The sequence below is a fragment of the Cornus florida genome, unplaced genomic scaffold (genome assembly GCF_030987335.1).
Source record: "Cornus florida cultivar Cherokee Brave unplaced genomic scaffold, ASM3098733v1 CherokeeBrave_3.0.0_Hap2_Chr08, whole genome shotgun sequence".
In the NCBI taxonomy this organism is placed as follows: Eukaryota; Viridiplantae; Streptophyta; class Magnoliopsida; order Cornales; family Cornaceae; genus Cornus; species Cornus florida.
In genome coordinates, this window is record NW_026775578.1 from 21,349,493 (window position 1) to 21,490,000 (window position 140,508).

General features: G+C 34.6%; 10 protein-coding genes and 1 long non-coding RNA gene across 12 annotated transcripts; 6 read left to right on the forward strand and 5 right to left on the reverse strand.

Annotated features, from left to right (window-relative positions):
• The first annotated feature begins 7,386 nt into the window (after positions 1 to 7,386).
• LOC132270711 (ankyrin repeat domain-containing protein EMB506, chloroplastic) lies at positions 7,387 to 12,692 on the forward strand. Of its 2 annotated transcripts, none has more exons than XM_059771902.1 (7): positions 7,387 to 8,004; positions 10,364 to 10,443; positions 10,719 to 10,817; positions 10,903 to 11,001; positions 11,120 to 11,251; positions 11,335 to 11,433; positions 12,101 to 12,692. In XM_059771902.1, exons 1-7 carry the CDS (start codon positions 7,599 to 7,601, stop codon positions 12,203 to 12,205), a joined length of 1,020 nt encoding a protein of 339 aa, XP_059627885.1. In that variant the 5' UTR covers positions 7,387 to 7,598; the 3' UTR covers positions 12,206 to 12,692. The 2 variants fall into 2 exon arrangements, with proteins under 2 accessions (XP_059627885.1, XP_059627886.1); XM_059771903.1 differs by having other exon boundaries at positions 7,388 to 8,004; positions 11,153 to 11,251.
• A 1,402-nt stretch (positions 12,693 to 14,094) lies between these two features.
• LOC132270713 (uncharacterized) lies at positions 14,095 to 38,708 on the forward strand. Its single transcript, XM_059771905.1, has 21 exons — positions 14,095 to 14,430; positions 17,056 to 17,154; positions 18,671 to 18,822; positions 20,413 to 20,485; positions 21,064 to 21,186; positions 21,690 to 21,798; positions 22,405 to 22,484; positions 22,701 to 22,782; positions 25,051 to 25,190; positions 25,268 to 25,378; positions 25,533 to 25,649; positions 25,802 to 25,891; positions 26,657 to 26,710; positions 26,918 to 26,992; positions 27,272 to 27,347; positions 27,488 to 27,587; positions 32,113 to 32,182; positions 33,049 to 33,122; positions 35,675 to 35,784; positions 37,266 to 37,514; positions 38,166 to 38,708. Exons 1-21 carry the CDS (start codon positions 14,305 to 14,307, stop codon positions 38,444 to 38,446), a joined length of 2,391 nt encoding a protein of 796 aa, XP_059627888.1. The 5' UTR covers positions 14,095 to 14,304; the 3' UTR covers positions 38,447 to 38,708.
• A 176-nt stretch (positions 38,709 to 38,884) lies between these two features.
• Positions 38,885 to 42,356, reverse strand: LOC132270712 (pentatricopeptide repeat-containing protein At2g40720). The gene has a single exon (XM_059771904.1). The coding sequence runs from the start codon at positions 41,972 to 41,974 to the stop codon at positions 39,407 to 39,409; it is 2,568 nt and encodes an 855-aa protein (XP_059627887.1). The 5' UTR covers positions 41,975 to 42,356; the 3' UTR covers positions 38,885 to 39,406.
• A 605-nt stretch (positions 42,357 to 42,961) lies between these two features.
• On the reverse strand, positions 42,962 to 49,947 carry LOC132270714 (glycerol-3-phosphate dehydrogenase [NAD(+)] 2, chloroplastic). Its single transcript, XM_059771906.1, has 9 exons — positions 49,340 to 49,947; positions 46,090 to 46,226; positions 45,672 to 45,777; positions 45,133 to 45,334; positions 44,896 to 44,983; positions 44,647 to 44,794; positions 44,008 to 44,157; positions 43,781 to 43,930; positions 42,962 to 43,365 (listed from the first exon to the last, which is right to left on the reverse strand). The coding sequence occupies exons 1-9, from the start codon at positions 49,700 to 49,702 to the stop codon at positions 43,351 to 43,353; spliced, it is 1,359 nt and encodes a 452-aa protein (XP_059627889.1). The 5' UTR covers positions 49,703 to 49,947; the 3' UTR covers positions 42,962 to 43,350.
• Positions 49,948 to 53,435: 3,488 nt separating this feature from the next.
• On the forward strand, positions 53,436 to 54,074 carry LOC132268493 (uncharacterized). Its single transcript, XR_009469301.1, has 2 exons — positions 53,436 to 53,540; positions 53,702 to 54,074. It is a non-coding gene; the product is annotated as an uncharacterized LOC132268493 (long non-coding RNA).
• On the reverse strand, positions 54,054 to 56,786 carry LOC132268492 (two-component response regulator ARR17-like). Its single transcript, XM_059769331.1, has 5 exons — positions 56,558 to 56,786; positions 55,231 to 55,310; positions 55,051 to 55,128; positions 54,888 to 54,958; positions 54,054 to 54,769 (listed from the first exon to the last, which is right to left on the reverse strand). The coding sequence occupies exons 1-5, from the start codon at positions 56,685 to 56,687 to the stop codon at positions 54,673 to 54,675; spliced, it is 456 nt and encodes a 151-aa protein (XP_059625314.1). The 5' UTR covers positions 56,688 to 56,786; the 3' UTR covers positions 54,054 to 54,672.
• Positions 56,787 to 67,517: 10,731 nt separating this feature from the next.
• Positions 67,518 to 72,107, forward strand: LOC132270715 (probable LRR receptor-like serine/threonine-protein kinase IRK). The gene is made up of 2 exons (XM_059771907.1): positions 67,518 to 69,826; positions 70,389 to 72,107. The coding sequence occupies exons 1-2, from the start codon at positions 68,433 to 68,435 to the stop codon at positions 71,833 to 71,835; spliced, it is 2,841 nt and encodes a 946-aa protein (XP_059627890.1). The 5' UTR covers positions 67,518 to 68,432; the 3' UTR covers positions 71,836 to 72,107.
• Positions 72,108 to 86,732: 14,625 nt separating this feature from the next.
• LOC132270716 (U-box domain-containing protein 62-like) lies at positions 86,733 to 93,816 on the forward strand. Its single transcript, XM_059771908.1, has 8 exons — positions 86,733 to 87,490; positions 87,570 to 87,885; positions 89,157 to 89,238; positions 90,025 to 90,082; positions 91,269 to 91,354; positions 91,751 to 91,846; positions 91,962 to 92,032; positions 93,363 to 93,816. Exons 1-8 carry the CDS (start codon positions 87,031 to 87,033, stop codon positions 93,484 to 93,486), a joined length of 1,293 nt encoding a protein of 430 aa, XP_059627891.1. The 5' UTR covers positions 86,733 to 87,030; the 3' UTR covers positions 93,487 to 93,816.
• A 649-nt stretch (positions 93,817 to 94,465) lies between these two features.
• LOC132270717 (uncharacterized) lies at positions 94,466 to 100,335 on the reverse strand. Its single transcript, XM_059771909.1, has 8 exons — positions 99,977 to 100,335; positions 99,777 to 99,882; positions 98,992 to 99,216; positions 98,059 to 98,892; positions 97,662 to 97,724; positions 97,347 to 97,567; positions 96,488 to 96,603; positions 94,466 to 94,789 (listed from the first exon to the last, which is right to left on the reverse strand). The coding sequence occupies exons 1-8, from the start codon at positions 100,043 to 100,045 to the stop codon at positions 94,678 to 94,680; spliced, it is 1,746 nt and encodes a 581-aa protein (XP_059627892.1). The 5' UTR covers positions 100,046 to 100,335; the 3' UTR covers positions 94,466 to 94,677.
• A 21,031-nt stretch (positions 100,336 to 121,366) lies between these two features.
• On the reverse strand, positions 121,367 to 122,506 carry LOC132270718 (uncharacterized). The gene has a single exon (XM_059771910.1). The coding sequence runs from the start codon at positions 122,208 to 122,210 to the stop codon at positions 121,554 to 121,556; it is 657 nt and encodes a 218-aa protein (XP_059627893.1). The 5' UTR covers positions 122,211 to 122,506; the 3' UTR covers positions 121,367 to 121,553.
• Positions 122,507 to 131,390: 8,884 nt separating this feature from the next.
• On the forward strand, positions 131,391 to 136,691 carry LOC132270720 (transcription factor RF2b). Its single transcript, XM_059771911.1, has 4 exons — positions 131,391 to 132,007; positions 133,422 to 133,554; positions 135,415 to 135,499; positions 135,947 to 136,691. Exons 1-4 carry the CDS (start codon positions 131,517 to 131,519, stop codon positions 136,321 to 136,323), a joined length of 1,086 nt encoding a protein of 361 aa, XP_059627894.1. The 5' UTR covers positions 131,391 to 131,516; the 3' UTR covers positions 136,324 to 136,691.
• Positions 136,692 to 140,508: the final 3,817 nt, after the last annotated feature.

The window sequence follows — 140,508 nt, forward strand, 5'->3', positions numbered from 1 at the left end:
ATTTTAAATTGCTATACTATCATTCATAGTCTGTAATTTACATGGTTTTGGTTTTAAGTTGTTGAACTACTAAATACTATTCTGCAACGATGTGGATGGTTGGTTTTGGACTATAAATTACATGATTATTATTTATGCCTTGTAATTTACTTGGAATCATATATTGGATTATAATTGCTGAATTCTTATATTAAATTTGGTCAATTATTTGGAATTATGTATTGGATTTTAATTGCTCAATTCTCACATTAAAATTCTGTCAATTATCTGGGTTTGGCTTTGGATTGTAAATTACTTGCTTATCATTTGAATGTTGTAATTTACATGGATATGGAGGATTGTATGCACCGGTATGGGACGGTGGCATACTAGGTATGGTTTAGCTCAAAATGCTAATTCCTACCTTATGGATTTTAATTGGTGAACAGTTTTACCTGTTCTATCAATTATATGGATTTTGTGGATTGTATGCATCGGTATGGGACGGTGGCATACTCGGAACAGACTGATTCAAAATACTCAGTCCTACCTATTTTGGAAAGAAGGGTACGAATTATAAAAACATAATTCTCCTTATATTTAAGTCTGTGCAGTTGAATAAACTAAACGACTTACTGGATCTCTTATAAGTCTGTGCAGCTGAATAAGCTGAACGATTTATTGGAGTTCCTATGGATGGATTTGAATGGACTTTAAATATATGGTTATGGTACCACGAGATGGGCTTGAGTCTCAGACTCGTTGGTTAGGACGCGTATATGCAGTGGATGCGTAGCTAGCTATAGTAGGTTGAGGTGTACCCTGTTAGGTCTAGGTACTCATGCCCACCTTTGGGTGCGTTTTCGCATGTTGCCTTTTATTCAAGTTGAGACCCCTATTGTAGTTCAGTGAATGTCCTATAGTGTGGATATATATATGTATGGACTAGATAGATATTGTGAGGTATCTACGGTGTATCTGCGTATCGGGTCACTGTATGGATTGCAGCTAGATTAGAACTTGCTCGTGGGCCTGACCCACTCTTCTATTATTTTTTTTCAAGTGTTCATCAGTCCAAGCTGTAAAGCTTGATCGTGCTGAGCAGATACAGTTATTCACTGCACCGATGGCGTAGGATTTTATTTCATGTTAAGACTTGAGTTTTATTTCCAGTTCTTTTGAATACAGTTGGGATTTGAATAGGGGTCCACTAGATGGATTCCCGAGTTGTATATGGAGGATCAGTTGTAGCATAAAGGTTATTTATTAATGAAATTTTATTTCTGAGGTTTTCAAATATTGGATTACTCTTTTAGTTTTCATTTTAGCAAATTTTATTTATCTCTTTTGATATAATTATTCTGTGTTCGATTATTGCTAATTGTTTTGATATCCTCGGGTAATCGGGCGTGGGCCTGGCCAACCCGCATCCGGAAATCCGGGGGTATCACAGAGACTATCATTTTAAAATTAGGGGTATTACACGTACTAACATCATCAAATCTATCAAACAATATGTTAAGACATTGCCTTGTCTTGGCATTCCCACTACTGATTCTTTTAAAATCATTGAAACTGATGCCTATGACATTGGTTATGGTGGCATCCTCAAACAACGAGTCAGTCCAAATGCACCTGAATAATTAGTTCGCTTCCATTCTGGTGTTTGGACGAAAGCACAGAGTAATTATAGTACTATTAAAAAAGAAATTTTATCTATTGTTTTGTGTATTAGTAAGTTTCAAGATGATATTTTAAATCAAAAGTTTTTAGTCAGAATTGATTGTCAAAGTGCAAAATATGGTTTAGAAAAAGTTGTTCAAAATATTGCCTCTAAACAAATTTTTGCCCGGTGGCAAGCTATATTAAGTATATTTGATTTTGATATAGAATATATCAAAGGCAGTACCAATTCCATTCCAGATTTTCTTACAAGAGAATTCTTGCAGAAATCTAATGGCAGACCGGCAGCCTCCCCTGAGGCCCCAACTAGTTAAACCTTTTGATATTTGCTCAGGCAAAGCTCCAGTTACCAGATCCCAGTCACAATCCTCTTCAGCATTAGCAGTCACCAACAGATTCCAACCTCTTGCTTCCCCATCAACTTTCAAGTCAGCCCTAGTTAATCCGACACCAGATCTTTTCCAAGTCCAACCCCAAATTCACACCCAGTCCCAGATCCAACAATTCACTGCTAAAAAACCACCAAGTCTATATGTTGAAAAATCCCCTACTTCCTTGTTTTTTATTGAGCCACATCTTAGTCACATTAAAGACCCACTTGAATTGGCCCGTTCCTATTTTCCAAGTAACCTTCACTACGCCCCAGGTCATCCTTTTAAAACTCTTAGGTTTTACAGAGATATCCTGTACCATACTGAATCTATCACAGTTAAGATGACTTATGATAAAAATAATTCTTCCAAATTTATTTACCATTCCCTGGACATCCAATGAATAATCTCCATGAATGAATGGGGCAGTCATCTTTACTTACCTCAACCCTTACCTGATCATAATATTCAGTTTACATATTATGATTATATGACAGCCTGGTCCTCTGTTCTATTATACCAAAATGAGTCATTTACTCATTCATGGTTTATAAATTTTGACAGTCATTTCAAAAGTCAAATTCCTACCTGGTTTCTGAGATGGTGGACTCTTCATTGTGCTATTCCAGAAATCCTCCCCCCTCTCCCTTGCAGCTCAAGTCAAATACTTTCACACAGTTCACAAAGTTAATAAACATAGTTCCCAATTTCCAGTCCTCTTGTTATTTTGCAGTAAATACAAAGTCCTATGGATATTTAAATGGCACTATGATATTTAAGACAACATAGTCATCCGTCGCCACTATGTTAAATGGTGGGATACTTTCAAATTTGACAGGATTATTGGGTATGTTGAAGATGATTATCCCAAACAATCCTTAAACCAAGTTACTTCACAGACACAAGTCACTCCTCCAACAAAGCAAGTCATTCAACAGAAACAGCCTTCCCCTACTGGTTCTACTGTTTCCACCAAGTCACGGAAACATGCTCCCAAGTCAGAAATAGAAGAACTCAAGAAAATGGCAGCCTCACTGACTGATCGCATCCAAGAGCTGTCTAAAGATGAAGAAGAAGCAGATGATGCTTCCTCTGCTGCTGAATCAAGTCACCCAGTAGTCAATTTGTATGACGACTCTGTATTCCAAGATAGTCAAAATCCATACCTAGATCCATTCAATTGAAAATTGATATGGAAGAAAAAGTCACTATTTGGTCAAAGTTACTATTTACTACAGTAAAAGTCAAGAATGCTACGTAACCAGTCAAAGTCACTATTTCTACAGTAACTGTCGGCAGAATCACTATTTCTACAGTACCCCCGACAAGATACTATTCATCCACAGTGAAAGTTACTATTCATCTATAGTAAAAGCTGTCAAAAGCAAAAGTAACTTTTCAAAAAGCCAAGATTCGTGCTGAAGCATCCCCCAACAGTGCAGGAGCCCGGTTATAAAAGCAGTGCTCAGTCCCATTGCAATTCAGGCTTCATTCGAGAGATTTCAGGCTTCATTACATTTTCTCAGTTTCAAATTCAGTTTTATTTATCTTTTCTGAGTGTAATACCGCAACAGTATGCTGTATTTGTCAGACTACTATCAGTAATTCGTAAGTTATTTTCAGTTATTCTCTGTTGTAATTACATTCACTATTATAAGTTTGAATTCAGTTACATTTACTTTCATTTATTTTATATTATATATATCTTGGTCGGTTATACACCGCCTTATTTATGTTATCTGCTTTATCTGTTTTAAGTTAATGTGCCTTTCACCCTTATATATATATATATATACACTTGTGAATGGGTTTACTTCAGTGAGATTAGTTTGAATTTTTCTACTGGAGATTCTTCAAAGTGCTAATATTTTTATTGTTAACTCATGAGACCATTTCTCCTTTTCTTGAGTATTTATTTTGATAACCAAACAACCTGCTAGAAAAATTTTGCCATCCAAACAAGTACTTGAAAATATTTTGTAAGATGTTAATCAATCATAAATAACACATCAAACCATAAGTTTTTTTTTTTTACATCACAAACTTAATAAATTGTTGTTGCACTATTCACATATATACTTGCACATACAGGGAGCTAAAAATTCCTTAAAAATAGTATGTGTACACACACACTTCATTATACTTACATAAAATGTACACACAATTGGAGATCACTAAAATTCATTTCATAAAATATACACACACTTTTTTATACTTGCATAGGCCTTCATTTGATTAACTTAGACATAACTAGCTTCCTGGAGTTGCAGAAAATGAAGAATGCTTCCTATAAATCCCACTGGTGCCACTGCCCACAACTTACTACCATGTCCTTCAATGTAATGCCAGTTCTTCCAAGAGCATATATGGATTACATGGTACTGGGTTGTCAATAGTTTATGATTCTGCAAAAAATGATATAAGGAAGCATTAAGAAAAAAGAAAAAAATGAATTTGCACTCCAAAGCAAGACATTACCTATAATAACAAAATATAAAGCAGAGTTAGGTTTTCCCATGGAAAAGCTGCATTCTACTAAGCCATAAAACAACAAAAATCCATTTCAAGTTTCAAAAATCAACCACATTCCTTTTTGGAATCAAAGTTTTTTTTTTTTTTTTTTTTTTTCGAAAATCTGGCATAATTTTCCCTTAAAAATGAAAATTTACAAAATTGAACCTAACACAATAAACATAAGGGACACCGCCCACAAAATTAATTCAACAAGGGACACCGCCCATGAACAATTGAGTCCATGCAAAGTCCAAAGTCAAAACATGAAAATGAATCATTATGTGTCTGTCATCCTTTCTTATTACATATCATAAACTGCACGGCAATAATTATAGCAATCCATTCTTCACTGAAGCACAATAAATAAATGCCATTGTTGTTAATCTGCAAAGTGAAACAACAAAATTGTAAAAAGTGCCTATGAGAAGTAATTGATTGAAGCAATTTTATACTCAGATCACCAAACAGACCCATACAATTGGTTAACAAAAGATGCACTAAGGTACATGCTTAAAACAATTAATAAGCATCTTTTAACGTACCTAAATGCCAGTTGAGAAAATCTTGACCATGCATAACCAAGGCATTTTACGAAGTTAGCATTCCAATGTATAACCGAACCAACGTAATCAGACCCTCTTCATATCTCTTCAAAGACATGGGGAACAACATATTTTATGAACCGAAAATATAGGACGAGAGCAAAAACTTCTCAAAATTTATTATAAAACCCTAAAACGAAATAAATTTCTTTTCAGAATTTAAATTTCTCTAATGTTCGACTCCTCTTGAGTGCAAACAATTCCTTGAGACGGAGAAGGGGCCGCGGGGTATGGAGTATCAACTAGGGAAAAAAATTTCTCTAATTAATTCTGAATTTTGTCATTTTTTAGAGGCTGCCCTTATTTTTTAACCAATTAAGCCTGTTTATAAGCATTCTATAACCCTAAAATGAAATTAACAACTTCTCATAACCACTTTCTAGTTCACAAGATGTGCTAATAACTTAAGAGTTACTGATAATTATCAGTGTCAATTAAAGAATACCAAAAGAATAATTTCAATAATAAGAAGCAAACCCAAATTAGTAAAAGGTTGAACTAATCAAATAACCACTTTCTAGTTCACAAGAAGTGCCAATAACTTGAGAGCTATAGATAATTGTTGCTGTCAATAAAAGAATGCCAAAAATAATTTGAACAATCAGAAGCAAACCTAAATCAATAAAAGGTTGAACTAATCAAAGAACCGGTTCACAAGATGTGCTAACAATTAAGAGCTAGTGATAATTGTCACTGCAATAAACTGATACCAAAAAATAATTTGAAGTTTGAAACATCAGAAGCAAACCCAAATCAGCAAAAGGTTTAAATAATCAAAGAAACCCGTGTATAAGAGAATTAAGAATCCCAAAAAATAATTTGAACAATCAGAAGCAAACCAAAATCAGCAAAATGTTGAACTAATCAAAGAGCAACAAGGTAGTAACAAGAAAAAATATATGTATATTTGCATAACACCTACCTTGTCATTCCGTTCATACTGTCTTTATCTGCAGAAGAATCCTTCTGCATAGAAGATGACCCACATCCGGAAACTTGGAATTGACAACGGCTACCAACGCAGCAAACAGATCAGTGTGAAGCGGATACACCATCTGGAATTCCATCAAGCACTGACAAAAAAGACCCCTTCCTCGGATCAGATTCTCAGCAAATAGCTCATTCATTGTCTATCCTTCGAGTATAACCTCTTCACTAAGCAATAAATGTTCTTCTTTAATGCATCCCACTTCACTTTTTGATTTTGTACGATACTGTAATCCTCCTCTTTCGAATTCCCTTTCCGCAAAACAAAAGCATCATCTGATTGTCTTTGCCGTTTTGAATTATCATCTGATTGTCTTTGCCGTTTTGAATTATCATCTGATCTCTCAAAAGCATCCGAGTGAAAACTGTGCTTACGAGCCATGAAATCCTAAAATTGAAAAGCTAATACCACAACAGAGTTGAAACAAACCTAATTTCTCCTCTGTAAATATATCTACATACAAACAGACAGGATTGATTCCTACTCCTTTTCCCCTTCCAAATTCAAAACCCTAATTTAAAAAGCCCATTTGGAGATGTACGATAGCGACTGGTTTTATGTTGGATCTATACCTCATATCACCGCTACAGTGTTTGGTATCACTTGATACCAGCGCTACAGTGTTTGGCCCAATCTGATATCGCCGCTACAGTGCAAAATCATTCAATATCACCAAATTCTTGATATGAGTTTTGGCCCAAATCTAGTATTGTTTTGACATTATTCAATACCACATCAGCCCACACCAAACGAGATATGGGACCAAAATACCAAAACCAATATCGTTTTGGCCTTCCGAACAGGCCCTTAGGGTGTGTTTGGTAGAGTTGATTTGAAGGGAATGGAGAGAAAATAAAAAAGAGAATAGTGTAAGTTTGTGTTTGGGTAAGTTAAGTGGAGGGATAGGGAGGGATAGTTATCCCTCCTTATCTCTTATTTGCTTTCTTTTCAATTTTGAGAAAATAGGGAGAAATAGGGAGAAAAAATATAGTGATTTTAAGTAGTATTTTGATAATATCAAAATTAGCCTCCACAAATCAATATACAGATTTATTATTCCATATCCCATGATTATGAAAAGGTAAAAAAATAATTTGTCTACTATTCTTTCTTTTCTTTTCTTTCTTCTATTTTATCCAAACAAAAATAACTATAATTTTTTTTTTTTCTTTTTTCCCTTATCTATCCAAACACAAATAAAAATTATTACTATCATTTCTTTTCTTTTCTTTTCTCTCTTAACTAATGCTATCATCCCTTTTCTTTTTTCCCCTTCTATCCGAACACACCTTTAGGGTTTAACGGCCAAAGTTGCCCACTGCAATTCAATTTGTCAAAACAGCTCCTGAATTCCAATATTTTATTCAAAATTTGATTGATTGTTTCTTTAGCTATACTTTTATGTTCGATTTCTGAAACTTCATTCACTAAATCTCATTCATTTCTCTTTTTCCCGCTTTAATGATGGTGTCATTGGTCACTGCAACTTTCCCTTCGAAACCCTTGTCCCCAATTCCAGCCCTTCTCAATAATTCTACAACCCCAAATTGGAGCTACGACACCATTCTCTTCAAATTAAACACTCCTCAAAGAAGACCAAGTTTGGGTTTTTCTCCTTTTGAGAACCACTCGAAATTAACCATTTGTGCAGTGAATTCAATCCAAGCTTCGTCTTTGCCGGACCGCCGAGGATTCTGGGAGGAACCTGATGATGGCAGTGGCAGTGAATCTGATGAAGATGAGGGGGAAGTTGAAGAAAATGATTTGGATTTCGAAAGCGACTGGGAAGAAAAGAGAGATGCTTCATCTACTGCTAAAAGTTCTGATAAGGTTTTAGCAGACAAGTACGAGGAGGATCTTGTCAAAGGTTTTGTGCTCGCTCACTAATATGCCTTTTTCAATTCAAATTTTATTCTATCTGTTTACTTTTTTATATTGGTTTATATTTTTAGTGTTCTTGAAGTTATTCGAAAATGCTCTCTCAATTTCATATTTGTGTAATAGAGCATAATTATCAAGGCCTCTTAGAATTTAATTGTAATATATTGATTGATTGGAAAAAAAAAAAAAAATGATACTGAAAAAAGAAAAAATAAATTGGAACATATTCAATGAAATTGTGGATTCCCTTCTACCTATCCGACTATCCGTGTACTATATTACAACGAATAGACTCCTTTGAATAAACTCAGTGTTCACTTTGATTCAATTTTTTTGCTTGGAAACCTGCTAATGAAATAAGAAGGTATTTGTATGACATTGATTTGAGGGGCTAAATACTTTTCTCCGTGTATTTGCATCTCTTCCTAGAAATGTGATTGCAAGAAAAGAAAAAAGATTACAATTTCAAGCTGTGGATCAGCTATTTGATAGACTTTTGTCACAGTCCTTTGGTTTTTGGTCTATGTTTCTTTCCCTTTTTTTATTTTATTTATTTATTTTTTTATAGCTGCAATAGTCTTTTTGAATGAGTTTTAAATTTTTTCTTATTTGATTCTGATGATAAATGAAGGTATTAGGTGGATTTAAAGATAGGAACAGGTAGGCTAGTTTCAATTGTGTCATTAGTGATAGAAAATTGTAAAGCTTTTACATTTAGCCATATCCACTTTCTTCTCTTCCTCCTGTGCCACTTAGTGGTCAGTATACGTTCATATTTTTATTTATTTATTTATTTATTTATTTTTATAATTGTCACCAAAATTGAAATAAGTGCTTAGTTTTAGCAGTCATCCTACACAAATTACACGTGTAGTATAAGTGAGAATGTTCAGATGGATGGGTTGTAAAACAAGAAAGGACAGCATTAGAAATGAACATGTTCATGAGATGACTGAAGTAGCACTAATTGGAAATAAAATGAGAGAAAATCGATTAAGATAGCTTAATTATGTGTAGTGTTGCCCAATAAATGCACTGATAAGGAAAACTGATGTGGTCCTTAGAAAGGGTAATGCTAGGGAAGGGAATTACCAAAACTAACATGGGTTGAGATAGTTAGGAAAGATAGTTAGGAAAGATATTTAGTATGTCATTTACCTGAGGCCATAGATTCACAGGATTCGTGTCGCAAATAATGACCCTAGAATTAGTGGAATAATAAAACAGGATTCACGGCCAATCCCAAATAATTGGAAAGAAAGGTTTTTTTTGACTTTTGAGTAATCCTGGGGTTATGACCCTAGATTTAGTGGAATGATAAAACATGATTCACGTAGCAAATCCCAAATAATTGGAAAAATATTTTTTTTGACTTTTGAGTAATCCCGGGGTTATGACCCTAGATTTAGTGGAATGATAAAACATGATTCACGTAGCAAATCCCAAATAATTGGAAAGAAAGGTTTTTTTGACTTTTGAGTAATCCTGGGGTTATGACCCTAGATTTAGTGGTATGATAAAACAGGATTCACATAGCAAATCCCAAATAATTGGAAAGAAGGGTTTTTTTTAGCTTTTGAGTAATTCTGGGGTTATGACCCTCAATTAGTGGAATGATAAAACAGGATTCATCTAGCAAATACCAAATAATTGGAGAAAAGGTTTTGTTGACTTTTGAGTAATCCTATAGAAACTTTGATAAGAAAATTTGGATTGAATGACAGAAACTATAGATATTAATATGAAGGGTTTTCAGTCAACCGGTTGATGGTTAATTCTCAAGAATCATTGACCATTATTCTCTCCTGTTCGATTAGTGCAGGGTAAAAATTGTCACTGAATACATATCAATGAGTTGTCAACATGGAGTTTCTTTGTGGACATATGTATTGGTTAGAGACAATGAGTTCAAGCATGATATATCTTTTAATGATCTGTTGTTAATGCACATAGTTCGAACTTAGATGCAAATTAATCAATTAAATTGATTTATTGTTTCTTAATATATCAATTTTCCACTGTCAGCCTTCATCATTTGGATCTTTGCGTGTATCTTCAATCAATGAAATTTATATGCTTACAGTTCTGCTTCTTTGTGTGCATTGTTTCTCCGGAGTTTGTGGTGCACTACAGCATTTGTTTCTTGTTCTAGAATCCAAAATTCATTTTCTAACCTTTTTTTTTTTTTTGTCTTTTCATTTTTACTACATTACATGACTTTGAAGTTAGCCAACCCCAAGTAGTTGGGAAAAGGGTTTGTTTTTTCGTTGTTGTACATGACTTTGAATTCCTCATGGCTCTTGCATCAAGATGATGCAATTAGTACAATATTCTAATTCTTGCAGAGGTTGAACAGCTTTTGGGACCTGAAGAAAGAGTGATTTTGCAACAGAATATGACTCCTAAATTGGGGAAAATATCAACTGTAAGTTTTGAGAATATGTTAAGCCTATTTGACTGTATAATATACATATATATATATGTATGTATATATATTTTTCCTTCTCTTTTACATGACTCTGGTTTCTTTTATTACTGGAAATTGCTGATAATGCATTAATCATAACTTTATTTTGTTACTTCCTATTTTCTAGAGCAATTCATGATTCTTATTTTGAAAAGGAAAGTGCAATTGTGGCTGCTTGGTGATTGAAGGACTGAGTTTCTTATTCTTGAAAATCTTGTGATTTTATAACATAGGCAAAATGGAACCCACTCCATACTCTTGCACTAGCAGGACAGATACATTTCATGGACATGCTACTTGAAAACGGGCTTGATATTGACCTTGTTGATAAGGTAGGATTTGTCCATATCTTAAATAGTAAAGCTGGTTAACCTCTTTTATGTTGAGGAAGGAATCTGAATTAGTTTGGTGAAGTAGGATGGTCTCACTGCTCTTCACAAAGCAATTATTGGTAAAAAAGAGGCCGTCATTAGTCATCTTTTGAGAAAAGGTGCAAGTCCCCACGTTAGAGATCAGGTGAGGACAATTTTTTTTAATTATATATTTGTCAATTCCTATATTTGTATAACTTTGAAAGGGACAATTTTTTTTAATTATATATTTGTCAATTCCTATATTTGTATAACTTTGAAAGGGACGTGGATTTATCTGTTTCGCTCCATACCAGGATGGTGCCACTGCACTCCATTATGCGGTTCAAGTTGGTGCCTTACAAACTGTGAAGTTATTAATCAAATACAAGGTTGATGTGAATGTGGCTGATAATGTGAGTATAGATTTATTCAAATATCCCTCTATACAGTTCTAGTTTTGTGTAATATATTTATAATTTTTTTTTTTTTGCTACAGGAAGGATGGGCTCCATTGCATGTTGCAATACAAAGTAGAAATAGAGACATAGCAAAAGTTTTGTTAGTCAATGGGGCAGACAAGACCAGAAGAACTAAGGTAACATTGTGGGAACTAAGTTTTGTTACTTCGTGGTTGGGTGAGATCTATTAGACCTTTTAGCCCCTTTGGTGCCTTGGGAAACCCTCTAACTCTACAAAGCTCCCTGAGTTCTTTGAATTAATTTATCTAGGTTTGCATTGTTCATGTGCTGTGTGCCTTAGGAATGTTGGGCAAGACCATCCAACACACTTAAGGTGACGAATTTCATTTTTTTTGAAATTTGGGAGGAGGAAGGGATTTGTGAGTGGGGTGTGTTGGAGTTTATTCATTATAGTGAGGACAATGGTTTAGCCTGACTTATAGGACTACTACATAGTAACTATCTAATTATCATTTCAAAATTAGTAATTATTGACCTGACTTCTGTAGATCTGACAGTTTGATCCTCTATCTCTAAAAACAAAATACATTTTGGAATAATTTGTTCAAAACAACCTTTGATCTTTTTTTCTGTTTAAATTTGGCAAATATTGTTCGTGTATGAGAGAAGCGTGCTTGTTAGGGCTCATCATATTGGGCTGTGCTGAAAGCATTGAGAGCATGATCTTCAGGTCCTGTTCTTTTTTTTTGGAGGATAGTAAATTGCTTATATAGAGAACTTCTATTATTTCTTCTTTTTTCTCTCAAAGGGCAGGTATGACATTTTTGCTTCATTGCGTATCAGGATGGGAAAACACCCCTCGATATAAGCTTATGTTACGGGAAAGATTTCAAGTCCTACGAGCTTTCCAAGTTGCTGAAGCTTGTACCAGCCAACAGAGATTTCTAATTTGGTGCATTCCGAGCTTGGGTAGAATTGATCATTATGACAGATGCATTTGGTGATACAATCTTCTCATTTTTCTTAGTGCACAAGGCTAAGGTAGTCTTTTCGGTGATTGAAATGAAATACATAGATATGAGGATTGACTGTATTCGGAGTTTTGGAGGAGGAATTCGTTGAAATGCAGAACACATGGAGTCTGGTAACAGTGTCTTCTGGAGTCTGGTACAGTTATACAATTGTGGATCTTGCTATTGATGGTTAATTGGTTTGAACATCTGTGGAGGTTGAGTTGGAACATCACACCATTCTTGCAATACTTGTACAAAGGAATGCTTAAAGGTAGGTTAGACTGGGTTCTCAGTACTCACCATGCACCCTAATTACAAGGTGAATGCTAAGGATGGTGGTAATTTTTGGTGTGCCAAATGTGCACATGTATGTATTATCTGACTGCTCATCAATTTAAGTTGTTCCATTCTTTTATTCTCTATGATTTCCTTGTAAACAAATATGACACTTGTGTACTGGAATCGCGGATAGGTAGTAAATTGGTGTTTTATAATGTTTCTGCACAGTATCAATGACGGTATTGAAAAATAAAAAAATAAAATTCTAAATAACAGTTATTTTATTTTTTAAATTTTAAATATTTTTTACGTAACATATTTTCATATTTTTAATTTCAAAAATCTTAAAACAAATTCTAGTTACAAGATATGATTTTAATCACTATTGAACACACATACTTCACAAATATTGTTTTATTTTGAAAGGGACGGCGGTCGCCTAAGGCCCCTTCCGAAGGCCCCAAAATTTTAAAATTTTCTTATATTAAGTTATACTATAATTATTTTCTAATATTGTTAAATTCTAATAAATAAAAAAAAAAAAAAATTATATTAGGCCTCAAAGATTTATATCCTAAAATAAATTTTTTTTTTTTGTCTCTCCCCAACTCGTTTCGATTTTATATTAGGCCTCTAATATTTATATCCTAAAATAACTTATTTTTTCTCTTTTCTCTCTTCTCTCCCTCCTCATTCATTTAGATTTTATATTAGGACTCAAATATTTATATCCTAATTTTTTTTTTTTTTCCTCCTCTATCGTTTTGTTGACCACTAATTGATACATAAATTTAATATTCGCCCCTAAAAATTTACATCCTTATATGCCTTTTTTTACTCTCCCTTTTTTTACTCTCATTCACGTTTTACAATAAATCCTAACCAATACAAAATTTTAATATTAGGCTCAAAAATTTTTGTTTCTCTCTCTCTCTCATTCACGTTTTTTACACTAGTACTAAAAACATTTTTGAATAAGTTACACCAACAGTTTATTTTTTATTTTTATTTTTTAAAAAGTCTTCTCCTCCCACTCTCATTACAAGTTTATAATTGTTATGAACACATTTTTATTCTATTGAAAAATTTGTAGAAGTATTGGATTTGGGTTTTCTAAATAAGGTTTAATGATTCTTTTTCTTTAATCATTTTTTAATTTTATTAACTTTTGTTATTATAAATTTGTGTGTACATGCACATTCTTATTTTTGAGCTGTGACTAATTTTATTTATATTATTGAAAAAGACACTTTTTATTTATTTGCTTAAGACTCCAAGTTAAATTGAGCCGGCATAATTCTTCTAAATAGTATTTCATCCCGATCCGTTGAAGTTCCTGCTGATAATATTACTATGTGTGACTTAAATTTTGTTTTTTTTATACCATTCGATCCAACGACTTGAAGCAGCCGGGAAACAATTTTTGCATGATCTAACTAAAGTTTACTCCGTATTTGCTTGCAAATAACGCTTTGATTGATGGACCGGCAGAGGGATTTTTGATCGTCGCGGTTACAACGTCGTCTTTATATACCGCTGATTAACGGTGTAGAAGCATTTGTTCTCAATATCGCGAAGTACCGAATCAAGAAGCCCATTATTTTCGCTCCGCTTCCTCTTGCGCTTCTGTATCGCACCGTCTTTCACCAAGACACAGATCGAATCATCGAACCAACAACAACAACGTTCATCTCTCTTCTTTCTCTCTGTCATCCCAAGCCAAGAGACAGAGTTGTGAGTTGTTGATCGAAAGAAATGTTTAGATTCTTGAAAGGCGTCGTCGCCGGATCTGGTTCGGGACCTAAAGATCTACCCTACAACATCGGAGAACCTTACTCCTCCGGCTGGGGCTCTTGGACTCACCATCGCGGCACCTCCAAGGTCATTCACACTCCTCTCTCTCTATACACACATATAGTGTGTGTTTATATATATATATATTACGTACATGTGACCTGATACATATATCGTTTGCACAATCCTTCGATTGTTTAATTTGTTATCGTGATTTTTAGTTAGGGTTGATTTCTTTTAATTTCGTAGAATCATGGGACTCTAAGCGAGCAAGCTCATAGCTTTTGTAAATTAGGAAAATGATTATGAGTTTGATCCTCAATTAGTTAGTGTACATCGTCAAATAGTAGATTGGGGTTAATTTCGGTTACATTTGATTGAATTGGTTATTATCGGGTTGTTGAGGTTCGAATCTTATCGAGTAACTGATAAATGATATTCCAGGAAACAAGTGCGTTTCCTGGATTTGGCCTTTCTGAGTTCAGCATTGTTCGGACTGAGATTACCATTGTTTATATTTTGGAAGTTTATTAGCTTATTTTGTTGCGGACTTATAGGAATTTAGCGGATGGTCTTGGACCTGTAATGTTTACAAATAACTGAGAACCATAACATGTTTGCATAACTTATAATGGTGAAGGGAATACTTTTCTTTTATTGTATATGGAATGTAAATTTAGTAAAGATTCAAACATTGATAATGTAATGGGAACACTTCAAAACCAAACAATTATTCAAAACAACCACTTTCCTTATGTAGGATCAAGATTACAAAAGTACGGAGAGATAAATAGCAATATAACTAGTAGGATTGGAGCCGGTTGGACAAAATGGAGACAAGTTAGTGGAATTTTACATGATAAAAGGATAAAACATAGGCTAAAAGAAATTTTTTATAGGATCTTTAGTAGACCAACTATGTTGTATTGAACGGAGTATTGGGCTTTAAAAAAGAAACAAGAACAACGCTTCATATAGCGGAAATGAGAATGTTGAGATGGATGAGTGGTCAAACGAGGTATACTAGTTATAATAGAAGGTAAGAGATAGATAGGGCGACTAAAAATAACATGGGATGAGGTTATTAAAAATGACTTTAAAAGGTTAAGTATGGTAGGTTAAATGACATGTAATAGAAAAGATTGAGAGAGAAATCATGTGGCTGACCCCATTCATATGGGACTAAGGCAAAGATGATGATGAATAATTTTCTTTTATTAATTGCTGAAACTCGACAATTCAATATTCGTAGTTGGATCCTTTGCTGTATTTATCCTTTTAAAGACAAACTTTCATGGACTTATCAAACAAAAAAAAAAAAAGACAAAACTTTCATGGAAATGCAGTGTCTGTTTGCAATTGGCATTCCTGAGTGACTCTGGGTTAGAGATAATTTTCATCATTGCGTGACATACTTTACCATCATTTATCATTGGACGTGAATTTGCATGATTTCTACTTTTATGAGAAAACAGGCTCTCTCTGCTTGTGATTTCAACTTGTTCATTGGGTTTCGCGCTCTATGAAGTGAGTTGTTGGCTTACACCCCCTTGTTCCTTAAGTTATTCAATATAGATTTTTTTCTCTAATGATTCTTTTTCTTTCTCTGTCCTTCACTTCTCAACTTTTTGATCTCTATCACCAAAAATAAATGTAGCATGAAAGTAACGTTGTTCCCCAACATCTTTATAAATAAATAAAAAGTCGTTCCCTAACATATCAATCTGGAATTCCAAAGCCTTGAAAATCTTGCCACATGTCTGACCCTTATTTGGTGGTGGTTAGAATACCTTAAGACTCTTGCTCTAATTTTTTTTATGTAATTTGAAGACAGTTATCAAGTTCTCCTCTCTCTCTCTACACACACACACACACACACACCCCTAATATATAAAAGAGGGTGTGAGTAGGTTTAAGGAGGGGATCAATAAGGTTTTCTAATCCTGGCTCCAATCGGATTTAGGAAACATGAGTAACCTACCAAATCATCACTGGTTACAATCATATTAAGTCTCCAGAAACCAGTGAACTTAGATCTTTTCATACATGAATCTTATCCATTTAACTAAATCATATGTAACCTAATTGTAAATTGAGGAGTTTGATGATATTAAGCAAACATATTAAATAATTATGCAATGTATGAAATAAGTTTTCTTATTAGTGAATCACAATTACTAAATTTTTTACAAAGAAAGTTGGCTTCCAGGGCATACAATTTCACACATGGGGTCATCCAAATGTACCCTTGCTGCTTAATCTCTATGGACTAACCACTGCAATTGCAAAATTCCATGTTAGAGATTGGAAATACATTTACACGTTGGCTGAGTAGTTAATGTCTCCCGCCCGTTTGGCAAGGGAAACTCTCTCTACCAACCGTGGAGCTTCTCTTCCTTTCTGTGAACTGAGTCCTACATTTACTTTGGATAAGCATTCAATGGCACCAATGTGGGGCCTCAATCATAACGATCCATTGTATTATTTATCTGCAGTGAGTTATATTTCTACCAAGTAGCACATTTGGTGCATCACTTTGGACTTAAATGTGTCATCTTGAATTCTATTGTGCCACCACGTGATTTTTTTAACCAAATATGATTAAACTCTTGAAACTTAGGCTTGATAAAGATGCCCTGCAGTGTTCTTCCTCCACCTCTCCATTCTATTTGTGAACTTAATTGGCTTCTGATTATTGGTTTGTTTTTCCAGGATGACGGGTCTTTGGTGTCAATATTTTCTCTTTCAGGAAGTAATGCCAATGATGGACATTTAGCTGCTGGTCGTAATGGCGTCAAGCGTCTTCGAACGGTAAGTTATCAATGGCTATAGAATTGGAAATCTAGGAAAGCAATGGCAGGCTTTTCTCAGCCTGTTAAACTTACTGATATGTACTTCCATTTCTCTAACTCTTTATCTATGTTGTTTGATGCAACATGGATATGTCCCATCTTCAGACTCATATTGCATTGCTCCGACTCAATTTCAGTAAATTGTTTTTAGTCATTTTGGCCATATCAGAGATTTCATTGCATGTAACATTTTTTAGTAATTATTTGAGATAGCCAATGCATTAATTTTTTTTTTTTTTTCCTAGTTGGTGCTCACCCCCCCCTCCAAGGAATTGTTTGCACCTAGCAGGAATCGATCCTAAGACCTGATGCTTCATGAGGCACCAGGGCCCAAGTCTTTTCCAACTAGGCCAACCCCTTGGGGTTTAGCCAATGCATTTCTAGGAAGTTCATATAAAAAAACGAATATAGCACGAAAGGGATAGCTTCTATCATTGCATGGTTATTATCTTTATTAGATGGAATTGATTTTTCATAATTTTGGGCTTAGATTCTATTGCCTACAAATGAGGCGAGACAACCAGATTGTAGCTTGAGTGTGGATCTTTTGATTTATCCATCTTCCCCTTTTGTGTTTCACTGGTGGTTGTGTCCGTTTATGCAATTCCTGATAATTTTAACTTCACTTTCACTCTTCTAATAAAGATTACATTATCATTTGATCACAGTTACAATATATACAATTATATGTATCAAACAGTCATTTTGCCTCAGAGAAGTTGAGAGAACAGTTCATTGTTAGTGTAAAATTACCTTCCTGAGCTCACACTATCAACAGCACTAGTTGATTTTTGTTCTTTCAGAAATTCACATATCTTGGAAATTGGGATTCAAACTTGTAAATTTTCCCTTGAAGCTTTGTATTTGGCTGCATCTATCCTGTTAATCTATCTAGTTAAAACTTAGGTTGTTTTATTCATAGAAACATCCGGTTGCTGCATGCTACCTAGATGATGATACATTTTTGAAAGCGTACAAGAGAAACGTCAAAACAGGAGATTCAAAAGCACCAAATATTTAATTTCTTTTTTATTCTGACATTCTGCAATTTAGGATCCTTTTTATGAACGGGGTTGCACCTAAACAAGATCATGATTCCAGTTATGGCTCTTGAGAACTCAGTTTTGATATGAGATTGGGATGCAAGTGATTTCCTCAACTTATTTGAAACTTTGTTTATTGGCTCCATAAGCATTTTTTCTCCATTTTTTTGAATTATCTATCAGTATTTTTTGATAATCACTTACCTGCAGTTGAGGAATCTGTATTTAACATTTTCCACTCTTCAGATATTGGGCTTGAGAACCAATGTTCAGTGTTTAAGATCCATATGTATTCCTTCTTTTATAAAATTTTTCTATGGGTTCTATAATCTTGCAGAATAATCTTTATTCAGGGCTTTTCTAGTATTGCTTTCCATTTGAATTGTTTTGATTCTGTATATGCTAATAAGAAGTTGTTTTTGCTCCTTTCAGGTGAGACATCCAAATATTTTATCATTTCTTTACAGCACAGAGGTTGAAACTTCTGATGGAACCTCTACAAAGGTCACTATCTATATTGTCACCGAGCCTGTTTTGCCACTGTCAGAAAAGATCAAGGAATTAGGATTGGAAGGAACACAAAGGTATATGAAATCTATTCTGCTAGATTGATTTTTCCTTTGCTGATGCTAGTGCTATGATGTGCCGCTACATTAGTATTATATAATGTTTATTCATCACATGTGATCCTGGGTGTTAGGTCAATAGGATTGAGGTTGGCAAATTTCATTGATCAAAACTAGAGTTTGTAATTTTGTTTCTTAGAAATTTCAAAAGCTAGTTAGTGTTGGTTGTTATCTATCGCTCATTGTCAAAGATGGAGTTGAAGCTACATTCCAGGGTAAATGCGTAATCTTTTCCACCAAGGGTAATAAGGTAATTTAACACCTCCATGCACTCACCAAAAGTAGGGTTCATGCATTTCTTCATTAAAATATCTAATTATAATGATTTGATTCAGAAAATCCTATTTAACATGCATGTAAAAATGTTTTGGAAACTTCCTTATTGGAAAATTTTCTAGAAGTTTGATCGATCAGAACTCTCTGGAGTTGTGTCAACCAGTCAACCATCTCCTCGATTGATTGAGTTGTTCAGATATTGAGTTTCCTTTTTCAAATAAAAACACTGAAAACCCTACTCTCTAAATACCTTTATCTTGCCTATATATATACATAACTCTTTGGCAGGCTACACACCAGTGATATACCTATCTAGAAAATGTAGAAAGCATTTTCTTTTTAATTTCTAGAGTCCAGTATTCCCTTTTTACATTCATTGTCTGCATTTAGTTTCGTGAGTGTAATTTAAGTGTGTTGGCATCATCACTGTGGAGCTATTATGTTGAGTTCAACACCAACTTTAATCTATTCAATAGATATTGAATTGAACGGCTTGTGGGTGAGACTAAATCACTGGTTAAAAGAAGAAAATTCGTGGAGTGAAGTTTGTTGACAAGTGGATCGTGTGCCTGGAGACTCGGGAAGAGTTTGGTAGATCGATTTGTGTCGAGGCAACTAGTGGTTTTTTGGGGTTGGGAAATTTTTTACGTAGGTGGTTATATCTTTTTCTTACAGTGGATTCGGTTTGCTTGGACTAGGTCCCGTGGTCTTTTCTGATTGGGTTTTCATGAAAAAAAATCTTTTTTTCCCTTCTTTTTATACTTTACTGCTTTAAGTTTCATTATTGCATGATTGATTATTGATTGATGGATTGAATAGAGTTAATTGTTTGGTTTTAGTTTGAATCAAATTCAGTTATTTATTTCAGTTAAATTCAAAAAGTAGTTAAAATTAGTTTATCCAACCAACAAGACCTATTCAACCCTGCTCTAGGTTTAGATCACGGGCCTTGCGCCTTTATATTAGAACTTAGGGTTCTAGTCCTATGATTCATCACCGGCTGAAGAATTATTGAAGTCCATGCACATAGAATAATATCCTTTGGAAACTTCTTCAGTATACATTTACATATGAATCATTCTGTAGTTATAAAATAGTTCAACTCTTAGTGAGTGCTCGTTCATGCAAAATGTTCTGTCCTACGGTTCCCTTCTTTCTGTCGTCTAAAGTTTCTTTCATATGAATCGATTGTAGGTTCCTTGCATTTTAAACCATCTATAAGTTTGTGGAGATGGTTAATGCTGAATTTGTTATACCTTCTGTTGATGGCAGGGATGAGTACTATGCATGGGGACTGAGCCGCATAGCTAAAGCAGTGAGCTTTTTAAATAATGACTGTAAACTTGTAAGTATTTTCAATTGAAGTCTGTAAGTATTTTCTTTTGCATAAGTGAATTTTTTAAAATTAACTGTCATGAGTGAAGGAAAAGATTATGAATGTTACAGTTAGAAATAGATGTCTATAGTCATAGACTCATCCGACATATATACTTGGATGTGCATGCGCACTATAAATGTAATTTCTTCCAATCGGTTAGAGGAAATAAAGGATTTGAGCACTGGTGGCTTGGCTTGTCTTCTTGTGTACCAAATTGGCAACACTGCCTAGTGCAAGTTTTAAAGAAGTTGGTGATTTCATGATGGGAGCCATGATCAATGCTCCAAGTTTGGGGGCAATGTCACTTTTAATTGTTTCTCTAATTTTAATATTTTTGTCTTCTAGTGAAGATGACTTTGGAATCCTAATTTCTCCTTTTTTGTTATCCCCACCCCCAACCCAAAAAAAAAAAAAACGCTTGTGCACAGACAAAGGAAAAATAAACTTTTCTCTCTCTCTCACATGCATTGGGAGAGAATATTTGTTGATTTTTTTTTTTTTTTTTAATAATAAATTTGACTGGTTTTGCCTATGACAATTGACAGGTTCATGGTAACGTTTGCATGGCCAGTGTTGTTGTTACTCAAACTTTGGACTGGAAGCTCCACGCTTTTGATGTTCTGTCTGAGTTTGATGGGAATAATGAAGCATCTACAGGACCAATGCTGGTAATCCATCTCTTCAGATATGATCCAATGGTCGTATTTTTATTTTTTTATTTTTTAAACTTCTGATGTTGATACATTTTCATGAATTTCTAGCCCAAGCAACCGTAGTGGTTGATAAAAATTATACAATGGAAAAACTACGTATGCGTGTAGCATTAAATTGAAACTTTGTTGGAGTGATTCTACATAAACTTTAAAGCTACTCCCTGCTTTTTGAAATGCACCAATGAATGAAATTTTTTAAATTTTTTTTAGTAGTAGTAATGTTTCATTCTGGACCGGTCTATAACAATTTTTTTCTTCAGCATATACTGTGGAATATGCATACTTACCTTACTGAATTATAGTTTGTTGTTTTGTTGACTGTTTGATTGAGGTTTGCTTTTGCTTAGTCTCTTAGGGTCTTTGGTTCGTGGTGGAATTGTTTTCAGGATGACTAAATTTACAACTTTTAGTTGAATATAGGTTTGGTTTCTTACACGTTTTATTTTTCTTCCATCCAGCAATATGAATGGCTTATTGGTTCACAATACAAACCGACGGAATTGTTAAAGTCTGACTGGGCAGTCATCAGAAAATCTCCACCTTGGGCTATTGATTCTTGGGGTTTGGGTAAGTATTTCACTGGCCTACCCATGGGCACAGTATATAATTTATCTGTCCTTGAACGCATATATGCATTCAAGAAGCTGCATTTGATCTGAGCATTTCCCCTTCGATGTATGTCTGTATAGTTGTTGTTACATAAGTGTAATTTATGTTCCTGTTGTTGTGGACATATTTTATTCTTTTACTCTTATTTACATTTGAATTTTAATTTCATTGGCCTTATTCTGAAGAAAGACCTTCACATCTTTATAAATTCCTACCTGCCATTATTTATGGGATATTTGATTCGTTTCTAGTATTTTGCTAAGAATGGCACGTCTGTTCCATTTACTGGGTTTCATTGATGATCTTTACCTTGGAGGTGCTTTTGTATGTGCACAACCAGTTGATCCATTGCTTGTATGGAAAAAATTAAATGGGAATTTTAAGAACGTTATCATGGAAATGAAAGTTTACATGGTGAACAATTGAGCTGGACTTCTGTTTGGCGATCTTATACGAGTCTTCTAGTTTTGCGGACTGTTGGTTGACATTTTGTTATTTAATCTTTTAGCATAATTTATGTTTATATTATATATTTTGCAATCTGATTTTTCTTCTAATTGTTAGGCTGTCTAATTTATGAACTTTTCTCTGGTATGAAACTGAGCAAGACCGAGGAGCTGCGTAACACCGCTTCCATACCAAAGGTCAGCCTGTTATCATGAGGATGAATCTGTGACTGCTTACTGATCCCTCGACAAGTTCTGTTTCTAAATTCACTTCCATTACCTTTTACCCCTCTAAAGACTGTAATTTTTAGTTAGTGAATGTTCACACACTTGTTTCTGTCTTGGGTTGCTTTAACTTCCAGTTATCTGAAACATCCATTTTAATCTTACTTTTATGTTTTTTTGGTCTCACAGTCTCTACTTCCAGATTATCAGCGGCTCTTGAGTTCCATGCCGGCTCGCAGGATGAACTCATCTAAACTTATAGAAAATAGCGGTGAGTTAAATCTACTTCTTCTTTTTTTTTTTTTGGGTAAATAAATCTACTTATTTCTCAGTCTATTTAAGTAAATATTTGTGAAGAATTCTTTATCTTAGGAATTCATTTCACTGTAGAGAATTTTCTTCATTTGATGGTCTACCATGGTAGCCATTAATATCCAGGGTAAATGAGCTGGGATTGGTCTCTATAATATGTTAATACAATCATTACATGGAATTTGAGGAGGTTATCTATTTCTGTTGTTTGTTAGGTGACTGCAGTTTTTATTAGTATGCCATACAGCTACAGAAGTAAATACATATAGGCATATAGCCATTTTTTGTACCAAGTTGGGCAGAATTCTTCTCAGGAAATTTCATGGAGACATGATTTTGCCTGTGTAGCACATGAATTGTTAAAGATCATTTGGCTGGATTTTTTTTCTTCTAAGTATTGTAGCTGGGTGTCTGTTGTTTTCTAGTCACTTGGCATTGTAGAAGTATAATATATTAAAATCTTTACTTGGAAGCATGATTGTTCTTCTTTCTGTTTGTCATTATAAAAATTTAATTATATCTATGAATAATCACATAGAAACAAAGCAGCATAACCATGATTTATCTCTTTTCTTCTCCCTATATGACTTTGTTCCTCTTTGGATGTCAAATTTAAATGTTTATATCCTGTCTTTCTACATATGGGACGTGGAAAGAACCAAAGAACACTAATTGTTTAACTAACTTCCTGGAATGCTTTGGGATAGGGTGATATAGTGCATTTTTTGTGTTGCACCTTTTTGTTGCCTACTAAAGTTAGAGTGATGTGCTTGTGTTTTCTGCCTTACCCTTTTTTGGAATTAGAACTTTTTATGGACCTTCTGGTTTGGCAGAAGGAAACCTCATTCTTGATAGATTAGCTAAAGATGATTAGCTACTGACGATAGTGAGGAAAATATTTTTCATTGCCATTTCTTTTGTAATTGGAGCAGTTTTCTTATCCTAATTATGTGCTTCCGTCCCTTCTCACCTTTAAAGAACCAAAGGGTCATACTAGTCAGTCTTTCGTTTAGTTTTATTAGGGTTCAGTAATTCCAGGTCAGATAGAGCTTTTTGAAAATGGTAAATTAAAATTCTGACCTGTTAAAAGATTGAGAAAGCATGCAGCATGTTGGAAGGTGAGTATGACCTTACTGTTTTGGCTGAACCTCTGTGATCAATCAACAATATGCATGTCGACCTTGGTACATTTTCTAGTTCCTTGGCTTTGTTGCAATTTATAGCTATATTGGCTGCCAAACATAGGAGAATTTATGCTTGAAAATGTGTTGGGACTCGTTTTTATGGTTCAATATTCTCTTTGGTATTTTATCGAGTCCAATGGTTGTGACCTTGGTAATTGAATTTGTTCCTCACAAATGTTTTGTGCCTTAAGAGTGGAATGGCAAAAAGGGATTCATGGAGCCAATCCGAAATAGTTGGAAAAAGGTTTTGTTGAATTGAATTTCAACTATTTTGTGCAATATATGTGTGTTTGTGACACTGAAATATGACCTATGGATTGCTATTTTTTTTTTTTAATGTTTAAACTTCGTAAAGGTCATGACCTAGTGTAGTTCCCTCTAATCAAAAGTGTTGGGAGGGTCGGATGGATCCTGATATGATCTTGTGCATTATTTGCACAAAGTATATTCGAAGCTGCATTCTCAGGATTGGCAGCCCGAGCTTGTAACACTGCACCAAGCAATGACTTCTATTGAATATGTAATGGAGGAATTAGTGGCGGAAAAATCCTCCAGTAATTTATGTTGTTTCCTATTATTGACGATTTACTGTTGCTAGAGGAATCACTGGGGAAAAATCCTCCTTGTTTCCTATTTTCTCTCTCTTTCCATTCTCATAATTTCTTCTCCTATGTAGAGGAGCCTCCACCATTGTATTGTGTATGAAAAGAGAGATTATAATGAAATATATGTAGCCCTTTGGGCTCTTTGTGCCTTGGATTTAGTCCCTAGTTGCTGAACCACATAATAGCCGCATGTTCTATTCGTTTAATTTTTCTCTTCACACATATTTTATGTTATAAATAACTGCATTAACAACTTAAATTGTCTTACTGAGTGCAGCATATGAATTTATATGCTCATTTTCCTCTTGCTATTTATGTGTGTTTTTTTTTTTTTTTTTTTATCTATCTACCACAGGTTCGTTTTTTCCAACAATTACCTTTTCTCTCCCATACTTTTGCTTGTGTTTGTACTAAAATATCCCAAGTATGGATTGGCAGAATATTTCCAAAATAAGTTGGTGGATACCATACATTTTATGGAAATTCTTAACTTGAAGGACAGCGTTGAGAAGGATACATTCTTCCGGAAGCTCCCCAATCTAGCAGAGCAGCTTCCGAGGCAAATTGTGCTGAAAAAGGTGCTTAAATTTCTTGTGCAAAATGTTCAATTTCAATTTTTGGCAAATTCACTATGTTTATCTTCTGGTCTATGCAGTTACTTCCTTTATTAGCTTCCGCCTTAGAATTTGGTTCTGCTGCTGCCCCTGCATTAACTGCACTTTTGAAGATGGGTTCTTGGCTCCCACCTGAAGAATTTAGCGCCAAGGTCTTTTAAGTATTCACATGGTGGCCTTCTTGTTTTATGTTTCCATTTCTAATTGATTCCAATCATTCCACTCCTCTTTGGGTTCCTGGATGTTTTTATGATTACTATTTTACTTTAACTTGATCAATGCAAAATCCCTTGTTTTCATTTGTAGATACTACCAACAGTTGTTAAACTTTTTGCCTCCAATGACCGGGCTATTCGAGTTGGTCTCCTGCAGCATGTTGATCAATTTGGAGAGTCACTGTCAGCCCAAATTGTTGATGAGCAAGTATGCAGTCCGTGATTAAATGATTATGCTGTCTTTCTTAAGATTGAGGAAGTTCCAATCTATTCCTGTTTTGGGCATGATAGTTAATAACATTCTACATGTTTATGATTGACTTTGGACATTCTAACATGTATGATCTTGTTTTCTGCTAGGTTTACCCTCATGTTGCTACAGGGTTCTCTGATACTTCTGCATTTCTTCGGGAATTGACGCTCAAGTCCATGCTTATTCTAGCTCCTAAGGTGCACTTATTCTTTTGGTAGCAATCAATGCTCTCTGTTTTTCATTAGTACAGTTTTAAAATATGTTGAAATCCTTTATTTTTGAAAAACCATTTTTCAAAAGGACATTTGAAACAAAACTTTGGGCCTCTTCAAGATCAAGCTGGTCATTCAAGGTCTTTCCAAGGTCAATTTACCTGTGCCCTAGATATGTAATTGAGGATGCAGATTTCTAGCCATGTTCTTCTTCTACCTATCCGCATTGTCTTCAACGGTTAGTCATATACTTATGACATTTTGACACATACCAGAATTTTGAGTAGGACATTGCCAACACACGCCTCGTATTTCTAACCTAGAGAAATACCAGAAAGAGCATAGGTTGAGGAGGCAATAGAAGACGTAACAACCTATAGTTTAGCAGTGGCTATGGCCTTACCTGAAGCCAAATGGTGAAATAGGATTTGGTAGCTCACCTATGTTAATATTTAAGGCTCTGTTGAGACACGTTCTTTATTTGATAACAATTTTAAAAAAAAATTGAAAGAGTATTGCTGACACTGTAGTTGACCTTTCTGCTGGTATGTTTTCCTCTTAATATATGCATTGATATAATCAACAGTCTTATATTTTTTTATCTTGATTGCATGAATTGTTCATGGGATTGTCTCTATGTTCATTATGTACTGGTTAAAAGATACTTTGGATTGCTTTATTTTGCTAGAACATATTTATATTTTTTGTTTCTATTTTTATTTTAAAAGATTTTGTTTGACTTAATTGCAGCTCTCTCAACGCACTATGGCAGGATCTTTGTTGAAGTATCTTTCAAAGCTTCAGGTATGGCATTGCTTCATTTGTTAATATAACTATATTAGAATTAGTTTTAATTTTTCACTTATTGACTTTTTCTTTCAATGTAAAGTTACTTTTTTGTTTTTTTTTGTTCAGATAGTACATCTCACTTGATTTTAGAAAGTTTCTCTTTCTTTAGTTTTTCATTGTTTGTGCTTTGTAGTTTTCTCTTCATACCTGTATGTCATGCAGGTTGATGAAGAACCAGCAATTAGAACGAACACCACTATACTACTTGGGAATATCGCCACTCACCTTAATGAAGGGGTTAGTAGCAGTTAGCTTGCATTTTTTCCATTCATTGATGTCGAATTACTCTACAATTCTGTTTCAGATGCTAATTTTTTGTTATTTGGTAGCATAACAAACATTCATTATCCAGTGATCGTATGATTAATATATTTTGATATGAATTGTCCCTCATTTGCCAAACCACAAAGAATATGATATAAAAGAATAAAAATAAAAATAAAAATTATATATATAAAAAAGATTTGTCCTTTCTATATAAATGGTGACTGATGGATTTCTGAAATGACAATGCAGACACGGAAAAGAGTTTTGATAAATGCATTTACAGTTCGTGCTTTGCGTGATACATTTTCTCCTGCACGAGGAGCTGGTAAGATCCATCGCTTTTGTTAGTTTATTTATTTTTTACTAGAATTTAGTGATGTTTTTGTTCCAGGAATTCATTGCATGTCATATCATCTCTCTCTCTCTCGCCCCTGGTTTGACATTATCAGATTAATATTTTGGTAGGTGTTATGGCTTTATGTGCCACCAGTTCCTATTATGACATCACTGAAATTGCAACTCGGATTCTGCCAAACGTTGTTGTGCTTACCATTGATCCTGACAGGTTATCTTCTCTTCAGATGATCTATTTTTTGCTTTTTTTCTTGGTATTGCTCCCTTGATGCAATTGCCCATCATTTGACTTTTTAATTGATTAAGCCTGAATTCGGGATCTACATCAGAACCTTTCCTAGTCTTCTGTTTGGTATTCTTGCTTGGCAAGGGGGTTGATAAAGAGCCACATGGAGTAGATTCTTTCCCTACGTTTGATTCAACTATAACTTGATTAATTGAATGTTGTACAGCTTTATAAATGATTGACTGATTTAAACAAATAACCTTCTCGGTGGTCTTAGAGATGGTATGTGCTGTCATCAATGGGCTGTTAGCCGAATGGTATAACCTCAGAGGGGGGGGGGGGGGGGGGGGGGGGGGTGGGACCCCCAATGTGAGCAATGTGTGTGTGAGTACTTACCTAATAAATAAAGAGAGGAGATGGTATATTATGCTGTGTGCTACTTTTAGTTGGAAGTTTCAACAGATATAGTATAATAACTGGTATAGGTCTTGCTACTTAGGCAAAATTTGTGCTGGAAATTTTTATAAAACCACTTTTTCAACTTGTTCTTTGACACCTTGTTTTTTTTTTTTTTTTGATAAGTAAAATGTATTAGAAAGTGTTCAAAAGGGGAACGCGTCCCAAGCTGTGCACAAAAAAAGGGAACCTGTGTTCTCAAAGAGCTCAAAAGTCCACAATATCCTCAAAAGAAGAAAAGTCTCTCCTCCAACCCCAACAAAAAAGGGTACAAATAATAGAAAATTTCAGCGCTCCAATGGAGGACTCCTTCCTATCAAAAGATCTTCTATTCCGCTCTTTCCAAAGGCTCCACCAAACGCAAAAAGGGGTCACCCTCCAGAAGTCTCTAGCCTGAGTCCCCACCCATCGGCCCCTCCAGATATCCAGCAACTCTCGAGAAGTCCGAGGGATGACCTAATGGATGCCAAACAAACCAATCATAAGACTCCAACAATCATAGGCAACAGAACAATGTAGCAGAAGGTGATCCACGGACTCCCCATAACACTTGCAAAGACAACACCGATTAACAATGATGTGTCTTCTCTTCCTCAAATTGTCCAAAGTCAAAATCTTATTCCAAGCTGCAGTCCACACAAAAAAGGCCACCCTAAAAGGCGCCTTAGAAAGCCACACTGTCTTCAACGGGAAGGAAATACCATGAAAACCAGAGAGGCGCACAAAGAAAGACCGGACCTAGAACGTCCCCTGTATAGAAGGCACCCAAATTAGGGAATCCGCACCAGTGCCATTCAACTCCTGTCTGTATAAGAGGGCCAGCAAACCAGTGACATCATCCAACTCCCAATCCTGAAAAGATCGTCGAAATCGCACATCCCAAGACAACGTCCCGCTATCAAGGCGACAGCAGTCAGCAATCATAGCATGTTTGTCAATAGCAATCCTGAACAGTCTTGGGAACAAAAGAGCCAAAGGCCTATCCTCACACCAGGAATCCTCCCAAAACCGGACATATCTTCCATCCCGAACTCTGAATCTAACATGTTTGGAGAATTCATCCCACCCCTTCCCAATGGACCTCCACACCCCCACACCACTATCAACCCTGACAGGCCTAGCTGACCACCCCCCTCTCCTCCCCAAAACGACAAGAAATGACCTTTCTCCATAATCTATGTTTTTCACTGCCGAACCTCCAAAGCCACTTGCCTAGGAGAGCACTGTTGAAAGGGGCCAGTCTCCTAATCCCAAGACCTCCCAACTGAAAAGGCTTGCAAACCTGCTCCCATTTGACAAGATGATACTTAAACTCCTCCCCTGGACCCCCCCAAAGGAAGTTACGTTGGAGCATCTCCAGTCTTCCAACAATAGAGGCTGGAATCCGAAAAAGCGAAAGAAAGTATTTTGGGAGGCTTGATAAAACACTCTTCACTAACGTAACTTTACCACCCTTGGAGAGATATTGCTTTTTCCAACCAGCCAATCTTCTCTCAACCCGCTCAATCACCGGGTCTCAACTTCCCACCCTCATGGCCAAGTCTCCCAGCGGAAAACCCAAGTATGAAATAGGGAAACGTCGCGTCCCACATCCTAAAACAACAGCCAGAGAATCCACTTCCTGAACCTCCCCCATAGGGACAAGCACACTCTTACCCACGTTGACTTTCAGACCAGAGACAGCCTGAAAACAAACCAAAACACATCTCAAATACTGCAACTGGGACACCTCTGCCTCGCAGAAAACAATAGTTTCATCCGCAAAAAGTAGATGAGAGATCTCCATCTGCTGAACCTAGTCAGGGCCGATCTTGAAGCCCCTAATGAACCCCAAATCCACAGCCCTTCTCATCAACCTACTAAGGGCCTCCATAACAATAATAAATAAGAACGGGGAAATAGGGTACCCCTGCCTCAGGCCACAAGAACTATCGAAAAACCCCGTAGGAGACCCGTTAACCAACACCGAAAATTTGACAATGGAAACACATGTAGCAATCCATTTCCTCCATCTCGCTCCAAAACCCATCCTCTCTAACAGATAAAACAGGAAATTCCAGCAGACATGATCATAGGCTTTCTTGATATCCAGCTTGCAAAGAACACTAGGAACACCACTGCAAAGTCTAGAATCCATGCATTTACTGGCAATAAGAGCAGAGTCCAGAATTTGTCTACGCCCAATGAAAGCATTCTAAGACTCAGAAATGACTCCATCAAGAACCTCCCTTAGCCTAAACGCAAGGACTTTCGCAATGAGCTTATAAATACACCCGATCAGACTGATTGGTCTAAAATGCTTGACGTTAGAAGCACTGCCCTTCTTAGGAATAAGGGCAATAAAGGATGCGTTCAGCAATTTCTCAAACCTCCCCGTGGAATGAAACTCATGAAAAGTGCTCATAACCTCGTGCCTAACCACCTCCCAACTCTCCAACAAAAATACTAAAGCCATCTGGGTCTGGAGCCTTATCACCATTACAGCTCTTAAGAGCCTTCAGCACCTCCTCCTTCGACACCTTGTTTTTGAAGGGTGACCTAACACACCACATCTCAGTGGTAGATGATGACTTCACATAAATATAATCTTTTGGACTAACAGTAACCTGGTGCCAACTTGGCAGTCTAGGGATTCTTGTCTATTGAAGATAGCCCCTGGGCAGTTTTTGTTTCCCTGAATACCTGGACAAGTTTAACTGCATAAATCTTAAGTACTTAGTTGGACATCCGATGGACTTATGGTGGTGTGGACCCAGAGTCAACTGGTCCTTATGACTTGTGAGTAAATCTTAGGTCAAAGAGTATCACGGTTGAATAATTTGATTTACAAAATTTTAGACTATCTACTATCCTTTTGAGCTATCCAATGAAATAGAAGGTGGATGCTTCTAAAAAAATGACAATATCTTCTATCTTAAAGGTTTGATCTGTTAGCAGTTGGGTCCTTGTCCTTCTTGTCAGATGTATCACTTCCTGCTTCTAGGATACAGAGTGTTCTGTTGTTATAATCATGGAAATGAATTGCTTATGTTGGTTGAGAATTGCTTGGGGATCTCATCAACGGTGACAGACAGTTTCATATATAGATATACACACGCACATGATAAATTAATTGCGTGCACAAACTTTCAAAAATGGTGCATTCTTCTTGTTGTTGCTTTTGTAAGTGAAAGGAAGGCACTAAACTCCTGTGTTCCTCTATCTTAAATTTGGCAGCATATGAATATGATATTAAGATTCAGTTGCAATGAAAATTTAAGTGTTTTCTAGGTCCTTAATCTTTCCCTTTGATTGGGTGCAATAGCTTAAGAATTAAGATTGATCTTACTCGTACAATTTTGTACATGTACCATTTATTTGTCACTTGGGTATATTCTAGGGAGCAAGGTGGCTCAGTTGTGACAGGGATTTCGTCTGCATGCCCTGTGGAGTATTTTTATGCTGTAATTTTATCAGCTGAACACAACAAAATTTTTCGAATGTCACTTTCTTTCTTGGTCTGCTGATTCTACCCTCAGTTGCAAATCTGATGCTGGTAGGGGAGTGATCATTTAAAGGTTTCTTTACTTTTTGTTATCACTAATTTTATGAGCCGAACACAACACTCCACTCAACTAAATTTCATAAATGTCACTCCCTTTCTTGGCCTACTGATTTACCCTCCATTGCAAGCCTGATGTTAAGGTAGGGGACTAGTCATTACAAGGCACCTTTGTCTGAGTGGTCTTCTGCTCTCCAATAGATTTTATGCCTTAAATGTGTTGGTCATGAACAGACTACAGAGCAATCACATAAATTTTAATTTGACCTTTAATTTTTGAAGTTTTATTCGTGCTGAAGTTGAGGGCGCAGATCAGAGGTAATGTTTGTTTGTTTATTGTGCCATTTGGCTTGGTTTCTGCATTTCGAACTCTCCGTGTTTTATACTTTTATAATGCATAAATATAATAAGTTTAATATTTGGAAACTTTTATTATGTAATTCTTTATTTGGAAACTTTTAATATGTAATTCTTTCTATGGCACTTTAATTTGTTCTCCTTTCTATTGTACAGTGATGTTCGATCAAAGTCATTTCAAGCAGTTGACCAGTTTTTGCAAATAGTGAAGCAGTACCATGAGAAGGTGAATTTTAGATTCTTCTTGCTTTCAGCACCGTATGGTGAAATGTTTGGTAAATGGTAATGTTTGGCAATAAGAAACATTTTTTTCTCATGGTTTATCAAGTTGCAACATTACTGCTATATCTCACCATACCATATCGGACCCCTACCAATACACCTCTGGCACCTGTCCCAAGGTGAGTATCTGCTCTGGGAGTCATAAATCTACCTCCTTGGTAACAACTGCTGCTACAGCTGAGCTAAACATCAATATTGCATGCATACACGCGAGTTTAACTAATACATCTTCTGTTTAGTTGTCATGTCATTAATATTGCATGCATACACGCGAGTTTAACTAATACATCTTCTGTTTAGTTGTCATGTCATGTAGGCTTGAATAACTTAGTGGTCATGTCATGTAGGTTTGAATAACATGTTTATCATATCTAAAACATGCATTTTTGGAGGAGAATACATGACTCCGCAAGATCTATTATGCACGAGTCGCACGACTTTCTTGTCTTGTTAATTGCAAGATAATTATTTCAGCTCAAGAAATCCACTTGGATCATGTGAACCATGTATCTGTTGAATGGATGAGTTTCTTTTTTCCTAATCCATTTCCTTCTTTTTTTCTCAATGAATCATTCATATATCTGAGGTGAGTACTGGTTTGGACTCAGTGGTGAAGAAACTGCAGCATATGTTTAATTTGTATTGAAATTGAAGTAATATCTCTGTGTTCTGTAAAGGCAAATTATTATTCAAATGACTAAAAGTTCAGGGAAATATGGTTAGTAAGTATTTGTTATGGTGATAGTTGATTCCTACTTTGTTCTCTAAGATTAAATTATATATAGTCATTTCCTCTCCGGTCCTTCACAGAAAAATGCCGGGGATACCACTGGTGATTCAAGCATTGGAATTCCATCAATGCCAGGAAATACAAGTTTACTTGGGTAAGTTAATTTTACGTGCGGATCTTATGAACTCTCGTATCTTAGTTCATTTTATTCTTCTTCCCACTACATGCACTGATATTCTCATTTCCCCTTCAAGTATGAAAAAAGAAAAAGAAAAAGAAAAAAGAGACAGTTTATGTTGATTTAATATTTATATCTTTCTTCCATTATGCTTTCTAAATTTTATGTAATTTCTATTTTTAATCCAGGATGGGAATTTTTGTGATTTTCTAATGTCGAATGAGCCCTTTGATGAACTAGAAACCAGAATCCTTTCGAATACAAGCTTAATGAGAATAGGGATAGGTATTATATGCAATATTTGACTCGAGTAAAGTTGATGCGAGCTCAAGTGATTTGAGCAATACAAAACATTTTCATTTTCTTCTATTGTATGCTATACTGGAAGCATCTTGTCTTTTGATATTGTCCAAGTAGTCCACCAAAAATTAGGAGGAGAAAATTACCTTACTGAAAACAATGACGGTGTTTTGCCATTGGAAACTGCGACATAAGCTTTACAGTTTACACTAGTAGCACATTGTTTCAAAGAAATAAGGCCCGAGCACTCTACTGATGATAACAGGGACAAAAAGTTAAATAGTAAATCACAGTTTTCAATGGGTCATTTACTTTCCCTATTTTCTTTCACTTCCTGTTCTACTCCCCACATTTTTCTCTTCCTATGTCTCTCTGCATGAATATGATCACGGTGCAGTTCATGTTACCCAATCACTGCTTCAATTCTATAGAATGTCGGATTTTTTGGAATTTTTTTACAAAAATGAGTGCAGGTAGAATAAGGATGTTGAGATTAATGAGTGGACATATGATTGAATGGAACTCTTTTAGAAGAGAAAGAGGTGGTGGCATATGCATCTCTCACAACTTCCCTCTAGTAATTATCTATTCTTTAACCTACATTGTATCATTTTTTGTGTTTTTAGGAAACAAATTAGCTTATTATTTAGAGCATTCAGTGAGGCATGTTTAGCTTCTTCTCTTATTTGGCAAAATATTTTGATTGATGTGTCACTCTCATTCTTTCTATTCTATTCTAAACTCTGTCTCTTCCCACTTTATTTGCTGTATGCCTTTGCCTTGAGACGTGGAGTTCTCTTCTTTGCTTAATGTATTTTCTCCACTGTAGCTTGTGAAATTTACAAGAAAAACCATGGCTTGATGTTCCTGGTGAACATTATTACTTATATGAGGAAGAAAAAAAAAATTCTGGTGTTTTAACTGGATACCAACTAATAAAAGGGCACCTACCCACGTGGAGTATACAGGGGCTACAAAACTAAGCTCCTTCTATTTAATGCTAATTCCATATAAGATGTAAATAAGTGTAAGTTCCGGAAATTTCCAGAAACACAAATACACAGATTTCAAAATCAATTGCTTTGACAGACGAACTGGAATATTTTGGAATTTGTTCCTGTTCCCTCCAAAGACACCACATAAGATTAATTGGTGGAGCCTGCCAAACGGCTTGTAAACTCTTTCTAGCACAACCTCCAATCCAACAAGCAAGCAACTCCTTAACATACCACAGCATAACCCAATGAACTCTAAATAGGAAAATGGAAGGCCCCACAGATCTAGGGAAACCACATGATTTAGGATCTTAGTGTTTGTCTGCTCTATGCTCTCTCTCTCTCTCTCTTAATTTTTATTTGCTTGTGAGATTGATAAATATCAAAAGTCAGTTGAGATTAACAACCAAGTGAAAAAGAGTGAAATAGACCTATTCACTCCCTTGTCTATATCAACTTTATACTGAGAATCTTACGGTTTTCAAACAACTTCCGCACTTGTGCAACTCTCATACAAAGTTATGGTCGATATATTACTTGTTTCCTTTTTTCCTCTCTTTCTAGACGTTGTGTGTGCATAGTCCAGCTATACCAGGACTTAGTGTTCTGGTTCTTCTATTTCATTCCCATTCTAGATTTATCCTGATCATAATCGAGGAGCTTATTTTGTTGTCTATGCAAAAAAGCTTTCATATTTCCTATCTATTTTGCAAGGTATATCATAAAGGTTTAAGTATATTAATTTGACTATCTGATATAAGTTCATGGTGTGGAGTTGGGGAGCATTAGGACATCCCATGGAACTCAAGTTATTTCATTTTTTTGCATGTAACCTTTGAACAGAGTATCTGTATTTTAGCCCTCGTGTGATATAAGTGCATTTTAGGATTCCAAAGTGACCTCCGTTATGTTTAATTTTTATTTTTTTTGTCATTTGGTGATTTGTAGTTGAGTTATATGGTATGACAAAAATGATTCAGATACTGTTGTAACTTGTAGATTTCATAGCACATATTTAATTTCCATATACAAACAGTTCTTTAATTAATTCATTACTTATCTAAGGTGGTTTTAGACTTGCTTGAGTTGTTAACTCATCTTGATTTTTCATTCTTTTGAATGATACATAGTTCTGGACTTGTAGTGTTAAAATTGTCTACTCCAAATAAAATTTGCCACATTTTTTAATCAAATAATTTGGGATTAACAACAAACGTCATGATTCCAATGCAGATGGGCCATGAGTTCCTTGACCCTTAAAGGCAAGCCTTCTGAACAAACTCCACTTTCTTCGGCAAATTCCACCACACCTCTTACTTCTGATGTTGACAATGCCAGATTGGGTATGCATCTTTATCAATTTGGTTTTCCTCATTATGTTTCAATGCAATGTAAATTATGTTTGAATCCGAGGTCAATTTGCCTTGCATTACCATCTTTTGGCAAGAGGATGTACAAATTTAGTTGAAATGATCAAACCAAATGTTATTGTTAACATATACTCCCTCTGTCCCATATTATTTGTCAATTTTTTCATTTTAGGTGTCCCAAATTAGTTGTCAATTTTCAAGATTCTTTCAACTTGTGTTTTATATATATTTAAAGTTTAAAGGACAACTTAGTAATTTGTAAAGGGGACAATGCATTAATTGCATATCCCCTTAAAAAGTTAGAAAACCAAAGATTGACAACTAATATGGGACGGAAGGAGTATCAGAGAGTCATGGTAAGAAGGTATTCATCTATTATTCAGGAAGGGAAAAAAAAAAAAATGTATTCATCTATTGTTTATCCTTTAGCTGCCATTTGCTTGTTGAAGAGACTGCTGTAAAGCTATTAATGCATGGAGTTCACTATTTTGGTTTTTGGTTTTTGGTTTCTTCTTTTCTCATTTAAGGGACATGTCAACCTTAGTAATGCACTCATCACCTGGGAAATTCGATGAACTTTTAAGAAGTTTGTGTTGATAATATTATTGAAATACTTTACCCCAGAAAGTTTCCACTACCTGAAATATGTTGAAAAAAATTACATTGGTATATTTCATTTGTTTATACAAGCATATAGAGAAGAAATGACCCAAGAGAAATTGAATTATACATATTATAGTAACAAGGCAATTGCTTGATGCAAACTTCCCTTGTTATAAATGGTTCACCACTATCCGATGCAATAAAATTTAGAAATGATTTTGGTCATTCATGTAACTTCTTTTTCTTGCCTAAGTTGTCATGAATAATTCAGCATTCTTGAACTTTTCATCTTGAAGACTACTATAATTTGTAAGAATTAAGAAGTGTATAGAGAATTTAATGTTGGATTTGCAATTTTAAGTCATGGAAGCTAAGAAAATACGGAAATGCAATCCCCTTGGTAGTTGTGTGTAATAGTTTGGAACCGCAGAAATAATTTGAGTAATTCGTAAGTCAGGACATTAAGAGGCATCTCGGGATTTATTGAAATGTTCTGAATGAATTAAATTTTTATTTATTTGATCTAAATTTTAGGGAATACTTGGAATATTTTTTTTTTCTTTTTTTCTTTTTTTGGGGAAGGGGGAGAAATAGAAAGAGTGTGGGTACCCAGTTGCTAAATGAAATGTCATGAATAATAACAGTTAAAAATGGGAAAAAGCAGATCAAATCATTCAATTTATGAACTCTCTTTCTTCAAGCCATATATTTTATGATTTGATTCTGCTAGATGATACTCTTTACTACTGGTTACTTTCTCTGGATAATTACTCAAATCTATGCCCATGTGGAGGCATTCATTCAAATGATCAATCTTTGACATTGGAATATGTAATCTGTGACAACCATAGTGACAGACGGTGCAAGTACAACGCTAGTCAAGGTAAGTTCTAGCACAGATATAGCTGATCAACCAGCTCCTGTGTCGCCTACATCAACTGATGGTTGGGGAGAACTTGAAAATGGACTTCATGAAGAGCATGAAAGTGACAAAGATGGGTGGGATGATATTGAGCCACTTGAGGAGCCAAAGCCATCTCCAGCTCTTACAAACATCCAAGCAGCACAAAAGCGGCCTGTCTCACATCCGAAGCCACAAGGTACTATCCTTTACTTACTGACCCATGTTGTTCACACCAAATAGTAACATTTTGCAATTCGTTGACACTGTATGGACCAACTGAATGTTCCATGATTAGCAATATAGAAATTTAATTCCTAGTCCACAGGGACAGATGCGCACGCACAGAGGCAAGCATTAAAAGTTCTTTGTTTAGATGAAGCAAATACTTCGCAGTAAGCCCATATACTTGTCAGTATCATCTGTGTAGTTATATGTGGGTTTTTTCGGTCTGAAAACCAGACTGATAGATGGCTCTGGTCTCCAGCAGTTCAACTGCCTAGTCTGGTCCATGGTTAAACATATGGTTGGTGCCGCTATGTAAGCTTATTCTAATTCTTTTGCGAGGGAGAACAAATATAAGTCTGAAGTTTCAGCTGACATGTGGCCTCAGAATATATTGAATTTTTTGGCCACCTTCTTCAACTTGGAACACATTTGCATATTTTGCGTACTGTCAATAATTTTTTTTTTTTCTTCCTAGTTGGTACTCACGCACACATGCCTCCACTAAGGCTCAAACCCATGACTTCCCTTTGGAAAGTAGAGGTCTGGTGCCGTTAGGCCACTAACCATTTTATAATTACAATAAAGGAAAGCATATCTAATGGGAGATTTTCTTCTTGTTCAGTTGCGAGTTTGCGACCAAAAAATACAATGAATGTGACCAAAGATGAGGATGATGATTTGTGGGGGTCCATTGCTGCTTCTGCTCCAAAATCAACATCAAAACCTTTGAACGTAAAAAAAGCAGGAACACTTGATGATGACGACCCCTGGGCTGCCATTGCGGCTCCTCCACCTACCACCAGGGCCAAGCCGTTATCAGCTGGGCGAGGCCGAGGTTCAAAACCTGCTGGTCAAAGATTGGGTGCTCAAAGGATAAACCGGACCTCCTCTTCTGGGATGTAAATACAGGGGAAAGGGAAAGAAAAAAAGAAAAGAAAAGATAGATGATGGTGAAAGGAATGGGTTAAGATTAAGATGAGTTGTGTAATTTTTTTTTTTACTTTTGAATTTTATTGTAGCTGTGTTCATATCAAAATATAATGCATTTATGTCATCACAATGAGGTGTATTTGTACTTTTATCCAACATTACATTTGATTTGTAATATTATTTTTTCCAAATATTAATTTTCATATTCTTGAAATATCAATATTCTTTCTCTCAAGCACATCATTTTGTTTAGGATTTCTTGAAGCAAGATTTTACGATTTATGCATTATATTTTTCATGCCCCTATTTTTTCTACTCATGTCAAATACCGACCGTGCAAATAAAAATGCCAAGATTTTAAATGATACTTGCACTTGTGGCAAATAGAAGTTCAAAAGAATGAATTAACAGTAATGAAAAAACTTATAAATCTCCATGGTCATTTAAGTACGTCAAGAACAAAAAATACATGAATCTCCAATGTTGTGCCTAAAATCATCAAGCTCATTCAACTGGATTATATTGCTTTATGCTTGGGAGAATTTTTGAAGTGACTAAATAAAGATCGTCTGATCATCAGAATAACTTATTTCTTGCGCTTGGGTTAGGCTGCAGCGGTTTTGTTCGCTGTGGCACTTCGATCTGACGCAGTCATCGCCTGGTACTGGCTCACCATCTTTGATGGTTAGTGGTCATCACCATTGCCGGTTCCACCTCTTTCGATTGCTGGACTTTGATGCAAATTTTCTCATTAGATCCCATCCATGATGCCTTCATTCAACCCTTGTCCTTCAATACCATCTACAGGTACTGCAAAGCTCCTCATTGATGCCACCTCAAGAACATTGTTGATACGCAATGTTCCAGGGTCAAAAAGCACTGGTCGAAACCTAGAAATGTCAAATTTGAGCAGAGTTCCTCGAAGAAAGATTCTCAGAATGCTTCAAGGCATTCATGATAAACTTCTTGCCTATCAATAATACTCCTAAGACTACTCAAAGTCTGATAGATTTCAACTGTCCTAGGGGAGGACGAATCCCCGGAGAAGAAAGTATCAACCTTGTTTCTCACCTCAATCCAACTGCATCCAGGGATCTTCTTCAACCCCCTCTGCCTCATTGATGCCCTCAGCTTTGCTGCCTTGTCCGGTAATCTGGCTTCTACATACAGATTCAACAGCTGAACATAGTTGCTGCCTCTGTTTGGCTCCATCTTAAGTAGGTTATGTGCTGCAAGTTCTCCAAGCTCAGTGTTACGATGGGCTCTACACGCCGACAACAAACATAGCCAAACACTCCTGTCGGGTTCAATGGGCATTTTTCGTATGAAACTGTAAGCATCATTCAAGCATCCAGCACGGCCCAAGAGGTCAACGATATTAACATAATGCTCCATCATAGGTTCAATGTTGTATTCCACTCTCATTGATTGAAAGAGTTTTAGGCCTTCGTCAACCAAACCAGAGTGGTTGCAAGACGAAATCAGGGAGAGGAATGTTATATCATCTGGTCTGATCCCTAATCTTTTCATTTCATCAAATAAACTAATTGCTTTTAGGCACTCACCATGAGATCCATAACCAGCAATCATTGAATTCCATGTCACTAGGTTTTTTTGAGGCATGTTCAGGAAGATGTGTTTTGCGTATTTTAAGCATCCACACTTTATATACATGTCAATTAATGCATTCTCCACTTGAAGGTCGGACAGAATCGCAAGTCGAATTTGGTATCCATGTATAGTCTTTCCCTTGAGCAATGCTGCCACTGATGAAACTGCAACAAGGATACTGGTAATGGAAACAGAGTCCGGATACAAGCCTTGCTGTACAATTTGAGGAAAAATATTAATGGACAGCTCTGGAAGATCATTCCGGCAATAGCATGCGATCATAGAATTCCAGACGACCAGATTTTTATGCAGCATACCAGAAAATACTTTTTCAGCCATCTCGGTGGACCCATATTTCGAATACATATCCATCAGGGAACTACCAACAAAAGAATCTGATTCAAAGCCACTCTTGATGACAAATCCATGAATCCCGCAACCCAAATGTATATTCTCTAGTTCCACAGAACAACTAATTAGACTTGCCATTATATCAGAATCAGGTCTCACTCTGTCAGCCTCCATCACTTTAAACAAATCCAAAGCCTCCTTGAATTTCTTATTTTGGCAAAAACCCGATATCATGGAGCCCCAGGCAACCATATCCTTGTCCTTCATTGTAGTAAAAACTGCATTAGCATCCTCTGTTTTCCCACATTTCGAGTACATTGTCAAAAGAGCACTCTGCACAGCGATAGTACTCTTTATCGGTCTTTTGATCAGTTCCCCATGAAGTGTCCTGCCATAATCATATAATCCAATCGCACTGCAAACACCTAAAAGATTTGATATTGTGAAAGAATCGGATGGAACAGCATCTAATCTCATCTGATGGCGAACAGCCAAAGCATCGTAAGCACAACCATTCCAGAGATATGCTGAAATCATAGCATTCCAGAATTCACTTTTTCTATCTTGTACAGAAGCAAAAACTTTTTCAGCATCTTCAACCAATCTACACTTGGCGTACATGGTTAAGAGAGAAGTACAAACATACGGGTCACTCTGGAACCCCATCTTGATAACATCATTGTGGACCTGCTTGCCAAGCTCTACATCCTCACCCCGAGAACAAGCAGCCAATGCACTGGAAAATGATGCTGACACGAGAATCAAATTCTCATTTTTCACTAATGAATATAATTCCAAGCTATTTTCCCACAACCCATTCTCACATAACCCACCAATCATCGCATTCCATACTACAACATTGTTTTTATTTTCCAACCTCTCAAAAACACACCAGGCATCCACTGGCCGACCACAATTCGAGTACATTTCAATCAGAGCAGTCACCAAGAAAGGATCATCATCAAACATGTTTCTCAAAAGAAAGCCATGAATCCGTTTTCCTTCCAAAAATCTTGGAAGACTGTCACACACTCCAAGCATAATACTAAGAGAGTATGCGTCAGGTCGGACACCCAATAATTGCATTCGGCGAAACTGAAGAATACCCTCGTCAATATACCCATATCTAAAGTACCCATCAATCATAGAGTTCCAGATTGTGATATCTGGAGCCAAAGCTTCACATTCACACATTTTGTCGAACACTTGGACTGCACTGCCTAGTGACCCACATTTGACATACATGTTTATGAGTGAAGCGGTGATGTATGGATCAAACTGTAAACCCAATGTAAAGACAGTGGCGTGGAGAGTCTTTCCATAGGAGAGATTTGAAAGGAAGGCACAGGATTTGAGAAGAGAAGGGAATGTGAACTTGGTGGTGTTGAGAGGGCAATGTGGTTGTCTAGTGTATAGTTGTAAAGCTTCTGAGAAATGCCCTTGTTGAACTAATCCTTTGATCTTGGAATTGGTTGGGACATAGAGATGGGATTGTCTCAGACTCGAAAATTTTCGAGTTACGAATAGATTTAGATGCATGGCTTAGCATCATCATCGTCGACCAAACAGAAAGTCCACTGGAGGAAGTTGTAACTTGTAAGGGCAGAACAGTAATATCACCGTGGCTGTGCACACAGAAAGAATTAGAATTTTTAAGAAAGCATTGTTCACACTTGAAATTTTTAAAAGAAAGATGTATCATTGCTCTTTTTGCAAACAATTTTAACTTTAAAACGAAGTGAGTGAGATCCAATCGAGTATATTCATTAAACGACCAGTCTTTTAATTTTACATCTCACTTTTAACTCCACATTTCATTCAAAATCTCTTCTTTTAACTCCATATTTCCTTCAAATTCTTCCACGATAATTATATTAATTGTAAGCGAGTAGTAAGTCTCTATGTATACAAAGACAAGAGTGTGCATCAAATCCTTCTTAGCCCTGCATTGGACTAGCCCATTCTTAAGTAATAGGTGTGTAAATTGAACATTTGCACTACCTAAAAAACGAAAGTAACTTCAGAAAATAATTCTCGTTTATCATACACAACTTGAGAAAATATAGTAATAATTTGCAAAATCATAAAATTCTAAAACAGTGAGATGGCCAACCAAGCATCAATTGTGGTATTCTGTTTCGATTCCCCTTCCTTGCCATCAGGGTTCACTGGACTTTCTTGAACCTAGGACAAACATGGACATTTGGATTTTTTTTTGGATTTTTTTCTATTACAACCTCTTTCTGTACCATACATCAAATACACATACAACACCCATTACATAATACATTGAGAATGTTACACATGCAAAGTTACTCCTTCCTTATTTTTTCTCTCTAAAAAATCAAGTATATTTAAAATTTTAAATACACACACACACACACACATGTATATATATATGATAAAGTGTGCGTGTTGTGTGTGTGTGTGTGTGTGTTGTATATATATTTTTCCCCTTTCTCACATGCAGTAACTCCCATATTACAGCTGCCATGACAGTTTAACAAGGTCGAGAGGCTAAATAACTTGATGACAGAACAAGGTTGGTGTATTAGACCGCTTATGACTGAACAGGACACCACTATATGTTTAATCGAAAAGGGGAAAAAATTACCACATACCTGGACTTGTCATTACAACAAAGAATCATCAGTGATCAAAGATGACACCAGCTTGATATCACGATTACCAAAATTCAAAGTTCCCTATACAGATCAAATTACAAAATCTCCAATTTATACATTTGTTCTCTAAACAACTTTAGGAGAGTGCAAAGATTACATGCTTTGGGGGACCAAAAAAAAAAATCTGTATGTTTACATCTGTTTGTATTTTTGTTGATGCAGCTTGGTGCACAGTCCATTGATAACTTGGCTTGTAACTAGAGAAAATCACCTCGGAGGGATCATCTTCTATCAAACTTCTTCAACCTAAAAACCAATCAAATACAGTTTTTCTTTTTATTCCAATAAAAAGGCAACTATAAAGTTTTTTCTTTTTCTTTTTGAAAAAAATAAAATAAAATAAATTTGACAAAAAAGATGAAGGGTTTATACATCCAGTTCAAAGTCTCTGAACCAAGAATTATACCCATATGACAAATTTTCAAATTTTTTCATTTAATTTTCTACTCTCTTCATTATGAACTTCATGTACTCCACTCTAACTGTGAGCTTCTCCTTTCCCTTCAGCGATTAGATTGAGCAACTTTCAACCCAAAGGGATCCCCAACCCGACTTTGGGGTTACCAACCCCAACTTTGAACAGAATAATGTTGTAATGAGGTTTTAAGTAGCACCCAAAAATATAAAATTGAAAATAAACTTCTTGGAGTACTAGAATGACCTGAGGGAGTCTCATCAACTCAAAAACAGCTTTCTTCGGGGTAAGTTCATTATCAATTATCCGAGCAACTGCCGTCAAAACTGGCATTTTGACATTATATTTCTGGGCCAAAGCAATCACAGCTCCAGCTGTTGATACACCTTCAGCCACCTAAAGGGAAATAGTATTAAGTAACCGCCTAAATTAACAAAGGTTTAACTAGTAGCATAAAAAAGATTTTCAGAGACCTGATTCATGGAACTTAGTATATCATCCAGCTTTTCTCCTGATCCAAGCCGAACTCCAACTGTTCTATTTCTTGAAAGATTCACAAAACATGTAAGCATAATATCTCCGGTTCCTGATAAACCAGTTATTGTTGTCGACTTGGCACCCATCTTCAATGAAAAGAGAACAGCCAAAAATGATTATTTCAATCACTACAAACAACAAGCAGGACAGAAAACCATTGAACCAAAATATTTAAAAATTAGATCCACAACCAAATTTGAATCATCTTAAGAAACCAAGGTCAAGGTTCAGAATTAACTATTGAAGTTGGATAAATCTCACAGGGAACTTTTAGCATAAAATCTCCTTGTTAGACCATGGAATAGTGGCCACAATCAACAACCACCAAAAAACTACATCTTTATGCCATTCACATGGCACCACTGATATCCAAAAATAAGGTCTTCAACTTCTGCCATGTATATATAATAAGCAAATACTATGTGACTAAGCAAATGTTGTCCACACCAAATAATAACAATTGAAATCTTCCCAAGCTAAAAGACAGGCTAACTAAAAGAACATTAATGGAAAATCAGGAAGTGAATTGGCTTAATGCAAAAGTGTGTTAAAGGTGTAAAGGATTGTAATGATACCTTTGTTGCTAACCATCGTATTTCAGAACAGCCCTGTGCAATAAGAGCAGCCATACAATTATTACCAAGATGCATCCCTTCAACAATTCCTGCTGCTATTGCGAGTACATTCTTTAGTGCACCTGCAATTTCCACCCCTGTAACATCACTGTAGTATCAGAGGTTACAAACTGAGCATGTGAATTCAAAATTCATTACATTTCAATATTATCTATGATTGATTTAGAAGATTTGGAGGATATCTTATACCTTGATGTGTTGATTCTCAGATTTCTAGAAGCTAAAAGCTGCTGAACTGCATTTGACAGTTTTTTATCCTTTGATGCCACCACCATCGCTATAAAAACATAAAGCAAGCATAAGAAAATAATTTCGTACATTTCAAACCAAAAATGAGGTGAATATTATTTCCTGTGAAGTTACAGTTTTCTCAAAAACAAATGCAAGTGACTGGCCCATTTACCCCAAAAAATGCAGTTGACCTACCTGTTGGCAACTTGTTTATCAATTCCAATGCAAATGAAGGTCCTGATAGTACAACATAAGGCTGGCGGGGGTTCCTCAGTGCTTGGGGAATTATCTGAGACATCATCCTTAATGTATTGAGCTCTAAACCTTTACTTAGGGATATGAATGGCAAGCCCGGATCAACATAATTCGCAATGCTCTCCACAAAAGGCGAGGTGAACTGCAATAAGATGGATCACATGAGAACAGTTGCCCTTGTTTCAATCATAATTTTATACTAGGGGATATAGGTTACATTTTCCCTCCCAGCACTTCGCATAAGCAGAAACAACACTGGGTAATGATATTTTTTTTTTCTCTCAATACAGGCTACATTTCCCAAGGAAGAGACTATGATATTACAAATAGTAATAAAAGAGCAATAGGTTCAAGACTTTTCGGTCAGCACCAGGACTCAAACTCCATTGCTCATACAAAAAAATAAAAATAGAAATAACAAAGATCTCCCCCACAATCAGTTAAAGCCATATATTGAATGGAGCACCAACTAAAGATACCTGCACAGGTACAGCATGGAGGCAAAAGTCTGCACCGAGCAAAGCAGTTTTGGCATCGGTTGTTGCAGTGACATTTTGCGGTAGCTTGTGTTCTGGGAAATACTTACTGAGAGCAAAGAACACTGAATTCAGTAAAAGAAATATATATATGAAGAAAACCACCAGGAGAAATAATGAAACAGGAAGCTAAAAAGAAAGATTTACAATTTATGTATACGTATGTATATGTACAAGAGATTATCACCTTGATAGGATTACAAGTGGCACAAGAAAAGAAGTTAAAAATATTCTGCTTATTTGCATCAAGGGTGTAAAAAGGCTCTTCAAGCAAGCCAAGAAGTAATTTTTTCTGCTCATTTTCATCTAGGGTGTAAAAAGGAAGAGTCAAAACATGTGATGCAGTTGAGAGAAGACCCACCAATTAAAATGGCTCTCATTAATAGATCGACAAACTTGAGGATCACGTACAAGCATGATAACTTCCAGTTGAGCTTTTCTACCTGCAACATGGGCAGCCATTGCTGTCCCAAAAGATCCACCTCCAAGCACCACCACCTAAAGACCAAAAAAGAGGGAAAGCACACTTATGATTCAGCATAACTGCAAAGGCATGTAATTAATGGAAATAATGATTAAATTTAAGAATTTTTAAGTCTAACTAGATAATCAATATATAACATATAGGTATACCAGCAGGTAAAATTTTACTATTGTTACCAGGTTTAATTATAGAAGTAAGAACTAACCTGCTTTGCAAAAATTTACCAAGTAGGACGAAACCATAACAGAATTTGAAGACTGATTACACTAAATTGACCCAAGGGTCATCATATCACAAGATATTGCACAGCTGGGAAATTAAATATTAAGAGATGAATCTAACATAATTACCATATCAAATTTAATCTAATCTAGTCCTAAATTCTAATATTGTTAAAATTAAATATTTATATATGATATGGCATGTCAAGGGATGCAACATGAGATATGCTTTACTTCATGAAATTTCTTTATCTCTAGCACTCCATTCCTGAATTGATAGGGTGGGAATTAGGCCTTGAGTGTTGTTTCAAATGTGTTGCATTTAATTAAGAATTAGTTGCTTAACATCAACCTAAAGCCAGTTAGACAGATTTCTGTAGATAACAGAATTGGAAAAGAAAATTAAAGATATGCTTTCAATAAAAACCTGATTAAAAATTTCTTTTTAGTTGCAAAGCATGGAAGATACTAATTAATAGTCTGGTTGTACTGCATACATTCCTTTTGAAAGAACCATCCGAACAGATATAAGACACATGGACAAGAGCATGAGAGTAAATCCAAGAATTTTTTTTTTTTTTTTTTGAATGGGAGCGTCTTTATATTGCATATCCATGTACTTACCTCATATAGTATAAGATCATATTAAAACATTAGATATAAATTGTTGAACATTTTTGGCATACATTCTACCAGTCTCGAACCTTGGCCATGTGGTTTAGGGTTCAAGCCATAAGCCAAGAGGCCACAAGGTGAACCAGTAATTCTACCTGAGTGCATATTTATTAGCCATTTGTTTTAGGTTCATGTGACATTCAAATTTGCAAATTAGTAATATGAATTCACAGATTTTGGGTGTATCCACTCTTGTTGACACGGAACACGAGAGCAGCCACCTCACCTCCCTAGGCGAATAGGGTGATGGTAGTCTCTCCGAAGAGAGAGTACTGAATTGATGCATTCGAGTGGGGCCCACTAGGGGGATGCACTGGTGTGAGGCCCAAGTGGGCGCCATTTGAATGCTTCAAAGTTGTTTGGCTCAGCCTTTCAGCATTGTCTCTTTGGAGAAAGTAACATTTTTCAGGAGAATAATGTGAATTATGGATTCACACTTCAAGATATCTCAACATCTCTTGGGAATTATCAAGGTCATTCAACCTTGGATAAATGGCACTCTATAATGAGCCCGTGTAAAATCATAGAGAGGGCCTACAAAACCAAATACTGCAACAAGGGCATCTCACCGTCCACCTGAGCACATTTCAGCCTGAAAAATGATCACCCTATGAAGCAATATGTTGTATCAGCCTGTTGAGGTAAACTTATCTTCCATATCATGCCTACAAATCAAAGCTGGGGGTCTGAGGCAATGGCGATGATCGCAATCTAGTATGTTGGTGCAAAGAGGCGTAAAAACAAAAAACAAAAAAGGAAAGGAAAAAAAAAACAATTATCCAAATGTGGATTGCTAAATTTAGAAGTCATTAACCAGTGGAAGAGACACTTTTCCCTGCAAAAAGATATAATTAGAACCATAGCGCCATTAAATGCAGGGACAGATCTATCAAGGGCAGAATGGGGGTGGACGCACACACTGAATTTTTTTTTTTTTGATGAGTAACCCACTGAATTTTTTTTAAGTAACATTACAACCTATAATTTTTGTTCAAATATTAAGAAAGCCGCCACTCAATACCCATATTCTTGGCCATATTTTTGGGTCTTAGTGAAAGTAAAGTAGTCGAGTCACTCTCTCGTTTTCTCACTCTCTACCGCCCCACATCCGTGGTAATAGACTCTCTCTCGTTTTCTCACTCTCTACTGCCCACATCCATGGTAATCGACTCTCTCTCTCTTTCTCGTTTTCTTCCTTTAGCATCTACCACTATACAGAGGGCATTTTCTGCTATGAAAATTGTGAACAACCGATTGCTCAATCCAACAAGAGATCTATAGAAGAGTCATAGTTTGGGGGTATATGTTTAAAAAGAGATATTTGGTTGCAAGACAAAGAAGCTATCATATGGCGTTCTCAAAATATGAAAACTTGCCAAAAAAAAAAAATTGTAAATGTACTCAATGAAAATATCAATTAATGTTAAATTCTTTTGTCTATTATGATAGTTTGAAAAAAAATAATAATAATAAATTATATATATATATATATATATATATATATATTCTTCATGTCGTTCAAGGCCAACCCCTAATATAATTTTCTTGCTCCGTTACTGATTAAATGGAATGATGACCCCCCCCAATCACTCCTGTAGCCTCATCTTCACTACTACCATACCAGTGACCTCAATTATGCACCCTGCCAATGGCAATCCCACCATTCAAAAACAGAATTCGTTGGACAATGGAAGTCCATGTCGATGACTGGCCACTCTAAATAACCTCAACTCATTCCTCCATAATCAAAGCATGTCCATTCAAACAGAGAAACAGATTCTATTTCATGCATCTGGAAAATAAGTTGATCAAGTACCCTATTATCCATTTCTACTCTTTCTCTTTCAGGGCTCATGAAACAAATGGGAAAAGGGATTAAACCCATTTAAAAGGGAAGAACACACGGCCATGTATGCTCTTGCAAACTTAGAATTCCAAGAATCAACAAATTTCATCATGAATCAGAATTGACCATACATAAAAATGAAATTCCTTAAATAGCAGCCAACAATGTTAAAGTGAATTCCGGCCATGCATGTTCTTGCAAACTTAGAATTCCAAGAAGCAACAAATTTCATCAAGAATAAGAACTGCAAATACATAAGAATGAAATTCCTTAAATATATAGCAGACAACAATGATAAAAGTGAATAAACATATAAAGAAGCACACACTGAATATATATATGCAAATCGATATGTGTGTGTGCATGTGTGTAGAAAGAAGCGAACCTTGTTGGTTTGTTCAAGAACGTCGGTCTTTTTCTTAGAGCGCCAAGAACGGGACCAGCGGACCAACTTCTCCCAGGCGAGTCTGACCACTTTGCGGCGGTCTCCGGTTTCATCCAGGGAAATGTCGGGGTTGAAGTTAGGGTTTTGTGGAGGTAGTGGTGATGGTAGTGGTGATGGCGGGTCGAGGTTTTTCGCATAACAAGTAGTGGTGGTGACAGTGTTGTAGGTTGGAGAGTGAATGGGGACGAAATTGGGTTTCTGAGATAATTTTTGGACCGAATTGAGACTATGAAGCGATTGTGATGAGTGAGAATTGGAAGAGAATGCTAGGCTCGAAAACGGTGGCTCTAATATGGCCGCCATTGTTACACAGAGACGTGAGAAAGAGAGAGAGACGGGGAGTGCTTAGTTTTCGTCTCCAGGAAATTTCGGTGTCTTTTATCTTCCGTTCTTGCTGGTTATTGTATTTGCACTTTCTAGTCGTGCAATAAAACATTTACTTCAATTCCATGGTAATAAAACATTATCATAAAGTGAGTGACTAAAGTGGACATTAGCACAACGTTTAAGTTTTTGAGTGCAAAGATTTCTAGAGATTCAGTGTCAAGTGTGTATTTGGAAAGTGTTTGTGGCTCTGCTAAATAGATAGAGTTGTGCGACCATAACAATGGCATTTATGAGTTTGAATATAAAATAGGGCTAAGAATATAAAACTCACTATGATATATAAAAACTATTTACTAACCCCCTCAAGTACATAAGCTATAATAGTACCCCTTCATGTTTTAAAAAGTATAACATATCACCATCTCCACCACGTTAGTTAACCGTATAAAATTAACGGGATCTTATCACATGACCATCACGTGCACCATATACTGCATTATGCTGACCAAAAAACCCTTGAAATTGCCTTCTCTATATAAGACAAATTGCATGGGCTTTTACAAATCAAAGCTTCAGTTTTGTTATCTTCTTCTCTCTCGTTTTAGTGGTGTGGTATCCTCCATAGCATTAGTAACAGAAGTTATAGTCCTTCATTGAAGCGGTAATTGATCGATTGAAGTTCCCAATTGATGATTTGAAGCCCTAAATCACAGCCCGTGTCATCCCTAAGTTGATTATTTGAAGCCCTAAACCACAATGACACAAACCATTTAGAATCCACCAAGATCTTCGACCACTGAGCGATTACAGACACAAAACACACACAGAACACTCGCTTTCAATAATTATACTCAACACTCGTTTCTAACACTCGCCTCCATAACACTCAGTGCGCACACACAAACACAACACAACAATTTAGGGTATAAAATCGTTTATTCTATACAACCCACACGACATCGTTTTCACACAGAGGGTATACAACCCCACACGAAGGGTATACATCTCAATACGACATAGATTCACACAGGGGGCATAATTGCCATTTAAAATGCACAATTTCATTTTAATAAAAATTTAATATACTATCAAGGGCAATATTGTCATTTCGCAGTCACTTAACGGTTCTGTAACGAAAAGGGGGCAAAGTGATAGTTTATGTTAATTCAGGGAGTTTTGTAATAATTGTGGGGGTTATATATAATTTTTGTAAATAATAGGAGGGGTTTTATATTTTTAACCCTAATAAAATAATGATTTCAAGCTTTCAAATCAGATGATTTCAAGCTTTCAAAATATGTTCCACGTGCGATTTAGATGGAAAATAATATAAGTTATATGGATTGGTGTTAAAGTGAAATAGGTTATATGGGTTGGTGTTAGATCAACTCCAATGGCATTTTAAAATTTGGTTCTGCATGTGCCACAATGGTGTGTTTTTGCTCTTCAAAAATAATAACTTTTATAATATTTTTTATTTTTTAATTATTTAGTAAAATAATTTTAAAAAAAAAAAAAAGAAAATTCAACACAAATATATTTACAAATAATTCAAATTGTCAAATTAATTTTCTTTTTTAAAAAACAAGCAATACAATATCCATTATGGATTGATGTCTTTTTGCACGTGAAAAAAAAAAAATATTATTTTTAAAAATAAAAATGAAATTTTTTTTAGACTGACACAACCAGTGCCTTAACGGCTATTTGTACATTTGTTTGATTTTTTTAACCCAAAATAGCCATTTTGGAACTATTTATGTTAGCCCAATGGTGCCTTTAACAGCTCTTAATTTCAATATTATTCAGGGACCAAAAACAAAAAAGGCTAAAAAATTTATTTTTAGCTATTTTTTGACCCAAACAAGCCCTTAGCACATGCTCTAAGCTCTTTTTTAAAAAAAAAAAATTAAATAAATTACTTGCAGGCCCGCAATCGCCAACTAGGTCGTCAGATTTGGCGACCAACTCCATGACCCAATTTTTGGGCCCACAAAATGACGACCCCCATTGAAGCAAATTGGGTCGCCAAAGTTAAATTGGACTCATGGGAAAATGGGTTTCGTGACTCATGAGCCCCAGTGAAGTTGGCCTTAGTATCACCTAATAGTTATTTAGTTTTTGGATCAAACTACGAAGTGATTGGCCTGTTACAATCGATATCAGACGTAAACTTAGTCTTTGATCTAATGTCACGCCAAATATCCCGCCTGAACGTTTCCGGATGCCTTCTTCCGAATAATAAGGGTGACCCAATAGCAGCAAAAGTGTTGCGAGTGTGGGTGGGAGGCAACTTTGAAATTGACCAAACAACTTAAGTCCATTCTTAAAATAATTCATTCACTTTTACGTAATGTGATAAAATATAGCAACACCCATATTGTTTGGGTAATTGATTTATGGTAAGGAACCTGAGAGAAGAGTAGGAAGACAAGACTCCTAATCTTAAAAGGACAATACTTGGGTCCTACCTCAAGAGGATGAAATTCATCCTTCAACCACATGTGGCCTAATACAATTTAAACACATATCCAAGTTTTTAAATTTTCTAATAATGGTCAATATCCAATTTCTTATAAGTTAAGCCCAAATCCATTTTTTTTTTCTTTCCCAATTTAATTTTTTTTAGAATCCCTCTTTTAGGGTCTTTCTTCTCTCTCTCCCTGCAAATCCCCATATACAACCTCCATCTCAATACAAATCAACCGAAACTCATAAGTGACACAAAATTGTACCAATCAGAATTTGCAGTATTCACAAAATTCTAATAGTTCTTTTCATACTGCGTATTTTCCACCCACGAGGGAGGAAAAATATATATATATATCGAAGATGGAAAACATAGATCTAGCGTTGACAAAAATTAGACCTACTAGAAAACCTCTAAAACTCTATTCATAGAGGTTAACATCAAATTTCCATATAATATTTTAATATCATATTCGCTCCATTAATATGTTAATTTATATGAATATGAGATTTTCTCACATATACGAATATGTATTTTTTCTCACATATTTTGTATTCTTTTTATTATGTATTTTCCAATTTCATATGGAGGTTGGGTATAGAAACAATGATGATTGTTTTGAAAAGAAAAAAAAATTATATATATATATATATATATATATATATATATATATATATATATATTTAATTTAACCAGCAAGAAAATATGTAATGATTATTTTTTAAAAATTTAAATTTTTAGACACGTGTTCAAATTGTATTGGACCACATGAGTTGAGAGGATAAACTTCATCCTCCTAAGGGAGCACCAAATATTGTCCATCTTAAAAAATACAAGTAATAATGGTATTAAAAACGTAATATTATTGGAGAAAAATAATATTATTGTGTTAGTTTGGGACTTTTCTATAATTTTATTTTGTGAGAGAAAAAAAAAAAAAGAAAAAGAAAAAGGTGGAGTGCCTGAAGATATTATTGGAGGGCAAATACATCTAAATAACACTATGTCTAACTCCCCGATCTCGTGTCACACAAAGTAACGTATAGATCCAACGATGGTGCGTCCAGTGGATGCAATTTAATACCATAAGGTCAGTCGGTAGATAAACCAAACCATTCACACTGTCTCTTGCATTACGATTCCCAGTTCGGCCGCTTGGCCAGCCTTGTTTACGTTTTTCTTTCTTGTACGCACAACCTTTCTAGACTTCTCCATATACTCGCAATATATAATACACACACACACACACACACACGTGTGTTATCAAATCTTTGCTAATGTGATTATGTTTATTCTGCTGTAGATCTTCTGCAATCCGAAGAAAGATATATACAAAGGATTCAGGTAAAGTTATACCTAAATTTTACATGAACTTGATCTCTATACATATGTGTACAGCATATATAATATATATATATACACACACACACACACATAGATGAGCATATGGGTTGTCCTGGTTTTGCGATTTGATTTCTGGGTATTCACCATTTTTGGCTAGTCAGGTGATCGAAGAACATGGGTCACCACCACCACGACGACGACGACGGTCACCATCACCATGGCACGTGTGATCCATTATTGGTGGAGTGCTGTTGCATCCCATTTTATCTAGTTTCGTACATAATCAGAGGGATTAGGAGGTGCATGTTTCTTGCTTGCTTCCCTGTTTTGCAGTGCTTTGGATGTGATGAACATAGACATCACCATCACAACAGGCATTTTTATTGATCCACCATTCACACTTATTTCTTTTTTCATTCAATTCATATCTGATTTCTTTTCTTTTTCCTTTTCAGTTACCAAAAAATAGAACTCTTGTTTGTGAATCAAATTTACTCTGTTTTGTTTGATTGCAATGTACATTTTATTTCCTTATATAGCTCTTTCTTTTTTTTTCTTTTTCTTTTTTTCTGAATTATGAAGAGATACTAAGATAAGAATTAAGAAAAGTTAAGTTGTAGGACAGTAAAAGGTGGAAAATTTAAAAAGAAAAAGAAATAACAACTATTTTCATAATCAGTAGTAAAAGGGCATACTTCATCCGAAAAGGATGGACTAGTTTAGTGCACGAGACTTTGTTAGTTATTCAGGAGTGTTAGATGTATCATGTAACCATACTTTTGCATCGGAAAAGAGTGTTTCCAGTTTCAAACTCATGACCCATTCACAGTGGAGCAATCCTTTGCAACAGGGGCCAAGACCCACCCTCATTTTCCTAATTAGCATTCTATGCCAAATTTTCTCGGACACCGAACAGGAAAAATAGTAGAAAATTTCATTGAAACTACTCGTGATTGAATTCTATGGAGGTAGAGGGTAAAATTGAAGTAAAATGAACTAATTCCCTGCTGAAGCAAACTGGTCTAATAACAGAATGCTTCTGAGTGGTCTTCAGTTAACTGGTTATGTATGTGGCTTCCTCTAGCTGTTCAGGTACTCCTAAATGCTCCTCCTAACTTCCTCAAGAATGCTTTTAGCTTCTGTATTTCGTCATTCGACGTCTCAATTCCTTCACATCCGATTGTTTGATTGGCTTTAACATGAACATCTGAGCTCCTTCTTCTAAGCATCTGTTCATGCAATGAAAATATATTACTAATTCTACATGTCCAAAGAAATAGAAAGAATAAAAAAAAAAAAAAAAAAAAATGGGAAAAGAACGATGCAACGTGTATTAGTAGTAATTACTTATTTATTCGAGTTGGGATGTTCTCGGATGACATGATCACAACTGGAACCTCCTTCATGTTGGATGACTTCTGCTTGCAATTTATAAATTTATGGTCAACGTTACGCCATTGAATCTAAATTTGAAATGCAGTACTACTTCCGTTTCCGGAACTTAGTATACCTTTATTTTCTTAAGCAGCTCATAGCCCGTCATTCCTGGCATACAATAATCTGTAATTATCAAATTTACCTTCAAATCCTGCAACACACACACAGCACAAGAATGGAAAAAATTAGACTACGAGTTGAAAAGGTTTTGATGGGTTGTTATGTTGCTTTTCTTCAAAAGAAAGCCACTTACACTGCCATTTGATTTGTTCTTGTGATCATCTCCCAAGCCCAAATACTCCAATGCCATCAATGCATTTTCAGCAGTAGTCACTGCAGCAATTTATGAATTAGCATATCCTGTTAATGTCACATATGCATTTACTACATGAATACTGAAAATAGAGCCGTTAGTATAAGTGTCAGTCATAGTTTAGATGGTTAATTTGCTAGTGTTTTCACATTTACTGTTCCTACACTGCAAATTTTCAAATGAACTTGGAACAGTATCTTCTTCTCAAATGAGTATCAAATCCATTATATTGAATTTACAGATCAGGATCTAAGTTGCCAAAATGGTCCATAATTATCCAAAAGGACCTGTCCAGCCAATTAACTCAGATGGGACTTAGACATTGATACTGGTATGTAATTGAATCACATTTGTGAAGTTGCGGTCCGAAATATGTTTTCGCCCGCGTGATCGTCTATGACCCGAATTTTTTTTACTCATTTTTCTTGCGGGTTGTGGATTTAGGTTGTAGACTCTATTGTAACCATGGTTATAGGTCGATACGCAACTTATCGTCCGGTTCGTAACCCTTTTTTAAGAATCCGATATCATTACACACTTTCATGAACTGGTCGGCCGATTTACACTGATATTCGCCCGAGTCCAGAATACCGCAATCGATATCACGACTGCAAACCATAATTGTAACTCAGTATATAAGGGGTGTGTTTAGGTTTTATGGTGTGGTAGGGTTTGAGGTGTGTTTAGGGTTTATGGTATGGTAGGGTTGAAACTTGTAATTTGCCGCTTTTCGAATAGTGAAATCTTTTTTCGAATCTTCAGCATGGAAATAATCCCATGATTATTTTTCTGTTGTGTTTTTTTTTTTTTTTTTTTTTTTAGGTAAGTACTTGAACACCTCTCTACCTTCTCTTTGAGAGAGATGAGAGGTTATACCATTAGGTTTAATAGCCTATTGTTACATGAGTTCCAATGAAATTCGATGCATTAGTGATGGAATGATCTCACCCTTTATCTTTCAAGAAATGTACAATCAAATGGTAAATTTGCCCTTTGAGATCTAATGTCAGGTGTATAATTAAGTGATAAAAAAAAAATGTTAACAGAGTTTGTTCTCTTCCAAGTAATGATCATCATTGTACAAGAAAGAGAGAGAGTGAATGAAAAGACAGTACTCTCTCTTAAACAAACAATATGGATTAATGAAGTACCGAAGAAAGATTGAGTGATTGAAGACATAGATTCATAAAAGCAGTAATTAATAATTAATTATTCAACCCCACCTAATTAAAATATAATGAAGACAATAGATTATATATTTAATTACCTTTGCAAGAAGAGTTCTTGAGTAACTTCTCAACTAGTTTGAGATCAATGAGGTTATCATCAACTGCCAGTACATGAGGTTCGTCCCCATCATCCATCATTCCCTTCCATGAACAACAAGAACCTTCCATATGTTTCTTTCTTAAACCAAAAAATTATAAATATATATATATATATATATGTATATATGTATACCTAACCAAGAGGGACTATAAAGAGAGAGAGATAGAAAACACACAAAATGAGATGAATAAATGCAATGTAAGTGGTGGGAATTTATAGTGTTAGTATTGTTATATAATCAAAAAGGTGGTCACAGATATTTCGTGATCCTTTTGGGTTCTCTCTCTTGATTTGATGCAGTCTGTCAACCATATATTTTCTCTCTCTAAACAGAGTCCCAGATTATCAGTATTTGTATCTGCCTCTTGTCCTTGAAGGAAGATCCTCCCTCCAGCTCATTTCCCTCGCTTTTTTTTCTTTCTTCTCTTTCCTTTGTTTTTTCCGCCCATTGTTTTTTACTAGTATAGCATTTTTGGTATGTGATATACTTAACAAGTTAATCTTAAAAATATGGTATTAGTCAATACTTATTAGTCATTCCTACTTGAGTATTCAGATAATAAAAAAGAAATAAAGAAAAAAATCATTAATTATCTACTTTCGTTGAGGTAAAATAAATAAATAAAGGGTAAAAATTAAAAATAAAAAGATAAAAAGCATGTCGATTTGGAATGACTTTTAACGTAGTATAGATCCCGATTTCGATATCAGTTGCGGTCGCACTATAATGGATACCGACAATGTAAATTGATTAATATACAACGAATCATAAGTTTAGTGATATTGTCCGCCTGATCAAGAGTGGGTCTTAATTTTTTCTCTGCGCTATGATTCGATCCTATGTCGGTGTGTCAAAATGATACTGTTACAATGCACGGGATGACGCGCCGAATCGCCTGGACAGGCGGGGAAATCTACGACTGTGTTTTAGTTGCAAAGATGCGCGCCCTTGTGGATAGAAAGGATGTACAAAGTGGCTGTCTCAATCACTTGACTATTTTCCATCCAAAACAAAATAATGGGGTCCTATTTTTCTTCACTTTGTCCTTTTTTCCTGGTAAAGATTGCAACAACAAATATCATATAAATCTTTCTTGAAATCATTTTTGGACAACGTAAATTTCTAGAGATACTAAGTGTGAAAGATAAGAAACTTACCATTAATGGTAAAATAATGGTATTAAAAACTATCAAATTTTTTTTTTTCTCCCTAAAAAACTATCAATTTGACTATGGCCCCTTTTGATCTCTTTCCTTTCTTTATCTGTTTGGGAGACATCTTAATCTTATATTACTCACTAAATCATTGTGGTGAAATAAAAAGATAGTATTCATTTTTAAAATATCTTTTTTTGACAAATTAAATTATTACAAGATTGAAAGTAAATTGTACACCATTAGAATAACTAAACTATCTTAGTAAAAAAAATAATAATAATCTTTGTAACGATTCGGATTTTGATTCAACCCGCTGCAACAGTGATGACCAAAAAATGACCCGATAACGGATTCGAAATGCGGAAGTAAAAGGTGAAACAACGGTCTCTAGAGATACAATGGGTCTCTAAGACACCAATGTGACCCTCAATGAGTTCATGGAACCCAAAAGAAAACAAATGCGGAAGTATCGTTTCAAAAACGGACAAAAAGAAACCTATGAGCAAAATAGTCATTTTGCAAAAATTAGATTCAACTGCTATCGAGCACACCACTGGGAAGACAATGAAAAACTAATCATGATGGACTCAAGAATTTCATTATTCGGATTCCGGACGAAAAAGAAACGACAAAACAAAGAAAAACGAGCAATAAAGTTAAAAGGGATAAACTGATAATTATCCAAAAATATCTGGGTACAACTGAGCACACCGTTGGATAAATAATGAAAAATTAATCAATTTTTTTAAAAAAAATCATTTGATTTGGAGTCCGGATGAGGGAGAAAGGTCAAAAACAAAATCGATGTCGCGGCGGCCCGACGAAGGCCGTGACAACTACAGTTCCGTCAACCCACTACTGCTGCAACTGAGAGTAAAAACGGACATCTAAACGGATTTTTCTGGAAAAACTCAAAGAAGAAACCCCACCTAAAATCAAGTTTCCTACCCCGATCGCAGACAGAAACAAAAAAAGTGCATTATAAAATGCCCAGAATGTCCCCGAGAAAATCTGGTTAAGGGGGTAAAAATTTCTCTGAGCTGCTACCCAAAGAAAGGAAATAGGGCTTCGGGAGGTTTTAAATTGCCTAAATTGAAAATGCAATCTTAAAATACACCCACAAGACTCCCGGAAGTTTCAAATCGGTCGTCACACTTTTCCAAAAAAAGTCGATGAATAGTACCAAGTACATTTGCACTAAAAATCTGCAAAACCTGGCAACAAGGATTTTTCGGACAAATATGGATTTTTGAGGGCCAAGATGGCATTTTCTGGAAAAACACAAAGAAGAAACCCCCCTCAAAATTGAGTTTTCTACGTGAATCATGAGGAAAAATAAAAAAAACGTATTGTGAAATACCCGAAATGCCCCTGGAACATAATAGAGTAAAATCCCTAAAAATGCTACTTAGAGTTTTTGTTTCATCAAGGATGGTGTTGTTTGCCAAAGTGAGTATGCAAGTGCATGCAATATGTGTACCAACGTGGCCTAAAGCCTTTTTACATTCCATTAACAAGTTTTAACATACAAAGCCTTCATAATTGATAAAAATACATTTTCAAGCAAAATATGGCACCAATTGAATGCAAGTGCAAATATAAACTTGTTTGGCCCTTGGCCTCATGTCTTACATGTCAAATGCATTAACAGGAGTGTACTTATGTACACTTTACATACGTAGAATCAAATAATACAAGTTTGATACATAAAGCTACCAAACGATCCAAGGCAATGAAATCTTCAAGTCTTGAGTCCTGTCCTGAAATATGCTCCAGTATCGTAGGGGTAAGTAACATAAAGCTACTCGTAGGAGTTGAGCATGCATCGACCTAACATTTTATAATTTTATCACCTTAAGATGAAACATATCAAAGGAGTTCATGCCACCTAACGTCTATGTCAAAATGAGACTCAGGAAGCATCTTAAGCTACCTTAAAACATTTCTAGCATAATCACATTGTTCATGCAATTCAAATAACATGGAAACACGTTATACAAAGCAACAAGATATAGATTCTCAAAGTCTTCAACTTGAAATCCAAGATACGAAAACAATAAGAGTGGGTCATGCCACCTAACGTCTATGTTCAAAGTGAATCTATAGGATCATTCCTAAACTACATTTGACCATCAAAACACAAATTATGATATCGATACAATTTAACCAACATTGGAACTTCCAATACAACGCTTAAAGCATGATTTATCAAAGTTAACATCTTGCAACTTAAAATGGGAAATCAAACAAAGAACAACAAGTTACGAAATCATCTAGTTATCAACTTGAAATTAAATACGAAATCAAACAAAGTGGATACTCGGACGTCACGCCGGATCAGACCGACAACATAGTTACTTTAGGGTTACTAGCCCATGGGTAACCTCCTTATGTGCGCACTAGACTATATAGAGGGACAATCTCCCGTACTAGGACCAAGTCCTAGCCGTAACCAACAACGACATCCCCAAGTTTCCAAAATTAACAAATTGTGCAACAACGTATATATATCAATATGTATATACAAGATATCAACTATTTACCAAGCACAATCCAATTTTGGAAACATATACAATACATGCTCAAAGTTTACAACTACTATGGCATGAAAAATGTTAAATACAAGGTGCGCAATTCCTTACACATAGCAATAATATATCCAATAAGGAAAACATATTCTCATGAATATAAAAATAACAACTATGTTATCCAATGCTTAAAAGTAATCAAGTGAACATACACCGAATTCAAATCCATGATTTAAATATAGAAACAATTTCCAAAATACAATTAAATCCATGGAGTAATAAAGTAGAATTTAATTAAACATAAATAATTAAATTCTCTAAATTTTAAGTTAATCCCAATTAACCTCAATTTAATATATATTGAAGGACATGTCATGGTCATCACGTATATAACATCAAATGACAAGTTAAGTGATTAAAACACTTAAAACAAAATTAATCAAGCTAATTAATTTATTTCCTCTAGATTTTTAAACAATTCCAAATGCCCTCAATTTAATCTATGTTAGAGAATATACCAAGGCCTATCCAAATATCACATTACATTATGATTTCATGGTTGCTATCACCATGTGAATTAAACTTTCACAAAAGATAAATATTAAATAATTTTTATAATTCTTATCCAAATGCCCCAAATTTAATATATGTTAATCAACAGACTAAAACTTAATTTCCTAACATGCCACAATTTAATTCCATGTTATACACCAAGCTATATGAATTAAATCTCAAATATAGAAATTAATTAAATTAAATTCTAAATCTTAAACAAAACATACTCACAAATTGTATATGCTCATATAACAATCAATACAACATAAATATAATCCTAAGACACCCCCTACCTCAATTTGAGATGAAAATCTCAAAAGCCATCAAAACGAAACGGCTCCAAATCCGACAATACTTCGCGGTTTTGTCGGGGACAACGGCATGAACAAGAATCTCAAAGAAGTCCCATGAAAATCACTACTTGAACTCAAAACCAAACTCAAAATTTGGTCGGAAATGGGTTCTAATAAGGGTAAAAGAAGCGTATAGTCAATACGAACACAAAACGCAAAGGCACTTCAACTTTCTAACAAAGGGAAGAGGGTTTAAATGGAAGAAGAAGGGTGGCAGCCCCTTTTGGCAGCCATGGGAGCTGCTGGTCATTCATCAAGGAAGGAGATGGCCAAAAATGAAATATCTCACTTCCCTTTTATAGGAAAATCTAAAAAGTGCCCCGAAAGGGCCTCACCAGGTCCGGAAAAGTAAAATTTGAGCAAACGTGCTCAAACGGCAAAACTCCGTGAACGAAAAAGATTCTAAATAATAAAATTTGAACAACAAAAGAAATAACGTCAAAAACTGAGTCCCGAGCAGAAAGTTATACCCCGAACAAGTTCGGCGGTAAACGAGTCCAAAAACTCTGAAACTGGAGAAAAACGACCAGAACGGAATTCTATGAATTTACGAGTCAACAAAAAGTGAAAATAAATCCCGTACGAGGATCCAGGCTCTAGACGAGACATTTTGCAATAACTTTCGTTAATTGCACAATGGCCCCTACAAAAAGGGTTAACTGCGAAACTGCCCCAGAATGAAAATATCTTCCAAAAGATATTTTCTTAGATGCCCCTGAAATAAAATATCTTCAAAAGATATTTATGAAAAATACCTCAAGAAATGAAATTAATTTCAAAGATTTATGCATCCATGCCCCTATGGGCACCGGGAGCAACTAGAGTACCTTCTTGCAAAAGTAAAGATACGTATTTTGTGGAAACCACTCACGATAAGGATATATGAAGTCAAAAACCAACTCTGAGCACAAGAAGTGAGGTTGTGCGAAAAACTGACAAATGGAGATAAGACGAAATAGGGAAAATGACTGAATAGGGAAAAGACGAAATAACGCATAGTGTCAAAAAACGAAAAATGCGAAAATGACTCGGTACTCAAAGGAAGTTGTCAATTCACATGAAAGAGTCTCAGAAACTAATTTTGAGTACTCGAGATGATACTAAGTGACGAAAAATCATCCACAGAAAAGAAAAGACAACGGAAAAAATTTATCCGCAAAATTTGAGGAAAAATGGAAAGGAAGAAAATGACCGGGTCATTACAATCTTAATATCTCTTAGTTTTTATTTTTCGGTAAAAATCATAATTTCTCTGGGTTATTGTAATTTTTATGCTGATTATGATATATATATATATATATGACAAGACTTGTTTACTCACCCGTGAGTAAGTCATCCTTACTGACCGCTAATATGATTCAATTACAAAAAAAGAAGGAAAAAAAAAAAAAAAAATTGTACATTTGTAATTGAACCATATTAGCGGTCAGTAGGGATGACCTACTCACCGGTGAGTAGGCAAGTCTTGTTTCATACATCATCATCTTTACATTTATCCCAAATGACAATACTTAGGTCCTTACCGATGAGAATATACTTCATCATTATCGCTGATGCGGACCAATAACAAATAAATATGTTTTATTTAATTATCAAATCTTATAAAAATCAGAGAATAATTCATTATCATCCATGAGAACCCAAGTATTATTCTTATTCCAAATGGAAGGGGTTGATCACATGGATTTTTTTTTTTTTTACATCATATCTGCTTAACCCAAATAAAAAGGTAGGTTACATAGTTTTTTTTTTATAATTATTTTCTATTATTCGTCACGTCTCTCCTTAAATTTAAATTTTTAAAATTCTCTTTTATTCATTATTTACACAAAATTCCAACACATGTAACAAATCCACCCCCATGTGCTTGGTAATTAGTCTCACCTTTTTAGGTGAGAAACTAAAAGGGAGAAAAGAAGAGAAAAGTCGTGTGTTTGCAGGAATGGCATCTGAGAGGTAGATCATATGCTATTTTTAGGTATTATATTGTTGTAATTAAATATTTAATAATATTTTAGTCTTAATTGGTGAGGATCTATACCATTCTCATTATTAATGTGATGAATCAATAATAAATGAAGAGTATGTTATCTTTAATTATCAAATCAAATATAGTAAGAAAGATACTCACTTACCAAATTAGAAATGATGAATTAAAATAAAATGTATTCATTTATTATTAATTCACATCATTTAGTCTGATATAGATCCTTACTACTACTGAGAACAAGTATTATTCATAAATACTTGCTTGGCAGGGCAAACTTAGGCATTTCATTGATAATTTGAAGCTTTTTTTTTTTGGCATATTAAATTTCAACCACACTTTACATTTTTAGGCCCATTCTTTGAGAATGATACAAGAAAAGAACAAAATCCTATGCAAGTAGCATTGCACATGTTTACACTTTGTTTTCTTTTTCATAAGCTTAGAGTCAAGTTTTGTATTAGTACAAAATACTAATAATTTTTTGAATGTCTCAAGACATTTCCCTTGAAGAAGTTGAAAGGAAGTAAAGTAATAGAGTAATAAAATATTTTGGGTTTTTGGTAGAATAATTTAAATAAAATATTTTCTTTAGACTCGCAATGGAAAATTTTAATTTAATTTATTTATATATATCTATATTTTGTTAATATGAAAAATTTACAAAAAATAAAAATAAAAAAATTTGTAGACTCTTGTTTTAATAAAATTTCTAAATACTATTTGGAAGAACTTCACTAAGATGCCCTCCCAATCGTACTAGCCCCAGGACCCGAGTGAGATTTAAGTCGGGAACTTGAGTGGCAAACTGTTGTGGTATTCCATTTTTCTATTGGTGTGTGGACCGTTTGGTTCTATAAACTTTCGGTTACAAACCTTTTCTCGTTTTATGGGCTAGTAAAATTCGGCCCATTCAGAATGAATTGGGTAAGCATGCTAGAGCCTGGTGCAAGCTTCGGGGGCCCATAATGACTCGTAAACATCAGGCCCACTTTTAACTTTGTTTACATTGTCACGTAACAGCGACTTTGGGCAGCTCTATTTTTCAAACAATTGAACTGTTTGTTGAATTCTTGATAAGAAAAGTATAAAATAAAAAATAAAAAGTCTACAAATAAGACAAACCCAAAAAATTGAAAATTACAGTATAACTTAAAATTATGACTATTATTGCTTTCTCTATACAATTTTAGCTTCAACTACTGAGTTTATAATTTATTTCAAAGACTTTTTGGGAGGAATAGACCTCAGATGAGAGGGAATATATATAATCAAATACATATAAAATGTTTTGATATTCATAATACATTAATTGTTTGGTGGAAATGATTTTTATAATTTGTTGCATACCTAAGCAGTGAAGAAATGATGCATCTCATGTGATAGAGTGCTGAAATGTTCATGTTTGTGAATCAAATTATTATTATTTTGGAATTAAAAAATTAATTTACTCGTTAATTATTTTGAACCTTCGGATGATTTGCAAACTTTAAACACGTGCAATTACTTACAAATTACGTATATTATATAAATTTGAGTATTTTTGCATCTTGTGAAAATTGGACCGAAGAGTTTTGTCAGTACATCACTGCCTAGCTAGACCTTGTTGGCCTTCTTTACCGTTTATTCCAAAAAGAGTGTTTATATATCACCATCGATAATGCATGTGTTGTTGTTGTTATTATATTATCATATTCATCTGTCAGTACTAGTCTTGCACTTCTGTCACTATTGCATTTCCAGCTAAGTATACACACACACACACACACATATATACCTTGCTTTTATACAAAGATATGCCACATGTATTAATAGCACCTGGAACTACCCAGAAAAAAAAAAAAAAAAAAAAAAAAAAAAAAAAAAAAAAAAAAATCAAAGACATTATGAAGGCATTAACGACGAATAGAAATGATATATTTGCCTTTTTTTGGGCATTCATAAACAGAAGTTTTCATAATGAATTTCAAATAAATTATTTAATATGAATTTGAATGTGTACTTTGAACTTTTTAGCTTTTAAAGTATAAGAATCATATGTATTATTTCTCCCATAGCCAAAAAGAAATAAAAAATATATCTATATATATATGTATATATATTTAAAAGAAAAGAAAAAAGAAAGAAAGAAGGAAAAACAGAGGCATCATTTATTTGATTTAGTTTGAAAAAAACCCTAAACTCTAGTGGTGTGTGTGTGTATATATATATATATTTGAAGTATACATATATGATAAGAAGTATAGGTTTAGTGAGAGAAATGAATATATATTTAAGAAATCAAGTTTGTGAGATACGGGATAGAAAGGTCCAATCAAATGGTGCGCGATGATAAAACAAAACTATTTGTCTTTTTACTGTCTGGATTTATTATCTGTGGCACTCAGTTTAGATAACTGACCTTCGGGAATTCTTTATTTACTTGGAAAAGGAACAAAAAATAAAAAAGACCTAACGGTACAAGTCCTTCGTCGTTAGCCATATGCCGTTAGATTCCACACTTGTGAGTTGCGGTGGACTTCACACTTATATTCTTTTCCGTTACCGTTAGAAAGCGAGGGAACAGGACAATTGACTTTTCGAGGCACATCTAATAAGAAATTCGCTCTGCATGCCTGGATTTTTCTGTAATTAATGCAATATTGGTACCACTCGAGACTTTTAACGTGACTAAATTATAAAAAATTAAATTTTGGGGGAAAAAAAAAAACATATGCAAAATTAGGTGATAGATGTTCACATTTGATTTTTCACTACTTGTACTCCATTTGAATTTTTTAACTCTCAATTTTTTAGTTCAATTGTATTTATTTTTATATTTTTCTTGTGCAATTGGGTTTTTAAAGAGTAACTATTTACTATTTCCGTTTCAATAAAAGTATCGTTAATGAAAATCGTGTCAGTTCAATTTATGAGAATTACAATTATTTAAAAGTAACGTTTTTTTTGAAACGAAGAAAGTAATTTTTTTTTAAAAAACCCAAAGTGTAGAATCATAAAACACATAAATCCTTTATAGGTTTTGAATACTATGTAAATGTTTTACAATGTAAAAGTTTAAATTATTAAATCTACACCGCAAGCTTGCATAATTGAGAAATTTTAAGAAGTAGGTAATTTTTTTAGTTGTATTATACATGAATCAAAATAATTTACAATTGTTGTGATTGGTTGAAGGCCCAGTTACTTCCGAAAACATAATTATAAGCGTACGCATTTAAAATTTTTTTTTTTTTTCTAATTATTTGAAATAATTACCTGTTCTCAAAATTTTCAAAACTTAAATTCTTTATTCCTTTTAAACTCGGTTGAAGGTTGACCAAATAAATTCTTAGAACTTCAGTTGACTGTAAAGTAGTAAATGCAGGGAGAAGGTGTAGGAGGGGAGTATGGGACCCTTTAAACATCAATGGAATTCAAGAGAGAAAAAGCTTTGATAGCAATACTTCAGTACATGCCTCTCCATCTCTGCACTCTCTGCACCACATTACAGTTCACACTTTTCACACACACACACACTCTCTCTCTCTCATACCCACTTCCTTATTACTCTCTCTCTCTCTCTCTCTCTCTCTCTCTCACACACACACACACACACACACACAACACATACTTTACTTTATTACACTACCCACCTCTCTCTGTTCTCCACCTACCTAACTTTATTACCTTTCCTCTCCCTCTTTATCCATTCAATGCCCGCTATCCACGCAATTGGTCTACTCATTTTGCCCTTGCATTTTGCCCTTATTCACACACAATGCCTAACCAAAATAAAACACACCTAAAACGCTAGCTTCATCAGAAAATAATTATAAATTTCAAAATGCACAACACATTACATTATATATTCTTATTTTTTGTAACATATTGAAAATTTAAATTTCTTGAGTTTATTTTTTAATACATTAGTAAGTCTTGTGACTTAAAAAGTTACAAATATAAATTCAAATTCAAAAACGATTACTCAAATAAAATTAGGTACATCTTATTTTTTCCGAGCCCTACACGATAACGAATTTGGGCTAACCCATTTTATTGGTTTAAAAGTTTTTTTTTTGGTTCCGTGGCATGATATTAATTTCATCCAAATAAGGGGGTGACTCCAGAATTCATGCCTACCACTAAGCACTAGACATCGCCACTTATGCCATCCACGTCAAAAGCAACACTGACAAGGACTACGTGTTGCCACATCAGACTCGTTCACCGATCTGATCGTGACACGTGTCAAAATCTCTTTGACGAGCCCACGACTCACAAAGTTCTCATTCTTGCCGTTAATAAAGAGTCATTACATTGCAATACTTTGTCTTAGGCAGACAGGGGGAGAGAGAAATAGATAGGGAGAGGGAGTTGAGTGAGAGAGAGGGCTCTTTAAATGCTCACTGACTGACGGCGGCGGCCGGAAGCTTCATCCCCAGAGGCCGACTTCGCTTTTCCCGGCGACTTCTCTTGTAGCTCCGCCATACAACCGTAGCTCCCTCCGCCGTTGCCGGAGATTGCTTCATTTTCTCGTTTCCCGGTGACATTTCCGGCGATTTGTTCGAACACTAAGCTCGCATTCTGTGGTTCTCAAATCGAACTATTTCACTGTTCGTTCTCTCGACAGTTTCTTAAACTCGTAAGACCTCCCACAGTTCGAATCGGCTGTTTTTGGACAGATCTCTAGGGTTTTTAAACTTTACCTTTTGAAGGTTCGCACTTTGTCCAAGTTGTTCCTTTTTTTTTTTCTAGGGTTTTTCGTTGCTAGTGCAGCTCTTTTGTTGTGTTCCATTTACTTCTCTTCACATTACGTTTGCAAGCAAAGCCGTTTGCAAGCAAATTTCTAGCCGTTAAGAGACAAGGTGATATATACTTATGTATATATGTAACGGTTGTATGAGGTGAAGTTAGGTTTTCCTGTGCGTCGTATTCGTCTGATAAGGCTCTTTCTTTTGTTTGAAGTTTTTGAAGTGCTCAAAAAGGTTCCAAGATCAGTCATTTCAATTGCTTTGGAAGTTGTTTGTTTGTCTCTTCTTACGGTTCCGCTGTATTTTTCAACTGGGTTTGTCTTCTTAAGTCGTGTTTGTTGCATAATTAACCAATGCCTTGACTTTCTTTTGAGAAGTATGGTCACAACATCCCATCTTTCTCTCTAGGCTTGTAGCTGATATTCAGGGTCGCTAAGGGTTTTACACTTTTTTCCATGGAAGTATAAGAAAAGTCTTATTTGCGTTGCATTCATTCAGAATGGAGATGAAAAGGCTGTTCAATCAATTCGCTTTGCTTCTATTTGTCCCAATTTGTGTGCTTTCTATGAATCAATCTCTGAACGATGATGTTCTGGGGTTGATTGTATTCAAGGCCGATATACGAGATCCAAATGGGAAACTGGTATCTTGGAATGAAGATGATGATAGTCCCTGCAACTGGGTTGGGGTAAAATGCAACCCTAGATCCAACAGGGTCTCGGAGCTTGTCCTCGACGGGTTCGCCCTTTCGGGAAGGATTGGCCGTGGCCTGCTCCAACTAAGATTTCTCACCAAGTTATCCCTGGTGAAGAACAATTTTACTGGAAGCATTAGCCTGAGTCTTGCTCGGCTGGAGAACCTGCGAGTTATTGACTTGAGCGAGAACAGCCTTTCGGGACCAATCCCGGGTGACTATTTCCAACAATGTGGGTCTTTAAGATCGATTTCCTTGGCCAACAACAAATTTTCGGGCCAAATTCCGGATAGTTTGAGCTCCTGCTCAACACTTGCTGCGATCAACTTTTCCTCCAATCAACTTGTGGGTTCGTTACCGTCTGGGATCTGGTCTTTGAATGCACTTAGATCACTTGATCTGTCAGATAATTTGCTGGATGATGAGATTCCAAAAGGTATTGAAGGTATGAATAACTTGAGAACAATTGATTTGAGCACGAATCAATTTTCAGGTCAGATTCCAGATGGAATTGGAAGTTGTTTGCTTTTGAGGTCGATTGATTTCAGTGAGAATTCCTTTTCTGGGAGTCTTCCAAACACAATCCAGAAACTTGGCTTGTGTACTGTTCTAAATCTAGGGAAAAATTCATTTGCTGGTGAGGTACCAGAATGGATTGGAGAAATGGGAAAACTGGAGACTCTGGATCTTTCAGAGAACAACTTTTCTGGCCAGGTTTCTACTTCAATTGAGAAGCTTCAATCGTTGAAGGTACTAGATATTAGTTGGAATTCATTAACTGGTAGTCTTCCATCTTGGGTGTTTAAATTGGGTTTACAGAGTGTGTTGCTTTCGGGGAACAGATTGAGTGGGGATATGGACAGTTTATTTTCTTCCTCAAAGAACAGCTTGAATGGAGGGCTTCAGGTCTTGGACTTATCCCACAATGGTTTAACTGGTGAAATTCCCTCTGCTATTGGGGATTTTGGTGGCTTGAAGTTCTTAAATTTGTCTAGAAACTCGCTTGTAGGTGGTATTCCAGCAAATATTAGAGAATTAAAGGCCTTGGATGTTCTTGATTTGAGCGAAAATCAGCTGACTGGAAGCATTCCATTGGAAATTGGAGGAGCTACTTCTCTGAAGGAACTGAGACTAGAAAAGAACTCCTTGGGAGGAATAATTCCAATTTCAATTAAGAGCTGTTCTTCACTGGCGACCTTGTAAGTTCTCTTTCCTCCGTGTCTATTTGATTTATGCTTTTTTCAGTCTCCCTTTTCTTTTGGGTGGTTAATATGTGAATGAACACAATAACTTCTGTTCATTAGTCGGTCTGAGCTATGGTATGAGTAATTATGAGAAAAATTGAATTGAGCCTTTGCTTCTAATTTTTCTTTCAAAACCACTGCATTTGGCCTGTTAACTTTAGTAACCTTTCTACATTCAGTGATGATTGTCTTCACTTAGCTGTTATGGTTTTTTGTTGACTTAGCAGCTGTAATACTTTCAATTTTGCAGTCTATATTGTGAGTACCTTATATTGAATTTCAAGATAGTAAGGAAGAACTTTTGTGGATTTAGTCTTTGTTTCCAATGTTTTCCTCGTCTGTGATTTTGATGAGTTTCACTTTTGGTGTCACCTATCACCATTCTGTTACCAATGATCTTTTTTTCTTCTTCAGAAAATTTCATATAGCGGAACAGTTAGCTTTGAGAACCTAGAAAGCTTCTGGCTTTTATCCTCCTAACGTACTTAGTTTTGTTAATTTTTGTTAAATTTTGCAGGGTCCTGTCACGGAACAACCTAACTGGCCCAATACCCGCAGGCCTAGCAGAACTCACCTACCTTCAAAATGTGGACTTGTCTTTTAACAAACTCACCGGTGCCTTACCAAAGCAGCTGGCAAATCTTCCCAACCTCCTCTCCTTCAATATTTCCCACAACCAACTCAAAGGTGAACTGCCTGCTGGTGGTTTTTTCAACACCATCTCTCCCTCCTCTGTCTCTAGCAATCCATCTCTTTGTGGTGCCGTAGTCAATAGGAGTTGCCCTGGTGTTCTTCCCAAACCAATTGTCCTCAATCCCAACTCTACTGAATCCACTCCGGGCTCAATCCCTCAAAGTCTTGGCCACAAGAAAATTATCCTCAGCATTTCTGCCCTTGTTGCAATTGGTGCAGCTGCGGTGATTGTCATTGGCGTCATTGCCATCACTGTCCTCAACCTCCGTGTTCGGTCTTCCACATCTCGTTCTGCAGCAGCTCTTACATTGTCAGGTGATGATGACTACAGCCATTCTCCCACTACGGATGCTAATTCTGGCAAGCTTGTCATGTTCTCAGGCGACCCTGACTTCAGCACAGGGGCACATGCTCTGTTAAACAAGGATTGTGAGCTTGGACGTGGTGGATTCGGAGCTGTCTACCGGACTGTTCTTCGAGATGGGCGTCCAGTGGCCATCAAGAAGCTCACTGTCTCCAGTCTTGTCAAGTCCCAAGAAGATTTTGAACGGGAAGTTAAGAAATTGGGGAAACTGCGGCACAATAATCTTGTGGCACTTGAAGGGTATTATTGGACTCAGTCATTACAGCTCCTTATATATGAATATGTGTCTGGTGGAAGTTTGTACAAGCATCTTCATGAAGGATCAGGTGGAAACTTCCTTTCATGGAATGAGAGGTTTAACATAATTCTTGGGACAGCAAAAAGTTTGGCTCACTTGCACCAAATGAACATAATCCACTACAATCTTAAATCAAGCAATATCTTGATTGATAGCTCAGGTGATCCTAAAGTGGCAGATTTCGGCCTGGCGAGGCTGTTGCCTATGCTAGATCGTTATGTTTTAAGTAGCAAGATTCAAAGTGCACTCGGTTACATGGCACCTGAATTTGCATGCCGCACAGTCAAGATAACGGAGAAATGTGATGTTTATGGTTTCGGGGTTCTGGTTCTGGAGGTTGTCACGGGGAAGAGGCCGGTTGAGTACATGGAGGATGATGTGGTGGTGCTTTGTGACAATGTCAGAGGAGCACTGGAAGAAGGCAGGGTGGAGGAATGTGTCGATGGGAAGCTTCAGGGGCATTTTCCTGCCGAGGAGGCAATTCCAGTAATGAAGTTGGGCTTAATCTGCACGTCGCAGGTGCCATCAAACCGGCCAGACATGGGAGAGGTGGTTAACATATTGGAGCTTATCAGATGCCCTTCAGAAGGCCAGGAGGAATTGATATGACATTTAACTTCTAGATGTTGAGAAGAGTGATTTACAATGGCTTATCCGGCGAAGAAGAATCCGGTTGGTATCTTGAATCAGTGAAAAAAGTGAGATTTGATTGTTGGAAGTTTCTTTTGTTTACTTTTTTGGTGTTCAATTTCTTGATCACTACCGTTGTAGTTTCTTCTCTATGTTGATTGCCGGATTCCTTTTCACCGGGTTCCAATTCGGACCCCATTGGATATCATCACCGCCAGTTATTGATATTTATGTTCTTGGGTTTCTTGTTACCATCTGTTTAATTAATAGCCAATTCTAGCATTAACTTCTGATATGTTTAATTTTGCGCAATCCATTGAAGGTTTGTAACTGGTTTAATTATGTCCTAAACAGTTGGCTACTTAATTCGTGCTTCTTAGTTGGTCTGTTGCTAGCCAACCCCAGTTACCTGTCCTTATGTCACTTCGCTTCAATTGGCACCCACAAGAATGTGACATTTTAAAAGCTCAAGAGCTTTACAATGTCAAAACAATCAACATGTAGATATGTTTGTGGGGTGATTCTGTTTGATCACTTTGGCCAAACCCCTTTTATTTGTATCTGTTGTAACAACACCATTTTGTACAGTAGGTGATGGAAATGATTGCTCACACGTGATAGATCTGAGCGTGCTCGAAAACCTTACGAAGATGTTAGTTAATTTTTACCTGGTAGTTCTTAAAAGGTATTGCTTTATCTAGATTGTTGGGAGGAAAATTTGTACAAAATGACTATTCTCCTATTTCACTCTTGGAAATTCATGTTGCTTATGTATCTTTGGTTTGAGTTCCCACTTTCCAGGGATTGTTGAATGCCCTACTCAGAAAAGGAAAGAGAGAATCCTATTGTAATTGTACTTTCATATGTAATAAAGGGCAAACATGGTTTTCTAATACTCCAAACACACAAAGTTTTCCACACTTAAACAACAGGGGCGTGAATCACCTTCTGTAATTATTCATGTAGTCCTTTACTGTCTTGTGGCCTTGGTTTGATAACGTATTTCTTCATCAAACAGACACTAAGTCTGCGTCTGGCAATTACATCATTATTTATAAATAACATTTTACTATCATTTATAACTAACATCATAAAAGTTTAAAAAGTAACATCACCATTTGTAAAAGGGAACATCACCACTTAGGTAATATATAAGTGTATATATATATATATATATATATATATACAAGAACGTTTTGAGACTAAGATACTAAATATATATAAGTATATATAACATCACCATATTGAATTGAGTTAAATTTATATGTAACTATTAGTTTTTTAATACTATGTAAATACTTTTTTTTTAATGGTGAAAGTGATGGGTATGGCAATTAATATTAAACTTTCTAAAAAAAATTTCAAAGATATGTTAAATAATTTATACTTAAGTGTGTTTTTTTAATATTTGGAAAAAAAGTAGCCTTTTTCATTATTTTTGGAAATATCAAATGTTTTATTTGTTATCTAAAGTTAATCCAAGTGACTTTAATTTAAATTTCTTAAATTAACATGTTAAAGCGTTTTTAAAATACTTTAATTTCAAATAATAACATAACTCATATGTTGAATTGAGTTGCGTTTATATGTGACATTACTTAGTCTGCATTAAGTGCATACCTTATTTTGAGGATGGAGATAGTTTATTTTGTTAATTTGACATGTTGAATTGAGTTACGTTTATATGTGACATTACTTAGTCTACATTATGTGCATACCTTATTTTGATGGTGAAAATAATTTATTTTGTTAATTTATCTATCAACAACTTTTACTATTTAAGTGGTGATGTTGTCCTCTTATAAATGTTAATATTACTTTTTAGACTACTATGATATTAGTTATAAATAGTAATGAAATGTTATTTATAAATGTTGGTATAATTAATCAAACACGGCCTCCGTATTTGTTAGCTGAAGAATGATGTGGCCAGATATGAACCACTTAAAAATACTGAAAGAAACGGATGAAAACCTCACTACAGGTGATTCACGCCCAACAATAGCATGTGTCCGCCATTGACATCAATTGTGAAGGGACTAAAATACATTTTGTCCAAGTCAAAAGTGACTTTGATGGTCTGAGGGGACTCAAGATTCTTAGCACACACTTTGAAGCAAGTAATCTAAGTGATGAATAAAGTAATGGGAAGTGAGGGACAAAACAAAGGGAAAAGGAAAAGGAAAAGGAAATGGTACAGGGATGGAAATATAAAATGGTGCAGAATATATATGATTCTGTCGGAAAAGAAGCATTTTATTTATTTATTTTGCCACCCATGCTTTTATGTTCGAATAATCACTTCTTTAAATGCATTCTTGGTTTCCATCCTGTATTCACATGTTGCCTTTCCCCATGAAATGAAGAGGCTTAAGTACATTAATAACCCTTGAACTCACATTGATATGTATAAATATATATATGTGTGTGTGTGTGTGTGTTATGGAAACATCTAATATTAGAGCTTCCTTGCCTCCAAAACTCATGACCATCAAATTTTCCACTAGTCTTCTTGATCAAGGGCTATTTAGATCATTGTTGATTCTTTTCTTTCCATTTCAAATAATGTGAGTACCTCTCAATGCATGTCCTAAGCCAATAGGGATATATGGGCATATTTGTCATTTTGTTAGTGGGAGGGAGGTAGGAGTAGTGTTCAACTGTTCATTAATTAAACATGCAAAACCATGTGCATTGAACACAAAGAATGAGTTGTCCCTAGTGCAGTCAGGTCTGAGTTAGATGGATGGTGTTGGCCCCAAGGAAACTAACCTATTGGCATTATCATCATATAGCACATGGGTTTCTAATAAACTTTAGACTACTTATCATTTATAAACTATCAAGTCCCACTAGATCATCAGAAGTTGACAGAAACAAATCCCCCTTTATTCTTTATTATTTTTTTTTTTCAAATTGTTGGAACAAATCCCCCTTAATTTTTCTAATTGTTGGGGGGAATTATTGTGACATATCACTTAACCCTGAATGAGCCGTGACAGCTGTTTTATGCACAATTGTCACTGTTGTGATTGTGCAAATTCAGCACTTGAATTTTATGGTTCCTGTAACTGAGGTTTATAAATTCAAAAACCGAGAGATTTACAGTCGAGACTGCACGGTTGACCATATAATTCACTGAAAGCCCAAGATGGACGGTGGCTCTAAGACTAATACATGGATTACCACCTTAGCCATCAGCCCATGGTTCTAATCTTTGCCCATTTGTCATCCACAGGGATGAGTAGGAGAGTGGAGACACAGAGGGCCAATCAAGACTTCATTTTGCAACTTTTTGAGAAAATGTAAATCCAAAGGATATAAAGCATTTATTGGAATGAAGAGAAAGTGTTGGAGGAACAGAGATAGAGAGGATTGTTGCACTTTGCTTTTTCAGGCTCTGTGCTTTATTGAGAGACAAAATGATGCCTCTGAACTTTTGTTAAACACATAGTAGTGGGATCCTTGTTCTTAGAACACGTAGTATTTGATTGGCGTGTGGGAGGACAGGGCACCCTTCCAGCTCACTCATTTATGTGTTCATAGGGTGCATAATTGCATATGCAACATAAGAATTGTCCGACTGTTGTCCGACTGTTGAGAGTGCGACATTTTTTCTGTTCTTAGTTGATACTCACACACATATATATATATATATATATATATATATATATATATATGTTTTCACTGATGTTCGAACTTTTGATCTCCTTTTAAGAAGTAGGAGTCCGGTATGATGGTATCGTTAGATCAATGGCATGTTGGTAACATTTTTCATATTTATTAAAGTGACTTAATAATCTTTTTGAATACTTATTGTCATTTCCAATCTTTACTTTAGTACCTTCAAATCATGGACTTTGAATTATTTAAAAAAATTAAAGTTATAACATTTTATTTTTTTTTAATTGGTACTCTCACACATATACTTCCACTGTCAATTCCTGGTGGTAACATTTTTCATATTTATTAAAGTGACTGAATAATCTTTTTGAAAGCTTAATGTCATTTCCTATCTTTAATTTAGTATCTTCTAATTATGGACTTTGCATTATTTTAAAAAAATTGATGGTTATATATCTCAAAATAAAATGTTGAAGGTTTAACTATTAAGTCTCTTGTAAGGACAAATGGGTAATTCGGGTGACACAGTTATATCCTAGTAATTTGGATTATTAGGAAATAATTCCTAGAAAACTATTTTTAGTAGAATAGATATTTAAAATATATATATATATATATATATATAGATATATATATATTTGAAATAAATGCATTAGTTTGGCAGTAAATTATCATTTTTAGTTCATTTCTCCCATTTTGTTTTCTGTTTTATTAAATCATGTTCTCTTGTGGAATTGCAAATCATTCTAACCAAGATTAATCAATTATATGCTACATTTATCTCATATTAGTAGTAGGGAAAAGATTTTTTAAGGGAATATGGGATTAGTGCAATGTCCTTTTTTTAAAATGGATAATATTTGTCTACTCATCGGTGAATAAAAAATTTATACTTGCCCCTAATGTGGTGCAAAAGTAGTGTGACAAGTTTCCCTACAATAGAAAATAATAAGAATTAAAAAATTGAATGTTTACTGGGTCAATTCAAAAAGATGCAAATCAAAACCTACTTTAACTCTCTCTCCCCCTCTTTCCTCTCTCAAACAACTCACATTGAAAGTTTTGAGTTATATCTTTCATGGTTTAATGTATAATTCTTATATATACTTATCATTTCTTTTTTATTTAAAGTACACTCAATTACATAAAATCTGGTTCACTTGGGTTGATAGATGATTTATTGATTGCAGTATAGATTATTATTACTTATTTATTTCTTCTTTTTCTTTTGGTGAAAAACAAATATTTATATATCATTACATTTATATTTATAGGTATTTTTTCTATAACTATAACTATGGAAGTTATTCTTTTTATTCAATATCCAGAGTTTTGTTTGTATCTTGTAATATTAGAGCATCTTCAACCGCCGTTTACATATTTTTGTATAAATCTGATGTGTCAGGGTAGATTTACACAAAAAAATTTGTACTACCTATTTTTAGCTACAACGGTTTTTTTTATACCTTTTGTGTAAAAAAAAATCCCCCAATAACAACCAACCACATGATTCATTTACTTTTTCGTGATTAAACCTCACGTCCCAATCCTCCTCGATCAATTAGGAAAAAAATAATAATTTCTCGCTATATTTCACTTTCCCATCCCACCAATAGCAAACATTTCTTACCGCCACCTACCACCAGAATTCTAACTATTAACAAATAATAAAATAAGATTAAATATATAGAAACTACCGAAATCAAAAATATGCAACAACAATTGCAATTGAATTGACTAATCACCAAAAAGAAAAAAAAAAATTATATAATGGTATCAAACAACAATTATATAAAATCGTGATTAAAATATATCTCTAATCATTGGCTAGTACATATTTATCTCATTAGAATAGAATGTAAAAGGATAAAAAATCTATAAAAAAACCTTAGAATATATGACAATGATTGTAGAAAAAAAGGTGAAACGAAAGTGATGAATCAAACTATTTTTATTAAAAATAATAATAAATAAAAGATAGTCGAACAGTTCTTACCTTGTCGCCAGTTGCAGATTCTTCTCTATGACACTCTAAAAGTGGGAAACAAAGAGGTGTAAAGGAATGAGAAAGAAAAAATAGAACCGCGGGTGGGGAAGGGGGAGGAGAGATAAAATATGCTTACGTGACTGTGTAAAATACACAACCCTTCTACACATTAGTGATGTACAGACTGCTGGAGATGAAAATTTTTTATAAATCATATGTTGCAATGTATATTTAAAAAGGTTTTTTAACGGACCGCTGCTCTTATTTTATTAAAGAATTTTAGCTTAAAATATTTTTTTTTGTCAACAACATTCCCTTCTTTAATCCAGATAACCTATCAAATCTTTTAATTTTTATTATTTTATACTATAGAGACACGTGTTCCTCTAATTTTGCGCCACATCAGGATAAGAATGAATTTTCTACTCACCCCTGAGTAAATAAGTATTGTCTTTCTAAAATTACTAAGTTTTTCATTCAAATTTGAATATATATATATATTTTTAAAAACTGTAAGATTATTTATGGAAAGATGATTTAATTTTATTTTGACTTTTCAACTCGAACGAGTATTTATGGAGGGAGTAGCAATTATCATTTTGATTTTATTAGTAGACTATGACACAGATTAAAACCATTTTGGCTTATAAATTACTTTGTTACCTAAGCCAAAGCACAAGTTTCTCACTCAATCTCAAATCCACAGACCAATTGGGACCTTTAAATTAGACATTTCCTCACCCCGAGCTTGTCTTTTGAGGCAAAACTGGATTCCATCCCTGCTCGAGTGAAAGGAAATGCAAGTGACCTTTGTGTCACTCCCACCTAATTGTGCAGGAAGATTATGCCACACAAGTGATTCGCGAGCGCGGGAGCACTATGAATGGTGTCTACATTGCATGGGTAGAGTAGAATTCTAATGTCTTCTTGAATGGCGTGAGTAAAGTGGACTTTTATGATTTTTCAGAAGATTGTGGAGTATTGAAGAGAGTAGAAAACTTCTAAAATAATAGAGAGATTGTAGATAAATGTAGATGGTAGAAGATGTGTGAAAAGTTATAGAGAAATAAGAAAGATGTGTATAAATAGGTGAAAGGGTCATTTGCAAGCTCAAAATAACTACAACGCGGGAGAGTATGCTATTTAGGCTGACCACCTTGCAAATCATCTCATTATCATTTTAGTCATCTTATAATTATTTTAGAGTTGGAGAACCCAAATAAGAGCTCAAGATAAAATGGAAGTAGACTTACTTTTTCTTCTTTACATCCAAAAGGCTTTTTGTTTATGGTCAATTGTAAATGGTAAATTGTAGTTTAAGTTCAACTACTTTTATGGTAGTTTAAATACTACACCAATATTGAAGGTAGTAAGTTTGATTTTCTGGGAATTTTGTATGTTGTAGGTTAAAAAGACATAATAATATAGGCTAAAAACATAAAACTTACCAAAACCACGCGTAACTCCCTCAATTACTAAAAAAATCTCAACAAAAAATCCTCAAATAACATAAACTATCACATTGCCTTCTTTTCGGTATAAAACCGTTAAGTGACTGCAAAATGGCAAGAATACCCTTGATAGTATATGTAAAACCCCTGTTTGCCAAGCTTTCTCTTTCTCCCCCCTCTTTCTCTCTCTACCAGTAAAGCTTGTCGTGAAATTCTTATGGCCATTTTTGCTGCAAGTCCTGAGCTCCAAAAACAACAATTGAAGCCTATGTGCCGTGAAATTCCAATAGAACCGCACAATTTCAACCTGCATAGCGAGCCCACTACCCCCAAATGTTTCACCATCCTCGTTTCATCAACAATCACCACAAATTTCTTGCAAGCACCCTCCACCATCTTTTCCTTCCACAGCTACCCACCTTGTGCGCAAAAATGAAAAACAGATTGAGAAAGAAAGCTAAAGAACAGTGGGCAAACCTTCAACGAAAATATCCGGTTAATGACACCGGCGAGAACTAGCTAGAAGCTCCATTGGCGAATACAGACCCAGTACTTCAGTTCGATTTTCGGCAAGCACAGACAACAGCGCTCCACTCCGGCGAGATTCATTCCAAGCATTAAATCCGGTGACTAAACCAACGAGCTTCGACTTCCATGTAATCCAGTGAGCACCCAAGCATTCATAGAACCAAAAACTTCAGCGATCAATCAGCTTCGACTAGAACAACACAGAGCTTTTTCTATTCATTCCCGGTGTATCTCAGTCGAGTCGGCCGGTTAGCTTCGTTACTCTATCTGGTCGGTCACTAAACAAAAAAGACCTAGCTCGATCAACTGAGTGCTTCATCAACTAAACCAACAAGACCCAAGTCCGGCGAAGCATCGAGCTACACGACGCAGTTTGGACCGGTGAGCCCCAAGTCCGGTGATAGCTCAAAGCGTGAGTGACCAAAATATGAGCAACGGTATCTATTGTTTCCGACATGTTCAAAGTTGCAAGAGAGAACACAATAGTTGATAGCCCAATCTTCATCAACCTGAACCCGGTGAAAGTCGGAGCTTCATCAACTTGAAAACGATCTTCGGTCCTGATGAGTGTCTCAGTTCCGGTGACCGTCTGTCAGCGACGAGTTCCAGTGCGTTATGGTTAATTAGAAGATAAGCCCTGAATGAATTTTACGCTTCAACAAAGACCCAATAATGAGGAGAGGGAAGGGAATGGACTGAGGAGCAAAAGATCAAAAGGTGACTAGAGAGAAGGAAGATGAAGATCCTCGTTGCTATGATATTTCACTTTCTCGCCATTGTTAACCATCTCCTCACAGTCACTGCACCCAGAGACCATTATTGTTCTTCTTCTGTCCAGTTCTCATTGTTTGGACATCATTGGGTTTTGCAGAGGCAAAAATGTGTGAAGAAGTTGTTGATGAATATTAAAATAATTCACACGTATATATATATATATATATAAGGGCAAATTGGTCAATAAGTGACTAAATGGTTGCACGCGACTCTCACGTGCTTTTCTACTGTTAGTTTCAGACGGCAAAGTAACAATGGGGGTGGTGTGATATATTTTTTAAAAAGTTAAAGAGGATAATATGTTAGTTTATGCAGTTGAGGGGATTATAGGTAGTTTTTATAAATAATAGAATTTTTTTTATTTATTTTAACCCTAATAATATGGATAGTTAGTATCTTTATTTATATTTATCAATATTTCACATAGACCCTTCTACATTTAAGAATTTTATTTACTTTTTCTGATGTTTTAATTTATATAACAAAATCTATTTTGCCCAATGCCAACAAAAATTTGATGGGCAAAATACTAACAAAGTCACTAACGTATGAGATAACTGGAATAATGAAATATTGATGGATCTATGTGGATATTAACAAATCTCAGAAATGATAAGTAATGTAATTAACAAATTTGAGAAATGATAAGTGATGTTCACCCAATCAAATTATATATGTTGTACATTCACAACATGCCTCCCTTTGATGGGTAATAAAACCTCACTTTCATGGTAGTGTTTTCACTTTTGTTGTATGAAAATTTTAAAACTCATAGATATAAAACAATCCCAAAATATAACTCCGTATTAAACCAGTAATTAAGCATTCGTGAAACACACAAAAATAAGGCGTGATGGTGTTGCTCGACTTGGAAAGAGTCAAACACTTTAGTTGCCCAAGCCCCACCATATGGTGTTAAATTTTACTCTCCTCCTTCTTAACTACTACTATTAACCATTGCCAAGATAACAATAATAATAATAATAAAAATATGTAGGACCTACTTAGTTTGTAACTATGAAATTTTTTTTCTATTATCAGATAATTTTATAAAAAAACTCTGTTTAATTTGGTTTTTTAAAAATTATTTTATGAAAATTCAGTTATAAAAATATCTGTTCTCAGATAATTATAAAAGATTTTTTCTGAGAATAGTTTTCTGTTTTCTAAATTCTTGAGAACTGTTTTAAAACTTACAAACAGGTATTATTTTTTTTTTTTTTCCTACTTTTACAATAAGTAAATAAATAAAATTTTGAAAAAAATTCACACTGAGTTCTTAGAAACTTTTACTTGTAGAGAAAAGGTTACTATACTACAATATTTATTACTGACATGCCTACTATTAACAGAACAGAACTTGTACAGTGTAAATAACATGTAATAATTAAGAAATGGGCAAGTAACAATAAAGAGAATGAAGAAATTAATGTGCCTAATATGTGGAGTACGCATAATATCATGTCAATTGGTCATTTAAAAAATCAAAATGACTCATTTTATATTAGCATGGTCAGTCATCCTAATATCTCACTGAATAAGTATTTCGTATTGAAAAACAATCAAGTGATTGAACTAAAGCAGTTAACAAGAATTTATGAACATCTTTGTAGTATTAGATTATAATTGACTCAAAAGCCTCTTTGATTATTTATTTAATTTTTTTAAGGATAGCATTTAACTTGGTCCCTAATTTGTTTATCACCAAGCTAAAACTATTAATGACTGTAGAGAGAACCACTACAATGACACTTGAAGCTGAAAATCTAAACATGAATATAATATATTATAATTAATTTTAAATAATTAATTAAATTAACTAATTATTTTAATATTTTAATAGACAATAATATATTTCAATTTTTTTTTTTTATAAATAAGAATTACCTTTTTATAACATGTAATAGGATATTTGCCTATAACCCTATCGAAAAGTGTAAGGCTTTAAGCTATCAGCTAATATTGTCCGCTTAATCTTACAAGCTCAAGAGTCAAGGCCTTCCCTATTTTAAGCTATTCCACGTGAGACAAAAAAGCATGACATTCTCTCCCGCCATGCATAGCCGTTAACTCTAATTGTAAAAGGATAAGGTTATGACCGAAACACGACCCCACCGAGGTGCTTAGCGTGATAGTAATAGATTAAGGTTGGGACCCACTTTGATACCAAATTAAAATTAGAACATTCACCAAATCAATAATTCAATTTTGTTAAAATAATAATAAGGGTAAATTGCACTAATATTCCTTGAAATTTTAGCCATCGCCCCTCAGCATTAATGTCTTTTTTTACATTAACATTCCTTCTCAATTAAAAAGTCATAAATGCCCCTAAACTTTTAATATCAATCTTGTAAAATGACCAAAGTAGCCATCCTTGACGGTACATTTAGCCCTAAACTAAACTAACCATAATTGCAAAGAACCATAAAAGAGAAAAATAACTCTCGAGTCGCCACCACAACCTACCGCCACCGTATAACGATTCATTCCACTACATGATATGATATTGTCCGTTTTAAGCCTGGCCCGCATAGTTTTCCTCATAGGCTTTATCCCAAAATGTCTCCTACCGATTAGAGATAATACCACCACATATAAACACTTCACATTTCCCTTAACCAGGCGATGTGGGACTGTGCACCTGTAGCTCATCGAGTGTGGTAACCTGTTAGTGCCTCTTACACTCGCCCATGGCACACCCGCCCACAAGGTCGCCACAATCTACCCCCCTAATAAGCCCGACATCCCCGTCGGCCTACTTCCAGCTGTGTCAAGCTTTGATATCATTTGTAACGTCCTCACCCTTCCCAGACACAATATTATCCACTTTTGGTTCTCTCGAATCAGAGACTTCTTAAGAGGTTACCCATCCTGGTACTACTCCAGGTTAAGCACATTTAACTTTGGAGTTCTGGTAGATTCATAATCATCATAGCTTTAACACGCGTTATTTGGCCCCAATTGGGGGTGATCGTGGCGACCTTGTGGGCGGGTGTGTAGTAGGCAGGTGCAAGAGGCACTCGCAGGCTACCACATTAGGCGAGCTACATGTGCACAATCTCACATCGCCTAGGTATGGAAAGGGAATATGCTATATATGTAGGATTTGTATACTTCAATTAGTATGAGGTCTTTTGGGGATAAAACTCAAGAACAAAACAATGCGGGCTCAAGCCAAAAGCAGACAATACCATACCATATGGTGGAGTGGGTTGTTACACATCCCGTCTTTCTTTCTCGCCCCACTCACCACTACCCACCATTGCCACTTCCACCACTCCCGATCCATTCTCACCACCACCTATAATAGCCACCTCCATCACAACATAGAACACCCTAACAAAGATTTAAAATAATTGAGAACTAGACGATGAAACCTATATTAAAGCCTCAAACATATATTGCAGGCACTAAAATTTCATGGGTTTTTCCTTGGCAAATTTGCCCATAAAATATGGGTATTATGTTTGTTTAAATTATTCAATTAGCCCAAATTTGGTCAATTTAAATTATTTAACTAGTCCGATCTAGTTAGTTAAATAAAAAGATGATTGGATAATTATCACAATATAATAATAATAATAAAATACATATTATTATGATTGTGTGTTTATCAAGAAAAACACGTGTCATCATCCTATTCATTCAAGAAGTATATAAATATAGGCATGGAGGGAGGAAGAAAGGGATCCAGAAATTCATAATTCTAGAGAAAAATAGAGAAACTCTGCCGACATTCATCCACAACACCCAAATCTGAAGACGAAGATCTTCATCGAAGTTCCACGGTGGTTCAAGCTCAAACTCAAGCTCAAGCTCGTGCAGCCCTTGAATACCAACAAATGATATCAAAACAAATGATTTTATACTTTTGTAAAGAATATTACAGAGGATTCTACTCTCTTTCTTTTATTGACAATTAATAAAAATTCTATTTGTTCCACTATTTCCTTCTTTATTTGCAGACTCAAAATTTGTGTGTGTGTGTGTGTATATATATTTCACCGCCACTATAACGATCTGACCCAAATTTCAATCAAACTCACGACAAACAAAATTAAACTACGAGAACCGCTAGTCGAACCCAATTCAACGTGCAACACAAATTTGCAGGGCGTGAGTTTGTTGGGTGCACTGAGGGCCCATGATACGTGCCTTCACCGAAGAGTTCTCTCTGCCGTCGATCTCCCATTGGGCAGCAATGGCCATCACCCGTGGTGGTGTTGGGTTGGCCATGGCTATTTCAAAAAAAAATCCCTGGTTGCAGTGTTGGGGCTGTTTATATTTTTTATTGAGGTGGTGGTGTTGCTTGGGTTGTTTCTATTTTTCTTTTCCTATTGTGGCGGTGTCTGTTTGGGATTATTTCTATTTTTTTGTCTATTGTGGTGGTAATGGTAGTGTCTGGTTATGGTGGTAGTGTCTGGTTGTGTTGGTGATGGTAGTGCTTGGTTATGGTGGTAATAGTGTGGCTTTTGAGGCTGTTTTTATTTTTCTTTCTATTGTGGCGGGTGTCTGGGTGTGGCGGTGGTGGTGGTGGTTGTGGTGTTTGAGGATGAAGTAGTATTGGTACAGTGAGAAAAGAGTATTGTGTGTAGAGATGAATAGGTTAGATTGTTCCTTTCATGTGTTCGTTGACGAGTCAAAGGACTAAATAGTTATTTATCCGAGTCAAAGGTCTTCAGGGTGTCAATGCAAACTTTTGAAACATATTGTGTAATAATATGTTTGTTTAATAATAATTTAAACAAACATATACATCGCCTAGGTATGGAAAGGGAATATGCTATATATGTAGGATTTGTATACTTCAATTAGTATGAGGTCTTTTGGGGATAAAACTCAAGAACAAAACAATGCGGGCTCAAGCCAAAAGCAGACAATACCATACCATATGGTGGAGTGGGTTGTTACACATCCCGTCTTTCTTTCTCGCCCCACTCACCACTACCCACCATTGCCACTTCCACCACTCCCGATCCATTCTCACCACCACCTATAATAGCCACCTCCATCACAACATAGAACACCCTAACAAAGATTTAAAATAATTGAGAACTAGACGATGAAACCTATATTAAAGCCTCAAACATATATTGCAGGCACTAAAATTTCATGGGTTTTTCCTTGGCAAATTTGCCCATAAAATATGGGTATTATGTTTGTTTAAATTATTCAATTAGCCCAAATTTGGTCAATTTAAATTATTTAACTAGTCCGATCTAGTTAGTTAAATAAAAAGATGATTGGATAATTATCACAATATAATAATAATAATAAAATACATATTATTATGATTGTGTGTTTATCAAGAAAAACACGTGTCATCATCCTATTCATTCAAGAAGTATATAAATATAGGCATGGAGGGAGGAAGAAAGGGATCCAGAAATTCATAATTCTAGAGAAAAATAGAGAAACTCTGCCGACATTCATCCACAACACCCAAATCTGAAGACGAAGATCTTCATCGAAGTTCCACGGTGGTTCAAGCTCAAACTCAAGCTCAAGCTCGTGCAGCCCTTGAATACCAACAAATGATATCAAAACAAATGATTTTATACTTTTGTAAAGAATATTACAGAGGATTCTACTCTCTTTCTTTTATTGACAATTAATAAAAATTCTATTTGTTCCACTATTTCCTTCTTTATTTGCAGACTCAAAATTTGTGTGTGTGTGTGTGTATATATATTTCACCGCCACTATAACGATCTGACCCAAATTTCAATCAAACTCACGACAAACAAAATTAAACTACGAGAACCGCTAGTCGAACCCAATTCAACGTGCAACACAAATTTGCAGGGCGTGAGTTTGTTGGGTGCACTGAGGGCCCATGATACGTGCCTTCACCGAAGAGTTCTCTCTGCCGTCGATCTCCCATTGGGCAGCAATGGCCATCACCCGTGGTGGTGTTGGGTTGGCCATGGCTATTTCAAAAAAAAATCCCTGGTTGCAGTGTTGGGGCTGTTTATATTTTTTATTGAGGTGGTGGTGTTGCTTGGGTTGTTTCTATTTTTCTTTTCCTATTGTGGCGGTGTCTGTTTGGGATTATTTCTATTTTTTTGTCTATTGTGGTGGTAATGGTAGTGTCTGGTTATGGTGGTAGTGTCTGGTTGTGTTGGTGATGGTAGTGCTTGGTTATGGTGGTAATAGTGTGGCTTTTGAGGCTGTTTTTATTTTTCTTTCTATTGTGGCGGGTGTCTGGGTGTGGCGGTGGTGGTGGTGGTTGTGGTGTTTGAGGATGAAGTAGTATTGGTACAGTGAGAAAAGAGTATTGTGTGTAGAGATGAATAGGTTAGATTGTTCCTTTCGTGTGTTCGTTGACGAGTCAAAGGACTAAATAGTTATTTATCCGAGTCAAAGGTCTTCAGGGTGTCAATGCAAACTTTTGAAACCTCATTGGTGTTAATGCAATTTACCCTAATAATAATAATAATAATAATAACAATAATTCCACTTCATCGAACCACACGATGCCGTTTTTCCTCCATTTGCTTCGTCAACCTCTTTCTCACACACTAAAAACGAAAACCCGGGAATTCACTCACTCTCTCTCTCTCTCTCTCAGATCAACGACATTTCTCAATGACGCAACAACAAAGCATGTACAGTTGATCCCTATTTCTAACCCTAATTTCTCTATGCCCTCAAATCACCCTCTTGTTAAACCTCTCCAATATCAACAAAATGGGTTCACATCTACAATCCCTGTGCCCTACTCTTTCTCCCTAAACTTCAAATCACACCTCAATTTCTCTCGGATCGAAATTGTAATAAGGCTAGGGTTTTGGGTTTTTGACCAAAATGACCTCTGAAAATATCGGTTTAGTACCAACACAGAGACTCGATAATGGATTGAACTCACAGTTGGGGTTCCAGGACGAGAACCTCCGGTTCAACTGCGGTGCACCGCAACGCCGCGTCGGCGATGTCGGTCCGAAGACCCGTGAGCTCAGCGGCTTCATCGACGAGAGGTTTTTTCAACCTCAAGCAGCGGAATTCCGCCGAAATATGTTTGCAGACCTCCCGCAGAATCGGCAGGAGCATCAAGAGAATCGGAATTGGGACGGAAATGGAAGGGCGTCGACGACACCAAGCGGAGATGGTTCGGACGAGGACGAGGATGATGATGATGATGAAGACGACGAGGAGGAGGAGGCAGATGAAGGCGATGATGGTGAGATTGAGGGAATTGTTGTTGTGGGTGGTGGTAATAATAGTAAGAACAACAACACTAGTGGACATAGCAGTGTTGGTAAAATTGGTAAGCAAGAATGATTCGTTCTTCAAGTTTCGAAATTGTTGGTGTTTTGAGGTGTTGATTTACTGTTAATTTGTGACAGTCGCCTCAAGTAGGGAAGTCATGATGAAGGATGATCACATTGTCCAATGTGAAAATAATACTAACAATAATACAAGAGCTAGTCCTAGTGTGAATGATCAACAAGGAAGAGTCAGCCAGTACCAGAATGCTGTTAAAATTGCGGACCCTGATGGCAATTTGTTCTATTCACAGTACCTGCAGGGCCCAGAGGGGTCAGCCAGTGGGCAGAAGGGTACAATGGTTGAAAATGGTTGTGGGTTTAGTGGAAGAAAGGACGGTTCTTACTCATGTGAGTCTGGAGAATCTTTGAGGGTCATTCTCTCTGATCCTCTGACGTGAGTTTCTCTTAAAATTTGTTACTGATTTTACACATGTGTGTGTGTGTGTGTTTATCCGTGTGTAATATATCAATTTAGCATGCAATTGACTGCTAACATATGTGGTTATTCATTTTATGAAATCTGAAATTTTAGCTTCACCTGAGATGGTTCATCCAGATGAATGTTAGGGAAGCTTTTAATTAGTTTATATTAAACTAGTATCAATTTTGTTCCTCTCAGTGTTGGAGACACAGTGAGAATCATCCGTAAGGTTGCCTCCTTACAAGTTACAGCTTACTGATAAATTAGAATTAAAATGCATGATAGTGAATTTCCGTGCTAATTGATTTTGGGTGTAATATGACATCAGTTGGGGATTGGAAGGGGGTGGAAAGGTGGATGTGGGACAAAGAGAAAAATATAACATGGCTGCATGTTAGAAAGTATAATACTTGCTCTCGTATGTGGATGAGCATTGGCCATGTCTAGCTTGTTTCAAGCACGTTGCATTGGTTTACTCTTTCACAAACAGTTTTTTTTTCTACTTGGCTGTCTTCATTGTAGCAAATACATGCATGGGTGTGTATACATACCAAATATATACATCCGTATATATACATGTAGATAGATATTATGATATACAGTATGCTAATTCAAATTATCAAATCTAATTAGTGAATAAACCCAATTGCTTATGATTGAATGAAGAACAAGTATCAGAATTGAATTGAAAAAATTGTATTTTTTTTTAAAGTAAAAAAATATGTATGTTCTCTAAATAGCTGCAATAAGACATAATTGAGTTGAATTGAATAACAAACTGTTTAGATGTAGTTGGAGTTAATTTCTATTATGTTAATTTAGAAGTCCATTCACAGCTTCTTTAAATTGACTGAGAAAAAACTGGTTTGCTCTCAAGTCTACCATGTAAAAGAGAGGCAATTGTGCTGGTAATCTTCAGGTGGCTAAACTTCTGAAACTCAAAAAATTCAATATCTAGATATGCCTCTTAGCTGGATGGTATAGCCGTTCTATTATACCACCTATCATGTCTACTTCTTTAACAAATAGGTTGAGGGACTTCTTTGTTTCTTTCTAGTCAAGATTGGGATTAATTCGCCATATAGTTTTATTGGTAATCTTTCTGTTAGGCATTTATTGCTATTATCAATTGCTTATTATTTAAAAGGTCAAGAAATGTGTGTATTTGCTGTTGTATAAGTGATCAACTTATTATTGGCTGTTAATTTTATTGATTAAACTGTTATTATTTTCTGCTCATACAGAGGAGAGCTTATGGATGATGCAGTGATATTGCCTTGTGGGCATTCCTTTGGAGGTGGTGGAATACCACATGTTATTAGAATGGTGAGTCTCTGGCAAATAAAAAATTCTTATTTGGTGAATTTATCATTTCAGTTATAAGTATTTGGCTTGATGATAATTTGTTTGCTGCTGGGTTAGTTTTGAGGTCTACTATCTAAAGGTGATATATAAACCACGTAGAGGAAGTGCACGTCTATGTGGATTGGTAGAGCCTTATGAAATTTACTGCATACTTTTGTACATACATTCTCATATAAGTCTTTCACTTAATTTATGATTATGTTTTTCCATTTTTTCAAAATGTTTATCTGAAGTATACATACACTTGTATATATTAAGCAGCCCTCTGTAAATGACTAGTTTTCTACGTTGTGTGAGCTTGGTACATTTTGTTGCTGTATATAAAAGAAGCACCATCTTTAAATGGTTTCTCTTGCACATTACCTGAAATTGAGATCATGCTTGGAGTGCATTATGTGTGCATTTATCTATAATGCTATAATACTTACGAACAAGTGTTTTTCATGTTCAGATTATGCATGGGGGTGTGCCATGTTTTTATGCTTAAATTTATGCTAATTATATCTACAGAGAATAAGCGATGATACAAAATCTTGTCTTGTGTTGTTGTTGTAGTGTTTTTTTTCCTTTCTTTTCCTTTTCCCTTTTTCTGGTTTGCATAAAAGACTCAATTTCTAGAAAACAATGTAATTACCTGGCACTCAAGTACAGGAGTTGTTCTGTTTTTTGTTTAGTGTATCACTAGCAAATTACTCTGATTAATGTTCAAATAATGTTTTGACTTTTTTTCTTGTGAGACATTTTCAGAAAGCTTGCTACACTTGTTCTCAAGCAGTATCAGAAGACTTGGTGGCTCCAAATCTTTGTAAGTAACATATTCAGTTATTATTGAACATCACTGATATGCACTTACTGCAAAATTGAATACTCTCTTCATGTTCTTTTGTTTGCGGCAAGTTATTTCTAATGTCCTACCAGGCAACATAACTAGGATGCTCCTCTTTTGTCTGGATTTTTTGTGCAAAATGTACAAATTATTTGATATGTTAAAATACAAAATATGACAAACCACTACATGTGCAAGAAGTTTATTCATCTAAATATATAAAATCAAACTAAAAGAAATGGATTTGTCCAAAGTGAGTATAATTTACATCGAAACACGTCCTTGAAGGGTGAGGTCCATGAGGATAGAGGCAACAGCTCTGATTGGGGGACAGTGGCAACGACAGCTGTTTCATTTTAACAAGTTTTCTGGGTCTTCTTTTATTAGTTTTGCTTCTTTATTTGTTTCTGTAGTTAAAAATTAAGATCGAAATTTCAACGAGGCTTAACTGGTACAAACCACCTAAGGGAGAAACAAAAGCTTGAAAAACTCTACAAGTGCTAAAGAATTGAGTTTCTAAGCGTCTAAGGTCAAGACCAAGAAAAGCGTGTAGTATACACCTAATGAGGCTGGGGAATGAACCAATTATGGTAAACCTGCCAAAAGGGTTTTAATCCTGGCCTAATCATTTATAGTTCTTTTCAAAGTTAACAAAGGGCCAATCACACATAGGGTTCCTGGTATCATATATTTGCCTTGGCCAGTTACTCTGTCACAGCTGAAGCTTTGAATTTTCACTGTGTGGTACGGCAGTAGGCTTGTCATTTCTTTTTTGCCGGCTTCACCATTGCATGGTATCTTGTTTATACTACTAAGTTCAGAAACAGGCTTCTTTTGGCCAGTATCGTGCCACCTCTTTCATATTCCTCATTAACAAAATGTCACTCTTTTATATTATTTTTGTGTCCTGGCCCTTGTTTTTCTGTCTTTGGAAAAATAGAAGAGTGTTTTTTATTGGGGATAAATATGCAATGAAAATTAAGCTTAGTTTAAAAATAAATCATATAGACTGCAGATTGAGAATACTACTTCACAGTTTTATTTTAAATCACAAATTTGCAATCTTAGGGGAGCCCATTTTTTTAGAAATTAGTTAGACTAAGGAGTAAAAAGTGCAAAATTTTTTTTTTTCTCTTTTCTAACATTTTCCTTTTCCCCTTTATAGCTCTCCAAGCTGCTGTGCAGGCATTCCTACGGGAAGAAGAGTTACATGTGCGTCCATCCAAAAGAAGGAGAGAGAGATTTGATCCGGTTGGTATTTTCATGTCCCAAAGTGTGTGACATCCTAATTTTTAAGAGTATAAGTTGGTCTGGAACATGGATATTCAGATAAAAAGTTTGGCTACAACTTATAGTGTATTATAGTGGCCAACCTATGGTTCTTATTCGCTGGTGGGTAGCCTATCCATATATTGAACAGCCCCTCACCACGTAACTGGATTTTGACTATTTTTTGGTTGCATTAACTTGTCCATTTTGTGAATCCTACTTGAAATATAGTGTAACTGTTTTTTCAGCTTGTGCAATTCCTTTTGTTCTTACAAACCACCACCCCCCCCGGTTCAATTTTGTGGACCTTCCTTCCAGAAACAGATGTTCTTCAAATTATTCTTAATGCTTTCAAATATTTATTTCTGATCTCTGTAGGAGAAGGGAAATTATAGCATTCCAATGTTCCTGGATCATCCTCGCGGTAAAGGTGTTCAGTTTCCATTCAATGTGGCTGATCGGGTTATTATAAAGGTTTTTATTTTCTTTTATAATAATAATAATAAATAAAACAGATTACTGAGTTTCGTTTCCTGTGCTTGATTAGCATTAAAAGTTGAAATTACTAATTAAAGATAAATTGAATCAGGGCAACAAGAGGACACCACAGCGTTTTGTTGGACGGGAAGCTGTTGTAACTACTCAATGCTTGAATGGATGGTTAGTCATTTTTCTCTTCTACCTATAATAAGTTTGAAGCTTTCGATTTGCTGATTTATCAATTTTTCGTGATGTGATCCACTTCTTCTGCAACTCTTGCACGGTTCTATTTCATGGTTATTCACCTAATGTTGTCTAGTTGGTTTCAGTAAATTTTCTCTATACATATTGATGAAATTGAATTCCTTTTTAATTTCGATCACATTATCTTTTTGGTTTCAGAAATTTGAGATAAATGGCATTAGTAATCTTGTGAACTGGTCTGAATCTTTATGGCTTGCCAAACCCCCCCCCCCCCCAAACACACACACACACACACACAAACACCACCCCGGCCTTCTCTCTTCCTTCAAGGGATGGGAGTCGGGGTTGGAAATCCTTTATTTTAGTGTGGATTTTATCTAGGTTTCTCTATTTAGATATAAGTAGCCTTGTTCTTTGTGTTTGCTGGAGAGAAAAGAGTAGTAGAAATTAGGACCAACCAAGAAATAGTTCCATCTACTGGATAGATATACAGAAGTTCATATCAACCTTGATAGGTTTTTGTAGATTTAATTACCAAGATGGGCTCATGAGATGAATAATCATGATCACTTTCTGTGGTGCCATGACTTATTCTGTTATTCATAGGGCTGTACAAAGAGCTTGCAATTTTTTATGCTTATGTTTCTTTTCCTCTCTATATTTAAGGCAATATTTTAATCTAAGACCTACCCAACCCCATTACCAACTGAGCCAAAGTCCGAGGGCTTATTTTGATGCACATATAGACACGTGTATTTCTCGGACAAACCTGGAATGGATGGTTGGATGTTGTTTGTATGTTATGATATGGAATACAACCTTGTTTACAGGTGCTGTAGCCCTGAAAGTTCAGCTTTTAGTCTCAATTGCATCTTCCAGTCACTTGGGTTAGGCTAGCAGTCTTTTTGATATATTGTCGGAGTAAATGATTGCAAGCTATGGTAAATGTTCTGGGTTTGAATGAAAAAAGAGACGACTAAGATGAGAAACATTGTGGACAGAAGAAAGACAAGGTCCTGGATTTAGACTGCAGCCACTTTTTTTTCCTTGTGCGTGTGTGCGTGTGTGAGAGAGAGAGAGAAATACTTTATTATTAAAGCCTTTGTGTCATTGTGATGACTAATGAGTACTGAGATGAGTGTGTGTGTGTGTGTGTATTTTTTCTTCAGATGGGTTTGGTTTTTTACCTGCATGCTTTATAGTTTGTAATATTGCTCACCCTGTTGTCCTTGGAATTATTTCTTTAGCTCAAGGAATCCTGCCAGTGTCAATTAGATTCATCTTTACTAATACAAAAGCCATTCAGGTATGTTGTGAAGACATTGGACAATGCAGAGAGTGTGAAGTTGCAGTATCGCTCACTTGCGAAGGTTTCTGATGATCCATCTCCAAAACCAATGTCAAGCAAGATGACACCAAACTGGCTCTAGAGTTGCAGTGAATAATCTCCCAAATTAGCAGTTACAATTTGAGGCCAATATGCCACGTCACCACTATCTTAATCTTGTTACATTGATCCGGATGTTTTCTTCTTGTAAATATTACTGTTGTAATTTTCACACGCCCGTCATGTTTGACCCTGTAAATTGTAGAAGCTTGTCACGTGATTTGAGAAACCATAGAATGAGGTTTTAGATAAGAACAAATATGTGATCAATTTTGCTTTTATCATCTGAGCTACAGCATTTGTATTTTAACTGATGCGTGTACACAAGATACTTTGAGTTCAATTTTCAAACATTTTTAGTTTCTGCATTTTCCACCCAATTTTTTAAAAAATAGTCTGTAAAAAACCAATTAAAAACTTGACTATGGCAAGTGGATTCCAGGATTTCCATTTGGAAACAATTTTCCAACTGAATTTGGACTATTACAAGTGTAACCATGATGGAAACATTGAAGAATGATGATTGTAAATGTTAAAAGTTTGGGCGCACCAAATTGTGACTTCGGAATTAAAATCTGAAAATTTTAGTAAAAATCGATTCAATACCCCTAAACATGGGTAAAATTAAAACCTAAAAAATTTGGTGAAAACCGATTCAGTACCCCAAACATAGGGGAAAATACTGAAAAATGTTGTGATCATCTTATTCTTGAAAATAAATGGGCTCGAATGTCATTTTAGAATGAAGTTAATTTATGACTAGATATTATTTCCAACCTGGGTGCACGGTGGCCTAATTGAATGAGTTAAATCTTCTTTCACTATTCAGCCCTTAGCCATCCTAGAAGAAAGCAATTTTCTTGCTTTTGAGAACCAACATATAATATAAAACATCAGCTAAATGAGGTTTCATCAATCAATGAGAAGTCAATACTAGATGACTCTATATTTTTTCACACAACCCTTTCTAACAAACAGGTTTGGCCTCCAATCTTATGAAGTCTGAAAAAAATAAAATTGAATTATAAATGAACTCAACTTCTAGTATTACATCTATTACCTTTCACCAGGAAAAAAGAAATACATCAACAAACTCAACAACTCCACAGAGCTTCTTGAACAGTCCTAGTTAGTAATTTACTAAATGCACATGGAGATCAAAAATATTAGAATCAGGAAAAATGTTCAATGTAATGGAAAAGGTTGACATTAGGTGCAACTGGGAGTTGAACAATCAGCAACTGGGTAGATTTTCCATTGACAATAGAAAGTTGCAAGTTGAATATATGGAAGCTGCAGCTGCCCTAACAGCCATTTCCCTTTCTAAATGATCTGCTCTCTCGGATCTGCACGACAAAGAAGATGACAGAATTGTACACAATTTAGGAACTGTTAGCTTCAAAGGAAATGCAGAATCAAACAACAGAACCGTAACTAGAATCACAAGACTCGGCAAGTATATATGATGCAATGCAAAATTATTCATATCCCTTTTGAGTACACATTGCAAAATGGTCCCAACGATACTCAGACTTTTTAAAGGTATACTTAATTGGAGGAATGAGCAATCAATAGATTTCTCAAGATGTCAAAATGCTTACATACATATATTGATGTTAAAATATATATATAACAGGTGCAAATTGTCACTGAAACTTGGCATATATTAAGTAATGCTTAAAAACCAAAAACACTTGTAATACTGCAATCATGGAACTTCATCCAAAATGAGTATGTGGTGAAAGTGTCTGTGAAGTCAATCCCCGTCGAATTCACAAACTTCAACAATAAGGCTTTATTTAATGAATACAGCATGTTATAAAGTGTAACAAATAACAAAACGAAGGCAACATCACGGACAATATGATAAAGATTTTTCACTACATTGATAATTTCAAGCAATAAGTAACATTTTAAAGAAGACAGAAATAGGTCATTGAAGATGATAGTGATATATTATCACTACATATAGACACTTATATTAGAACACTACTTAAAGTTTATATAGACACTTATATTTGTTAGCATATTAACATGTCAAGAAATTTTAAACAGTAATTATGTCCTTTCTTTCATATCTTTCTCCCATAGATTCCAAAGAAATGAAGATCTTAACTTCTGAACTACCCCTGTAAGTCAAATATCTAAACATGACACTTGTATCAAAACAATATAAAACAAATTCGTAAATGAATTAAATTCCATCCATTTTTCATTTTTATTTTGTGATTGAAATGTAATTTTCATCATATTCCCATAGTAATTCAACTTACTTAGTGGCTCAGGTCTAATGAATATTTCATCATTGGAGTCTTAGTTTTATTCAACTGTAAATTTCCACAAATTGGTGTTATCTTTGCAGCGATTTAGGTTTAATTAAAAGTGAACACCGAATTATGCAGTATCCTTATTGTTAATTAAAATGTTCAATGATGGCACAGCTTTTCAAGAGGCACCAATTATGGAGGTGATCCAATGAGAAATATGATCGGCAATAACAAAAATGCTTGTTTCTAAAGCATTATGGAAGGCAAAGAGTTAATTGTTGCTGCTCATGGCTAAGAGAGTGGTGCTACTTTTGGGTTCAAAACAGCAATGAGGGGAAAAAAAAAAAAAATTTCTTTTGATGCGAACAGGATCTTTGACTGTGTTCTCTATTTTATGGGGAACGACAACTAACCCGTGAAGTAGTCCAGATTTTATTTCATTTTTTTTACATTATAAATGTGATCATATATCCATGACAACTGAAAAAAAATGAAAAACTCCACAAAGTCTCTAGGGTCATACTGCATTACCAACTTTTGCTCTTTTGTCTTTAGAGTTTTGCAAAAAAAAAACCTAAGTATATTTCAAGATTATTAGTTGCAATTATTTTTCATGCATATTCAATTCAAAGGTAAGAACAAATCACTGTATCTGTCGGAATAAAATAAGTTTTATAAACAGTTGAAGCATATCCATTAAATAAAAAGTATGATACATTTATCACAGCAAATGCAATTACCACATTTTGTTATCTTTAAAGAAAATAAAAGCTTTACTTGGAATCGTTTTGGAATGTTCCCAGCTGTTGCAAACCATTTGCTGCAATGTGATAATGTTGAAGGCCCCTTTCACAGTGCAACTGCATTTCTCTTACTTGGCTCAACCAACTTTCCTGAAAATAGTGATGAGAAAAAGAAGAGAAGAAGTTCAGCTAACCTTAAAAAAAATTACTTGCCGGAAAAATGGACAAGAAAAAATTGTGTGAAGGCAGGTAAAATTTTTGTTGGTTGTTCTACCATACAACGGTAATACTTTTTAGAGAGAGAGAGAGAGAGAGAAACGGTTGAATAATAATACCATAAGAAGCATCATTCCCTATAACTATATGACGCCTATGCCCAAAATGTCCCAAATGAAAGAATTGCTCATAAAATCATCTTTTAAAGAGCCCTTCCTGATAGATTCTTAGATGGAAAGGTTAAAATGATACTCATCAATGAGTTATGAAATGATAAAACAAAGTTGGACAACCAACGAAAAAGGAAATTGAAGCTTTGTAAAGCTAATTTCCTGTTTAGATTTTCATATTCATGACTAGCCCGTTATATATATATTCAAGCGGCATCCATCACTAAAACAGCTGTTAATGAAAGTGTTGGCATCTCCTTTACCTTCAATGCTCTCTACCAAATAACATGGCATATCAAGCTATCATAATGATCTGATTTTACTTAATATAGATCTAAATACTTTTTGTTAAAAAAATTCAAATTATATATTCTAGGTCTACTGACAGTCATGCACCCAGCCCACAGGGCTGAAGGTAAGACAACGTTGTCATTTTAAAATATTCCCAAAATGTCTTCTTCTAGAAACTGTGGAATAAAACAGAACACTATATTGTAGTAGACTAACCAATTGTTTCTCTTCTTCAGAAAGTGCTTTATCCATCTGATCAAATAGAGCACCCCACCTTGCTCGATGCATGTCAGCAGTTGCAATGTCTGAGCATCCACCAGCGGAAATTTTCATAACATATGGATCATTCTCTTGATTAGACGAGAACTCTCTTGACATTAGGAAAGGCAATTCCGTATTAATAACGGCACGAACCCTTTTCTTACTGCGCCGCAGTGCTTCAAGTACAGAAAAAACCACATAACCATACAGATATTAGAATTTCTCACCTACCAACAACCTACAGTGATATTAGACCAAGCAGACCATTACCTAAAACCCGTCCTTTAATGTCTTGAAAAAGAAGTTCCAACCATTGAGAAGCTACATTAGCAGCTGACAATCAAAGGAGCTGTTTATCAGCTTGAGATATAATTTCTACCACTTATAAATGCAAAGAACCATAAAAGTTTCAACTATTTCATGACGGTAAAGTTCAAATAAAATTTGACGTATGCTTTCATAACCTATCAATTACTGATGAAAGTTCTTCTTTGTACAGAATTATCCTGTTCTAAAATTAAGCATTTTTTTCATTAGCCTCCTCAAAAAAGTAAGAAATTTCTCTTTTAACCATTCCTTACTATTTTATAGAACTTCATTAAGTGGCATGGAGCAAGTGAATTAATATGTAGAAGGTAGCATATTAGATTAGAATCTGAACTCTCACCTTTAACAGAAAGAGAGGAAACACTGGTCAGGTTCCCTGACTCCTCATTAGATAAAGAGCTGGTAATCTCTGATGCCATGGTTGTAGATGATGACAACTTCAGCGCAAGTATATCACCCTCGGTGTCTGGGTTGGAATGTGAGGGACAAAAAGTATGACCAAAAACCCTTCTGCCCACCATGCTAGAATCACCATCTCCCCACCTTCGCTCTGAAATCAAGTTTTCTGATTCACAAAAAGAAATTGAGCACCCTCTTGTTTGCTGGCTCTCTGATAAGGTATACAAGGATTCATCATCATGAGAAAGATTGTATCGATTCATTCCTGATCCATTCACATTTTCCAAGTCCTTTTTCCTCTCACTAATGTCTTTAGTTCCACTCTTCATTTGAATTCCCTGTTTGCTTCCAATGTGGCGATTATCAAGTTTTTCAGACCTTACTAGAGCCTCTATTATTGAATGAACCTGCTTACTGTTTCTCACGTGGTTTATGATCCCAGGGTTCAAATCATTCAGCAGTCCACTTGGAGCAGCAATCTTTGCAAACCTGTCAACCTGTTCTCTCTTGGCAAGCTCCATCTTTTTCTTAAGTCCATCATTTTTACTTTTCCTCCCACGCTGCTTCGGCACTGGTATGCCTCCATGAGAAGATGACATGGAACCATTTTGTGACATGAAACCATTTTGCTTCATTTCTTTCCATACTCTCATTGGATCTTTCTCCTCTGATGGGCCAGTGGTACTCCCACACTCTGAAGCATCTCTCATTTTCAAATGTTCAAGATTTTTGTAAGGATAAAACGGATCTCGGTTGACTGAGCTAGAAACATCTTCTGCATTAAGATCCAAACCAAAACCCCTTGAGGTTACTAAATTAATGTCATGTTTCACACATGAGGACAATTTATTAGTAGATGATGCAGTATGATCACCTGCTGAACTGTTTGGAACACAAACTTTGATATTAAGATCAAGGGATCTGGGGAAAGGATCAACAGGTGGTGGTAAGGTGTCCCTTCCTCTTCTTCCTGCCTGAGCAACATTTGAATTCATGGTTACAGTCTCCTTGTTGTTTTGGGACCTCTCTTCTTCAGCCAAGAGAAAAGAGTCATTGGCTTCTTTGTTTTTCGAAGATTTTGGATAATGGGTATCAAATCCTGTGGTACAAATTTAAAAATCACTCGGTACTGAAGAACAATTCTCAAGCTACAGGGAAAACAAAATCAAAAGAAACTAACATGAGCATTAATGCCATTCAAATCAAGGCAAATGAGGATCCCCAAACATCACTAATTTCTTTATAAAGGCGTCGAGACAATCAATCCAATTCATTAACTTGTATAAATTAAGATCTGTTCTTCAATATCACGGAACCATCTTTTTTCTCTTAAGACTACCATAAATGATTATTTTGGAACACGAGGTATATTTATTATTTCATTCCGAATTAAGTCATAAGAAACTTCGGAATTAAAACTTAACGATACTAGAGTGGAATTCTTCCCAAAAATGATGTACAGTAGGAGTGTCTCCATTGGATGCCTCAATGCATTGCATTCTCATAAAACTAGATGCATCATGCAACCCAAATACATATATAGATGTGTGTGTTTGTATGTGCGTGTTTGTATATAGAATACCCAAATCAAACCAATCCGGCTAAAAAATTAGAAACAAACTATATTAAAAATTCAAAAAAAAAAAAAAAAAAACTTACCTTCGGAAGAGAGCATCGATTCAAGATCTCGCATTTTCACTCGCTTATGACCCACTTCTGATTTTTCTCCAAATTCATTGCTACTCCGTTTCTGCGCCGCAATTAACTGAAGGGAACAAACCATGATAACAATCAATGAGAATATCATAAATAAACAAAATTATCTCGAAAAAGCAATCAAAGTGAAGGGAAAAGCGAACCTTTGACTCAGATCTGGAGACCAAACAAGACCCATCTGAAACGCTTTGCAAACCCCCTTCTTCCTCCATTGTTAACAAGAAAATGTCGATTCAAAACAAGATTTTTAGCTGTGACCCAACAACTGTACTGGGTATTTTGGATCCAAGGTTCAAAACAGGAGAAAAATAATGAGAGATATGATAGAAGAGATGTAGAAGATTGTTAGAATCATTGTGTCGTTCAGTGGGTGTTTGTGGTTAGGGTTAGGGTTTGTTGTTCTTGTGTTTTGCGCTTGATTTTTTATTTGAATTGCAGAGGAGCGCGCTGACAAGCGTTTTCTGGCAATTAGATATTTATATATATATATATATATATACAATTGGACAGAGAATTGAACAACGTTGGTGTTTTTTTTCAAATTCAAAATGGGAGGGAGGGTTGAGGAAGGACTCAAAAGAATATTGCCGCGTTGGATTGGGAGGGGAGGGTAGATTCTTGCTTGACCACGCTATTTTAAAGCGAGTGTATGTCACTTTCTTGCCTATGATATATATTTGAATTTTGAAATAGGGTAGGCCTAGCTTCCTATGCAAAAAACAAAAAAAAAATTAGAAATGGCAACGGCCCGGTCCATCTCCATCCCGATTTAGTATACTAGTAGCATTTTTCTTATTTTCATTCAAAATCGTTAATCGTTGTTCGCCGGGCATAACGTGACTGAATTATAAAACAGACTTTTAGTGTATAGATTAATCATATTTAATGTACTGGATGTGAATTCTAACCCTCCGCTGCGTAAATTCACAATTTAAATCTCATGCATATCATGAGACTAATACTAATAGGTAGAATATTTTATTCTCAGTCTTTGTTTAAATTCCTTTACCGCACGCCATTTTCACTGCATTTCACTCAATTCTATCACCCCCAACTTTGCCTTCTTCCCATGTACATTTTTATCACTTGTCATTCCATCTATTATATTTAAATTTTTAATAACTTTATTCTACTTAAATGTTGGTTATCCTCTTCACCTTATTCCACATGAATTATCTTATTAAAATAAATAAATAAGTTCTTTGTTTTCTTAGATTATTAATGAGAAAAAAATTCCAACATAAAAGCAACATGAGAAATCAATATAAGAAAATCATAAAACTTTATTAATATATCTGATAATAAACTCAATTGTTGTATAAATATATTTTTAAATAAGCATGTCCAAAATCATCCAAAATTCAATATAAGAAAATCATGAAACTTTATTACTGCATTTGATAACAAACTCAATTAGTTTATAAATATTTTTTAAATAAGCATGACCAAAATCATCTAAAAATCAATATACGAAAATCATGAAACTTTATTACTACATTTGCTAATAAACTCAATTAGTGTATGAAAATTGTTTTAATAAGCATGGCCAAAATCATCAAAAACTCAATATAGGAAGATCATGAAACTTTATTATTATATTTGATAACAAACTCAATTAATGTATAAACATTTTTTTATATATTTTATAAGCATGGTCAAAAATAATCCAAAAGGTAGTGGCCGGGACTATTTTGGTATCCTTACTTCGGGTAATTTGTGATAAGCACTAAATCTTTGTTTTGATACCATTTTGAAGCAGTCACTTGCTTGTATTCGATTCAAAAACTTAAATTATTGAGTGATGCTACCTACTCTTATAAAAAACTTGATCCCATGTGGAATAATAACCTTCTAAGAGCATCTAAGGCTCAGCAAATAATAGAGAAGAATTGTGAAAAGTAGAGAAAGAGGGGTGATATACGGATAAAATAAAGTGTTCTTTTTTTGACCCCCACAAAGTCTTCTCTAGGGTCATCTCTACAGACAGAGAAGTGTTTGGATCATATCTATCATTTTGTTTAATTTTTTATTAGCTGTTTTGTCTCTTCAGTTTGGCAACTTTGAAACGGCTCTTTTAAAACGGCTCTTTTAAACGATTATTTTATTTACTCTATAAATATTAATTATTATATTCAATAATTCTCACTCTCAATATTTGTCTTTGACATTCATCTCCATGGATCCTCCACCTCCATTCTTTCACTCCCATCTCAACCAATCTAATAGCTCCGAATTACCACCGCAATCCATTTATAATTTGGATTCTTCAAATTTTTTTCAATCCGAAAATCTATTTCAACCCCAATACTCTCAAATATTCCAACCACATCCCCAATACTCTCAAATATTCCAACCACATCCCCAATTCCAACATTCTCAAATATTCCAACCATATCAGTTCCAACCATCTCAATCCTAACCATCACAGTTCCAACCATTTGAATCCCAACCTTCTCAATCACAACCATCTCAAACCCAACATAATTCTAGGCGTACGAAACAAAATTGGTCCATTGAAGAAGATGAAGAATTATGCAAAGCATGGGTTGACATTGGGGAAGATCCAATAACAGGTTCAGATCAAAAGCAAATCACGTATTGGCAACAAGTCTATGAAAATTTTATTTGGCAACCAAGGGGCACGACGTCCCAAAATGTACCAGGTTTGCAAAATCGTTTCTCACACATTAAAAAAAAATTGTTAACAGATTTTCTGGATATTACAAATAAATCCAACATCATACTCCTAGTGGCTTCAACATTGAAATGTATTACTTCGTAAATTTTTTTAAAAAAATTATTTATTTTAATTGGCAATCTAACTAATTTCAATTATTGTTTATTTTTTATAACTGAATGAAGCAAGAAATATATTTACTACGTCAGAAATTGAAACATTTAAGTCGGATCACTGTTGGAGTATTTTGAAAGAATTCGCCAAAATGGAATTCCACTTCCAATAGCAATGATAAAGGGAAAAACAAAAGAGTAATGGAGATCGATATGAATGAGCCTGGAAATTGGCCAGAAACTGTTCAACCTACTTTGTCAACAGTCCAAACCAATCCATCTACTCCGTCAACACCTGGAGTATCAACACCAGGTTCAGTAAACCTTGGCGACAACAATTCGCCTGCAATTAGTGTTGAAAGTTCGCATGGTATTGCACGACCTCCGGACGAAAAACATCTAAGAAGGGTCGCAAAAAAATCAAAGAGGAAGTACAACATTACTTATTTCTAGAACAATTTAAAAACTTTACTCATCAAAGTGAGTTGATGAATGCCTTCGTAGTCGAATCTAAAAAAAAATGAAATTGAAAGCTACATTCGATTTAGGCTTGGAGCAAGAACGTGCAAAAAAAATGGACATTGAGGCACAAAAAGAATTGAAAAGGTTGAAATTTGAGGCGCAAAAATAAATAAAAAAGTTAGAATTTGAGCAGAAGCAAATTGATTTCGAAAGAGAAATGATGCTTAAAAATCTAAATGATGCTCCAACAGCAACAGCAAAAGCATGGATCATTGATCAACAAAATGAAATTTATGCACGTTTCAGTACAAGGGGTAGTTTGTGAAGCTATGTAATGTAATTTTTTTTAAAAACTATCTGCGTTTCTATCTGTGGGAAGCTAATGTAATTTTTATTTATATATGTAATGAGTATTTCTGTAAATAATAATTTCTTTAAGTTTCTTAAAAAATGTAATCGAAACAAAAAAATTTTAAAATATTTTTTATTCATCAGCAATATGAAAATTACATTTTATTCGATTATAATAAATTTATGCATCTTCGTCACCAAATTGATTCCACAAATGTTTTATGAGATCTCTCTTAAGATTGGTATTGTTTGATCTATTGCGAATCCTATTTAGGCAAGAGGAAATGTGTACTGCCAACATTGATGGGTTTCGAATGTAATATGGAAGGGAGATTGGTCGTCCGTCGGAAGTGTCCATTACAAAATGTGTTCGCACTCGTATTCAATGATCATATTGTATAATATGATGTACGTTCTCATTACCTTGTTTAAATCTTTTGTATTCCAATAAAGTACCAGTTGATGCGTTATAGCCTACCTCATCCACAACACGTCGAACGCTCGTTCTACCTCATTCCTAACAGCTTCTTGTTTGTTAGCAAATAATTTCTCTTTGGCAGTTGTTGGGTGCGGGATGGTCTACATCAAAGTTGTCTGCTTAAGATATATACCATCATATAGGTAATACCCCATTGTACGCCGATGCCCATTCACTACGTAATTAACCGGAGGCATTGTACCATTGATCATGCTTTTGAATACTGGGGAATGATCGATGTTAGGCGCTGAATGTTATACATTTTAACCCCTTTACTTGCATGTTTTATTATCTTAATAGTAGTTTATTTGTGATTTTACATTTTTTTATTGTTTTTATTTATTTCAGGGTTTTAATTGTAAAATCAGTTAAGACCAGTGATTCTGAGCTTTAAAAGATAACATTCCGTGAGACCGAGCAATGTTGAAGATCCTAGTCTAATTATACTTAGAAAATAGTCCAAAAGAAGCCACAAGTTGATGAGAATGGAAAGAAGATGAAAAGGAAAAATCATTCTCCAAAAAGGAAACTTTCGCCAAAGTTGGTAACTTGAACCCGTTTTGGAACTCTGGCTGTATCTCTCTCCTCGAGTGTCAAAACAGTTAAATTCTTGCGTAAGTTGAAAGGAAATTCGAAGAGATACAATTGTGTATTTCATAAGGATTCCCTAAAACAGCTGTTTACCTTATCAAAATTGGCTTGGAAGTCTGTACGAATTTTGGAGTCCTTATTTGACAGAATTTCTATTATGTCTTCGATATGAAAAAGGGAACTTTAGAGCTGATCTTTTATTATTTAGAAGGGGTCCTCTACAACATTGAATCATCAGACAAAGGAGCTTGAGGCTGAGATCAGAGAGGAGCATTCAGAAGAATGAATGGATCAATTCATGGCGGTGAAGATGTCTTCCTCAACCATGAAGAATTTCACTCCAGTCATGCTTGGCTAAACGCTTTACTAGTGGTATGATGTAGCCCTAGTTTAGTACACTGGTTTGATTGTATTTAATTATTGGAGAACAATTTTTATCATGCATGATTGTATAATCTGTAGGGTTTTTAATTGAATTTTTCAATAAGAATCGGTTTTAAAGTTTTAATTCAATTACAAATATTTTTCTATCTTGTCTTAGATATTTTAATCTTGTGATTGAACACAACTCATTCACTTCTTATAGTTGGGAATGAGATAATTACACAATGGTATTTATCTAAATATAATATTAGAGATTTGATGGTTTATACCTAGAAAAGATAGACCATGCTACACCCTAGAGTAAGGTAAATAGGTAGATGGTTTATACCAATCGAAGATAATTCATGATTAGCTTTAAATTATATTATTTTCTAGCTGAATTAATATGTGCTTGTAGCCATGATTAATTCCCTATGCATGTTATATGATATATCTCCAATAAATTGATGCAATTAACTGGTGGTGCGACGTTAGTGGTGATGTCATACCCCTAGTCCTCTCTCTCTACTTTCTACATCATATTTAATCATTGTTCTTTAGTTTATTTTATTTTCTATTTAGTTAATTTAGAATAAATCATCACAATTCGATTATCCTACTTTCAAGTTAATTTGGAATTTAAGAAATCTGTTGACAAACTTATTTTACATAAGTCATTTGGGTACGACACCCTTACAAGTAAACTCTATCTGCAAAGATTCGTGCACTTGCGAGTGGTACATATAAATCTCACAACAATCGAGAACATTCAAGACATTGTGTGAACCAGCCATACCAAAGAAAGTATGCCAGATCCACAGATTTTTTGATGCAACGGCCTCCAATATGAGGGTAGGTTTATAGCTTCTTCCCGTGTGCATGCCATACCATGCTTTAGGGCAATTATTTCATTCCTAATGCATACAATCTATAGAGCCAAGCATACCTGTAAATCCTCTCTCTTCCCCTTTTCGAAGCATACGTGCAATGTCGTCTGTATTTGGTAAGTGTTGGTATTGCTCCGCATACACAGGAATTATAGCATCACAAAACCTCTTCAAGCTTTCAATTGCAATGTGCTTAGAAATCTTTATATACTCGTCACAAAGATCAGTTGAAATTCTATATGCAAGTATACAGATTGCAGCAGTCATCTTTTGTATAAGAGTGAACCCCATACAACCGAGAACATCAGGTTTCTGGATGAACCATTCGTCATATGCCGTAACACCGTTCAAAATGCGAAAAAACAACTCTCGTCGCATCCGAAACCTTCTACGAAATATGTTTGGTGGATAAATCGAACTTTCAGCAAAGTAATCTCAGAATAGTCGTTGTGCTGCCTCCTCTTGATCACGTTTAATATTTTTTCTCTTACGAGGTTGAAAGAATGCCCGCACCCTATCAGGCAATAATAACCTCCTAATATTATTCATCCTTTTTCAATGGATTTCAAAAATATCTTCCCCATCTGACCTGACGAATTCAATGGAGAAATAGACTCGGAGACGGGTATATCTCGTGACGATGAAGCCATTGTTTTTTTGTATAAAAAGATGAAGATTCAAATAACAGAGAATGGACTTGAAAATGCAAAGAAATGGACTTGATAATTGAAAGAAGATAAAATGAGTGGTTTAGGGCCTGTTTGGATTGTGTTTTGTTTTGTTTTGTAATGTTTGGCCCGTTTTTGGAGCAAAACATGTTTGTCCCGCCTTATTTTGTTTTTAACAGTACCAGAACAACCCAAGATTTCGGGCCCAAAGTTGAAACACCATTTTGGTGTTCTCGGTTGTTCCGACTTTGTTTGGGCTACACAATGCACTATAGCGGAAGGAACACATTGGCCCAACCCAGCACATGTATAAACAAAAGTTGGAACAAAATGCTAGGGTTTATTCTGCGCTTTAGTGTGGCGATTTCAAAGGCGATTTCACAGAGGCGATATCAGTGGCGATTCCAAAGGCGATTTCAGGGCCAATTCCACAGATTATGTTGACCTAACTCTCTATACTTGCGTTCTTTCGACTCCACGGCGCAGATCCGAGGAGTTAGGAATCCTTAGATGTTCATCAGAATAACGCAACAGGAAGCTTTCTTTCTCTATCTACTCCGATCATCACCAATCTATCTCTCTCATCATTCACAAGTTTGTTCTCTTCTTCAACAATGGGAAGTTTCTCTGGATTGATTCATCATCTTGGATATGTGTGTTTATGTGTAAAAGAGAAAAATCAAATGATTGTGTTTGTGTGATTTGATATTGATCTCATTGTTTGTGTGTGTGTGTGATTTTGATTTTAATAGCCCTCTACTGATTACAGACTAATGAAAAAAATGAGAATTAGAAAAAAAAAAAAAAATACAAACAAACCATTTTTTGAGCTCTTATTTTTCTTTTACCTGTAGTCCTTTTATCAATTTCTTTCGAATGGAATTTCTTTTCCTGAATAAACAAATACCAATTGTCAATAACAACGGCTTCTTGTACCTTCCTATTTTTGCTTCTATCACTACCAACAAAATAACTCTATCATGGAGAACTTTGATACTAAAAAGACTAGATCAATAGGTCCACTGTGATACCCCCGGATCTCCGGATGCGGGTTAGCCAGGCCCACGCCCGATTACCCGAGAATATCAAACCAATTAGCAATAATCGAACACAGAATACAATTAAAACCAAAAGAAAGAAATAAAATTTGCTGAAATGAAAACTAAAATGACCATCCAATAATAGAAACCTCATAATAATTATTTCCCTTGATAAATAAAACTATTCTGTTACAACTGATCCTCCATGAATACAAATCGTTCTCCAAATTTTACAACTCAAGGAATCCATTTAGTGGACCCCTAAAATCCCAACTGAAATTTAAAACCCAAGTCTAAAACATGAAATAAGATCCTGGTCATCGGTGGAGTGAATGACAGTATCTGCTCATCACGATCCAGCTCTAAAACTGGAACTAACGAACACCTGTAAAAAAAATAAGAGTGGGTCAGGCCCACATGCAAATTCTTTTCTAACTGCAATCCAAACAGTGACCCGATACGCAGATCCACCTTAGATATCTCAACAATATCTATATAGTCTGTAATAAACAAATATATATCGACACTACAGGACTCTCACTAAACTATGCTGAGGGTCTCAACCTGAATAGAAGACAACATGCAATACGCACTTGAGTGGGCATGACTACCTAAGCCTAACAGGGTATACCTCAACCAACATAGCTAGCTACACATTCTAATGCATATACGCTCTCTAACCAACGAGTTTAAGACTCAAGCTCATCTCGTGGTACCATAAAAATATATTTAAAATCCATTCATATCCATCCATAGGAAATCCAATAAATCGTTCAGCTTATTCAACTGCACAGACTTCTATAAGAGATCCAATAAGTCATTCAGCTTATTCAACCGCACAGACTTAAATATAGGGAGAATTATGTTTTTATAATTCGTACCCTTAATCCAAATTAGGTAGGACTGAGTATTTTGAATTAGTTTGTCCCTAGTATGCCACCGTCTCATACTGATGCATACAATCTACAAAATCCATATAATTGATTGAACAGGTAAAACTGTTTACCAATTAAAATCCATAAGGTAGGAATTAGCATTTTGAGCTAAACCATACCTAGTATGTTACCGTCCCATACCGGTGCATACAATCCTCCATATCCATGTAAATTACAACATATAAATAATAAGCAAGTAATTTACAGTCCAAAATGAATTGTCCATATCATTGCAGAAAAGTTTTTAAAGTTTCAGCAATTTAAATCCAAGATCTAAACCATGTAATTGCAAGAAATGGTTTAATAGTTCAATAACCAGCATCCAAAACATGCATAGATTAGTTTTAACAAATCAACAACTCTATCATACATTTAAATAAATTCTGTAATTATATTATAGTCCAATAAATTTGCTAAATTAATTTAAGCAATTTAGTTATTTCCATCTGGTAACAACGTACTAAGTTCTATACTTGTATTATGTTAAATCTTTTAGCACAGAGCCATACACTATGCCACAAGTCTAATTTGTTAATTAAAAGACTCTACCGTGCATCTAAAACTTATTTTAGAATCATCTTATAGCATCTTAAATTGTCGAATTAAAACTAGACAATTAATTTCCTTCCAGTCGTTAACCGTACGCATAGTTGTTAAATAGCGCACTGTTAATTTCATTAACATAAAGAGGTTATTTTATGCAATTCAAGACCTTGATTACATGTTAAAATAATCATTACAAACCTCATTAAAGTTTTAAAACTGTTCAAGAACCCTAAGTGCCCAAACAGTAGCTAAAAATTACAGTACGCATTAAACTGGGAAAGAGCCTGCTCTAAAAAAAATAGAGCAGGCTCAAATCAACATTGAGCAGGCTCCATACAACCTTGGAGCCGGCTCTAAACAGGTGGGAGCCGGCTCTAACATTCCAGAGCCGGCTCTAACATTCCAGAGCCGGCTCTCTTCCCCCCTGTGAGCTTTCTCTCTGTTCCAGCTTCGTTTCAGACCTCTGCTTCTTCTTCGGCCTGTTTCTACCCTTCAGCTGGTTTCTAAAACTAATCCTAAGATCTTATATCATCCCATTAACATCCTTATGGTTCGTTTATAGAAGATGGAAGCAAGTACAGTAACAAAAATCACAACAGAACTTAGCATACTTTAAGGAACAAAACCGGAAGTAGACATGCACAAATTGTAAACAGATTTGATTTTAATACAAACAGATCATCAATATAGCATATACTAAACATGTAAGTCCTGATTACTGATTAATTAAAACCCTAGAGGCTATCTAGGTGCACAGAACACGAGCCAAAGGGAAGGAGAAAGAAAATAACTTGCCTTTTAAGGTTTCAGTTTAAAACCTTTCACCATCTTCCTCCTAGGTTTTTCCGTCAACCTTAGTTTCCATTAAACCTCCTCTGCCCCTCTTGGTTTAACCTACAAACAGCCCTCAACCTTCCTCCTTGGTCCAGCCTACAATATTTGGCCAAAAACTCCCAACTGTGCCTCTCGGTTTCTCTCAAAACTCTCTGTATTTTCACAACTCTCTATATTTTCACTATGCCGTGAATAGGGTTATCAAACCTTAGGGAGACGTATGATATATATTTATAGACTTTACTCAAAACCTAATTCCAATTATAAGGAGAACCAGAAATCCTAACTCAACCCTAGTCGGCCCAACATAAATCTCAAACGAATTAAAACAAAACCCTAGATGATAATCACACACTTAATTTATTAAAACAGTTACGTCCATGCTAGAAAAAATAATTAATAATTACAGAAAAACAAAAATACAATTAAAGACAACAAGCCATTTAAATACAATAATTAATTAAAATAACAATTTGACACATAAACATGCAATCACAAAATCGATTGACAAAAATGCACATAGAATGAAATATAAATCCCAATTTTATCCTTTTGAAAATTAGGGGTATTACATCCACTCCTGAGGGAGGAGAACTTCATGATTCACTGCTCTTTCTGGCCCTAAACTTCTCTTCTGCTGTGCCAATATTGCATTCCTCTGAGCCCTCAAATCATCTGCCAATCAAAACCCCCTATATACATATATAAGGAGCACACACAGACATACATATTAGTGTTTACATACATGAAATACATACAAGAGAAAACATTGATAAATCATGTAGTTAAAAATTAACATACCATAGCCCGAGGTGAAAATAGTATTGAAGTGGGGATGAGGGTGAGCATTATTGTTCAGAGCGGGAACAACCTTATCTGAAAGCAGAGTAAAAAAAATTAACAAAAAATTGAATTTTTATGGATTTTTTGTTTTGTTTTGGAAAATGATAGAATTTACTTGGTTTGCTATTGAATCGCTGAAAGTTCAAATAAATGGAATTTATTAACTTTTCAAAGTGTACCAAATCTCACTCTGCAACTAAATTATATTCTGTTTAGCCTTGGTTGATTGATTCTATTCTGTGGGCTCAAGGATTGTGCATGTACTAATATAAATTGTTAAAAATTTGTTTAGTGGATTAACTATTGAATATGAAATAGTTATCTTAATTTGATTTTTATTGAGTTTATGGATACAAGCCTGCCGATACTTAATTTTTCGAAAAATATAAAAAAAAAATCTTATTTTATTCTTTGTACTCTACATAATAAAACATCTCATTTATTTTTTACACAATTATCTTTTGTATCCAAATGGTATGACTTTTGAAAAAAATCATGCATGGGATTAGAGAGAAAACCTTTACAAAATCTGCTCATTCTTGTTGAGAGATATATATATATACACACACACACACACACACACACACACATTACAAATAATTTTATAGTCTTGGCTTTAACCAAAGTTCCTAACCATATCAGGAAGTCAAAAAAGTACCACCCTTTTTTAAGGAATTGCGTAAGCGTAATTGATGGAACTCATATCCATGCAAACGTGCCTGTGGACCAGCAAATACCATTTCGTGGTAGGAAAGGGGATACCACACAAAATGTAATGGCTGTTTGTGATTTTCATATGATGTTCACGTACGTCGTAGCAGGATGGGAGGGGTCTGCTAATGATTCTAAGATATTGAACGAGACCATTAATAATGAAGATATGCATTTCCCACAGCCTCTAGATGGTAAATGACATACTTCCTACAATTTTGTAATAGTTATTTTAAATATCATGGTATAATTGTTTATAGTTTGTAAAATGACAGAAAAATATTATTTGGTGGACTCCGGGTATGCCAATCAACCAGGTTTCTTGGCTCTCTATAGGGGTCAACGGTACTACTTCCAAGAGTACCGTAGAGCTTTTCGGCAACCCCAAGGTAGAGAGAAAGTATACAATCACATGCACTCGTCTTTGCGAAATATCATTGAGCGTTGTTTTGGGATGCTTAAGATGGGATTCCCCATCTTGAAGCAAATGCCCGCATATAAGTTTGAAGCTCAGGTTGCTATTCTTTTAACCTGTTGCACACTTCAGAACTTTATAAGATAGCAGGCACAAGTAGATGCAATATTTGAGGATGCAACTGTGGAGGCGATAATAGATGAAATATTTGAAGATGATAATGATGATGTTCAGGTTAATGTGTCGGAGTTTCGCTCGCGACCAATGGATATTTTACGTGATCATATTGCTAATAATATATGGAATTCAATTCAACATCCTTGAAATTGCATTTAGATGTTTATCATGTTTGGATAACTGTAATAACTATTTTATTTTAATTATTTGTTAGTATATTGATAATTATAATAACTATTTCATTTTAACTATTTGTTATGATTTGGATAACTGTAATAACTACTTTATTTTAACTCTTTTTTACGATTTCGATAAATGTAATAACTTGTGGTAACTATATTTTAACTTCTTCTTTTTTTATGATTTGGATAACTGTAACAACTTGTATATGCAGTCATGTATGAGATACAGGGTGACTGGCTGTAATACCCTTAATTTTAAAAGGATAGTCCTGATATTTTAATTTATTGTTTAATTGCATTTTTAATTATTTATTTGTTTGAATTATTTGAATTAATTGAATTATTGGTTATTATTTGAATTATTTGAATTGTTTTATTTAATTGTATGTATTTTGTTTTCTCGGTAATTGACTAAATTGTATGATTATTATTTTATTTCATTTAAGTAATTGTTTTGTTATGTAATTTCATTAGTTGGATTAAATTAGGGTTTTGTTTTTATGATTCACGGGGTTTAGTTTAGCCGACTTACGATTATTGGGGAATTAGAATTAGGTTTTCAGAGGTGCCTATATATATTCTTATATTAGGTCTGTCTAGGGTTTAAGACTTCAACTTAGTTTCACGCACAGAGAATTGTGAGAGGCGGAGAAGAACCGAGAGTGAAACTTGAGAGGTAAACAGAAGGGTTCAAGGAGGACAGGACTGAGTGCTTTTGGGTTGAAACAAGAGCAACAGAGGTGTGGAATAGCAGTCTAGGAGGTGGCCAAAAAATTCAGGGACGGAGGTTTAAGATTTCTAAACTGAAATCAGAGGCAAGTCTTGTTCTAACTCTTTCCCCTAAACCTGTGTTCTGTGCATACCTAGGTAGACTCCAGGGGTTTAATTAATGTTAAAACAAGTCATTTATGCATGCTTAAACTATATTTAATTTTGTTGAATTAAACTGGGTTGCAAGTTTTTACGGTTTTGTTAACTGATGCATGTTTTGTTTGAGTTTACGTTTAGTCTAATTGATGTCGTTGATACATGTCGATACTTTATAACTGTTTTGGGACATTGATTAAACATTAAAATAAGTGTTTAAAAGAATTACAGAGGCCTGGGTATCGCTGGAGGCGAGAAAGACGAAGCAGAAATTTCAGAAAGGCTTTAGAGAGTGAAAGAGAGGGCTCCCAAAAGGAGGGAGCTAGCTCGCTCATCAATGGAGCCTGCTCCAACGGGTGTGGAGCTGGCTCCTAGCTGCATAGAGCAGGCTCCCATGGGAGCAGGCTCTCAACTTGTGAGAGCCTACTCTCGCCCAGAATTGCATACCGTTGGTTTTAAGGTGTTGTTTGGACTGTGCAGAGTGTTTCAAATTCATTTAAACTATTTTAACTGATGTATATGATTCCCATAGACCTAGGAAATATAGGGAAACAATAATTCATAAATGGATTAGGAATTGGACAGTGTAAAATTAGGGAAAAATCCTATATGTTGCACTTTGATTGTTAATCAGCTTACACATTGGAACTTGGAGAATTGTTTATATGTGATTCAATATTGATTAATCATATTTAAACAAGGTTATAAGTATCATGGATTACTTGAAATTCACCATGCTTGTGTTGGAACAATTTGATATTCACCTTACTATTTAACTGCATCAATTTATGGACAATTTGAAGGATGTAAATGCTTAGATTTATTTTAGCAGTTTACATTATTGGAATATGGTTTTAGGCTCTATAATGAATGCCTAATATTGATATATATATATTAATTTATATTGATGCATATTTTGGAGAATGGTTGTTGAATATATAGTGTTGTTCTATTAACTATGCTATTTGGAATATTGTATGCACCGGTATGGGATGGTGGCATACTAGGGATGGATTAGTTCAAATACTAAGTCTTACCTAATCTGGATTGTGGTATGGATTAACCATAAAAGTTAAGTCCAACTCATACTTGTGTCATGTCAATAAAATAATTGAATGACCTGCTTTGGTTTTTGGATGGATTGTTATACATATCAAGTCACTATACCAGATGGATAATATTTTGTATTAGGAGTATATGGACTTTATATATTTATGTTATGGTGTCATGGTATGAGCTTGAATCTCAGGACCATGGTTAGGGTGCGTATATCGTCTAGAATGGATAACTGGACATAGGTGTTGTTCCCTGGTAGGTTTAGGTACACATGATCACATTATATGCGATTTGCGTGGTATCTCTACTCAGGCTAAGACAGACCTATTGGACTAGTGAGCGTCTTATAGTGTGTACTTATATATATATGGACTACTCTAGATATTATTGAGTTATCTAGGATGCATCTGCGTATCGGGTTTCTGTATGGATCGTACTAGAATATGACTTACATGTGGGCCTGACCCACCTCTTATTTTTCATGTGCTCGTCAGTTACAGGGTGTAATACCCCTAATTTTAAAAGGATAGTCTCGGCATTTTAATTATTATTTTCTTGCAATTTTGTGTGACTATTTGCTTATTTGTTTAAGTGTTTAATTGTTTTCATTATTTATTTGATTTAATTGTGATTTAATTGCATTAATTAATTTCTTGTTTTCTGTAATTGAAATGTGTATTTAATTGTTATATTGATTTTCTTTATTTGGGTTAATTTAGTAATTTAGTATTATTCCTTTTAATGGGTAAATTGGTTTAATTAAATGTTTTAATGGGATTAAATTAGTGTAATAATTATAAGGTTAAATTTGTGTTAAATTAAGTTACGGTTATAGCTTTACAGTAAAATTCACGTATATGTAGCCGACGTATATATAACATAGGTTATTTTATGGGCCGACTGAGATTTACATTAGGGCTCTGTCTCTAAGTATACAAGGATTAGGGTTTTAGTGTTAAGCCTATAAATATAATATCATGTTGGTTTAGGGTTTTGGAAAAACAGAGAGTTAGTTTACAACACAGAGGGTTGAGAACAGAGGCACCGTAAAGGCTATCAAGGAGAAGAACAGAGAGGACCAAGGGAGTGTTATGGTGGATTAAACCAGAACCATAAGAGGCTTGAAGGGATTCAGTGGTTGCCGAAAATTTAGAAGCGACGCCGAGATTTCATAACTGAAATCACAGGCAAGTTTTTTTCTTCCTCTTTCCCGTTGGCTTGTGTTTTGTGCACACCTAGATGATCTCTAGGACTTTAAATGAGTATTAAATAAATCTTACATGTTTAATATATGATAGATTATTGGACTGTGTGTGTTTAATTTTAATCTGTTTAGTTCTTGCAAAGTTGGGTTGCAGTTTTTGATTTTAAAACATGTGTGATCGGTAATTTTTGTTATAGTTCTTTCTTTTACAAACTGTTTAAAAAAAAAAAAAGACTGGATGATACTAGATGTAGTTAAAACTCTTAAGTTCAATATTAAGGAGGAACAGAAGGGTTGGAAGTGGCCGGAGACAAAGCAGACGGTCGGAAATGGATCAGAAATGAAACAGGGCTCTCAGAGAGGGAGAGAGCCGGCTCTATGGAGGAGGGAGCCGGCTCCCCCCAAGTGTAGAGCCAGCTCTAGGAGTTGTAGAACCGGCTCTACCCATCTAGAGGCGGCTCCAACAAAGATTGGAGCCTACTTCAGCATTTTTTGGAGCCTGCTCCATAAGTTTAAGAGCAGGCTCCCTTATTTTCGTAAAATCTGGACTTTTGGGCACTGTTTGGGACTAGTTTGGTATTCTGAACTGATTTTGGAAGCGTACTGAGGGTTTTAAATATAATTTCATGAATTATTAAAACCTCTTATGGCATAAATTATACCCATAGGCATTGGAACAGTAGAAAAGTATACAACTTTTTATACTATTAACGGATGGAAGACAAATTGATTACTTAATTAAATTTTAGCAATTTAATGAGATATAGTATGATTATAAAACATATTTTAAATGCATGATAGGGTCATCTATTTGTTGGTTTTGATCTATGCATGCTCTGTATGTTAATTGTTGAAATATTAAATTCTATCTACAATTACATGGAATGTCGTCTAAATTTTAATTACTGAAATATTATATATTCTTCTGCAAATATTTGGATAATGGTTTTGGACTGTAAATTGTTAAACTATTATTTATGTGTTGTAATTTATATGGATATGGAGGATTGTATGCACCGGCATGAGACGGTGGCATACTAGAGATGGTTTAGCTCAAAACACTAAGACCTAACCTATTGGATTAAAGGAAAGGATTGTAAAGTATTGAATCCGAATTTTATTTAAGTCGGATCGACTGAGTAAATTGAGTGACTATCTGGATTAATTGTGGTTTGTGGTTAAGTCAGATCGACTGAGTAAATTGAATGACTACCTGAATTTATTGTTATTCGCGGTTAAGTCAGATCGATTGAGTAAGCTGAGTGGCTAACCGGATTAGGAGTCTTATGTCAGATCAACAAAGAATTGAATGACATACTCTGGTTTTGGACGGACTTTATATATATGATTATGGTACCACGATATGAGTTTGAGTCTCAGAGTCTATGGTTAGGGCGCGTATATATAGTAGATGTGTAGCTGGCTATTATATGTTGAGGTATACCCTGTTAGGCTTAGGTACTCATGCCCACTTAGGTGCATTTTGTATGTTACCTTCTATTCAGGTTGAAACCCCCTATATAGTCCGGTGAATGTCCCTTAGTGTGGATATATATATGTATGGACTAGATAGCTATTGTTGAGATATCTAGTGTGTATCTGCGTATCGGGTCACTGCATGGATTGTAGTTAGATTAGAACTTGTTCGTGGGCCTGACCCACTCTTATAGTTTTCAGGTAACGGACGGTTCCAGTCTTAGGCTTGATCGTGTTGAGCAGTGACTATCATTCATTCTACCGACAACGTAGGATTTCATTCCATATTTTAGATTTGGTTTTATTTCCAGTTATTTTATTTTCAGTTGGGATTTGATTTAGGGGTCCACTAGATAGATTCCGGAGTTGTACTCTTAGAGGTTTTGGATTATTGGATTATCTTTAGTATTTGAGAATTATATATTTTAGAATTCTTTCAGTTTAATAATTATTTCTTAAATCTTTTTGTCATCTGTGTTCGTTTTAAAATATTAATTGTTTGATATTCCCTCGAGTTTGGGTTTGGGCTTGATCAACCCGTGTCTCGGATCTGAGGGGTATCACACAGGGTCAGAGCTTGGTCGTGCAAAACAGATACAGACACTCATCCTCCGACTACGTAGGACTACTTTCTATGTTTAGTTTTAGATTTTATTTCAGTTGTTTCAGTTTCAGCTTGGGATATTAATAGGGGTCCACAGGATGGATTCCCGAGTTGTTATTATTATCGAGGTTTTGGATTATTAGATTCTAAGTATTTAATATTTAAGGATTATATGTTAGAATTCTTTCAGCCTTTCATTATTTATTTCTTATTTCATATTTGTATTCTGTACTTATTTATATATTAATTGTTTGATATCTCTCGGGTCTGTGCTCGAACTTGATCACCCGTGACTCTAGAATCGAGGGGTATCACACTGGCCACCTTGTGCATATGGAAGGGGTCGAATGAATCTTTATACGGCTGGAACTTCAAAGAATTGTAGACGTTCATTCTATAGATGTCCAGCTTGGGGGGTGTACAATTTTCTTTGCATTAATAATTTTTTATGCGTACATCATATTGTCACAGGGGCATTATAATAATATACAAGTCTTTAATATTTTAGTCATATGTTCGTGCATTTATATGGTTGGATGACATGCACCAATGTCTGCAAGTGGGTGGTCGTGTGGATTAAGAGTTAGAGGATGTAGTTACCGGTATACAAGCTCAACAAAATCGGCAAAACTACATTATATATGGTGACTGTTATTGTCTTACTATAACTATATTATTTATATTATTGCTCATGTTGTTGTTGTTCATTATTATGGTTTTTGATAAATGATGTAATATACTAGTTCAATTTTACTTCATGAACTTTTATTGTGCCTGTTGACAAATGATATAATATTTATGAAACTCATTTCTGTAATATATTCAAACTCATGTAATGTGTTATATATTGAAAGTTTGTTTCAGTTTGATATCGAAACAATGTGTTCTACAATTGTCAAAACAATATGCAACATTCATAGGTTTTACAATTTATAATATATTTTATTAGCTTTTATAGATTACTTAATAAACCAACATAAACTTTTAACAATATATATATATATTAAAAGTTATATCAATTGCATACTAAAATTATACAATAATTAAACTTTACTTTATATTTAATAAAGTTATAAATAATGTATTGATAAAAACATTATTTAAAAACACTATTTACCAACAATATTTCATATTTTTGTTTTACTGATTTTGGTTACACTTTTACTCTGCCAAACATGTTTTGTTCTCAAATTTCTTGAAACAAAATATCTTACCAAACATGTTCTACCATGTTTCTATTCCAAAATTCTCACCGCAAATTTTCATCACCAAACATGTTTTGTTCTTATTTCAGAACACCACATTACAAAATACTTGTTCTGTTTTACACTAAAACAAAACACTACAAAATGCAACACTTCCCAAATGGGCCCTTATATAGCCATTGGGTAAAAGACAAAAAATTATAAAATTAATTTTTTTTTTAATTTTAAATTAAATTAATAAAATAATAAATAGATAATGAGACAATTGAGTTCTACACTATGGAACATATTGGATAACAAAAAATAGAGTACCACATCATCAACTTTTAACTTATGTGGCAATCTACATTTTAAAAAGTAGATAGATAAGATAACCTTTAGTCCCATACCACATGCTTTGATAGTTGTTAGCCTATTTTTTCAATTTGCCTATTTGAGAGATCTAATTTTCATTTTTCAAGAAAAAAAATTATCTTCATTCTTGTCTTCATCGATATTGACAAAACTAATAGTACTAATAATTGATAAAAGAGATAAATCAACCCTTGTTTTCAAATATATATATTTTAATCCAAATAATCTGATGCTACGTTTGGTATGCAAGAATGGTTGGTGTACAGGAATAGAATGGAATGGAATACCCATTTCAACCATTCATTTGTTTGGTGTGCAAGAATGGAATGTCCTTCCATTCCATTAAAATGAAAATCCATTCGAGGGAATGAAAATTCGTTCAATTACTAAACCTATGGAATGACCATTCCATTTCATAGTAAGATTAAATATTTTTATAATATTTCTAATAAGCCCTTCATCACATTCCAATAAGGCAAAAATCTTTCGCATAGACAAAAAAATCTTTCACATTCCATTTTTCACGTTTCTCGAGCTTCTTTAATAGACATGATAAAGGTCTTTCACCTCCCCTCTCTTCTGAATATACCCAGAGCTGTCATTGACAAAAAAAGTTGCAGGACATTCAACCAAATTGCAGGTATTAATCTCTTTATCTTTTGAGTATATCATTTTTTTTTTTTTTTTTTTGTATCTTTGTATTAAAACATTTGTGTGATTTCTCCATCTTTCTCTCTTCGAACATTTATATATGGAGCAATGATAACATAAAATAAAAAATTAACAATTATCTAGAGTTAAAAATAATATTTTATTTTATTTTGGATTTTTTTTTTTTTTTTTTTTTTTTTTTTTTTTTTTTATGTTTTTCAATGGGGGCATCTTATAACATTCCATAATTCATTGTCAGAATATTAATTAGATTGATTTTATTAAAAATTAATGTAAACCAATGAAAAGGGTATTTTTGAGTAAAATTATTCCATTTCAGATTTGATGATGGTCAACAAAATAATAGAATGGTAATAATCATTCCATTTCATAACGATTCACCGTGTCACACCAAATATTGGAATGAGAATATTCATTCCATTCTTATTCTTTTTCCATTCCAAGTTGCATTTCATTTCATTCTTGCACACCAAACGTAGCCTAACATCCGTCCTGGGCATAGGAAGTACTATGGCAGCACAATCAATAGTTGGATCCGGATTAAAATGGTTCGTAGGCAATGGTCAATCAATAAATATCTGGTCCGATAGATGGATGGATTTTGGATTGAAATTTTCGTATTTATAAATTAAAACCACTTAATCAAGATGCTCCACAATATGTTTCAGAGCTTATTGACTTCCATAACGATTCCATAATTCATTGTCAGAATAATAATTAAATTGATTTTATTAAAAATTAATGTAAACCAATGAAAAGGGTATTTTTAAGTAAAATTATTCCATTTCAGATTTGATGATGGTCAACAAAATAATAGAATGGTAATAATCATTTCATTCCATAACGATTCACCGTGTCACACCAAATAATGGAATGAGAATATTCATTCCATTCTTATTCTTTTTCCATTTCAAGTTGCATTTCATTTCATTCTTGCATACCAAACGTAGCCTAACATCCGTCCTAGGCATAGGAAGTACTATGGCAGCACAATCAATAGTTGGATCCGGATTAAAATGGTTCGTAGGCAATGGTCAATCAATAAATATTTGGTCCGATAGATGGATGGATTTTGGATTGAAATTTTCGTATTTATAAATTAAAACCACTTAATCAAGATGCTCCACAATATGTTTCAGAGCTTATTGACTATTCAATTTTATCTTGGAAGAGGAATATGGTCATGAAATGGATCCCCATAACTAGGGGTGCACACGATTCAATTTGGACCGATTTGAGAATTTTTTTAGAACTAAATCGATCCTAACGGTTTTAGAAAATCTAGAACCAAATTAAACCATTTGACCAAAGAAACCAAACCGTGACAAACTAGTTTGGTTCGGTTCTGTTTTCGGATTTCTTTGTTTTTTTTCCTGGTTTTTTTTTCCCGCTACAGAAATATTTATATTTCAAAATTCAAATGCACAACAATAAACCAAGTTAACTAACACATTCAAAACTACTAATATATTCAAAACTTTTAATTTATGTCACTTCAGAAATTGAAGTAAATACATTCAGAATTGTTAATAACCTAATACATTCAGTTATAATTTAGAAAACCAACAAAATTCAGCCACTATAAATCAATAAAAAATAAAAATAATCTAATAAATTGATAAGATCGAAAAAAATTAAGAGTGAACCGTATGATTAATAGTTGCTACAAACTTTTAAGTGGTTTGAATAGTAAGATTATACTATATTATATATATAATTTAACATATATATAAATATATATAATTAAACTGTTAGGGTCTTAAAGGATCTCAAAATGTGATTAAACCATATATTTACGATTTTAGCCATGTCACACACAACATAAAACTAAAATGGCATGCATTAAAGTATATTGAACAAAATCATTGTTTGTGTAAACAATTTCTATTACATCTCTATATTCATTTATATCAAAAATCCAAATGTTCATGTTAAACCAACAACAACAATAACATTGGTTTTTCCAATTAACAAAAAAATCAAATTCAACCAATCCCATTAGTAGTGACTCACTGCAACAACCAGCAATTCTTGAGCTGTGACAGAGCACTTTCCCTGAAACTCTGAACCCTCACCAAACAAAAATGAGTGCAACCCATACCCAAACCCGACCCGACCCTGCTCGTCTTCAGCAGGTAACAAACCGGCCCGCATTCCACCCCCTTCCCCTGTATCACCACTCCCCACGCTCTCATACCATCATCATCCTCATCTTCATCCTCTAGCTCTTCGACGAGTATGACACCGTCAGGCGACGGAGACTCTCCGGCCGTCCATTTACGCGTCAGGACGGGCCAATCATCGGCGATTGCCTTCTCTGTCTCCAACCTCGTCGTCCCATTTTCGTCGTCGTAGACCTGCACGAAAAGTGGGGCTTCTCGAAGGTTCTTGACGATCTCCAACACCGAATCGCTCATCCAATCGTCGAGCTTTTCTGCAAACAATGCCTCCTTGTTATCGACCTTTTCGTAATGAGACAGACAAGATGATGAATTGGACACCATTGTCGCCGGTGCAGAGATCAGTCGAGGCCGTTCCTTAATGACCCGATTGGAGATCGACAATGGACAATGGAATCGAGCGGTCCGAGGACTGCTTTTCGATCGATTGCGAACCAATTGGTGGTTGTGGTTTCCTACGCAACGGAGACTCAGAGTCGCCGCCATCTGATTCAGATGGCGATTTGGGGATGTTTGAACCTCGAAACCGACCCTGCAACAGTTTTTTCCCGATTGATTGTGTCTTCGATTTTTGGTGGTAAGGAGGAGGAGAGTGTGTGTGTGTGTGTGTGTGTGTGTGTGTGTGTGAGTGTTTGTAAAGAAGGCGATGAAGAGAATCTGATATATCGATTAATCGGAAAAAAGAGAGGACTATTGACCGGCGTTTGGGTCAAAGAAGGAAAGGGATTGGTATTGGGGTTTCGCAAAATCTCTGGTTTAGGACTGGCGCCTTTTATATAGGGTTGTGCTCTCTTTGACGCAATACCAAACGGAAACACCCCACGAAACTCCACGTAGGGTTTTAATTTCCTACGGCTGAGCAGGCTACAACACCTTTCCTAACAAGAAATTGGGTGTGCCACTTCATTGCTACTTTCAACCAATGAAATTTTAGCTTATTATAAAATGGTTCTATTTACTTAAAAAAAAAATTTTATTATGTGATCTCGAACTATTTATTTATATTTACTTATAAAAAATAAAAATCATTTATTTATAAATTTAGAATTAAAATGTCATTTTCTTTAACATAGGAATGCAAACCTAAAAAAATAAAAGTGGGATACCACGTGTGGGCATTATTTATTTATTAGAGTTGTAATATATATATATATATATATATAATAATCATTGTTTGTTACCACGTTAACATACAATGTCTTGATAGTCAAGTGGATTAATATTTTTCGTAAATTTTGAAGTGTCAGATTTCAACTCTAACTTTTTAAAAGAAGGAAAAAAACAGCATTAATATAAAATATTTATTTTAACTTTTTTCTATTCATTTTTTAATTTTTTTTTTTTTTTTTTTTGAGTCCACCAAACATCTCACACACACTTTGGGAGACTAAAATATTAGCCATCCACTTTACAGATAGTTAATCTTCCATTAATAGTAGTCAAAAGAAAACCAACTAAGCAGTGGAACAAGATTGACTATCAGGCACGTTCAAATGAGATGTATATGATGACGTCATTTATCATTATTAATTACTTATTTTTCACTCGTATTGTTTAGTCTAATTTTTGAGTTTTGATTTTTTTTATTAAATATAAAAAGTTTTTTTTCAGAAGTAATACTATCAAAATATAGTAAAGGAGAGGGACAACTGGATTTATGTCACACAAAAATAATAAAGTGTTTATAATCATTCATTACACCAAATTATGGTTGTAATAAATAATTTTAGGTAAATGTGACCCAAATGACGTCAAATTGATTGTGGGAGGATAGGACCAGTCCTGTATGATGTGTGGGTTGTAAAGATGAGTTTCCTCCCGGTTGTAGTGGAGCGAATCCCAGGCATCACACACCAATCATATTTTGTGCAAGAAAAACGGACCCATGTACTGTGAGTTCACGAGGACTGAGTCGACTGAACACAAAACCGCCATATTGGAACGTCCAAAATGCAAATTCATATTTATTGGTACGTGTGCCTACCCGAATAAATACACGATAAAAGGTGGGTCCCACTACAAAAATAAAGAAGGTATGGTTTCAAGTTTATATTTAGAATAAAACAACATTAACTAAACTTGATAAGTTTGTTAGACTACTATAAAAGAACATAATTTTAAATAAACAAACAAACTTGTGATATATGAACAAAAAAAAAAAACACTTGTGATATGTCATGTGTGTCACGATGAATATATATATATATATATATATATATATATATATATATATATTATACTTTTGAACATTGTTATTGATTAGTAACCATGTAATGCATAAATGTGAGATAAAGTCTCACACTATGGTAGCAAATTTTTTTAATGGTAGCAAAATTTACCAATTAAGGTACTAAGGTTGCCAATGCCACTAACTCTCATAAACATACTAATAAAACAATATTTTAGTTTTTGTTATTTACGAATTATTTGTCTACTCCTAATTATTACTATTTTACTATCACATTTTAGTAGCTACAAATGAAATTTCAAATGGAATAGGATTAAAAACTTTATTTACGTCATAAAAGTTGAGGTTAGGCAAACATAATTATTATTAGACTTTTTTTAAAAAAAATTTTTAATAGATAAGCTCAATCAATGAAACTAAATTAATCCAAATTTTTTTTAATGATTTAAAATTAGTTTTGATCAGTTGGGTTGTTAAAATTGATTTCGTTGTATTTTAGCTTTTAAGGTGAATAAAAGCAAACCAAATGCACTCATAGTCACTGATGAAAATGTATATCCATTATATAATATTTGATTCGATTAAGTTTATAAAAAGATCAAAAGGCACGAGTTCTTCTTGTTTGACTATTAAATTGAGAGATTTAATAAAAAATAAAAAAAATTATTCGAACATTTCACACGTTTTAAAAACTCACAATCGTGTGTTTGATAAGGAGATTGTGTAATCCATTGAAAGTGAAAGTCTTGCTTTTTTTTAATAATGTTGTCTGACACATAATTAAAAAGGGCATACATAAATGACATACAAAAGAGCAAGGCATGGTCAAAATTGGAAGTCGGAGGCGTGCAAGTTTGGTGGAACAAAATTAGATAAATCACAAGCGTCTCTACCACATACAACTCCTAAACTAACAAAAAAATAAAAAAGAGAAAGGGGCCTAATGTGGCTTAAATATGTCTGCTTTGTTATCAATATAGAGCAAAATATATAGAACACGACATATGTGATGTAAAATATTGTTATGTTTGATTTTAGGGACATAATTGTGTTGACAGAGATTTAAAAGGTAAGTTTTTAAGATCTCGTTTTCAAATCGTACTTCTGTATGTATATATATATTTTGTTATGTTTTACTAGATCATAGAACTCGAATAGTTTAGTCCTTTTTTTTTTTTTTTTTTTTTGGTATAATTCTTTTCACAAGACATTCATAGACTTTTTTTTACCAACACAACCATTTCACGTTTCTAATGTTAATTTCTCCATTCTCCATGTTCACCAGTCACGCTTGTATATACATGGAAATCTTTTCCTGATACATAAATTGACTTTCATGTTGTTATTGCATTTAATGAGAAATGTGTGTGAACTACATTCTCACAACACGCTTTAACTCACTGTCTAGTTCTTTTGCCTTTTTTTTTTTTTTTTTTGCTCCAAAACTCTCCATAAACATTAGCAGTAAGCTCCCCTTCTCATGTACGTAAATATGGAACAATTACCAAAAACACTCATAAAATATATATCGCATAACATTTTTATCTTATTTTAAAAAAATATATATAAAAACATACCACTAATTTTTTTACATTATGCAAAAATATCCTTTAATTAAAAATCTGACATAAATTAGTATTGTAATGCCCGTTTTATCTTTTTACTCTTCTGAAAATGTCCAAAAAAATATATATACTACTACTCTTATAGTATAAATTATGTACATATTACCTTTATATCTTTTTGAAACTTTTTTCTTTATATATATCTCTAAACCTTTTTTTTTATTTTTTATTTTTTTTGGAAACTTTGAGAATTTATAAAAAGACAATGCTTCAGTCCAGCCCCATCAAGACAGATTGTGTCCTACACACTAACTAGTCATAATAAGAGGTTGACACCTCTTTTAAACTTTAAAAAAAAATACAAAATATAGGTTATATCCATTTTTTATTGTTAAACCCGATAGATCTATTTTTTTCCTTACTCAAATTTGAATGTTATTTTTAATTAACTCGTGAAAAATTGTATTTTCTACCTCTTTCTGTTATTTTAAATTTTCTTAAGATAGAAAACTAACCTTAAAAAAATTAAACTAACCATTTCTATTTCTTCCTTTTTAAAATCTATCTCAACTGTTTTTTATGCATGCTATATATGAAAGTTATTTATTTTTTCACTCAATTCTACAGTTTCTATCTTATTTTTATTTCCTACGTACTTTTTTCTGTAAATAAGAATGAGAGCAAAAGGAACAGAACATAAGCCATTGTCCTTGTTTTTGAAAGAGAAAAAAACTCAAAATTTGAACAAAATCTCTTACTTGATTTAAGCAATTTGAAAGAGATAAAAATTACACGCTGGACAAATATAATATTTTAACATACCTGTTTTAAAAAAATGAATCAATCCTTACTAAGACCAAATCAAAATTGAAATCTAATCTGAAGCGGAGTGGTAGAGGACACAATGGGAATATTAGGTTTGGAATGATTGGCGGTTTAGGAAAAAAAAAAAAAAAAGATGCAAATAAAGATACATAGATGGGAGCAAAGAGGAAAAAAAAAATAGATTTATCGAGTTTAACCCTAAAAAATGGGTATAACCCATGTTTTGTATTTTTTTAAGTTTAAAAGAGGTGTCAACCTCTTATTGGCTTTTGTATTTTTTCAAGTTTAAAAGAGGTGTCAACCTCTTATTGCGACACGTTAATATGCAGGACACAATCTGTCTTGATGGGGCATGACTCAAGTATTTTTCTTTATAAAATAAGGATTTGAATTTTTTTTTTTTTTTTTATATTTTAGTTTGCTGAAAAGGAAAAAAAAATCCCAATATCAGTATGTACTGATTTTCAGAATTTGGAAAAGATCTATTTTCTTTAGTTTATTTATTTTAGTTTTTTATTTTCTATTTTTATCTTTACTTTCTTTTATGCTATGTTTGGTGTGCAGGAATAGAATGGAATGCAAGTGGGAATTGAATGAGAATGGGAATGGAATGGAATGTTCATTCTCATTCTATTGTTTGGTTGTAAATATGAAATGTGTAGGGATGAAATGATAACAACCATTCTAGTGTTTGGTTGAACCAATTTAAAATTTAGAATGAAATAAATTTATAATTGAATTCTTCAAAATATCTCTCTTAGTAACAAATAACAAAATATCCATTCTAGTGGTGGTGTTGGAAGGTGGCGGCAGTGGCAATGGTGGAAATTGGTGGTAGTGGTGTTGGTGGAAGGCGGTGGTAGTAGTGTGGTGGTTGTAGTGGAAGGAAATAGTGGTGTGACTATGGTAGTGATGGAAGGCAGTGGAAGTGGCGGTGGTGGTAGTGGTGGAAGGTGGTGACGATGGTGAAAGGCGATGGTGACGGTGGTGGTGGAAGGTGGTAGTGGTGAAAGACGATGGCGGTGGTGGTGGTGGAAGGTGGTGAAAGGCGATGGGGGCTGTAGTGGTGGAATGGTTGGAATGGGCATTCCATTCCATTCCATTTCGGCACACCAAACGTAGCATTATACTTTTATTTTTATTTTTATTTTCAATTTTTATCTTTATTTGTCCATTGCCAGCGTCCTTTAATAGTGTCATTTTTGGTCATTTTACAAAATTATTTATTTTTATATATTTTGTAAAATGGCTCAGTAAGGGTAATTTAGTTACCTTAGGGTTTAAATTTGTCAGAGGGACCTATTTCGCCAAAGACATCTTCCAATTGTGTCATTTTCGGTCATTTTACAAAATTATTTATTTACTTATATATTGTAAAATGGTTTGGTAAGGGTAATTTAGTTAACTTAGGCTTTAAATTTATTAGATGGACCTATTTGCACTAAATTGAAATTTTATGGGTGTTTTTTACACGCGAGGACATTCTCTAATACTGTATTTTCGGTCATTTTATAAAATTATTTATTTTTATATATGTTATAAAATTGTTTAGTAAGAGTAATTTAGTTAATTTAAGATTTAAATTTATCAAAAGATCTATTTGCACTAAATTAAAATTTTAGTGGTATTTTTTCCACGTAAAAGATGTGATATACATATAAACATATTTTAGGAATATTTTTTCCATGACCCATGTAAATATATGTATACACCGATACACGTGCAAGTTTTTTACTGCTGAAAATTTAGTACAACAATGGAAGAAGAGTGATGTTTTGTTTGCTTCTACAATCATATAGAACATCCAATTCATGAAAGTGACTAGAGCTAGTAGTGTGTACATATGATCAATGAAAGTAGCGGAAGCAAATTAAGATAGTGTGAAATAATCAATGATCATGAATCTCAACGTCTGGTGTGAAATAGAAATCAACATTTCGTTGTCAAATACATTGAATTATTGGGTTTAAATAAATAATTCACATATAAAAATCAAGAATATTACAATTAATTAAATAAGAAATTTAGGCTCGTACCTAATTGATGATTAACGCACATATATCTTCTGAGAATTCCTTACGGCCCTTTGAGAGATCTGCCTTCTGAGAATTCCTTATGGCCCTTTGAGAGATCTGAAAAATAGAGCGCTTTACCCCCCTCTGAAAATTGTCGATACGATAGGACTGAATAAGGGTTTTAAAACACTTATATATAACAACAACAGGGGGAACGGCTTCTCTACAAACAAGCACATTTAAATCTCCCTTTCTATCATGAAAACTTAGATATCAATGGTTAGAATTAAATCACACCAAATAAGTTGGAAAACCACAATCCAACGGTATAAAACTATATTCCCAATTAGACCACCAAATTGAAAAGTACAACTTAATCCATCAAGTATCAAAAATCACATTACAATCCTATTTTAGAAAACGTAGTACATAGGATCATAAAATAATTTTTATTATTTAAATATATATATAAAAATTCCAACATGAATTATGATCAATGATATGTGACCTACCCATATTATGCTTTTAGTAGTGTGTATATATGATCAATGATAGTATAGGAAGCAAATGAAGAAATCTCGAAATAATCAATGATCATGAATCTCAACGCCTGGTGTGAAATATAAATCAACATTTTGTTGTCAAATACATTATTGATGTGAAATAGAGATCAACATTTTGTTATCAAATACATTGAATTGCTTCACTTTTATTAAACAATTTGTCATATAAGTTGAATTGCTTGATGTTGTTTGTGACAGAGACAAGTCATTCCCACGGAGGACAATATATAGATATATAGAAATATATAGCCAATATATATATATATATATGTGATGTGTGAAATAAAACTGGTGCATGGAGAAGATGTTGCTCAAGAAATACATCCATGGCCATGGAGCTGTGGTCCACACCACCCCCGGTCTATTTCATGATGTTAGCCGGTGGTCCATGGATTAAATCGAGCTGGACACGTGTTATGTGGTGATGGACTCCATCTTCTCCTTCATACAAGTTCCATCAATATATATAAATGTAGTAATGTACTCAACTACTTTGCTAATCTCACAATGAATCAATGGCCTTTTTTAGGTGTGAAAAATGTGAGAAACAGTTGGGAAAATGAATAATTAGAGTTGAGTCATGGCTTTGAATTATGTGAACCACCATGGACCCATGGTGGTTGAGGCCTAAGGTGAAGTCGGTCGTTACGAAAAATTATTACATGGTTATGTGGAATTGGGATTACTTGATTCCTAAGGACAAACTTCACCAGTTAGAAGATTAAAATCAAATACTAATTATTGATTCACATATCTATTATTAATATGTTGATAAAAAGTTGCTTATCTATAGAATTCAGAATTGAGTTTGAAGATAAATGCTAGTGTGTGAAAAATTGTTAGTGAAAGTAGTTAAAATATCAGGAGAAAAAAAGTGAAAATATCATGCTGTCATTTTTTTATTATTATGCAAGAAGGGTTAGAAGTCAGATTAGTAGGTGCAAAGAGTCGAAACCTGGCACTTCCAAAATCCGCCGGTGACACTAACCACTGGGCTATCGAGACATTTACAATATTAGACTGTCATTATCAACAGCTTTTGATCAAGAGGACCAATATTGAATAATAACGAATGCTCGTTAAGGATGGTAGATAGTAATTCAGTAGCTAAGGATCTATTATATAGTAATTAATTAATTAGTTCCGTTGTAGCATTATTGTCAGGACCATTTTCTAAAATCTAACCAAAATGGTATAAATAATGTGCCCTATCAACTATTTCAATGAGTAATGTCTTACACCATATTAGTAAATTTGGGTCAAATTTGACACACAATTTCAAACTGATTTGGCTAATTCCTATCTTTGATGTCACGAGGCGAACATATCCTAAGTGAATCCATGCAAATTTAATCTCAAATTCATATATAAGGGTGTGTTCGGTCGCATAGAATTGGAGATTTGGAATTAGAATTGGTACAATTTTAAAAAAATAATTAAGAAAATTGAACTAAAATTTTCTCAAATTTCACTGATTCCAATTCCATGCAGTCGAATACACCCTAAATAAATTATAACCTAATAACAAACACAAGAATTGGATTGAAATATTAGGAAAAACCCAATCCCTAATTTTAAAGAACACATGTTGAACTCGTATTCAAGTTGTTTTAAAAGAGTAATGATAGGCAATGCAAAAACTCCCCAAATCTAACTTAGTTAGGCCACGTCAGAGTTAAAAAAGAAAGAGTCATCGGTATAACTGAAAGGGAAAAAAGAAAAGGAAAAAAAAGAAAAGAAAGAGTCATCGGTATAACTGAAAGGAAAAAAAAGAAAAGAAAACATGGCGCTTCCTCTTTCCCATCACAAACCAAAAACTAAAAACTCTCCCTTGTCCTCATTACTAAAGTTCTAAATCTCAAAACATGCATAACAGAGTATAGATTAATGAAATTTTAACGCTGTGCGTATATATTTTGAGTCATGAGTTTTTATTTAGTATTGTTTTTGTTTTTGTTAAAATTAGTAGTTAATGAAATTTTGACTTAGTATTAAAATGATTTGATATAGTCAAATTATATAATTTTATAAATTTCTATTTTGTGAATTTAAAAATATGGAACACGGATGTAATTTTTGATTTGTGACTATTTTCTTTTCTCTCTCCCTCCCATGTTGGAGATTTTTTTTTTTCCTCCTTTCAGTCATACCAAGTAAGAGACAGTATTTCTTTTTTTAACTCTTACGCAAATTTGAAGATTTTTTTTTTTTTTTTTTTTTTTTTTCATTTTAGTTATATCAAGTAAGAAATCACTCTTTCTTTTTTTAACTCTTACTTGGCCTAACCAAGTCAAATTTTGGGAGAGTTTTTTTTTTTTTTTCATTGTAGTTATATCAAGTAAGATGACTCTTTCTTTTTTAACTGAAACGTGGCCTAACCAAATCAAATTTTGAATTTTCACGTTGCCAATCAAACTATTATTACTCGTTTTAAAATTACAACCCAAACCCGGTTAGTCAATCCCCGATCCATTTCATGCCTTAATCCAATCATGTCTTCGCTAAATTGAAATTCCATAAACACCCTTTGAAGATTCACAGTGTCTGAACTTCTCTCAAAGTTACCATGAGAGAGAGTAGTGAGTAGCGAAGAACAAGGCAGAGAGAGCCATAGATTCACAGAGAGAACCAGCGAAATGCAAGATCCATCAAATTCAAACCCTAACTCCCAAAATGCTGCGAAGCCACCACCAGCTACGACTACGTCGTTCGCCAACCCCTCCAACAACTCATTCAGGCCCTCCCACCACCGGCGAGCCCACTCCGAGGTCAACTTCCGGCTACCGGACGATCTAGATCTCGTCTCCGACCCATTCGATGCACCGTCGGGGAGTTTCGATGAGATCGGATCGGAGGACGATCTCTTCTGCACTTACATGGACATTGAGAAGCTTGGATCCAACTTAAACGACGGCCATATGGATGGACGGATCGACAATGCCGGCGGCGGAAGTGGCGGTGGTGGAGCGGTGACCGGCGAAGATGAAAAGCCCGCGAGGCCTCGGCACCGGCATAGCAATTCAGTTGATGGATCGATGCTTATTGGTGAATCTATAGAGGCCAAGAAAGCAATGGCTCCTGATAAGCTTGCTGAATTGTGGACGATTGATCCCAAGAGAGCCAAGAGGTGCTACTGTCACTGTCTTACTTTTCACACACTTATAACTATATATATCTATATCTGTATACATGCATGTATATTGCTGATTTTAATTAATTGTTGAAGATTACTGTAATAATTTCATGGAAGCCAATGTTTTTGTTCGTTATGATATCGGAATGTGGGTGGATTTAATATAATCTAATTCGGTACAAGTGAAAAAAATTAGAAGTCCCAGAAAAGCTTTAAGAACAGATTTATGTAAATCTATAGCTCGTTCAAGTCAAATTTTTATTTTTCCCCTTTAGCCTGCACTCTGGGTTAAAGTTTGCACTGACCAACATTAAAAACTTGATTTCACTTCAAATAAGATTGGCTTCTTGATGCTTTAGAGACAACTTAATTGATGTTTCATCGCGATTTCTGCCTCAGTAAGTGGGAAGTATAAATATTGAATTTTTGATGTTATATGTCAATATCTAGGTAGATTCATCACTATGAAGTTTGTGAGAATTTGAGATGATGTGTGCACTCTTCTGTTGAACTGAGGGACTATAGTCATAAGCAATAGTAATCTCAAGATGTTCCTTTGGGCCATAACAAGTGATTCTAAGCAAGTTGTGCAATGACTAGAATATTTTAATGGGCCCTGAATATCTTGTTCTCTCTGGGTCATTAAAAAAAAAATGGCTTATGACCAAGTGCCAGAAGTTTGCTCAGATCAAGCCAATCAACAAAGTTCTGTTTCCAATTTTGTTGTGCAAATAGCTTTTGTGGTTACATTGGATTCCTGCAAAGGGTTTGTTAGTATGAAATAAACAAAAGTATGTTGTGCATTTATGTAACAGAATCTGCCTTTTTGTGTAACTGTTAAGAAGACAATATCCAGTTAGTATTGAATTATTGCTACCAACTGTTAAGGAGACTATATCCGGTTGGTATTGAATTATTGCAACGATATCGATCATTCCAATTCTATTGACATCTTTTACTTTCTTCAGTTAGATTGGAAAATGAAACTTGTGTACTTAGTCAATTGGGCCTAACAGTGTCCTTGGGTAGTTTGTATTGTCGCTATTGCATTCATGCCCTATCTAAAGCATGCTCTTGATTGATGACTGCTTGACTAATCAATATTTGCATCGCAACTCCTGTTGTATGTGAGCTCTGATTTCTTAAGGACAATTGTATGTTTTTACACGCGTCTATTGCTTATTAACTCTATTTGTATGACCACATATCATATTTGCATCAAAATCTGTAAAAGAAAATAAAAAAGGAAAAAAGATTTACTTAATGGCAGTAGCTAATCTTACATAGTTACCCATTTTGCTTTTGGTCATGTTGGGAGTTAACTGAGAAAAAATTCTCAAGTAAAATAACTTGTGTTTGGTTTTTCTGTACTTCTGATATTATCTGACATTCCACAATTAATATACAGGATTCTGGCTAACCGGCAGTCTGCTGCTCGTTCAAAAGAGAGAAAGGCACGTTACATCACAGAACTTGAGAGAAAAGTTCAGACCCTGCAAACAGAAGCAACCACCCTCTCTGCACAACTCACATTGTTCCAGGTGATTCCTGGACTATTCTTGTGGCTCGCTTTGTGAGAATTTTTTTTTTTTTTTCCCTTCTAATTGATAAAATTTAGTGATGGATTAGTAGTCCTGAAAATTTTGAGAGTTTTGTGTTGCTTTGAAAAATATAAAATTCATAGTAAACTATTACCTTTGACTTTGCACATTCTGCATTCAATTATATCCAGGTTGCTCTAACTTAACATTTAGACCCCTTTTAATTGACATTCTTTTTTAAGTGATAGTTGATGTTTGATTAACGGACTTAGTGTATTAAGCTTTTAAAATTTTCAATGAAAAACACTTGATTTGGTATCAAAGTAATTTTTATTTTTTATTTAACTCAGTAGTACAAACAACAAACAATGGTGCGGAGCTGGAGGAAATTTCTAATGAATCCGGATCCACAGTCGAATCATATGAATCTATGATTCCTACCCATATAATTTAATGGGATCCAGATAAGTAAAATATACTTGATCTGGGTTGCATATCTTGCAAAACCTGATCCATTTGAGAATTACCCAAAAAAATATTCATTTTTTTTATGACTCAGAAGTACAAACAACAAACAATGGTGCAGATCTGGAGGGCATTTCGTATGAATCCGGATCCACAGTCGGATCATATGAATCTACAATTCCTACCCATATAATTTAAATGGGATCCAGATGGAGTAAAATATACTTGATCTGGGTTGCATCTCTTGCAAAACCTGATCCATTTGAGAATTACCCAAAGCCATCCCCGGCCCAAATCCGCGATGGATCTTTCTAAGAATATCCATATCCGATCCCTTTTTGAATTCAGATTGTGTCCAACTTTCAAGCCCCTTTTTTTCTTTTTGGGCTGGTTGAATATGTGTGCTATAAGTGAAGATATATTTTGTGCTGATCACCCGACCAAGTTCTTGTTTGTTACGAAACGCTTCGAAATAGTCCAAAATAGTTTCTTCTTTGGTTACAGAAAATGTTACATGTTATAACCTTTTCCTGCTTAGACTTCAACAAACCTTGACCCCCTTAACTTGATGGATAGCGTAAGTCCTCCCTGATTAGTTTTGCATGTGATGTGTAAGAGAGCAGAGGAGACAGTGAACGGTCTACTGATTAATTGCTTGGGAACTAGATTCTTGTCTTTTCTTGGTATTTGGGCTTTATTGGTCATGCCCCAATCAATGGTAGTGGTGGTGGTGGGGTGTGTGGGGGTGGGAGAGAGGAACAGAAAAAAGGGGTTGGCAGGAGTTAATTATGTGTTGCGGCCTGGTTACAATTGTGTCTAACAGTGTGTTTGAAGTGAAATAGATGGTTTATTCATTAGAGTGGCTTAAAGGCAGTAAGAAGGATTGTTTATGAGCTTCCTGCCTTTTCTTTTTCTTTTTATTAATTTAATTTTGGCTTTTGGGATAGATTTATTTATTTATTTATTAGAGTTTTTGAGATAGATGAGTTTCTAGGTTGATTGATTTATAGTTGGTATATATATTATTGTGTCTAAAGGAGTTGCGCTTGGTGTTTCTCCTGCCCTCACCACCAGCAGTTCTATTTTCCTTGCAATTTGAATATTCATATCTTCATTCTATTGTCTTTTTCTTACATTTAGTGATTCCTGAAAATCAGAACTTGATTAACAACCTTTTACTTCACTTGTGGGAATCTGATACATTTTCACGTGTTTGTATAAGCTTAATAGGTTTGCTTTAAGAGCTTCTGATGTAATGAAATTTCCATTTATTTAAATATATTTTATATTTGCCTACCATTTATTGCTTTTTATTATACACTGCAATCCGAAGCTCACGACCTCATTATTTATTTATTATTTTATTATTTTCATTTTATTATTATTTTTTTACAGAGAGATACAACAGGTCTGAGTAACGAAAATGCTGAGCTAAAGCTTCGATTACAAGCTATGGAACAACAAGCTCAGTTACGCGATGGTACATTTCAAACAAACCCTGGTTTTTGAACTATTTTCATATTGTTCAATATAACCTTCGTGTTTCACGCGTCTTTCCTGAGCATGTTTAGGATACATGTCAGACTTTTTAACTTGTTCCATAGTAAGAAATCCAATTTCAGCTCTATTTAGCAGTCTGGAGGCTACAGTAATATAAAATTCATCCCATCTTATTGTCCAATGATCTTTTCCTAAGATGCACAAAAAATATTTGATGATGTTTTGAAGTTTGGTATTAATTTTGGATCCTTTAGATAATACTAATTATATTGGGTTCATCAATATTGTAAGTTTCGTAACCTCTTGTTCCTCTCATTTCAGATTTATAGCGGTCTGTTATTGTGCTCTTGTTTTTATCTTTTCTTAATATGCACACTGAGAAGTTCTTAAATAGGATGTATAATTGTACCATTCTGTTTGAACACAGCTTTGAATGAAGCACTGAAGCATGAAGTAGAAAGGCTCAAAATCGCCACCGGTGAAATGACAACCGCCTCAGATGCATACAATTTGGGAATGCACCATTTTCCATATAATCAGTCGTCCTTCTTTTCACAACAGCCACAACTACGGCCTAGTGACCCCCAGAAGATACAAACACCACAGTTTCATCCCCTCCACTCTAACATATCAACCCATCAGCGTCCTCAATTCGCTGCAACCCACTCACAGGGCTTCTCAGAGATGTTGCAGCAGGATCCCCTAGGTCAATTGCAAGGGCTTGATATCAATGGCAGAGGCTCTCACTTTGTTAAGTCCGAAGGTCCCTCAATTTCTGCCAGTGAAAGTAGCAGTACATTTTGATTCAAACTCTGCCGATCTTCACATGGCCTCACCCTGTTTGTTAAATTGTTTATAGACTAACACCTCGTTTAGCATCCGTAACTAGTAATTTTTAAGTTTATTTTTCAAATTTAATTCTTTTGTTTAAATTTGGTATTAGGAGTTTTTAGGTGCTTACTGGCTTGGGTAAGTCTTGTGTTGATCTATTTGATTCTTGTGTTGTGTATCATTTCCTGTTATGTGATTGTTTGTGGGGATTAAACTATATATTCTTAATTTATTGTTGGGGAGGCAGGGTTGGTTCTTCTGGTTTACTTTTACTATCAGTGATGACTGAAACCTGTTTTTGTATCTTCACCATTTGTTTAATGTTAATCTCTCTTTCTCAATTGTTTCTTTTCTATTCTTTATCCTCATTTTATTTCTTCCCACCATCATGTTGTTGATGATTGAACTTATTATTTGACGAATGATTAAATTTAAGCCTAGACTCCACCAACCGTCTACAACTATTCAACTAAGACCACAATGAAATTTAGCTAGTTTTTGGCCCAATAAGTACCACATTCAAAAGATCATCGGTAGTAGCATGCTGATTATCCACTATATGAATTCGGAATGGAAACCGGTGGAAAGCCAGTAGATTGATATTTAAACAAATGGCTCATTAGCTTAGTTTTTCATTTGGAGAAATATTTTTCAGAAATTTGAGCAAAACAAATTTCAAACTTTTTAAAGATTGTCATATTTCAATCTTGATGTTGGCTAAATTGAATACAACTCAAACAATTGAAAATACCATTTTTATTTCGCTTACTTTTAAAACTCACATTTTCTCTTGAAGTTTGAGGCTGCTTACCACAAATGAGACTTAACTCCTACTTATATAGATATCTCCATGGCATTATCTAGTTTCTAAAACTATCTTAGTACAGACTTTGTCTTAATTTTGTTTTTATGTATATAAAATCCCATTAATTTGAAGTATCTAGTTAATTTTTTTTCTCTCTCAAACATTCTCTCTTGAAATTTGTGTATAAATGTAGGAATACATACCTCCCATTTGTTAACGGTCAATGACGAAAAATACTAATACTTTTTTTTTAAAACAATGAGCTGGGGTCTTTGAATTTTGGGAGAGTGTTATGTTGCAAAATGGAGCTTACTTGCTCGGCCAAAACAACCTTTTTGGTACTTGGCTCTTGTTCTTCATCTTAAGGGCGCAAAGATCTTTCAAAAACTTGGCATAAGCCGGAATTTGTCTAATTGCATCCAAGAGAGGCAGATTAATCTTCACTTGCCTAAACACTTCAATTATTTCATTGACTTTTCCTAATTGTTTTTCAAGAGAACTGGATACTTTTAAGGCATTCGGAAAACATATTTACCAATTCTTTACTATTCTCAAAAATTCTCCTTCCTATTTGGACGGCTACCATGAATTTACAATCCATAATTACGATTTAATTTTTAAAAATATCTACCTAAATATCTATATATTTACAAATTTTTTATTATTATGAAATCTTCTCAAATATACCAAATTCTTCCATTTTATAAAATCCACCTATTATTTCTAATTTTTATATTATTGAAATGAAGAGAGAAAAAATGGTATATGTGGTCAAAATTTTAATGGCAAAACTTACCAAAAAAATAATAATAATAATAATAATAAAAATAAATATCATACCCAAAAATATGAATATATGTATAGTATTTTACTAACTATGCCCGAACATGTTTGACCTACTTGGAGCCTTAGATGATTGATTTGAGTTTGAGTACGACACTAAATTTTAGCTCTACTCATTTGCAATAACAATGGCATAACATTAAAGGTGACTTATGACAAATGTTCATGTATCGAGTCCAATAATTTGAAATACGGTGTTAGACTTTCTTTGAAATATGACAAATCCAATTTGGTTTACTTGGTGCCATCGCAATGACGAAATATTGACAGAAATTGTGATCTCTGTGACACATTACAAGACGCAAGTTTTGAATACATTTAGTACTAGCTCTATCAATCTCTTTGAATAATGACATACGAGTTCTTTGTTCCTATTTAATTTCTTATTTTTCTCTGTGCTCTAGTGTCTCATATGTTGCTTTTGGACACAAACATGAAATTCATGTAAATTTGAGACAGTTTATATTTTGATATTAGAGTCATTATTGAAATCTAATTCAAAGTTAAATCTTAGTAACAAAGCATCCATGTCAGATCCATACACAGTTCATGGATATTTGAATAAATCTGAACCCCATTCAATGGTCTCAGTCTAGATCTCAGGTGAGCTTGATCCATTTAGTGCCCTATTTTTTGATCTCTTAAATGCATAATGTTCAAAATTACTCAAAAATCCATTATGGCCTACATATTTCAAATTTTCATTTGTTAAAAAAGGTTTTTGTTTTTTGTTTTCTGGCTTATATTCAAATTATAAAATACATTTCAAACCCAATAAAATGAATATCAAATTAGACAGAGTAAACTCTAACCTTTTTGTCCAAAATGTCTTGGAGAGTTGAGGGTTTTGGATCTCTCCAACAATTTTCCTCTCCAAAAACACCACATCACCCTTTTGTTGGATCAAGTTTGGGAAAACAAAAATATAGTAGTTTGTTACAAAAATGATGACAAGTGACACATTTTTTTATTTATTGTTGTATGGAGTTTTGGAGAGAAAAATTATTAGAGAGATTCAAATAGAGAGTTGAACCATCTTAGACAGGGGCGGAGCCAGCATAGGCCCAGGGAGGCCCATGCTGGCCCATTAGTTTTAATTACAAAATGGCATATAATTTATAAAAGTTTTCAAAATGCCCCCCCTGAAATAATTTATTTTAAGAAAATGGCCATTAATTTTTATTACACATAGGCCAATAATTTATAAAAAATTGAAAAATGCCCCCTGAAATAATTATTTACCCTTGGGCCAATTAATTTTTATTGCAAATAGGCCTATAATTTATAAAATTTTACAAAAATGCCCACTAAAATAATTATTTTTAAAAAATATCTTTAATTTTTCCTTTCTTTTCATTTTTACTCCTTCTCCTCCTCTTCTTCTTCTTCTTTATATTCTCTTTTAAAAAAAGTTGCATTCCTTTATTCAAACTATTTTTTTTTTTTTCTCTTCAAAGTTTGGTAATTAAATTTGTTGCGTTAAGGTCGATATTTTTATGTTCCTATTTTTTTTAAATAATTATTTTTCAAATTATTAAATGCTATTATTCCACCATTAGTACAGTTTTATTTTTTGATTTATTGTCTTGCATCACTTTTCGCTTGAAAAAAATATAATTTATCATCTTTAATATGGCGCATCCCCTGAAACAAATTCCTGACTCCGCCCCTAATCTTAGGGCAGCTCCATTGGGAGCCTTTTCGGTGATTATGGGTCAAATTTTGCGAATTGGGTACTCCAATGGGCTTGCCGAAATTTAGCCCAAATTTTGTGAATCGCTGAATGGGTCGCCGTTTTGAGTGTACGCGGCCTGCCATGCGGGCTCGCTTTTAATTTTGTTTGATTGTTTTTCTAAATAAGGCGCACACACCGGTCAAAGGCTATTAAGGGCATGTTTGTCTGAGAAATATGCCAAAAATCAGTCTTTTTTGGCTTTTTGTTTTGTTTTGTTTTTATTTTCCCCACCTAAATAATACTGAGATTAAAGAGCGGCACCCAAAAAAATAATTTTACATTTTTTTAAAAAATAATTGTATAATTTCTTGTATTTCATAATGAATATTATATTGTTTAATTTTATTTATTTATTTATTTCATAATGGATATTATATTGTTTAATTTCTTTTATTTCATAATGAATATTATATTTTTCAATTTCTTTTTAATATAATCGTTTTAAATATAGCCCTTGAAAAAAAAAAAGAAAAAAAAAATAATTATTAATATTTTTAGAGAGCAAAAATGTACCGCACATGCTATAACTAAAATTTGGAGAGTCCAAGTGACTCTTGAAAAGTATGATGTCGCTCTTGAAAAATTTTAGGTGACAATTCTGAATTGCTAAAATTTGGAGATCGATGCCATTGAAAGGTGCTCTTAGTTGCTAGTATATTCTCACGTTAGCTAGGAGCCATATCACGCATTTAAAACACAAAGCTAAATAATATATTTTTTATTTAATAAATTTTATTTAAAAAATAGCTCAAAATAACCCATTTTTAGATTTTTT

Excerpts from the sequence above, each read along its gene's own strand:
- LOC132270711 (XM_059771902.1), top strand. The coding sequence starts at position 7,599 with ATGATGGTGTCATTGGTCACTGCAACTTTCCCTTCGAAACCCTTGTCC. Across the intron at positions 11,002-11,119 it reads GTCCCCACGTTAGAGATCAG|GGACGTGGATTTATCTGTTT; the intron begins GTGAGGACAATT and ends TAACTTTGAAAG. Across the intron at positions 11,434-12,100 it reads ACAAGACCAGAAGAACTAAG|GATGGGAAAACACCCCTCGA; the intron begins GTAACATTGTGG and ends ATTGCGTATCAG.
- LOC132270713 (XM_059771905.1), top strand. The coding sequence starts at position 14,305 with ATGTTTAGATTCTTGAAAGGCGTCGTCGCCGGATCTGGTTCGGGACCT. Across the intron at positions 27,588-32,112 it reads CTTACCATTGATCCTGACAG|TGATGTTCGATCAAAGTCAT; the intron begins GTTATCTTCTCT and ends TCTATTGTACAG. Across the intron at positions 37,515-38,165 it reads CTCACATCCGAAGCCACAAG|TTGCGAGTTTGCGACCAAAA; the intron begins GTACTATCCTTT and ends CTTCTTGTTCAG.
- LOC132270712 (XM_059771904.1), bottom strand. The coding sequence starts at position 41,974 with ATGCATCTAAATCTATTCGTAACTCGAAAATTTTCGAGTCTGAGACAA.
- LOC132270714 (XM_059771906.1), bottom strand. The coding sequence starts at position 49,702 with ATGGCGGCCATATTAGAGCCACCGTTTTCGAGCCTAGCATTCTCTTCC. Across the intron at positions 46,227-49,339 it reads TTCTTGAACAAACCAACAAG|GTGGTGGTGCTTGGAGGTGG; the intron begins GTTCGCTTCTTT and ends TTTGGTCTTTAG. Across the intron at positions 45,335-45,671 it reads TCCATGCTGTACCTGTGCAG|TTCACCTCGCCTTTTGTGGA; the intron begins GTATCTTTAGTT and ends ATCTTATTGCAG.
- LOC132268492 (XM_059769331.1), bottom strand. The coding sequence starts at position 56,687 with ATGGAAGGTTCTTGTTGTTCATGGAAGGGAATGATGGATGATGGGGAC. Across the intron at positions 55,129-55,230 it reads AGAACAAATCAAATGGCAGT|GATTTGAAGGTAAATTTGAT; the intron begins GTAAGTGGCTTT and ends TGTGTGTTGCAG. Across the intron at positions 54,959-55,050 it reads AGCTGCTTAAGAAAATAAAG|AAGTCATCCAACATGAAGGA; the intron begins GTATACTAAGTT and ends AATTGCAAGCAG.
- LOC132270715 (XM_059771907.1), top strand. The coding sequence starts at position 68,433 with ATGGAGATGAAAAGGCTGTTCAATCAATTCGCTTTGCTTCTATTTGTC. Across the intron at positions 69,827-70,388 it reads TGTTCTTCACTGGCGACCTT|GGTCCTGTCACGGAACAACC; the intron begins GTAAGTTCTCTT and ends TAAATTTTGCAG.
- LOC132270716 (XM_059771908.1), top strand. The coding sequence starts at position 87,031 with ATGACCTCTGAAAATATCGGTTTAGTACCAACACAGAGACTCGATAAT. Across the intron at positions 87,491-87,569 it reads TAGCAGTGTTGGTAAAATTG|TCGCCTCAAGTAGGGAAGTC; the intron begins GTAAGCAAGAAT and ends AATTTGTGACAG. Across the intron at positions 90,083-91,268 it reads CTTGGTGGCTCCAAATCTTT|CTCTCCAAGCTGCTGTGCAG; the intron begins GTAAGTAACATA and ends TCCCCTTTATAG.
- LOC132270717 (XM_059771909.1), bottom strand. The coding sequence starts at position 100,045 with ATGGAGGAAGAAGGGGGTTTGCAAAGCGTTTCAGATGGGTCTTGTTTG. Across the intron at positions 98,893-98,991 it reads TGTTCCAAACAGTTCAGCAG|AAGATGTTTCTAGCTCAGTC; the intron begins GTGATCATACTG and ends ATCTTAATGCAG. Across the intron at positions 96,604-97,346 it reads CTGAAGAAGAGAAACAATTG|GAAAGTTGGTTGAGCCAAGT; the intron begins GTTAGTCTACTA and ends CACTATTTTCAG.
- LOC132270718 (XM_059771910.1), bottom strand. The coding sequence starts at position 122,210 with ATGGCGGCGACTCTGAGTCTCCGTTGCGTAGGAAACCACAACCACCAA.
- LOC132270720 (XM_059771911.1), top strand. The coding sequence starts at position 131,517 with ATGCAAGATCCATCAAATTCAAACCCTAACTCCCAAAATGCTGCGAAG. Across the intron at positions 133,555-135,414 it reads CACAACTCACATTGTTCCAG|AGAGATACAACAGGTCTGAG; the intron begins GTGATTCCTGGA and ends ATTTTTTTACAG. Across the intron at positions 135,500-135,946 it reads ACAAGCTCAGTTACGCGATG|CTTTGAATGAAGCACTGAAG; the intron begins GTACATTTCAAA and ends GTTTGAACACAG.